Source organism: Emydura macquarii, unplaced genomic scaffold (assembly GCF_026122565.2).
Source record: "Emydura macquarii macquarii isolate MOO-44397 ecotype Brisbane River unplaced genomic scaffold, CSIRO-AGI_Emac_v2 contig_3671, whole genome shotgun sequence".
In the NCBI taxonomy this organism is placed as follows: Eukaryota; Metazoa; Chordata; order Testudines; family Chelidae; genus Emydura; species Emydura macquarii.
In genome coordinates this window covers 1,696,153-1,840,331 of record NW_027133808.1, presented here as the reverse complement: position 1 = coordinate 1,840,331, position 144,179 = coordinate 1,696,153, and the positions used below count along the sequence as shown (strand labels likewise).

General features: G+C 40.1%; 2 protein-coding genes across 5 annotated transcripts; both read right to left on the bottom strand.

Moving 5' to 3' along the window:
• Positions 1 to 57,341: 57,341 nt before the first annotated feature.
• EFNB2 (ephrin B2) lies at positions 57,342 to 108,655 on the bottom strand. 2 transcript variants are annotated; one of them, XM_067536815.1, is made up of 6 exons: positions 107,125 to 108,655; positions 83,322 to 83,605; positions 63,325 to 63,417; positions 62,468 to 62,581; positions 60,634 to 60,932; positions 57,342 to 60,022 (listed from the first exon to the last, which is right to left on the bottom strand). In XM_067536815.1, exons 1-6 carry the CDS (start codon positions 107,250 to 107,252, stop codon positions 59,966 to 59,968), a joined length of 975 nt encoding a protein of 324 aa, XP_067392916.1. In that variant the 5' UTR covers positions 107,253 to 108,655; the 3' UTR covers positions 57,342 to 59,965. The 2 variants fall into 2 exon arrangements, with proteins under 2 accessions (XP_067392916.1, XP_067392915.1); XM_067536814.1 differs by having other exon boundaries at positions 57,342 to 60,932.
• A 6,858-nt stretch (positions 108,656 to 115,513) lies between these two features.
• ARGLU1 (arginine and glutamate rich 1) lies at positions 115,514 to 127,549 on the bottom strand. 3 transcript variants are annotated; one of them, XR_010917797.1, is made up of 5 exons: positions 126,705 to 127,546; positions 121,223 to 121,448; positions 119,345 to 119,402; positions 118,837 to 118,920; positions 117,364 to 117,502 (listed from the first exon to the last, which is right to left on the bottom strand). XR_010917797.1 is itself a non-coding variant. In XM_067536916.1 (4 exons), the coding sequence occupies exons 1-4, from the start codon at positions 127,052 to 127,054 to the stop codon at positions 117,338 to 117,340; spliced, it is 825 nt and encodes a 274-aa protein (XP_067393017.1). In that variant the 5' UTR covers positions 127,055 to 127,505; the 3' UTR covers positions 115,514 to 117,337. The 3 variants fall into 3 exon arrangements, 1 of the variants encoding a protein (XP_067393017.1); XM_067536916.1 differs by lacking the exon at positions 119,345 to 119,402 and having other exon boundaries at positions 115,514 to 117,502; positions 126,705 to 127,505; XR_010917796.1 differs by having other exon boundaries at positions 117,438 to 117,502; positions 118,837 to 119,402; positions 126,705 to 127,549.
• Positions 127,550 to 144,179: the final 16,630 nt, after the last annotated feature.

Below are 144,179 nucleotides of genomic sequence, written 5' to 3'. Positions count from 1 at the left end.
TTTCCTAAAATTCACTGGGTGAATTTCATACCTGTGCAGAGGATGAAAGTACGTGCTTTGTGCTGGCCCTCCGCCCAGGCTGAATTTCATCCACCGTGATTAACCTGGGATTTTTAGTAAACTATCACCATGGTTATTAAAAAGGCCTAATGATTGGTTAACATTTCAATGGGTGTCTTCACAGCAAACAGATCAGAGACTTTTTTTTTTTAATTTTAAAGATGGAAGCATATGTCAGGCAGAGCAGAGCTTGTTACATGAATTCATTAATTACACCTCTCACCAAGCTATAGGGAAGCTCCTTACCTATTGTAAATTGTCATCATTCTATTGAAGTCAATGGTGCTATGATAATTTACAGTAGCTGGAGACCTGCCCCATAATACACTGAAAGATACCCTCTCCCATATCTAGAGATGAGCCAAGGAAGTGGTGTTTGAAATTCAGCTTTAGATTAGGTGCAGGCTAGTACAGAATGCTAGAATAGAGCATAGGCCGAGCCTTTGCTAAGGATAAACTGTGGATGCTAAGTTACTTGAAAATCTGCCTCTGAGTTTCGTGAAACCCTGAATGTGTATGTGTAACTGCAGTTTGCCAGCCGTACTTGGGTTACATCTGGCTCTCACTAGCCATGGTTATACTGCAAGATGACCCCAACACACCCCCAGTCTTAGATTTTCTATCAGAAATATATGTCTATACTGCCCAGCCATCTTCTGGACTATACAAGTTATATTAGATCCATTAGTTCTTTAAAAGAATAATAAGCATACAACTTGTCACCCCAGATGGAGTTTCCTGGAAACTTCCATTTAAACACATCGGATTAGATAAAACAATAAAATAAGTTTATTAACTGCAAAGAGCTAGCTTTTAAGTGAGTACAAGTAAGGAGGCATAGAAGTCAGAAATGATTACAAGAAAAATAAAGTTAAGATATTTACTAACACCTACCTCATCAAACTATATCAGAGTCAAGCAAATTTCTCACCATATGTTTTCAGCGGTCTTACTGACCAAAACCTGAAGGTCAAGACCCCTTCTCCAGAGTCCAACACTTGCTTCCTTTGTCACTTCAGGTGCAGGGAATATGATGGGCAGGGAGAAAGAAGGGTGCCTTGGGTTTTTTGTCCCTCCCTATTTAGAGTTTCAGTCCCCCTCTTAAAAAACATTTCCAGCTGGCACCAGAAGACAAAAAGTCTATGTGGAAGGATGTTCCCTGCTGCTTTTTCCTCACCTGTTTGAGCTTCTTTTCTTTCCTTTCCTGCTTGATGACTTTGTTTACTGCTTAAATGTAAATGAAGCAGAGTCATATTTCTTTGATTAGGATAGACCTGTTTGCCAACTTCTGTTTGGACAAGGCCATGGGATTTGGAATATGTGTTAACAACACTATAGAGTGTACTTTATAACTTCACATACAATGTTGCCATACATATTTTACCAGGATAGCAATGACCAGCAAATTATCAATTTTCAAATGATACCTCACAAGGCATACTTTGTACAAAAATTATTACAATAGTTTATAGGATGTAAATATCGGCATACCTTCTGACACAATGGATTTTATACGTGAGATTTCAAATTAAAATCCAACCCTCATCCCAACACTTTGTCTGAAATTTGAGTATGTGGGGCAGATCAAAGTTTCCTGTTAGTACCATCTATATTAATCATTAAAAACTTTTGCATGCAAATATAATTAAAAACAAATCCTGTACACTGTTCTATCCAAGGATTAATGAATAAAATGAAGGCTTTACATCAACATTTCTGAGTTGTGTATGCAAAATAAATGTTTAACAATTTTCAAAACCATCACTTTGCAAAGTCTTAGAACTCCAAAATGGCCTTCAAATTAACCTCACACTATCTAAAAATCCTGTTCCTTGTGCAGAGACTACACACAGGGAATCTGATGCAGAAAGAAAGGTGGTTGTTTTTCAAAAATCTGCGAGAAGATAAAAGTGTCTTACAGCTTTAACAAGGGAGCCACTACTTTGACTTTATAGTTAACAACTTGCTAAATAGATTCAGAAGGAAAGAAAAAAAGGGGGAGGCATTTTATGTTGTTCACTCATTGCGAACCCATAATATCTGTTATACAACATAAAAGAAAATGCCCTGAAGAAAACTCCTAAAAAGTGGTTAATTAACATATAAACCATAGATGTTGGTGTACCATAAATATTCATCTAGTGAAGGATAGTCGGATAAAACCTGAGTGCATACCACAAGTTTTTTATCTCCACAGCTATCTTGAGTTAAATATTTACAGTAAATTATAGCTGCACATACTTTACTCCATAGCCGTATGATTTTTATTCAACAGATGTAAGCAATAAAACAGCTTTATCTATTTTGTGGTTCAGTGTAGTACTAATAAAATAAACTACAAATATCTGACTTATAGCTCTGCTGGTATCTTTGCACTCCAGTGAGGTTCAATATTGATGCTAGATATAATGAAAGTGATCTAAAACATGAAGTGCATTCTTCCTTTTTCTTATGATTTCATAAGGAGCTTTAAGATTTGAATGAAAAGTGCTGGGCAATAATTTGTTTTTCTATTGATTTTTAGGCTGGACTGTAGCCTTCATTGATAGTTCATTTTTACTTCCTCCAGACTGGAAAGAAAATAGCATTGAGTCTGCTCTGTGCCCTAGAGCCCACATTATTGATATTCCTTAATCATTATAGTGGAGCACGAAGTTACTGTTACTTTACAATTATTATACATCCTTGGTAGGATCTATTTAGCTAAATAAAAATGGATGATATATCAAGAAACAGGGCAGCCCTGTTGTTTTTTTTTTTTATGATATACTAAATCTAGGAAACAGAAAACAGAAAATACTGGTTGGTCTTGCAGGTGTTTTGGCCTGGGGCTGCTCTTAAGAGCTAGCAGGAGCTGTGAAGCTTATTATAAAAGCAAATGCAAATATTTGCCCTTGTTTTCAAATGTGGTGGAAGAAGAATTCAGTTTTCACCCCACAAATTTGGCCATAAACATTTTTAACATCAACAACATTTATATTTTTGGTGTGAATTTCACCATCAGCAAAACTAGAAATTGTACATCACAGGTGGAGGAGTTGAATATGGTGGAAAGCAATTTATGAAAAGTTCTTAAATCCAGATAGTGCTGTGATCATTTTCAGATTCACCCTCAAACTTGGATCAATATGCTTTTATGTGTTAATAAATATTTCCCTAACCAACCAATAATAATTTGACTCTTAAAATGCAAAACTTTTAGCAGCCTAATGTGGGACTGAAAGCTGAATATTGATCAAAAGGAACTTTCTTTCCATTCCATCCATTTCTTGCATACTTTCAGTTAAATCATCTATTTTAATGAGGGAGCCCCTCCTTTATTTTCCACTTAAATTAAACCCTAAAAGTAAGGATTAAATTTGACATTCCTTTCATCAAAATTAAAGGATTTTTTAATATAAAATCTGAAGTTTCTGGATTACCTCAAGCTTCCAGTCTTGTTTCTATTAACAGAGAAGATGAAAAACTTTGTCAACAGCACCATAAGGACTAAGGAAACCCAAATCTTTAACTCTTCCTCAGGATACTAATCATGTACCACTTAAAGGAACACATGCAGTTGAAGAGGCTCTGGTTGCCCTGGGTACATTCACAAAATCGGAGAGAAAACAGTGCGACTTAATTTTCCCTCCTCAAAATCCTTTAGATTTCACTTGTGATTGATTAAAACTAATTGAGCAGATATTACAGGTAGTAATGCCTCTGAATCCTTTGTGCTTAGATTTAAATCTGAAATAAGACTGATAAAGGCAATGTGAAGTATTTCATTCCATGGTCCCACAAGTATTTGTAAAATGTAAGCGCTGTTTAGATACTTTCCTATGCTTGCTATTTCATCATTTTTATGTTGCTGCTGAAAGGGTAATGTCTCAAATGCTAGTTCCTGTGATAAACACATTTTCCTTTGGCTCATGAGTCATAGACAATGTAAAAAGATGTTTTCCTCTCAAAATGCCAATGTTGTGAACATCTGGTTCATGCCCTTCTTAACAAAATTTGTTCCACTGCTCTATTACATGTAAACATCTGTCATTTATATCAAGCAGTTGACAAATGTTCTATCATGACTTCCAAGAACCAACCTGCTAGCTCATTAAATATCATTTTTATAGAAAATGAAGAACAGTTCCTGTGTTTTCTTGAAGATCGTTAGTCCTAATCACTAAAAGTGACTTTATTCTTTACCACTTGAGAAAATGTCTTTAATTTATACCAACAGTTTGCTATTTTCTTTCCCCCTGACTACCATATTTAATTACTGTAAATCACTCTCTACATAAAAGACAATGATGTGCTTCTGAGAGACAATACATGGATTCTGTTTAGTGAATGTGTTTATCTCTTTAAAAGATGGAAAGGTTCCAGAGGCTTCAAACTTGCAGGATCTTCTAGTTATGCATGGTATAACATGTTATTTGTTAAAAAGTACCTTTCTGTTGGTTTGCAGTAGCTGAGTCTTTTCATTTCTCTTTTTATTTACTGTGCTTCAACATAGTTTTGATGAGATTAGCACAGAGATACAGGTATATATAAGGTATAAGAAGATCCAATGACTGGAAGTTGAAGCCAGACAAATTCAGCATGGAAAAAAAGTGCACTTTTTTAACAAATGAGGGTAATTAACCATTGGAACAATTTACCCAGGGTTGAGGTGGAGTCTCCATCCTTGGCAATTTTTAAATCAAGATTTTTTTTTCCTACAAGATATATTCTAGTTTAAACAGGAATTTATTCAGGGAACTTCTATGGCCTGTGTCATGCAGGAGGTCTGACTAAATGTTTATAGTGGTCTCTTCTGGTCTTAAACTCTTTGAATCTAGGAAAAGAGTAGGTGTCAATGTAACCTTTGCTTCATTTTTAGTTGTGTAATACTTTCTGAACCCTTCTTTTTGTAACATGCAGACCTATGAAAATTTAAATCTGGGGTGGTTCTCAGTGATATCTACTCAGTGACCCAGATAGGGAAGTTAAGACACAAGGAGAACAAGTGACTTGCCCAACAGATGCATGACCACTTTGGGATTAGAATCCAGAAGCCCTATTTTCTCACCACAGGATATGATTAACTCCTACTGGCCTCAATGAGCATCACCCCAGGTTCTTCCAGTATTCATGTACTTGGGGGTCCTAAAACAGGGATGCATTTCTACATTTAATGACCCACTATGAAAATCTATTCTGGTACATATCAGTACAGAGGCCAAATGTCCACTATGAACAACACAAGTCAGCCCAAGCTGGTCTGGACTCATACACCATAGACGTACTGTTATGGATGCACACAGGCCAACCACAAGCTGGTCTTGTATTTATTCAGGACAGGAATAGCATGGAATATTTGTAAATACATGAACACAAAGAAACTTTGAAATTCACAAGACAAAGAACATACAGCTAGATGACAGACCCAGGGCAACTTTAAAGCTGCAAATTCAATTAGTGTTGGCCACAGAACCAGGTGGTTTTCTTTTTTTCTCTTGCAAAAATATCCTTCTCTGCATTCTTTGATTGGTGTCCAAAGAAGACAGCAGAAAACAGACTCAGTCTTAAGAGAGCTGGAAGATCCCACCGAGCAAAAAAGGGCAATCTAAGGAGAAGGGCTATTTATCCACATCTGTTCTACAAAAGGAGGGGAGGGTTGTCATCCTGGCTAGCACCCACTATTATAGTGAGCTAAATGTGGTGGTGTGGGGGACAGATTTATAAAATATATATGTGAACAATGTAAAGATATATATATATATATATATATGTATGTATATATATATATATATATATATATATATATAAACAATGCGAAAAGGCCAATCCTATTTTATAGCAAAATCTATTAAAATAGAAGAATAGTTTGTTTTTTAATAAAACAGAACATTATTAAAAACTCTTATTGAGTTAGAGCATTGCAAGGCCATGGAGGGTGCGGGGGGAAGGGCAGAAGTGGTAGTGCCTATACAGTACAGTCTTCGTTTTTAACGCTGTTCACCAGTCATACTTGATTCCCACAGTGGATTTTTTTCAATAGAAATTTGCTATTTCATAAGTTTTTGTTATGGGGCAGCTTAACTTGGGGTGGGTGGCATATGGTGAGTGGGGTGACAAGGAGTGATGAAGGATTACATTGGGGTAGGGAACAGGCTGTGTTCATTGCCATTCATTGCCAGACTTTCTAACATTTGGGTTTTTTAAAAGGTGCAGATTTTTTTAAAGAAAAGGGTAATTTTGGCAGGTGTTGTCTGGACTTCACTGAAATACACTTTCAATATTAACTCCTTACTAGCACAGGTTTCTGTTCATGAGTTTCCCTTTTTTTTTAAACGAGCACCACTTTAAAGTGGATTGGCTATAAGGTCTGCAGGAGGGGAGCCACATGCCAACAGATCTTATGAAGCTGACCAAAGCAGGGCTTCTTCTGCTGCAGATATTATCAAATGCATAGGAGAGTGTGCGATAGTGGGAGTTATACCTGTATGGAATATGGGAGTAGTGAATGGAGAAGGGAATGGAAGAGAAGGGAGAATTTTCCCCTTCCTTATCTCCTTCTATGTCACCGCAAGTCCCCTGCATGCACACCGTATATGTCTCCCCAATTCACTGCACTCAGTCTCCACACTCTCTCTCCCCATCCCATGTCCCCTCTTGCACTGTAATCCCTGGCACTCCCTGCACCACTACTGTCCTGGCCACTGCATACACCCTTTTTCCAATCTCCCTCAGTGCCCTACATCCTGTCTAATATTGGGAAGCACAGCTACTCCGTACTTCTCTGTGTGCCCCAGCCTCCTATGTACAGCCCATGTCCCTTTGGTCCCCTAGTCCCCTCTCCTTCTTCCTACTCTATACCCCTTCTCAGACATTTCTCAGCCTCCTTACATTTCCTTAACCACTTCCCCCCACACCTCTGACTCAGCTTATCAGCTGGTGTCAGAAGGTCAGTTTATATTTCAAAACCTTTATACCGCAAATGCTGTTCTTGATGCACCTAAAAACTACTCATTTGATTTTTTTATCTATCCCTGAGTAGTCTATCCTGAAAATACTAAAAGGCACGTCTCTTCATTAAAGCCAATACAACAAAACAAATGTGAAATATCTGGTCATTTTAGACGTAAAGAGCAAGAAAAAATAGGAACTTTTTTTCATCAAACTAAACCATAGCCAAATTTTCAGAATATCAGAGTGTTAATATGCTTAATCTGATTTTCACCAGACTTCCCAGTAAAAAATGTACTGTAGGATGAGATGTGACCTGCAAAATTTTAGGAAAATCAGTTTCTTTTGGGAGCAGTTTGGGGAGGGGCTAGCAATCAGGCTTATGAAAGCAAGCTAGCTTCAGATTTGACTATGCAGTTACTTCATAATTCTGCTTCTGGGTTGGGTTAGTTTTGCATTTCCAATTCATGCCTCCCACTTATTCCTTCAGCATTGTTCAGTGAGTTGCAGATACAAAATGTTGTTTCTTTAGGGATGTTTGTCACTGCTGGCAACATACTGGATGTATCGGATTAATAAACAAACAGGGATCAGGACTGAGTGCTGAAATTCTGTTTGGGAACCACTCCCACTCATTAACCAATCCAGCCAGTGTGAACTCAAGACTAAATCAAACAGACAGTCCATTAAATATAAGGGACCAGATCCTCAACCGGTGTAAATTGGCATAGTTCCACTGAAGTCACTAGAGTTATGTCGATTCACACCAGCTGAGGACTTGGCCCAAGATTCATACACGGAAATGTAGCAACATGTATTATTGGCAAAGACTATATTGAAAATGCTATGCCTGCCCTAGTCAGAATCCATTTGGCTCACAATGGGAAGTTATTTCTTTGCAATTTTGTATTAAATTAGACTCTGATCTTCTAAATGCTTCTCTGTGAATTACCTTCACCTCCCCTTGAGCCTTTTACCCCTTGAGATACATGGGACTAAGAAAATTCTCCGTGTTTCATTATGCAAGAAACAATAACCTTATGCAATTTACAGGTATAACTAAACACTTGAATTTCAAGCTTCAAGGGTTCAGTATTGGAACAGTAAAAGTTCCTTCCTGGATACATAACCTATTTCAGAAAACTGGAAGTAACTCCAATTAGTTAAGAAAATAAAATAACACATATTTTATTTGCTAGTGTGCTATTTATTCTGCTTTCTTTTTCTTTCTATTACAAATATCTTCATGTGTGCTGTTCTATTTAATAATACTAACAGATAAACTCATGGAGGATGGAAATCCTGCCTTGAGGATGGTGAAAAAAGCCTACAAAGGACTCAGAAGAAGCTGTAAATATAGAGACCAGACGTGAGAATTCTAATGCATCAGCCATGTAATTGCATTAATTCAATACAATGATTAAAGAGCTTTCAAGCAATGCTGCTACTGCCTCATCCAGACAGAGTCTGATTAAGCAACAGAGGTGTGAGAAAACTATTATGGATCAAAGATTGATACGATATAGGCTGGGAAAGAAAATAGGTTGGGAAGATTTAGAAAAGATATTAAGTGGCTCTGAGTAAAAAAAAGAAAACGTGTTAAATATAAAACACACAATGGACTGTGCTATGTTTTATTACAAATTTGCCATTAAATGAAACCTTGAAAGAGTACAGCGACCCAATAGTAATGGAACATTTTAAAGCTTTTATTTAAAATTAACTTTTAAGGGCAAATGAAAAGATTGTTCATTGAGTTCAAACATCAATCACTGGTATGTTAAATTTAAATATTGACTGACATCGTAACTCAGTTACTGGAATGACTAAAATATTCTGCTCTTGACATGTTGATAGAATGCTTTATTTAGGTGTTCACACACACAAACACATCCTATATGCCCCGCTGTATGTGTGTGTATATATATGTATGCATACACATATACATGCATACATACACATACACTGCACACATGTATACATATGTTCACTTGTATCTAAGTTCAACATTCTAACAAATAAACAGAAATAGATCAGCAAAAAATATTTTGGTCAAAATAAAAAGAGAGGGAACATATAATCCCAGATGGGACTGCTGGTGGAGGTGACCCTCTGCATGTAACTCCCTTCCTGACTTCACGGAAAGGGTATGTGCTGCTTCACAACAGGGTGCTCCCCACATAGCATACTTGACTCAAAACCACAAAAGCCAGGAAATGAGAAGTTTGAGCCGACTAACATTACATACTCTCTTCTCCTTCACCCACCTGCACACACCTTAGCATTACCACAGCTATTGACACCACAGGCCAGGCACAGCACTCTTAACTCGGCCCTCCCTCAACTTTCCCTTCTCCCTTAACACTATTATTTGTGTATGTTTGGTGCATCAGGGTTTTGTGAGGAGAGGGGATAATTTGGTTATGGGTTGTGAGGAGAAGGGAAGGTTGCGAGAAGCTGATTAAGATTGAGGAGCATGGTCTGTGGTGTACAGTAACTGTGCAATGGTAAGGTGAGGGGCGGAAAAGATGATCGATACTGATAGATGGATTAACTTTCCGTTTTCTTGCTTTTGCAGGTTTGATTCAGTCATGGCATGTGTGGAGCAACCCTAATTGCTTCACAACTAAGATTTTTATATTTAATTTCCGCAAGCATTTTTTTATTGCTTAAGTAGGGGGTTGGTGCTGCATGATAGTTTGAGGGATAGCAGGGGTGTGGGCTAATCTGTGGGATGGGTATAAATCCAGCTGCTGACATAAAAGACTTTATGCACCAGCAGCTGTTGTACATGAACTCTTCTGTTCAAAAAAAATGTAGTAAAAGTCTATTGTCCGATTATCAGAAGCTGCACATAGTAAAGTTCATGTGCAAAAAGTATTTCTATATGCAACTTTTTGTGCCTTCATTTTTTTTTGTTCTGAATTACTACCAAAAATTATCTGAAATCCATTTATTTTTTAAATTACCAGTTACACCAAATCTATACAGTATACACCTTGCTACCAAGTTTTGTGTAGATGCATAATATTTTTTGAGAGATGTTAGTCAACAATGGATGGTCTGCCAAGGAATTCCCAGACAGAATTAAATTTCATACCTTTATGAAAAGAATCAAAGTTTGGAATTTCACACTGAAAATCCACCTACTTTTAGAATAAAACAGGGATTTATGCCCTCATTTAAGCCATTTTAGAACCCAATTATGGAGTCACTATTTGGGCACCTTCATAATATGGGATGAATACTTCAAGTTAGCCAAGCTGTATAGGCACAGGACTAGAATGGGGATAACAAAAGTATCTTTATGCCACTTTTGCTATTCTCCGATCCTGGAGGTAAGGGGTGGTTTGGACCCTGGCATAATTTAAAGCAACCTCAGAGCCACTCTTGCATTCAGGTGCCTATAGCCAGAAATTGCCATGAAACAGCAGATCCTACCTACCTCATAGATTTTAAGGCCAGAAGGGACCATCATGATCATCTAGTCTGACCTTCTGCATATTGCTGGCCACAGAACCTCAACCACCCACTCCTGAAATAGACCCCCTAACCTCTGGCTGAGTTACTGAAGTCTTCATATCATGGATTAAAGACGTCAAGTTACAGAGTTCACCATTTACAGTTCACAGTTCACCATTTACACTAGTTTAAACCTGCACATGACCTGTGCCCCAGACTGCAGAGGAAGGCGAAGAAACCCCACTGTCTCTGCCAGGTCTCTGACCTAGGGGAAAATTCCTTCCTGACCCCAAATATAGTGAACAGTTAGACCCTAAGCACGTGGACAAGACCCAGCAGGCAGATACCTGGGAAAGAATTCTCTGTAGTAGCTACCTGAAGATTCCCTTCTATGTTGGGTGAATTCTCAGGAGGCTGGTTATGCCAGTTTTTTGGCTTCTTTGTGCCATCAGGACCTTGGTTCCACATCTTCTCCAGCTTGCCACCTTCTTCTCAAAACCACAGATCTTACAGCAACATATCTCTCCCTAGCATTGACCCAAAGAGCAGAATATCACCTGCTGAATAAACAGTGCTACTTTGCTGCACTATTTATCCTGAATATTCATTCCTTTATAGTCTCCCATCCATGTATTAACCCAGCCAGCCCCTCCTTAGTTTGTGAGAACTAAGAGGAGCATAATACCACATGACATGGCTGCAAGCCTTAGTCAGCGTATCGTTTGGGTTTGGCATTTTTGAACATTATGTTTCTCTTCTGAAATTGCTTATATTTGGAGCTTTCTTATGCTTCGTCCTATTAATCCCACTGCTTAAAAGGCTGTACAGAGGATACATGCTCTGCATATAAATTTTTAACTCTGCATGTTGTCCTATTAAAGTTGTTCTGTTAACTCTTTGGTATTTAAATAGCAGCTTTATTAATATTTGGATGAGTGTCACCATAAAAACATTATGATGCCACTTCTTAGTGTTGCATTAGTTGTTTCCCAGGTGAGCCAAAGGCTGATTTAAATGAACAGTGATCTTAGATTTTCCTCATTACAGTCTGTACATATTCTAGTGTTTTGAGATGCATTTTTTTCTGTCTTTTGGGGCCTGAGTAGAGGTGTTGGTATTGAATGCTCTGGCAGCACATGATGGAGGCCTTGATGTGGGTAGGATGAAAACTAGAGTTATGTAGTTTGCTGTATTGGCCTGTAAATTTCCATTAAATGGATGTCTTCGGCTTGCCATCTTTCACTGTAATTGCAGTGTCCGGGAAGCTGACTGTCCCTGGAGATTAATCTATTTTAAGTGGAATGGATCAGGGGAAGCTATTGAAAGACTTGTAAAACTCTTTATGCTTGACTTCTTAAGTCCAAGCAAAGACAACATTGTCTACAGTATATACCTCTAAGTAGTGCAAAAATATATTAGAATATTGATTTGAGATATTATCTTGGAATTGTCCCCTGCAAATATAGCCCTACTGCAGCATATATCCATCCCAAGAGAGAATATATTAATTGTTACAAATCACATCATTTTCAGACTGGACTGCCTGCATTTTGCCAGTAGATCTAGCAGAGAGATGTATGGTCAGATGTCTCTATATACAGATATGCAGGAACTGATCATAGCGATTGCATGTGTGCAGATTATAATCCAGTAAAATGTTGCACTGCCTAGAGGCATATACTGTAGATAAAGGAGCAGATTCTTAGGCCTGCTGAGGAACTACTGTGCTACCAACAAAATACAAAGAGTCCTTAAAAACAACTCAGAAAGTCAGATGGGGATTTCTGCTGCACTGGGGGAATACTCAGTCCATGAAAATCCATCAGAGCAAACTTCATTCTATTCCTTCTTAGCTCCTGTGATGATTTGGGAATACGGCTGTACACTTTATGAATTCTGTATGAGATTCTGTGTCTGGCTGCAAGCTCCATTTTGAATGTGCATCCTTTTGCCTTCTGCCTGGTCTGTTTGCCTCAAAACTGGGTTGAAAATTCCAAAGGCCAGTGGCAAAAGAATAACAGTAAAGGGCAGTTGATTCTATTCGCTGTAGACAAATGATTGGTCTCTTCCCAGAATCTCTTCTCCCCTGCCCAGGGAAGAAGTCACCTTGGCAACAAAATCACCTGGCAGGGCTTTCTGCTCATGTGGGGAAGCTGGCAAGGGTGTTTTTAAAAGGGCATAAGCTGTTCTGTCAGGGGCAGGAGGAGGGCATTTTCTGTAGTCCATGAGGGAGGGACCACTTACCCTGTGTCAGCCTGCATGAGGCAGGGGACACCCTACCTGCCTGCCTTCCTGGACACTGATGATCCCTAAGGACTCCCAAGAGAAGGGTGAGCTGGTGAGGGACATAACTGCAATAGAGCTGTTTAGTGTTTTGTATGATTTGTACTCTCCTGTGCTTTGTGTGATTAAGTAAAAAGCAAAATGTGTGAGACTCTGTGCAAAGTGGTATGAGTGGGTGTTAACTGCTAAACAACAGCTGCATGTCCCTGAGAGGATTAAACTGTAAACCAGAAGCTATATGTACCTTCAGGGTGGAGTTCAGGGAAAAGGGGAAAGTTTAGGTAACTGAGATACCCCAGGGGTCAGCACTGGTCCTTAGGGGCCTAGACCAGGTGGCCTGAGGAGCCCAGTTTCAAAGAAGGCGTAGCACACTGAGAGTCAGTGCCCAGGAAATACACCAGAGAGGCCAAAGGTGGAACCAATGCTGCAGCCTGCCGAGGCTCCAGAAGCTTAACACATGCAGAGCACAGAGAAGCTTGGATTCCCCTCACAGCAGTCCTAGTGGGTGGCCAGGAGGCAGTGGATGCTAGGATCTCTGATCCTCCCCCCATCACACACACACTGCAGGAGGTGTGGCAGGGACTGGGAGAACCAGACTGGGGTCAAGCCAGAAGCACAAGGAGCCAATACCAGAGTGCACATTGCTGCGGCTGCTTTAAGGGCTTTTCTGCTCCCGGGCAGCCCCAGGATTCAGGTAGCAAAAAGATGGTTTATTGGTGACACATTATTCCTTTCCCCAAGGAGGAAGGGGAGCAAGCCAATGATGGTAAAGAGACTACCAACCATTGCCTCCCTTTTGTTCATCAACCACTAGAGCTCCCACCTTTGTGGCCTTCGCTAGCAGAAACCAAGAGGCCAGAGTACATATCTTTTATATATAAAACAAAACACTCTACAGTACACATCATTTTTCCCCCTGGGACCCAAATGAGAAAAAGAACGATCCACATGTGACATATATTTGTCATGTGATTTAATACACCATTGGAAGGTGTATTAATACACGGGTGATGAGGGTGCAATAAGAACCTGAAGAGAACAGAATACAAAGATGTGTCACTTCAGTAATAATGTTACAGACTTCTTGGTCACTTTAAACACCACAGTGGTTCTCTCCCCAGTTGTATCTGCCTTCAGTAATTTCTAAGAGCCAATTAGAAAGAATCCTAAACAATATTAAGAAGTCCTGGCAGTAAGCAGACAATTACTTTATTGCGTTACAAATGTCCGAACGATAAGCCCTGATATATATACAATCATTTCCCATGCATCCAGGCTCATGCTCACCTCCCAGGAATCAGTTCTAGGGGGATATGCTAGATTTCCAGGCTTTTTGATCATTTTTTATTTTATTTCATTGCAGTTCATGTTACACGCCACATTCGTTTTGGAAAGAAGGAAAACATTCACCAACAGCACTATATTCAAAGACTATCACTTTAGTAAAACAAAAGTTGTAATCTTCAATCCTGCTCCTCATTATCCAGTTACATGAGGCCAAGTTATGTCATCACTTAAACTGCAAGGTGTTTGGGGTAGATACTGTATTTGTACAGCACCTAGCACAATGAGGTGCTGGTCTATGTCTGGGACTCCTAGATGCTATCATAATACAAATACCTAGAAGTAAATAATAATAATAATAATAAATGTAATGGGTCTGAGTGGGGGATGGTGCAGAGGTGCACTGCCCCAATGGGAGCACTGGGAAGCACAGCATCTCCCAGAATTCTCTGGCATGCAGGGAGACCATGCCCGCTACACCAGCCTTTGGGAGGAGACAACATGTTTTCCCTTTTGCAGCTGGCCCGGGAAGAGGCAGGTCAGAACGATAGATGCACCTCCTTCTCTTCCTCCCAAGAGACACTATCTGAGATCAGTCCCTGAAATCAGGAATGCTCCAGGACTGCAATAGCACCTGAACCGTTCATGGGAGTGCAAAAGAGAGGAAGGCTCCTTTATGCACTTCTCCCATTTGTGTGCCCATGTAAGGGCCACAACACATTTGCTCCCGATTAAGCAAGTTCTATCTCTATGATCTCATTTACAGTACCTAACTCAGTGGTTCTTAACCTTTCCAAACTACTGTACCCCTGAAGCCTGAGTCCCACCCCCACGGGGCTGTGGCATGTAACTTAGTTTCATGGCGCCCCTGTGGCTCCAGGCAATTGCCTTTCTTGCCACCCCCAATACCAGCTCTGCACTTGCGACCCCTCTAAAACCCCAGGTTGAGAAACACTGACCTAACTTGAATGTATAGTGCTTGTATCAGTTTGAGTTTTGTTCCATTTCCAATTTTGCTAGCATTTTTAAACATCTTTGGAGTTTTTGGTTTGGTTTTTGTTTAAGATCACCACAAACAGAACACTCAACAGGTCCCTCCATTTCCAGCTGTATGAATGAGGTCCTTTGAAGACTTTTGCTGATTCAAAGAATGGAAGTGATTGACTGGAACAGCAGTACAGTAATAGGGTGAATCGCCGGGGGTATGCTAGAGCAGACAGCTGTTAAATCACTTTGGATAGGCAGTTTTCCTTATAAATATTTACTGTATTGAAAAACAGATAGCTATTGTAGTAGTGATCTGGAAAACTGTATAAAAAATGATTGGGATTTTCTCCCATGAGGCCTTAGTCAGAAGCTGCAGCTGAATCTGTTTATGGTTGTCTATCTCTGCACAAAACTGGGGCACAGTGCCGCAATCTTTACACAGGCAAAACTCCCACTGAAGGATTGTAGGTTTAGACATATATAAAACATCAATGGGAGTATTGTCTGCATAAGAATTGCAGGATTGTCACCTAAATGTGTAGTAATAATAATAATAATAATAACAAAAACATATATGCAGCAAACAATGTGTCAGAACCTTACTGGCGTAAATCAACATAGCTCAGTTGAAGGCAATGAAGCGACGTTGACTTATACCAGCTAAGGATCTGACCTAATAGTTCTTCTTGGTAGAGATAAATACATTTAATTTAGTTTGGTATCTGAGTGCATCAGAAATATTCTCCTAGCATGCTGCTGCTGCTTTTACCTATTCATTAATGAACACTTTAATTTAAAGTCCACCATTTAAAGTCTAACATCTTAAGCACACACATTTTAAACAAAATCACTTCTATGACTTAAAATAACTTAAATATTTGAAAGTTCCATAATTTAGTATTTTTGACATGGCTCCTTCCTAATGTAAAATGCTATTCCTTTGAGATAATCGACTTTTCCCTATGAGTAAATCTGCAATTTCAAAATTGTTATTGTTACTTAAATAACTGCTTGTGAAATAATTCAATGAAAAGGCTATCTGAAAGTGAATGGATGGCTCTTTCTCAAAATCTGAATAACGGCAAGGTTTCATAGTCCGGCAGTCGCAGCACCAGCAAGCTCTTCTTTGAAAACACTTCCATTTTTCAAGCTGTTGGAGGGACTGCCACAGATCCTGGGGGCATACTCCTGAAAGCAAGATCATAATTCAGCAGTAGGAGTTCTGCTTATCTCACTCAGCAGTTAGCTGGCAGAGGACAAGGACCCAGGCTTTGTAAAGGGAATAAACAGTGCACCTGCTTTGTGGCCTAACTGGCTTTAAACCTTTTAACCTTGGTTAAAAAGGTGGTGGAAAGAGTGTGTCTGTGCAATTAGTGAAGATATTCATGTGTTCAGAAAAAATCTATCTTGTCCTAATGATATCCCTTGATCTCTTTGTTAAACTGTACTTTTAGGGTTCTATTGACATGTCATTCAAGGAATATCACTCCACTACCCTAGACATGGAAGTAGAGAGAGTGATATTAAGTAATCCGGATAGCCAAAGGAAAGACATGGATTGATCTTTTAAAAATTAAACATCAATAATTACAAAAGAGGAGAAAAAGAGGGAAAATTAGATTCACATTAGTGCTTTCCCACACACGGTTCATAATAAGGGCCATATTCTGATCTTCTTATTTGTCCTGAGTAGCCCCTTCCTCCATGAGTAGCCCTATTCATTTCAATGGAATGATTTGCAAAGTACAGTACTGCTCAGCACAAGTAAGAGTCTCAGAAAGGCTAACTTGTCTGTAACAGCAATCTATTTTATATGATATAAATTAGTAAGCACCTTCTTCTGACAAAATTTATTTAAAATTTCACAACTCCCGTTTATTGTATGTGGTTGTTAGAGGTCACCCTTGCCAACTGGAGAAATAAATATTTACTTCAACTGGTACCTGTAAAACAAAGTTACAAAGCAAAAGGAGCGGTGAAGAATTGAGAGGAAAAATAATATGGTGCTTAATTTTAGAAAAGGGGGAAGATAATACTTGTGCACTGAAGACCTTTAGACATCTGATTTCTTATGCTATACCTTTCTAAATAGGAGTTGTTATTGGATGTGAGTGGTATACACACTTAGAACACATTTGTTATATTTATATGCATAGTTTTTAAAAATGATCTCCAACAATTAAAAACTAAAGATAAAGAATATTATTTATATTCAGGTCTCCACCAGCCAAGCCATAATCCCACTTGAATGTGTTTTTAAAGGTTTTTAAGAATTTTATGAAGTAAATATTCTTATTTCCTCTAAGATCACACAATCTTTCACTCCCATAAAGCCAAAACAAACTGAAAGCCGTTTAAACTGTTCTGAGTAATGGGCTACATTGTTTTAGTTTTCCATAAAGGATAATGAGGTGTACTCGATCAGAAGGTTCATTAAAATGGTCACGTGAAAAAAGGCAAGTCATTCCATACACTGTTCTTAATTGGAAAAGCTGAGCTGAAGTACTAATGAAGTTTGAATCCAAGTTCAGTGGTAAAGAAAATTTGTAACAATTTGTTTTTCCATATGCATTAGCCCATGTGATGTTGTAACATTAACAAGTCCTTGAGCTACATCAACTTCCATTTTTCCGAGTGTTGTTAAAATAATTGAAGTTTTTCAAAATTACATATGAATTTCTGAGTATGGCATATCCAAGAAAGTAATTGATTGTTTAGGAATCAATGTTTCTAATAAGTGAACAAGTGTTGAATCATTATATTTTCCAGCATCAGTTATATTATTCATATGATTTCTGAATTAAGTATGTCATATCACTAGCATCTTATCACTTTTAAATTGAGTTAGGATAAAAATGGTAGCTAGGAAAGTAATTATTTTTCATGTTGTCATCTATATAGCTAATATCATCAACAAAAGCAATGTTTCCTTGAACCTAGTGTAGGCTGAATCTTGCTAGCCTTACTCATATGAGTAATGCCATTAAAGTCAGTGGGGATTCATGTGAGTTAGATTTACAGGATGTGACCACCTTATACTTTTAAGGTGTACACTCTTTTTAGTAAAGCAAGTGTTGTCCATTTCAGAAATAAATATAAAATTAACATAATGTGTATTATTTTTAAATTTCGGATAGCTAAAGCAGTAAGTCAAAGTGAGTTTTGCTACTGACTTTCAATGGAAGCAGGAGCAGGCTTGATGGGTCTGCTTCAAAACCCATTGAAATCAATGGAAAGACTCCCACTGACTTCAGTCTATGAGCTTTGTGGTTGAGGCCTAAAACCAGACTGGATAACACGCACAAGGAGTATGTGCAGATTAAGTGGTGGACAGAGCCTGGTATGGCCACGGTGAATTTTATCATTAGTGAAGTCCTTTTGTTGATTCTAAGAGGAAGTATGGTCTATTAGTGGAATGCCAAGACTGGACGTTGAGGTTTTAGGTTCTATTCTGGTTTTGCCACAGACTCTGGAAAATTCACTTAACCTCTCTAGACTTGTCTTGATGAGGATAAAAAGGTGTTCTAAAACTCTCGAGGCTTCAACTTGAACAGCTAGCCCAGAGGTCTTCAATCTGTGGGGCGTGCTGCCTGAGGGATGCATGGAGGAATGTTGGGGGGGGCATGGCAGGGCCCAGGCCAGCCCCCGAAAGGGTTTGGGGAGGGAGCACCTCCCCATTCTGCCCCAACCTCTGCTCCAGCCCCATCCCTCAACTATGGCTCCGGCCTCGGCTCCTGGCCCCACCCTCGGGCCTGGCTGCTGGCCACAGTTCCCCAGCTTGGCCCCCATCCCGGGTCTGAGCCTCAGCCATGATGGCCATGACCTCAGTGCCTGGCAACCAGCCCCTGGCCGCCGTGGCCTCAGCCCCTGGCTCCCAGCCGCTGTTCCCAACTCAGTTCCCAGCCTCTGTGGCCCCGCTCCCAGCTGCAGCACCCAGCTGGGGCGCTGTTCCCAACTCAGCCCCGACCATGGCTCTCCTCCCCACCCTCAGCTGGGGGCTGACGGGGTGCGGACAGAGGTAAGTGGGGGGCGTGACCTAAAAAGTTTGGGGACCACTGAGCTAGCCTGTTCTAAAATACAGTTTTCTTTGTCTATATTATATAGTCAGAATGTGCTAGGCAATAATGGTTTTGAAAAACACCATTTTATCCTAGTCAAGACAAACCCAGAGTGCCTCAGTTCCCCTTCTATAATATGGAAGTACCTAACACTTGCCTTCCTCACAGGATTGTTGTGAGGCTTTATGCATCAATATTTGCACAGCAGTTTGAATACATTGGATAGAGGGCTAGTTGTTCTGAGTAACTACTATTGTTTAAATAGGAAGAAATGTATTGGTAATCAGGAACCCTAATGAAGGAGCTACAATAACAGCTAATTTACAGAAAACAGTATTTGTTTTACATTTTCAATTTTGGGCAATTTTTTTTGTAAGATTGCAGAATAAGAAATTATTAGTGATTATTTGTTCAGGTAATTTATACTTACAGTAAATGAATTACACTAGCTTTAAACATATTGGACCTGATTCTTCATTGTTTCCACCTGGTGTCTGGGTATGTTTTCTTACATCCAGTTTGCACAACTAAAAAATGACTGACTACACACGGTACAAGGCAATGAAGAATTAGGCCATTACATCCTAATGGGCTTGATCTTAAAACCTTCACTCAATCCTTCCACAGTCAAAACTCCTATTTTTCAGACTGGGATCTAGGATTTTTAAGGAGTTATTAGACAAAAGAAAGATTTTAAGATAAAAATTGTATTGCTATAACTGCTTAGAGAAGGTAGAAAGAAATCTAATACAATTTATCAGTTGGTTTTATTTGCATCGGCAAATTACAAAATGTACATTCTTAAACTGCAGCTGTTTTACACTTTGCCCAGTCACAAGGAGGAAAACATTAAACATCCTGTGATCTAGTACTGAGAAAAGTTGCTTCTTATCAGGGAAATATCCTGCACTTGCCTGCAAATATGTTCTGCAGAAAGCCATCAAGACAGAGCACCATTGTAGGCTGCGAATCCTTTGAAAAGACATGGTGCACTGAATATTAACATCATTTCACACATTCCCAAGATGTATGCAATTACCTCAGGGAGAGGAGCTGGGAATGTGAGGTCTCAAGGGCTTAGATAATGACACAAAATAAATTGTAACGATTACCCGTGTACTTTTCCAGGAGATGTATTATTTAAAACCTAACTAGGCCTTCAAGAATGAAAGACAGAAGAATGTCCACTTTATGAAATTGCCATTAATGTGTGACCTAGAGTTGAAGACAAGGTTAATTATGGGTTTTTAACAGAAGTATCATTCTGGCTTAATATCAGTGCCCAGGTCTTAAATATTGAAGTAAGTCACATTTTTCAGGGACAATTGCCTTTGAATGAAGAATGACAGGGCTCTGATCTTTGCTGACCCTTACAACTCCCACTGTGTAATTCATAGCAACTATGTTGCTAAGGCAACCAGGGAACACGTAGTAAAAATAGGATAAGACCATGAAATCTGATGTCATACTTTCATAAGATACAAAATTGCAAGTAATCATCTAAAGCAGATTTATTAAATATTTGATGAATTGTAAAGAAAGTATTTGAGATGGATGTGCACTGAACATGGACAGCCATAGTCTGATAACAGCAAAATGACTTTGTGTGATTAGATAAACCAACTTAACTAGTAACATAAATGTCTGGTCAGATGTTCTGTACTTTAAGAAATTATGCTCAAATCACTTTCTTTGATGTTCTCATTTTCTTGGGCATTTTGCTCTGTTTCTGACTATAACAGGACTCGCATATACTACATCCAATCCCAAATTCATAAATTAAAAAAAAAAAAAAAAAAAAGGGAGTTGAGCTCATGCTCCTAAACAGAGCTTGGTGAACAGTGGCAAAAAATATTTGCAAGCTAATCAGAACATTAAATACTGAGTTCCATTTTTGGCATGTTCACAAACCTGTTATCCCTTGTGTTTGTGAACATTCTGCCAAAAGGAATTTTGTTCATGTGAATGCTCACAAACGTAAACAATAATACAATCATACTGAATTGTGTTTTGTGACAAAAGGAAATTTGTTATATGACAAAATAGAATAGGTCTCAGGAGAGAAACATAAACAACATCATATGGCCGATTTTTAATTATACAATAGCAATTAGAAACAACAAGACAAAAAAATAAAATAAACAAAAGAGGTTCACAAAACAACCAATAGACTGAATTTTGTAATTGTTTTCAGAAAAAATGCCAAATTTTGTCCAAAAAAATCCCTAAAACAAAAATTCTAATCCCTACAAATAGTTCACACTGCTGTACTTTTAGAAAGTTTATTAATTAGCATAGCCATCTAGCGATCTTCACCATGTCTCACTGAACAGATGATTGAGCTAACCATATTATAATATGTTTAGTACTCTGGTTAATATCATGCAAGAAATCTATTTTAGGAGTATAGGAAGCTCCATACTGGAGCACACCAGTCATCCACTTAGTCCAGCATATCCTGTGTCTCACAATGTCAATGCTGGATATTTCAGAGGAAGCTGTAAAATCCCCATAATGTACCTAATTGTACAATTCTATACCACAGGGAGAAATTTCTTCCAAAACCCAGCTGGTGATCAACTTATGTCCTAACCTAAAGCATGAAGATTGATAGCCCTTGTAATTTGATCCTGCCTAGTTAGCACAGCTAGTGGATGAGGAGTGTGTTTATCTAAAAGTTTTGTCTGTACATAGAAATAGCCAGCTGCATTATGCTCCAGTGCACATATTATGTGTAGTTTCTATCTTTAGTGGGAAAGTATGAAAGAGTATAGGTCCAAAATATGAACCTCACTATATCTACATTTTTTAATGTGTCTGTTTGATACAGAGAACACAAGTGGCCTCCAAAACAAGTAATAGACTTAAATGTTCAGCAGATGAGCTGGGAGAAAAACAACACAACAGTTTGGACGCTGGCGGTTCTGTTCTTGTGGGCCAGCAGAGAGAGCGTAGGGATGGGTCAATGTTTATTATTTGCATGCTTACATCTGGGATCCCAAGACTTTGGGTACTCTTTCTTTTGCTCATTCAGCACTTCAGCTGGGATTTTCAGACAATTTTATGTACTTGGTTTGGAGGCCATGAGTTAGTGGTGATGTTTTTTTAATCAGAGGGACCATCAAAAAAAAGTAAGTCTTTAAAAGGGTAGAAATCTAAGTCAGCTTTGATTTCTTGTACTCTTTGACTGTTTTTCTTTTCTTTTCTTTTTTTTTTTTTTGCATCTGTCCAAAATGAAGCAACAAGCTTCTGTCACACTGTGCAGGTGGTTAAGATAAGCAATGAAATATACATACATGTTAAACCCGATCAAAACATTTCTGATAAAAAGTGCCTTTCTCACAGAAAGGCAATTGTTGTGAGAAAATTTTCATTTTCATCAAAATGTTTCATGTTTTCATTTAAAAAACAAACAAACAAATTTTTTGGAGGCTTTTGACAACTCAAAACCAAATCTTTGGGGGAGAAAGAAGGGGAATGAAGAGGTGTCTGGTTGTCAAAAACTGGAAAAAAATATGGCATTTTTATGAAAACTGAAAAATTCCATGAAAAATTTCAACAAAAAAAAACATTTGTTGACTTCAGAAGTTTTCATAGGCTATACAATACATGTAGCTTACTGGATATTTATGTGGAGCTCCTTCAAAATGTGAGGGACAGCACCATTAAACTCTTCACTTTTGTAATCATTAACTCACAAGTTTATTTTACATAAAATTATTACTGATGGCAGGAAGGGGGAATCCTGTGAACATTAAAAAGTTTTAGGTGGGGTTGGCTTATATACCATTTGACTGCCAAATTCTTGTCTTTACAACTTTCTGCATTTTCACAGATGTTCTCATTAAGGGTGTGACTGGGCCTGTTGCTAGTCATTTTCAATATGAAAAGAGAATAAAGTGAAATACTATACTCTTTTTCCTTATGGTTCCTTTATCACTGACATAAATAGGAGTTTTGCCACTGAGTTCAGTGGGTGCAGAGCTTGTAATTTATCAAGCATATTTCTTCTTGTTTCGAATGGTGTCCATTTTCCTTTTTATTAATGTCTCCCAATGTACCAAAGACTGGAGCTTTCTCAGCTAATTATGGTGGCCTCTGGCTACTGGGAACTTAACCTCAAAGCAAAGTTTAATGGAGAAGCTCTAACTTATTTGGGGCAATACAAAACTGATTTTGCTGGGGCTCTAATTCCATTGCAGTCACTCACTAGCCTTTGTTTTGCGGCAATAAAATAACAGTTGATTCAGTTTGCCAGTGAAACAACTGCTCCACGATATTGTGTGGATGTTAAAATGATAAATTGTTTTTTCTGAAGTTATGAACTTATAATTCTTCACATATGTGTAAGGGGGTTTACTTATATTCTTTTATTTTTATTTTTATCCACTTTCCAGGCTTAATTATTTTATCAGCTGACAAGCTGGAAAATATTCTTGTGACTAAATATTTTCTTGTTTATATTTTGATTTATTTTTTTAGCGAACCCCTATGATACCATTCTGTTTTGATAATGTTCCATGAAACATATTGATAGTAGGAGGTGGAAAATTTCACATTACATTGCCTAGTAATCCTTTTGAGTCAAAGATGTCAAGTATATAACACACAAGTAACTCATCTATAAAGCGACTGGCATAATAAAGAACATTTTATGCTGTAGGGATATTGCATGTGTGTATATATATTGAGATGCCCACCCTAATAAGCTGTTTTGCCTGTACTGAATCTTCAGAGTTTTATATGCATGCTAGTTCTAGTTCAAAGCATTGATTCTACTATAAACTTGAAATAAATCAAATCCATACTAAAACTGTAAGATCTTCAGGGCAGAGACTTACTTCTTGTTCTCATTTTACCTGCTGGAGTGTGTGTACATCTATGGTGCTATATTAATGATGAATAATAACTCGTTTTCCCTGTTATATAGTCAATTGGTCACAAATTGGTTTAACTGATTTAAGTAGGGACTGATCCTGAAGGCTCACTAGTTAGTTTTTGTAAGGAGATTTTTGTGGCAGTTATATTTTGATGGTCTGTCAGATGTGCACAGTCAGGAACATAATTGGCTCTAATTTAAAAAAAAATAATAATTTTGCTGTTCAAGTAGCCAAAGAAAACAAGGAAAGGGGTGAAAGGTTAAAATTTGAGCCAACTGCCTTTCCTCAGGAAAAGTCTGTAGTTGAGACAAAGGGGAAAACATATATGAGAATCATTTGCTCATGCTGTATATAAATAAAGAAACTTTACTATAAAAATATTAGCCAGGAGGTGTTTTTGATGTGAGGTCCTTACATCTTGACTCCATCATAGTGCAATAGAGCCCTTTTCACTATACCTCATTTTAATAAGCACATTTTTAGTGGGGGAGGGTAAATGCTGTATTCAGACTTTTTATTAATTTTTTTAGAAAACAGAATATCTATATAACTAACATCAAAATCATTACTGAGTTGAACACTGCAAGGCAAGCTGCAAGCATAATAATGACTATGTGTACACATGTCTTAAATTAAATTGTTAGGGGCCCCATACTACCCTCCACTGGGATTGACGGAGGGGAGAAAAAGTGTGAAGAGAGGTAGAGAGAGTTACATAACTGTTATGACTTTGTTTTCTCTGTCTTGCACTTTTACATTTCTAAGGAGTCTGTCTGTCTGCAAGAGACCACTGCTATTTTTATGAGGCAAAGCCAGTGCAGCCTGTCAAAGAGGAGCCACACACTGCTCTTCCAAGGACGCTTGATGTTTGTTCTTTCTTGTTTCACTGTTTTCCGTGATCTAAATCAAAATTCATTTGTGTTGAAAGTACAAATTTGCTGTTTGTGCATGGCACTGTGGAATAAGGGAAGAGGAACCAACACTGCATGCTTCCCTTCACCTCTCAGCCTGGAGAACCCTCCATACTAGCTCCATGTGGTCAAAGCTTCACAGGTTTCATGTGAGTATGTTGATGGTGACACCAAGCAGCAAGCATGGTAATGGATATCTTCTAGGTGACTAGACAGGAGCAAATGTTGCTTTAGCATTAGCATCCCCTCCATGCCTACGATATCTTGCAGGAAGAGGGTTGGGAATAAACATTAGCTGAGTAGCTACTGACAACAGAGCTCCTGAAGATTTCTGATATTTTCAAGTGGAGTCTGACCTACATTGCAAAGAATCCTCCACATCACACTGGAGAGAACCCAGTTTGCCTAATGGATACTCAATCTCCAGGAGTAGAAGACTATGTCCCCAACCTTCTCATCTCTCTCTTTGTCCCTTGAGGGGAGAATACAATTAAAACTCTGCAAGTACATATGCTCAAGGATTTTCTGACTATATATCCTTTCCTCCCCTCCCCACCACCCTGCAGCTTTTTCTACAAGGGGGAGAATACATCCCTCAATATTGAGTATAAGGAGAAAAGAATGCTATCAGATTTTTTTTTTATTAGAACAGTATTCTAGAATGTCTTAGCTTCAGAAATGCCACATGGTAAGGACTCATTCTGTAACGACAACCTGAAATTAATTATTGTTAGCCAAAATGTAAAAATAACAAACCTGCTCCAGAGCCAGGCCCATGTTCTGTTTTGTGAAAATCCTATCTCATTTTGCAGAAACGCATTGTTTAACATCTGTGGAATGGCGCTTAGAGAAACATTATTGTTTAGTATGATACAGGCTGTTACAACAATCTCTTTTTCCTCTGGGCGTTCACTGCTTCAATACTTCAGATTTTTAATAGGATTTTTTTTTTTTGGTATAGGTGCTGAAGATTGAAATTTATAGTTCTAGGATTACTTAGCTACCCCCTGAGGCTTTGTAAGAGAGAGAGGAAGCAAAAAAGGCACTTTTCCTCCCCTTTCTTGGAGGCAAGAACAAGAAAAGGAGCTGCTGACCAGAAGCTGAAAGGACCTGATTATTCATCTCAAGCTGCCCAAAGGGCTTTGCAGGACACCAAAACAGAAAGGACTGTTTTTGCTATCTTCATAAAGACGGGAGTCAGAAAAGCTGTTGCCGACCAGAAAGCAAGTATAATTCAAAACCAACTTTTAGAATATTTTCTCCAACATTGTTTTCAAAAGTGACTAGTGATTTTGAGTGCCTCTGTTTTTGGGTACCCAAATTAAGATACTGTAAAAGGGCCTGATTTTTGAAGGGTGGGTGCATCCAAAATCACTTATTTAGAACTATGTGAAGTTCTAAAAGGTACTGAAGACGCCTTAAAAAAATTAAGAATTGTCATCAATTATCTCAGATTGTTTCCTGAGATACTCTGTTATTTTTCTATCCTTAGGGTTTGAACACACTACCACTTATGTCGGTATAACTTACATTGTCAGGGGTGTGAATCAGCCACCCACTGAGCGGCGTAAATTATGCTGACCTAATCACCGGAATGGATAGTTTCTCCCATCGACATAGCTACTGCCTCTCATGTAGGTAGTTTTATTATGCTGATGGGAAACCTCTCTCCCATCGGCATAGAATGTCTTCACCAGACATGCTGCAGTAGTGCGGGGGCATCGGTGCACCTGTACCATTGTAGTGCTTCTAGTGTAGACTAGACCTTAATATAGCTTAGAAACAGCTGTAGATTCCTCAGCTACCATCGTGTCCTATCTCTAGGCAAATGTTGTCTTTTAATAATGGCCACGCTAATTCATCCTTATTCATTAGCTTTAGCTTATTATGCTTTTTCAGAAGTAGCAATAGATTTTCAGGCAGGTACAATGCAATTTGAGTGTAAAATGTTTTTGCCTCTTAAGGGCTGAGGTGGTTAAAGAACACTGAGCACGGACAAACGTTGTCGTTTATGGTACTGAAAGATTCGGTAGCAGAACTAAAGAGACAGGCTGATGTACCCAGGAAAAAAAATCAATGAATAAGAGGTATTTCTTTGATGACACATGGCTGGTTTTAGACTCCAAAGAGGTGACAGAAGAGAAGAGCCAGCTGCACAGTTTGAAAAGATGAGTGCAGTGGAGATAAAGCGCAGAAGAAACAGGATAACATGAAAGGTAATGAATGGGTAATTGTGAGGACAGGTATTAAAAGAGGAAGGAAGTGTGGCAAAAGGATGGATGAAGTAGCAGGGTCGAACATGTGTCAAATATTAGATATCCCTGATGGTGATTCAGAGGATTGGATTATACAACAAAGGGAAATGAATGAGAGGGTGATGGAGTAAATTAAAGTGGAGCTGAGCAAAAATATTTTTCACTAGAGGCAAAATGGTAGGATAGAGGGGAAGCAGAAGCATTTTTGTTCTCTCATCAATTTTTTCACAAGACAGAAAGAAACATAAGTCAATATATTTTACTGAGGTCACTGTTCAATTCTTAAGTGGCTTTAATGCACCATGATTGTTGTTTCTTTTGTTTTTAATTATCGTTGTCCTCCTCATATATATTTCTGAAATGGTCTCCAGGTCTCTACAAATTCCTCCATTTTATCCTCAGCCTGTATAATGTACATTTTTGTTAGGAAGCTGTGCTCAATTAACAGTTGCCATTGTTTAGCACATGCACCATTGCCAGGAAGTTTTCAGATAAGGCCACCCTTGTTTAGTTGCTACCATCAGGGCCAAATTGTGCCTATGAGGCACTGTCCTGTCCTATCCTGTGAACCTGCACTGCCAATGGGGAGTCTGGACTAGGATTATACCTCAAAGAAGCACAATCCCTTCCTGGTGCACCTAAACTACTCTTTCCTACCCTACATCCTGTCCCCTTGGAGTGAGAGGCACTTCCTCAGGCGCCCAGAGGAAAAAATCACTACAGTGGTGGCGGGTCTTGCAAGGGCCTAAAAAAGGGGACATGAAGAAGGCTTATCCCTATCTCCTGCACAAAGATGTGCACATTCAGCCTTTCATTTGGTAGCCACAACTTTATCAGCATGCAAGCAGCAGGGCTGCAGGGGGCAAGTAATTAAATGTAATAGAAAGTATGGCAACTATATAAAGCTAGTCAGAACACTGTAAATATTTTCTATGAAAAAAATGAAATTTTGGTGTGGAAATTTGGAATTGGTATTTTCCAGTTTTATCATTAAAAATGTCTGGTTTTCAAAAACTGAATTTGGTTTTGTAATCCAAAAATTGTTTGTTTCGTTTGTTTGTTTGTTGAAAACAAAAAAAATTCAAAAGAAATAAAACCTTTCCTTTTCCCAAAATGCAATTTTTCATCAATTCTTTGTAAACTGGTTCTAATATACAGTGCTACCATTACATAAGTAAATAGTTACGACCAAAATTGTAACCCATTTCTTTTCAAATAGCCCTTTCATTTTGTACTGCCATGCATTCACTTTCCTGATAGCCCCTTCCCACACTTAACTAGTTCTCAGATATTACCAGCACTGCCGATTTCAGCTGACTTTTTAAAATTTGCAAACCTCTAGGTTTAAGGCACATACTGAAGCAATTAGATAAACTGGTCTTTCAGACTTTTCTGAAATTCTGTAACAAACCACTGTTACTCTTCTGTACAAGCCAATCTTAAGCATCATATTACCATGGGGCTCATTCATTGTGAGCTGCATTTATAGTGAAGGGGATTGGAAGTCTGAATTGCCTGAATGGATAGCAATGTGTGAGCTTTCCAGCTACAAGGAATTTCCTCTTAATAGATGAAATCCACCCCTTTGCAGAGGGCCTGGACAGGCACCTAAATTGAATTTAAGCCCTCAAAATATTGCTCAAGTAATGCATGAGCCTTGAGTTGGCTCTAGGCACAGGAAAGAATTTCACCAATGGTGAGATTGTTGTGTGAAGGGAAAGAAAAAAAAATTAACAACAAGATTCAACAGAACTAAGCAGACTAAGTTAAACAAGAGACCTGATAATGAGCCTGCTATGACTGGGCACGCTGGAATATACAATATATGAGAAAAGTAATCTGAGATTTTTTAAAAGCCATTCTAAATTCTTACCTGGAAAACAAAGAGAGAGAGACTGCATTTTCTTTTGGTTGGTCAAGTGGGATCTTGAAGTGAAGATATGCTCATTCAATTCATGCCAGTTGAAAGAATTTGAATTTTCAGACAAACTAGAACTAAAATGATGGAAAAATCTGAGATTGAGGGAAATATAACATAATACTAATAAGGGAGGAGACAACGTTTTAGGAAGATTCCACGGATCCTCTGTCTCCACTGCTTAAAACTGTAGGAGAGAAAAAAACAGAATGGGATTAGAAAAAAATATGGTTTAATATGGTAATGTTTATCTACGTGATAAAGACCAGAAATGAAAACCAGGGGTCATAAACTAAGCCTTAGGAAACTAGGAATTTCAGTTTGTACTGATAGGGAAATAGGCTACATAATCTAATAGGTATTTTCCACCTCTATCTTCTATAATTAGAGCAAATCTGTAATTTATTGTGTAAGGTTACACAAAAGAAAATAAATATATAAGGCCAAATTTTGAAAGATGCATTGACCTAGCTTGCAATTTGGAAGTCTACAGTTTCACACTCCCCTCTCCTGCTAATGTTTCTGGATGTGGGTGTGCACACTGAGGCCAGATCTACACTATGAACTTACGTCGATATAACTACATAGCTCAGGGGTGTGAAAAATCCACAGCCCTGAACATCACAGTTATACCGAACTAACCCCTGGTTTAGACAGCGCAATGCTGACAGAAGAGCTTCTCCCATCAACGTAGCTACCATCTCTCTCAGAGGTGGATTAACTATGCCGACAGGAGAAGCTCTTCACTGAAGTGGTACAGCTGCTCCACTGTAACTTTTTAAGTGTAGACCTGCTCTTAGGCTATGCCTACACTTAAAACTCTACAGCAGCAGGGGTTCTTCCTTCGCTGTAGTTAATCCACCTTCTCAAGAGGTGGTAGCTACGTCAACAGAAGAATTATTCCATCAACCCAGCAATGTCTACACCGGAGGTTAGGTCAGTATAGCTATGTCTCTCAGGGGTATGGATTTTTCACTTCCCTGAGAGATGTAGATCTGCCGAGGTAAGTTTTCCGTGTAGACCAGCCTATGTTTATATATGCATTTCTAGTTCCTATGCACCTGACTAACCAAACTGCAGACACAAATGCAGACTGCACATCTACATTCAAGCTTTTACATAAGAAAGGGCATAAACTAGAGAATGGATTTGAAACTACACGGTGCTCTAACTAAAGGGCAAACTACTTAACATATTTATCTGATCATAAGCGCTGTTTCAGTGCCTGCTTGATACATGCTAGTACTGCATTCATTTGAATGGACATTCCTAGGAATAAAGCTGAGAGTTTTGAATATGAAAATAGTGAAATATTCTGCTGAATACTAATTCACTAAGTCAGGTAATAAAGGTGTTTGCTATCATCTTAAAACTTAAGCTAGAAGTGGTGCAGTTTGCAAAGCCCTTTGTGGCATTGTGGAACTTTGAAGATTTTCTTTAAAACTTGGTCTTGCAATGGCAAAGGTAATTTAGTTTAATAAGCTAATGTGTATGCTTTTGAATGACCTTCCTTTTGTTTTACAGTGACATCTGGTATTCTGACATAAAACTAGAGCCAAGTGCAATAGAAAGCAGAAGAAAAAATGCTGCAGATTTTGGAATATAGCTTCACATTTGCAGGTACTCAAATATGGAGTTCATTTTAGAAAATATGGCATATAACTACCATATAACTGTACGTAATGTTACTCCTCTATAGCAACCCTATTTCATTGCTCCATTATGTGTAATTTCTGAGACTGATTTCAAAATTGTGTAATAGAAACGGCAAATTCCTCAATAACTTTTACTCCAGCTCTCTGTTTGTTAGGTATTAGCAAATATAACAAGGTCTTATACGAGTGGATGTAAAATTGATGTTATTACCGTATTTTCACTGATAAATTTATCCTAAATTTGTGGCTAGCCAAAGCAAAACCGACATCTGACACTAGAAAATCTGAACTGATTAATTATCTAAGTTTGCTAAAGGTACTTATTATCTATGATGATAACAAAATACATTTTATGTAACATGGTTCAATTATTCAGACTACCTCAGCCTTGAGAGCTAACGTACATCAATGCTCATTACACAGAAACAGGACCGTCCTGTATCCAGCTATATCCAGGAGAGAGCACTGTAAGAAAAACTCTCCAAACTGAAACAAGTGCTACAATCTACCATAGATTAAGGATATAGTCTTCTTCAGAATGTGTATATATAACATGGAACACTGTGTGTGCTTGGTTCTCTCTTTCCTGGCTATTTATCCTTCATAGCTGATTCTTAAATATTCTGTACACCCTTTATGGACCTTAGCTTTGATTAATAGCAACAATAGATACACATACACTCAGAAATTCATTTTAATTTTATTCTTAGAAGTGTCAAAATGATTTTTATGCAAAATAATAATTTAAAAATTACACACATGTATGCACATAGACACACATACTCACAAAGAAAACCCCACTTTTATGAAGTAAGGCTCAACAACATAAATGAATTAATGAGAAAGATCAGCATTTCTACTGAATCTAGAAATAAGCTGTTACAGGCTAGAGTAAAAATCAAGTGAAGAGGGGTTGAGATAAAAATAAGGACATACTTATTGGACCAAACTTCCTTTCCTCTCCAGTAAGTCTTAATGTTCTATAGCAATGACAATATCAACTTGATTGTGCTCTTTAAACCATGCAGAATGAATGCTGAAGTTGCCCTTTCTGAATAATACATCATTTGATTACCCCATATGCCATAATAACGCACTGGATTTAATTACCACTTAGCACCTGAACACTGAAAATTTTTAAACCTACCAAGTAAAACTTTCCACAGTTCTTTTGGAGGGACATTATTATTATTATTATGATTATTATTGACAGGTCCATTGCATGAAACCAACTTATCATTTCGTTACTCTGGGACATTAAATTGCTCAGATCACTGAGCTTACTCCACACTCAGTGTGTTGAGTCATGCTGCTTCTATGCAGGGTTTTCGAAATTCCATTATCTGTCACCTCTGTGACCTCCCCTTGTGACTGACTGTCACCTCCGCTGTGTGAGGTTACGCTACCTTTGGGCTTTCACTTTGAGGAGCTTTTGTAAACTGTTCTTTTAGAAGTCAAACAAGGCCGCATAATTATGAAGTAATCCCGGAACCTTTTCTCTCTTTTTAAATTCTTGCACAAATCTCCAGTGTAGATGAATCCCTGTATCTGAAAGAGCTCTACTACAAAAAAAGATGAAGATTACAATTGTAGTGTTTAAGATGACCTGTGATTATTTGAATTGAATCTGACATGGATATACTAGATTCTAAAAGTTGAAATGGCCATTGGCAGACTATTACACCCTGACAACTCAACAAACAGTATGGTTTGAAAATTACATCACAAGGATGCCTCAGTTCAAATGTTCATATTTTCATAGTTTCTGGGTTGGAAACTTTAGCTGATAATGTTGTCAGTAAAATCAGCCTTTCTATCAAGTCAACTGATAGCCTTGGGCAGTGATGACTTTTTTCAATTAGCACTTTGCTTTTCAAAGTTGGCCTATGTGTGAATTGGCATGAGCACTCAATGAGCTAAATCAAATGAGGCTGAACAGCCAAATATCTGAAAAGAGACAGCTTTATCTGGGCAACTTGCAAAAACAAATCAGAGCAACAGAATTTTTTAAGCAAAATACAGTTCAGTACAACAATCTATCTAATAATTTTGCTTCAGGGGACAGGTCGATGTGGAAAGGTATGGACTTGATAAGTTTTGACTTGATTATTTTTTTATATATGTTCAAATACAACCTACTCTTTTAAAGAAATATATATACATATTGATTTAGCTTTCGCTAGTGCATGAAAAATGCAAATTTAAGGTATAGATTTGCAAGTAGTTAGTTATTTTTAAATTATTTCTTGAGCTTTATATTTTCTTTTAATTGTACAATATTTCACAGTTTAAGGACATGAAAACAAAATGGAGAGAGAAAGGAAAATTAGTTATCACATTTGATCTAGACAGCAGAAAAATAAATTAATAAAAAAAATTGGTCACAATCCATCTACAAAAACATGGCAATGTAGGTACACATTTAGCAAAGCACTTAAGAATGTGACAAGTCCCCTTCAAAGTTAAGCATGTGCTTAAGTGCTCTGCTCAATGGAGGCCATAGAGAAGTATACAGTTAAGATACTTTCAAGCCCCAAAAGGTTAAGATTTTCAGGAAATAGAAAGTTATATCCCTGTGTTATGCTAATACAAAATAAGAATTATCAATTTTTTTTTCTTTTCAGGAAGAGATACCAAAATGACAAAATCAAACTGAAGTATAGTTGGTAGCAAATGAGTGATTCTCAAATCTCAGGCTATGTCTGCACTGACGGCGGCAAATTCGCCGACGTCAGATTGACTTCTCTGGATCAACTGAGCGATCAGTGAAGACCCGCTCAGTCAATCCAGAAATCAACATATTAAGACCACCTTCTCAAATGGTGTAGCACTGCATCGCGGGCGCGCAGAACAAAAGCAGAGAAGTCGACGGGAGTTACGTAAGTAACTCCGGTCGACTGCTGCCGAATCTCGGAGGTAAGTGAAGACAAGCCCTCAGTGATTTGAGTTTATAAGAAATTACTTCTAATTAGTCAGAGCCAGTTCCCTACAATGTGTGAAGTACTAGCATATTCGCACATACCCCCATTGGTTTCAGTAGGATTATTCAAAGAACAAGGAAGTAAAGGACCACAGACTAGCTCTTCCTATCTACAAATGTTCACCTCTCCACTTGTCCATCTTAACCTTGATATCGTTGCTGTCATTTACCATTTCCACAAACTGTGTGCCATTCTTCCCAGCCACTGCTTCTAAACTCTCCCCTCAAGAGCAGAGCCTCTCCTTGACACTTACCTGTTCAAATTTCTAATCAGTTAATGAAATTGTTCCCTGTAAGGGCATCATGCTGTTGATAACCAATGAGATAGTGTGTCATGCCTGAGAGTTTTTCAAGGCTCTATACCCTTGTCAAAGCTGGGACCATGATGGGTTTGGTGGGTGGGAGCAGAAAGATCAAAGTAGTTACCATGGGGGATGAAAGGAGAGAGTTTAGTGCCTCTGATTTCTTTTATTTCTGATAGGGAAGCTTGAGGGAGGACTAAGATTAATCAAAAGATCTAATTTAAACCATTTTTCACTGCAAATTGTTTTTCCTGTGGATAATAAGGAAGGAATCCAGATCATGGCCATCTTCACGAGCTGCTCAATAGCACCCAGTGGTTATTGTTTCACTAAATACATTTTCCTCTTACACGCCACTTTGTTGTGCTATACTTTATCCAGTCACGATCAGCATGGCGCTTTACTTCTGTTTGACTAGCCCTGCGGCCTGGAGCTGGAGAGAGAAAGAAAGCTCAGTGCTGTCACCTGTAGATGCCATGGGAGAAGAGCAACCCAGAGCTGCTTAAGAACTGCAGATGGCTCCACTGGAGAGAGAGTTGTCTGCCAGCATCTACTGGAGAGTAAAAGGGAGTTGACTGAATGGGCCAGGCCTCATTTGCATTTTAGTTATGACAGTTTGGGGAATTTGGTTAAAATTCAGGTAAGTTTTGAGTTTGGGGGCAATAAAAAGCAACTGACTTTGTTGGAAAACGCATTGACTTTGAGTGTGCCTGCGATCACCTGACCATGACTGCTGTCAGGTGCAGTTGGGTAAGGGACCCTGCGCAGAGTTAAAAAGACTCCTGTTTGGTGATGGGACCTTTCTGGTGGTGAGGATTCTGTCAAAGGTCCTAGATGCCACTTTTGCTGTGGTGAGGCCACTGAACAGTGGATGGTGCAGAGCTGCAGCAGCTTCCAGGCACTGGTAGCAGCTTGGTGGTGGACAGCACAGAGCGGTGGTGGCAGCAGCTTGTCTGAGGTGACAGACATCTCAGAGCAGCAGTGGCGGCACCTGTGAGGGGATGGATGGCACAGAGTGGTGGCAGATATAAGCAGCTTGGTCTGAAACTGTAGACAGAGCAGCAGCCTACCCAATGGACTCTGGTGTAGGCCTTCCTTCCTAGAAACTGAAGCTGAAATAATTCCAGATGGGTCATTCTGGTAGAGCCCCTAGAGCATCCCAGGTAACAGTGACCTGCTCAATCCTCAAACTTCTCCCATCCAGGACAGCTAACTGTGAGTGGGGAGCTGGGGAACCAGAAGTGGCCAAAACACAACAGCCACTCACAACAGCCAAAGGACTGAGGCTGGGACTATGATTAAGATATCCTGGGATGTGGGAGTCTTACATCGTAGCATATGTTAATTTATTAATAGTGCGTTTTCCCAGATTCATTCTGTTATCATCTTCCCCCTCTCCCTCCTAATAAAGTTCTCTTTGTTGTAATTGCTGGACTCAGTACTTGCAACTGAGGAAGAATTACCGAGCAAGGATGGTGTATATAGTATATAGTGTATATAGTATATAGTATATGGTGTATATAGTTTCCCAGGTTTCTAAATGGGAGCTTGAGCTGGTGTTAGATAAATCTTTAAGGAAACCCCTAGAAAATTGAACCGGGCCCTTTTTGCTGCCATCAACACCTGACAAAATGGTTACATCTGTTATTTCTTAGTATTTCCTCAAAGGCAGCAAACTATCCAAGTTCTCATTTATTTCTTAATACAAAAAGGGAATACAGAAAGTGCTTACTCTGCTTTTATTAATGCACAGTTTACAATGCTGATAATCCACATGATCCAAAGAAGAAAAATAGCCACTTTATGCAGGTGTATGGGCAGAGCTGAGCTTACAGGTACTGCCAGAAATCTAATACAGGCCTGAGGATTTATCCTTGTTGGATAAATATGTAATCCTTCAAGTGGTTTTGCACCCAACACCTCACTCAGTAACATTACAAGAAGCTATCTGGCATGTGGCATAAGGTACAGTTTTCATAAAGCCAAGCGCAAAAGTGATTTATCTTGTTTAACAGGGGGGAGAAATGACTAATACCCAATCTTTAATATTTTTTGGAGCCTGGAAAAAAAATAGCAAGAGAGAATCTTCTTGCCCAAGGACAAGAAAAATCTTCATGGATTTTTCACACTAAATCACGAGTCTATCCAAAACCTGCAGCTTTTCTGTCAGTTTGGGGCTTTTTTGTGTGGGGGGGTCCTATTCTGCTTGGCTTTACTCTGTTACCTGTCAGCTATGTGTTCTTGGGGAACCAGGGCGCGAAACCCCTACTTTCTGACTCACCTGAAATGCCCCCAGCCCAGCCTCTGCTTGAACCAGAACCGATCAGAGACGGATTTACCAAAAGCAATAAAAAGGCAGTGGGGGACACACCTAAACCCCTCCAAACAAGGATGACAGGATTAAGGCAACTCCCCTAGCCTCATCTACATCGAAGATGTAAGAAGGAGGCATCTTGATTAGCACACCGAATAGAAAACAGAAAGCCTTATCTACATTGAAGATGGAACAAGGAAACAGCTCTATTAGCAAACCGAATGGAGAGTCAAGCTTCAAGGCAGAGACCGCACTGAACTGATCAGAAAAGCAGGGAAGCACAGCATGATGGGAGATCTCTGCTCCAGATGTTAATGAACCCACACCTGCCCACACCCAGCTTCAGCAGTTATCTGTCCAATTCTAGTCATAGATCCTTTATTGATGTCCAAAACACTGAATCAGAAGTTAATGAGAACAATTTTTCTCCCTCCTTCTTGTGACAACCTTTTATGTACTTGAAAATTGTTATTATGTCCCCACTCAATCTTCTTTTCTCTAGACTAAACAAACCCAATTTTTTCAATCTTCCCTTATTAGGTCATGTTTTCTAGACCTCTAATCATTGTTGTTGCTCTTCTCTGGACTTTCTCTAATTTGTCCACATCTTACCTGAAATGTGACACCCAGAACTGGACACTTTACTCCAGTTGAGGTCTAATCAGCACAGAATAGAGCAGAAAAATTACTTCCTATGTCTTTCTTGCTTACGACACTCCTGCTAATACATTCCATAATGTTGTTTGCTTTTAAGGCAACAGTGTTACACTGTTGACTCATATTTAGCTTGTGACCCACTATGACTCCCAGATCCTTTTCTGTAGTACTCCTTCCTAGGCAGTAATTTTGTATGTTTGCAGCTGATTGTTCCTTCCTAAGTGGAGTACTTTGCATTTGTCCGTATTGTATTTCATCCTATTTACTTCAGACCATTTCTCCAGTTTCATCCAGATCATTTTGAATTTTAATCCTATCCTCCAAAGTACTTGCAACCCCTCCTAAATTGATATAGTCTGCAAACTTTATAAGTGTACTCTCTATGCCATTATCTAAATCACCGATGAAGATACTGAACAGAACTGGATGCAGAAGTGATCCCTGTGGGACCCCACTCAGTATGCCCTTCCAGCTTGACTGTGAACCATTGACATTAACTAGTCCCCCGGAATGGTTTTATTAGGCTTTATTGCTGCTAGACCAAGTTTTAAAGTCAATCAAAAAGTTCCATAGTACCTCAAAGGCTCCTGTCAGCTACTCCAGAAGTTTACACACTTTATTATTGTGTATTACATGGAGTCCATCAGAGGCTCGAACTGACTTTGAGGCCCCCATTGTGCTAGCCCCTGCACATGAGAGACAATCCCTGCCATGTAGAGTTTGCAGTCTAAGTAAATAAGCCAGACAAAGGTTGGGAGAAGAAACAGAAGTGAAGTGATGTGTCTAAGTTTGCATAGCAAGCCAGTGTGAGAGCTGTAAACCAAACCTAGGTCTTCTAATTTCCAAATCAGTGTCCTATTCTTTGGCCAATGCTACCTCTCAACTTTAGCTGCAAGTATTATACAGACAATTTACCCTAACAGTATAAATCATCTTCATTTTGTGCCTAATTCTACCATTCTTACTTATGCTTCCTCTTTGAAAAGCTCCATTGATTTCTCTGGGATATCATAGTAAGGTGGTAAAGCTAATCAAACTACTTACAGGACAATGTAACACTCAGAGTGAGTAAGGGTGGCAGGACTGGGCCCCTTATTAATATCTGAATAAGTGAGAGACTATTAAATAGAATATTTTACTGTTGGTGTATTCACAGTTTACACAGCCTTATTTCTATAAATGCACATTCAAATGAGTGTTTTGTGATGATGTAATAGGTATTATAACTCATGCAGTTAGATAATTATAATTATTATTAACAATTGTCTTTTCTGTTACAAAATTAATGTATGTTCAGTTAAGACAAAAGTAGTTTTTTCCTCAGAAAAAGTTATGAGAAACATTTCTTTAAGAAAAAAATCATACTTGTATCTATGGATTTGTAACCAATTTGCAATACAGTAAATGTCCCAGTCAATGCCTTTCCGATTTTATTTCCATGTCAGAAGATTCAGGATTTTGGTTCAGGGAGCAGATGGCATATGCTCTGTGTGTGCATGTCTGATCATGATGTTTGCATGATGGTATGTCTTGGGTGAGTGGCTAGTATGAGAACACAGCGTGTCTGGATGGTTAGGGAGTATATAGAGGAATTGGGAAAGTAGTATGGAGTGGGTGGGAAGTGCAATACTTTGCCTTGCAAGGGGAGTTTAATAGAAGGAACGTAGGGGAAAAGGTTTTAGAATAAGATGTGTACATCACAACTAAATAACAAGGCAGAATTTTTGTAACGCTCATCCACCAATTTTCCTACTTCCTCGCCTGTTGTTTATAACTCTCACTTGTTCCATCATGCCTATCACTGGACTGTAATCTCTTTAAAACAGGGATTGTGTCTAGCTGTATGTTCTGTAAGCCACCTACTACACTGTGGGTGTTATAAATATATACTTTTCTTCTCTGCTTCTCACCGGCCATTTTCTCTGTTTTGTTAAAACTCTTGCTGCTCTTAAAAAATCCCACTACTACATATTTACTTGTAGCTTGGCTCTTTCTCCCTGGTGTTATATGCTGCCTTGCCTTCAGTTCAAGCAGCTAGACTAAATGAATGGCTACAAGCTTCTCTCTCTAGGCTTTGCCTTGCTGCTGCAAGGCAAAAAAAAAAAAAAAAAAAGAACAGTCCTATCCAATCTGGTCTCTGAGAGACGCAGCTGTAGGCTAATTATTTCTCCTGTCTGTCAGCAAAAAAAAATTAAAGTGCTATACACCTTTTTTTATAAACCATAGTCCAAACCTTACTCTGACTAATTCTCCATTCCTCGCCCACTAACTTCAAAGGGTATAAATAATAGCTGCATTTAGCTTCATATCTTTTTAAAGCATTTCTAGACTGTAGGTATAACCTTACAAGGAGACCCTACTACGCTAGCCAAGCACATGAGTTTCTTGTTTCCTGTACGATTAATAATTAATGCTTATCTTCAATGCACTTTACAGTATAGTGCAATCCTCAGACATTATCACAGATAAGTATCCTCCCGTGATGGGATAGCTCTGTAGTATTATTTCCATTTTACATAAAGGGATTCTTAGGCACATAGATTATGTGACTTGTCTAATGTCACAGAGGGAGTACGTATCAGAGGTGGGATTAGAATTTAATTTACTGACCCTCATTCCTGTGCTCAGACCGCTGGGTCATTCTGCCCTCATGCAAGAAAAGTAGCGAAATAATTATGGAGGGGTCATGTGCACCTGAGTCTATTGTTTCAGCCTCTCTGGTCCAAAGAGATAATGGTGCACTGCTTTTGCATTGCCAAGTTCATCCACACAACCAAAAAGGCTACTTCATTCTTAATTTGAAATGAACATTTAAATATTGGAAAATAAACCAGTTTTTGGTAAGACCCTAAATTGCATCTATTTCTCAGTTTTTCTAGGCCTGCAATTCCAATCGTCTAAAATCCTGATTTCACTGTCATTGTCTAAGATTGCTAATAGCAGTCTAAATATAGAAGGGAGATACAGATATATAACCGTATTCTTATATGTTGCTGTTTCTTTGAATTTCCTCCCCTTCCCTAATCTTCTTACCGGCATGTGTTTTTAGACTCAGCCACCTCAGATCTTTGCTGCTTTACCTGGTCTCAAGGGTTCCACTGTCAGGTAGAAGCTCTCACCAGGCCAGCATCTAGAGAAAGGAATCAGCTCCAGCCTCCACATCTTTACAGGAATATAGAAACCTCGATCAGTTGAATAGTTGCCTAGGTTTTCCCCTGCCCTGGGCTGAGGTGCCAGTAAATGAATCAAGAACAATTAAAGACACACATCCTTTCTTTCCTCTCTCCCACTGGCATATATTTATATGTTTGAGTTTGTGGCTGTGGCTAAGGAGAAAATCTAGCCTCACTTTCACAGGCAGGGAGCTCTTCCTAGCAGAAGGGGTCTGGTTCTGCAGTAAAAATGGGGATGGTGGACTTGAGAGAAACATGCTGGAAGTGTATGTCCCTCTCCACAGCACTGCCTAAGAACAGGAGGAGGCATGGCACAGACAGTTCTGGAGGAGACTATTTCTCTTAATCAACTACATAGAAATAAAAGGGCAGCGTGACCCCAGGCCACTTCCAATACACGAGACTTGCTCAGACAAGTGCATGGGGCAGTGATGAATACAGTGTTGACCTTGTGGTGATTTTGTTCCCGTTGTCATGGAAAATACACTGCAAGTTAATTAGTTTACTTGTCTTTAAATTTTTTGCATTAGCTTGTGCACAGGCATTTCTAGGTGAAATCAATCATTTGTCAAGAATCTGATGGGTGGGCCATGTCCTTGTCTGGGAAAATGGTCAACATTGCATTAAACAAGTGAAAATTGTCATCTTCACTAATGGAGGAGTGAAGGAAAACTGTCCTAATCTTCATGGAATTAATTCTAAAACTATAAGAGAAACTGGAGGTGTTTGGGGACTTTACTTTTCCATAACATAGCAGGGGAATTAGAAGTTGTTTGGAAACACACAAGCAACTAACACCCGTGAGGATTACAGGAAAGACTTGGGACAGTACTATTCACTGCATATGATTATTTGAAGATGAAATACTGAAAGACAACAAAAAATGTCAGCTTGAATTAGAAAGCAAACAAGTATACAGCTTTGACTGAAGAGAGACTGGTGTTTAGACATGTCCAAGATAAGAATTAAGGGGACAAAAGCTGGCTGAAGATAATAAGGGTCAAATTTTCACTTTGGCCTTTAACCTTGGACATCCAGCTTCCTGATGATCACCCATTTGCATGTGAAAATTGAGTAAATGCACAAAGTATAATTTAAAAAAACTAATTGTATACATGAAGCCAAACTTGTCAAATGTGGGTGACTGAAGTCAGGCCCCTATGTGTCTATTTAGGCATCTTAATACATTTAGGAGGTGCCAAGAACCCATAGCTCTCACTGAAGTCAATGGAATCAGTTTCTCTGAAAATCAGACTGCTTTTATTTAGGTGTCTAAATAGGAACGAGGGGCCTAACTTTAGGTATCCACATTGGAAAAATTTGGCCATATATTTCTGGACTGACCTAGTATTAACTCAGCATCTCTGACAGAGAAGAGACTGGTGTCTTTGATTAGGGCATTATGTATGTTTTTGAGTCTGGATCGCTCCATTGAATTCCCTGTCATACTACAAAAAACAAAAATCCTTTGCAGACTGATCCCGCCACCCTTATTCATAGTGAGTGGCACTTAGGTGCCAAACTACCATTGATTTTCTTCTCTAGCAGCACAGGACTTACTCCTAGGTGGGCTGGTTCAGTGCTAAATCAGCACAAAGAGTGTCACCACTACTGGATCACCAGCAACATTTCCTGTAGCACATAGATGTTCTTTGGAGCTTCGCTTATGTTTTTTTACTGGTCTATTTTCTTTTTTGGGGGGGGCTTCCAATACACATAAGCCTTTAGAACAACAAGTTCCTAGCTCTCCCTGATCTCTTTGTTGGCGTTGTTCAGATGGTAACTTGAGCACATGTTCCAATAACATGTAGATGTCTCTCCGTTTGAAAAATTCTAGATTATTTTTAAATAGCCACAAAGCCCCTGAAATAGCACGAAAGGATACTTCCTTCATGTATTGTACACTTTTCAAAACTGTCACAATTGCCAGACAGTTCATTATATACTATAAACCAGACAAACCAGTTCTTACTGGTAGAAAATGCATGAGTGAAATAAGAGGTTAAAATGTTAAGATACATTCAGGTCTACCTTTCTTTGATGGAGTTGTATGGCTTTTCTGTTGTTGAAAAAGGAAAGCTTCCTTCCTTCCCAGCCACTGTCCTATTTTTAACCCATTCAGAGTGGGATGAACATCAGGAGATTTGGGATCATGCTGGTGAAGAGGTTAAAAAGGTTTATAAGCAAAAGAATATATGGGACTAAACTTGCTGAAGCTTTTTTAAATGTCATCTAAGATCAGCATATTCATGTAGGAACCATCATGGGACAACCAGGGAGCATAAAAAGCTGTATTTTAAAAAGAGCGCTTTATAGTTCAAGTACTTTAAAAGTGCATTTTAAAACATCTAGGGCTGTGAAAACAGTACAGCTCAGACCTACACAATAAAGAAGGCAGGGAATGGCAAGCAGCAATTGAAATAAAAAATGCAGTACCTGGTTCCTGACCTAAAATAAAGATCTCATCATTGGTTGCCACAGCTCCCTGCAACATGATCCCTTTCTGATATATTTTTCTAATGCTCCTTTTAGATCTTCTGTAGGCTGTAGCTGCAGCAAACAATTCCTGTGAGCTCTTTCTCTCTGTGTGGAAATTGGCAAAGAGAAGGAAAACAAAGTATAAAAGATAACACATGGCTCCAAGTTTTTTTTTCTATATTGTTATCACTTCCAGCTAGCAATTGTATCTGCTTGCTACAATAGGCAAACTCAAGATTTAAAAAAAATCAAGCAAGGGTCCTTGAAGCCATCTTGAAACCCCAAGGTTACCCCAATTTTACTCCCTTTCTGCCATCAAAACTCTGCATTATAACAGCCACATTTCCAGCCAAGGACTTAATGCATCAATATGGCTCAGGGTGGCCAGCTGGGGTGCTTCTGAGCACTGTCAGGCATGCGCTCTTCACTCCAAGGAACAAATTCAGCTTTGACCTAGGCAGGTCCAGCGTTTTCACTGAAGTTAATGGAAGCTGCGCCTACTTATCCTACGGATGGATTTGGCCCTAGGTCCGCTGTCTCATCCAGCATTCTAAACCCTGGCAACCACTAGAGTTCATTGAAAGCTAGTGTGAATTTCCACTGGCTTTCAGATGGCTGTAGTGATGTCAGGTGCTGCCCCTTTGGCCAAGCGGTGCCTTGCAGTTCAGTCCCCATTTGGAACAGAAGGTGACCCATGACCAGATTTTTTATTTTCATTAGGGGCGCACATTTTCCACAGTAGGGGTGAAATCCTGGCCCCAGTGAAGTCAATGGGAGTTTTGCCATTGACTTCAATGGGGCCATAATTTCATCCTTGGTGCTAGCCAGTCATTTTAGCTAATCCAGGGTACGTGTTCATGAATTACAGTAGACAGTTGCATTCATAAAATCACTTAAATTAACCCAGTTTTAAAATGGGTGTATATGTTACTGCAGCTGCAAGATCCTGGGGACTTAGTTCCACATATTGCATATATCTTTTCTACTCTGGCTGTCATGAAATCAGCACCTCAGCATTGCCATTAAACATGCCAGATGTTTTAATTTACAGTCAATGCCTAATATGTCCTTTCTTTCTGGTGGCTCTGCTTTGGACTGTGGAGTTAAAATGAGGCTTGTTATCATCATGACAAATACCATCTTGAGGCTCACTCTTGGTTTCTTTGCTCCCATGAAGATGTGCTCAGTGCTGCTGGAGGAGCTGTGCTGGAGGGAACCATGTCCAGCTCTTCCCAACAAGATGATCAACCCGATGCAGGTTTGAGAGTGGGAGGAGAAAAGGTGAAAAACAATGAGGATCTTCTGTGTGTGGATGATTCACCTGGGCAGAGGGGAAGAAAATGGATGAGGGCTACTTTGGAAAAGGATATTTATGTCCCAGATTGGTAGCTAGTTCATATGACGTTTGGAAACTGATGCAGGAGTATTTCAGGGATGCGTTTTTATGCATTATTGCCTATTGGCCTATTGTTATGTTGTGAGGGAAATGTCCTGAGTTCACTGAAAAGAAACAAAGTTAGAATCCTGTTGAGAATCCTTGTGACTGCAGCCAATCAAATATAATGCCTCTCTCTGGGTAGGATCTCTAGGAGGTGCTGAGCACTTTAAATTCCTTTTGATGATAATGGGAGTTAAAGCTGCTTAGTACATCCCACGAGGTTCTCAGCACCTCGGAGGATCAGGTTCTATGACTGCAAACAGAAATAACAGATATTAAAGTGGACTGGCAAGAATCAAAGAATTAAGATAAATGGAAACACCTACTGCCTGTATTAATTGAACAGCTGAGCTGTTGGAGGAAAGATTAATGAAGGTGGATGAATTTGTTATACATAATGTGACAGGGCCAGACCGCAGGGCTATGAAAGAGTGCTGGAGGGCATGTATATTAGCCTCAGGCTCCATAAAGCCCTCTTCCCTGGGTAACCCAGCTGGGGCTAATTTAAGACAGTTGGGCCAATTAGGCCACCTGGGGCCTATCAAAGAAGCTGCCCCAGCAGATAAAAGCCTCCACTTCAGGCAGGCCAGAAAGGCTGAAGAGAGTTAACAGCCAGAGGAGAGGAGGCACAGAGTGAAGTGAAGTGAAGTGAAGTGAAGTGAAGTGAAGTGAAGTGAAGTGAAGTGAAGTGAAGCAGAGCACAGAAGAGCTGCCCTGCCCTGCCCTGCTGCAGTGACAGCTGTAGGGCTTGGGGCTATTATCCGCTACGGCTACCACACTGAGGCGGAGAAGGCTCCAGTCGGGGAAGGCGGAACAACCCCACACGCTGGTACCAGGAAGCAGGCTACAGGCCGGGGGGGCCACAGACAGGCGACCCAGGGAAGGTAGTCGGTCTCAGGGACTGAGCAGGGTGAGACCACTCCTCACAGGATCCCTGGGTCGGGGGCCCGGGGCAGAGGGCGGGACCGGGTCCCCCCCGCACTCCCATCCCAGCCGCACCACTGGCGTAGCCGGTGAAGCGCAGGATCCACAGAGCGGAGCAGGTGTACCCCGCCACAATAAATAACAAATCATTTTTAACAGGATGTATACTTAGTGTAACGCATCATCTAATTGTCTCAATGTTCCTTACTAGGTCCAGTTTCATTTAATATATTTATTAATGATCTGAAAAGGGGGATGAGTACTAAAATAGCAAAATTTGCACGAAGTTATTTAGGTTAGTCAGGTCCTGAGGGGAGTGGGAGGAATATCAGAGACCTAACTGCACAAAGTGAGTGGGCAATATGTTGGCAAATGAAGTTTATTGTTGATAAATACAAAGTATATACACTAGGGGGGAACTTTAAAACTTAGAAGGTTCTAAATTAACTGTATAAACTTATGAAAGGGACTTGGGTGTCAGTGTAGACAGCTCCATGAAGACCTCTGCTTCATGTGCAGCTGTGGTAAAAAAAAACTAACAAGATGTATAAGGAAAGGGATGGAGAATAATATGTCAAATATTATAATACAATTCATAAATCACTGATGCAGTCATATGTGGAAGACTGAGTATCCCATCTCAAAAAAAGGATATTGCAGAATGAGAGAGGGTTCGGAGAAAGGTGACAAAAATTATTAGGAACACGGAAAATCTATTGTCTAAATAAAGATTGAAAAGATTGGTATTGTCTACCTGAAGAAGGAGACGAACGAGAGGGGACATGATAAAAGTATGCAAAATAATGAATGGTCTAGAGAAGCTAGTTCAAGAGCATCTGTTCTTCCTGTTTCTCAACATAAGAATAAGGAAATTAAAAGGTGTGAAATTCAAAGCTGAGAAAAGGAAATACTTTTTCACACGATGTGTAATTCATCTGTGGAACTCAGTACCACAGTCATTGAGGCTAAGAACTTATAAAGATGCAAATGGGACTAAACATTTAAATAGATGTCAATAATATTCAGAGTTATAATTAACTATAACAAAAATATTGGAAAGGATGTTGAACCCCATGCTTCAAGGCTTACGCCAATCTCTAATTATTCTAGGACATGATGAGGCCTAATGTTTACCCCTCTTCTGCCAACTGTGGGGTTCTTGCATCTTTCTCTGAAGTATCTGATACTGGCCACTGTCAGAGATAGAACACTAGACTCGCTAGACCTTGGGTCTTATCCTGTCTGGCAATTCCTGTTTTCCTAACTCTTCTGCACTTCTTTCTCTTGTATAGCTGACCATCTCTTTTCCTGGTTATGTAAGAAAAGTAATTGGTACAGTCAACTATTTTGTTTATCTTAAAATAAAATAATTGGAAAGAATGTTAATGATTTTGCTTAATTACCATCTTATTTATAGCTCTCACTTGGCTAGTAATCATGGACCAAATTCCCTAGTGGGGTAAATTGGTGCCATTCCACTGACATCATTAGTCAATTTCAATCAGTAAAGAATTCCCATCCACACTTCAAATAACATTTCTAGATTTCAGACACGGGCCAGGAATTATGTACCTCTAGATCATTCTGCAGGCTGTAAGGCTAGATGCTGCTAGGCTAGTTGTTGCACCTGCTTCTTCCTGTCTTGTTGACGATCATCACCACACACATGGGGTCCCGCTTATTTAATTGTTAAGCAAAAACTTCCACATTGTTCACTTACAACATACTGTAGGCAAAGCACTCAACCATAATGCTGCAAGAGAGCACAGATGCATTTTAAGGGTCAATTTCTACTCACATTTGCAGTCCTCCACCCATCAGTTACTCCATGCAACCCCACTGTCTTCTACAGTGTTGCATAGGTGTGCCCGAGGGCAGAATATGTACATTTCATACTGCTAAATATGGTAACGTGAAATTTTCCCTCTGTATTTAGCATAGAGTATTCGTGGCTGGCAACTTACGCTACCTGGGACTGACTGTGAAGGTCATGTGGAAATTCTAATTTGTCTAATACACAGCAGCCCATCCACTGATCAAGGAAGAACACCAAAAGCATACCACACTGCATGTTCCATTGGCTTCGCTATCATTTCCAGATTCAGTTCAAATTCCTAATTCTAACCTTAAAGCATCCCGTGGGGCTGGGCTGGCTATTTAAGAGACCATCCATGATGTACTGTGACAGTTGTGCATAATGGGGTCACTGAAGTTGTATCTGTCTAATTTCATATAAGGTCTGCATTGCCATGATCTCTGATTCCCCCCAAAATAATAAAATGAAGACAAAAAGATATTTATATCTTGCCTGTCTAGTTAGCAGGCTCCAAAATTTGTTTATTTATTTGTGTCTGGTGCTACTTTGGGAAGGCTGGGTTTAAGACGTACAATTTGCTCTAACGATCATAGACACCTGGATATCTTCGGCAAGTGAGTTTCATGTTAGTGAGCCTGGTTAGGAATTTTTCAACCAAAGGTTGTTTTTTTGCTGAAAAAAGCTGATTCGTCAAAACTGACCCTTTGCTAAACGGGGTTGGCTCTGACAACTCTCCTGCCTCAAAAAATTGTTGGGGACAAAAAGAGTTTCAAAACTGTTGAAACATCTGTGACGAAATGGGCATTTTCTGTAATCTGCCTGTGTGTGCTTCAGTTTCCCCTCTATATGCATGGCTATCCAGTGGAGGAATAAGGACTAAGGCCTGGTCTACAGTACATAGACTCATAGAATATTAGGATTGGAAGGGATCCCAGGAGGTCATCTAGTCCAACCCCTGCTCAGAGCAGGACCATGATTAGGTCGATGCAAGACAGCTTATATCAGCTAAATTGTGCATGTGTCTATACTCAAGTTGGTAAGCATCCAATTATGCCGACATAGTAATACTATCTCCTTGAACAGTGTAGAGCCCCGGTCGATGCACTTAGGTCAACACAGCACAAGACACTGCATTAGTTAGGTCGACCTTAATTGTCCTCCAACAGCTGTCCCACAGTGCCCCATACTGACCGTTCTGGTCACCATTGTGAGGCCCAGAGGTCACGGAGACTGGAAGTCCTGCCTCCCTTTTAAATGTATTTTCCTGATTGCCCAGCTTGATGAGCATACCTAGCAGCTCTCCCTTGTCGTGCATAACTTCCCAGCTGACCGTGCTGGCTCCATGCTCCAGACACACTCCTGCCTGGAGTAGACAGAAGATATTGGATCTCCCGGACCTACGGGGAGAAGAGGCTGTGCTGGCACAGCTCCAATCCACCCATGAAAATGTCAACATCTATGAGCAGATTGCTCAAGGGATGCAAGAGTAGGGCTACAACAGGGACCAGCAGCACTGCTACGTGAAAGCCTAGAAGCTGTAGCAGCATACCAGAAGGCAACAAGCAATCCCTCCTCAACAGAGACCCACCATCCCCTACAGCACCATGGATACTTCCAAGGAGCCGGAGTCACAAGCCCCTGCTGTGAACAGCAAGGAGGAGGTGGTGGACAGGGTAGAGGAGGAGGTGGGGGACTGGTGACCAGGGGATCCAGTTGAGCAGCAAACCAGGACCTGTTTTTGACTCCACTGCAGTCCAGCTAGTCCTGCCAGTCAAGCAGAGCAAGCCTGATGCAGGAGACGGAACCTCAGGTAAATGTGTAGATGAATTTTCCGTTACAGGAATTCCCTTTCTCCCCTCAAAAAATAGCTGAACAAAATCTTTTTACTTTCGATTAATTTACTCGTGTTAGAAGCAGCAATGGTACAACCGAGAGAGGCAGAGTTGCTATCTGCTTTCCATTCCCCTCTAGAGTTAGGAGGGAAGGGGCATGCAGAGCAGTCTGTTTATGTACATAGGGATGTCCTTTGAATCCTTCTGGGAGATCTCTATGAAACTTTCATGGATGTATCTCTGCAATCCTCTGCTGAAGGATTCTAGGAAGGGCTGCCTTATTTCTTCCTCTGCGGTAGGATATTTTCCCACGTCACTCAGCGATAGGTTCAGCAGGCACCACTGCAATACACAAGCTAGCAGCATACAGGCTCAGGTGGCTTTGGGACTTCAGCAGCAGCTGTGCGCCCTGTCTTTGTTGCCCTAGCAGTGAGATATCAGCTAAAATCACCACGGCCTGTGGAAAACAGTGCCAGTATTCAGTGACGTTGCAATTTACTACAGTCATGCAACCAAGCAATTCCCTCCTCATTTCTCCAAACCCTGGCAGGCCATATTCACCATGGCTGTTGCAGTGATTGGTGCCATGCACAGGCAATACCAAGCATAAGTGAGAATGTAGAGCTTAAATCTTTTTGAAAACAAAGGGAGTGAGTTCAGCATCTTATATAGTTAATGCCCTGACAATGGTACCTCTGTGTGTTTTATCTTCAGCTGCTGGCATTGCAGCCTTCAGGGTCTCCCCCCCACCCCCCCGCCACACACACCTGTGGAATGTCTGAGCCAGATAAGGAGGATAAAGAAGAACACTTGGGATGACATATTCCAGGAAATCCTGCAAGCCAGTGCTGCATTGGAATTGTGAGTGCAGGGTCTGGAGGATGAACATTGCAGACAGCCTGGAGAAGGAAAGAGTGAAGTGGAGAAAGGCCCAGGAGTCCACTAGGAAAAGGAGAGGGAAATGCACCAGGATATAATGGGGCTTCTCAGGCAGCAAACACAGATGATGAAGATTCTGGTGGACCAGCAGGTTCAACAATCCTGAGTTCACCTCCCTTTGCACCCATTGAGAACTCTATATCAGGATCTTCCTATACTTCTTCCCCCTCCCATAAAATTTCACATGGCATTAGGATTCACTGCAGTATCACTGCCACTGCGACAGGGGGGACATTAAAGACAGTCACAGCTTCACATACACAGACCTGTATTGGTTGGTGTATGTGTAGCTGAAATGGACATTAATGTTCTTTCCCCTTCATAAGTTCTGTTCTCGTAACTTATTAAGGTTTTTTAATGTATTTGTTTTTAAATTGCATGGGGGCTTTTTGCACTGATTTTATTGCAAAATAAAATTCTATTATTTGGAACATAATTCATCTTTATTATTTCAAAACATATGTTGTCGAGTGCTCTGCAGTTCTGAAAGCAACTAATTACCTGTCACTGCACAATGTCACACAACTCATAGGATCATTCACAATCAAATTAATAGGTGCAGTGACAATGCTATCTATAGTCCTACACGTGCAGCAATTGCCACATGATTCACACAAAAAAGCAGGGCCAGGTTGAGCACACAACAACAACACACACTAGTCTGCTCACTGTTAAAATGATCTTTCAAAGCCTCCCTGAGCCACATAGCTCCTCAGTCAGCTCTTCTAATAGGTCTTGTGTCTGGCTGTTCAAAGTCAGCAGACAGTCATTCCACCTCCACCCTGGCAGAAAATTTCCCGCATTGCTTCACATACATTATGCAGGACACAGCAGGTAGCTATAACCATTGGTAGCTATAACCATTTTCTCACTGAGATCCAATCTTGTGAGTAACCACTGCCAGCGACCCTTCAAACGACCAAAAGCACATTCAATTGTCATTCTGCACCTGCTGAGCCAGAAGTTGAACCATTCCTTGGTGCTGTTGAAATGGTCAGTGTACAGCTTGGCCCTGCACACTTGCATCACAATGGCCCCCAGAGTGGATTCCCTGACTCCAAATTGATTCCCGACTGACCAGTAGCAATCTGGTGTTGCAAGTTTCTACAGTGTGATCACCTCTCCCTCCTCCACAGTCAGTGCAGCTCTCATTCTGGGGCAAGTTTGGCACACAGATCCAGAAATGTGGACTTGCACATCCAAAAGTTCTGCAGCCACTGCTCATCATCCCAAAACTGCATGACAATGCAATTCCACCAGTCTGTGCTTGTTTCTAAGGCTCAGAAGTGGCGCTCCCCACTCATTCGGTTCTTCCTGTGGCTCTGCAAATACCGCAGGCTCGTACACCCTATGCTTGCAACACACATGGCAACAGTGCAGAGCTGTGCACGCTCCATGTTCTGTTAGAGATGACGGACAGTGAGCAGGGCCATGCAAGTTTGTGGGTTTTTGAAAAAAAGGCATGAAAATTATGGGATATAGATAATATTATGGGATGGAGACAGTTGTAAACTGTGAAGTTGACCCCATGCTTCCAGTAACCCCAGCGGAACTCATTTTGGCTCCATCATGCATTGCCAAAACTTCCCAAAACACAGTGCATTGGACAGGGCCATGTTGAACAATGGGATGCTTACCCATGGTGCACCAGACTGTGCATCAGTACACTTACTCCTGGTAAGTACATATGCCACCGGCAAATGGAGCCAAGCACACGTGCACAAGCGATGTACTAACAGCGGCGGCTATATATGTACATGTATGTATATGTATATATGTACTTAACTTGACATAAGTTTGTACTGCAGATGTGGTCTAAGTTTGTGGCAGACATAGTGACACAGTAAGAGACATAGTGTGTGTGTGTGTGTGTGTGTGTGTGTGTGTCAGTCTGTTTGTCTCCTCGCTGCCTGAATCAGAATGAGTCATTAAAAGGACTGGCTGAAGCCAACCCCATATCAATGGAAAATCCGAGAAGACAATGAAAACCCAGTCACCAGGATATGGACACCTAGCAACCACCAACCCAAGGGGAGATGGATTTCTCCCTGCCCCCTACCCAGCAGGGAAATTGAGCAAAGGACTGGAAGGTGTGAGGTGGGGGGGATAAAGGGTTGGCTTGTGGAAGGAGTCTGAGATCTCTCACCTGGGAACTGACTGAGGAGCTCAGACTGAGAATGACAGAGAGAGACAGAGCCTGAATATAGGGTTCACTACACTAGCAGGGGCTCTGGGCTAACCAGAATGGACTATGCTTTAACCTTCATTTCTCTGACCCTGAGGCACATCATTCACCATGGAGAACCCTCAACTGAGATCAGAACCAGCACAAGCCTGACTGTTTCAGCACATTATCCAAACAGACCCTTTTGCATAAGCCTGTGCTCAATGAGAGCTCATGAAGAACTCAGCATTATTTTTCATCATCAGATAATGACTGAAGAAAGGAGAGGAAGAAAAAAAAATCCAAGTACTAATAATTTGCTCAAAGTGGAGAGAAGAGCCTGTTATAGACACATGTATATTTGACATTCAGATCACATGATAATGGGGCAAAGCGAAATGCAACAAAGGGATATTTCTCAAAGCTACTGTATGAAAGCTACACATAAATATAAGCTGCCCTGAGCCTCCCCCACATGTACCTAGGCATTAGTATATTACTGGTGTCTTCAGTGAGGGAACGCTGTGCAAACATCATAAGCAGCCAGCTGCATGGAGAAACAAAAAATGCTTGTGTAAGTGCATTTCTGTCAAATGTAGTTCTTATTATTTTATCTTTAAAATATTTTAACTTGGAGGTACGAAGAAAGGGAGGAGGAAAAAACCCTGTTGCCTTAAAATAGACTGTTAGCATGAGAAGGGGAATTTATGTTTTTGTTGGAAGACTTGTGTGTCTAAATTGCTTGTATTGTATGTAATCACATAGGTTACGCTGGCTGGTATCCCAAACCCTCAGACTTCAGTTTTATCACTGCTTGGCATAAGAGACTGAATGGACACTGCTACATAAATAAATCCAATGCTGGCTGACACCATACAAATGCACAGAACAGTAAAAGTAGTGAAGATTTCTACTTCTCAGTGCTGACTATGAAAAAAAATATTATTTCCAAAAGTCAGTCTATCTTTCAAATACTTGCACTCATCTGTGGCCTGCAAACCAGTCACGATCGCTTGATTCTGCCCAAAGCATATCTTCCAAAGTAAACTACTTAGACTTTCTTGGGAGCAGATTTACTAAGTTTTTTTAAAAAACACTCCACAGCTTAACGTTTTTGTGTAGCACAATCTACTGAGGAGAAGAAAAGTAAAACCAAATGAAATTAAATGAGCTCATCTGAGTTTGTACTTAGGAATTTCACTGCATACATTTTTCTTTACTCAGACACCCAATTTAATAAATACAAAATGTATGGTCAAATAACATGGAGGTCCAGGCTAACGGGGATTGGAAAATAGGGATGTGGCGGAAAATCATGAAAAATTTCAACAAAATTTGTTTTTCTTTTTCATCAAAAATTTCAGATCAGCTGTCATCCAGACTCAGTTATCCAAAGGGAAGAAATTCTATGTTAAAATTCCAAGAGAATCATTCTCTTTGCATCCTTAAGCACCTTTTGTACTGAAGCTTATTTTGGGTTAGAGCTCTCACTGGGGAAGTGAATTTAAAGAATCTCTTTCTCCCTGTGGAAGCAGCAAGACAGGATGTCACCTCAGGAGAACAACAAAGGGCAATGGCCAGTGCAGCACAACCAAAAGAAAGCCTGGTCTGCAAAAGTGCTTGTCCTGCTGTGATCAGCAAACGGGCTCTAACTGGAGATGCATAATGCTGCTTTTCAAAGCAGCAGCAAAATGTACCCAACTACTTTATCTATAGGTTTGACCCACAGAAAGTCGCCTTGGTTGCCTGAGTTCCTGGAGCAGAAGATACATAGGCCAATTTTCCTGCTCCCCAACCGTGCCAGTCCAGGCAGGATTTGTCCCATAACATGTATCAATCCTATCTCAGAGGTTTTTGGGCTGCAAAGGATCTTGGGGTTGGCAATCGTGGAATAATGGGCAGGTGCCTGGGACATGACACAAAGGTTTGTGATAACTGGGCTGAAGGAAGATAACCATGTGTATATATGACGACCGCCATTTTGGCAGACACCAGAAATTTAACTTGGGACCTCCAGAGATAAAAGAATAATTATTTATAGCTTGAGCTAAAGAGCCAGGTGCTGTCACTAGGACCTGTAACAACTCACATCCTGTATGGACTGGACACAAAAAGAATGCATTGCACACATTGATCGGGGTGAATATAGAATTGCAAGGAGCAGAGGAGGGACGGACCATTAGGGTGAGTGGAGAGGGTGCAGGGAGCAGAAGAGATAAACCATTTGGTGAGTGGATAGTGTGGCTGGTGCAGAGTGGGGCACAATAATTGAGTTTAAATAGTGTATTAAGAGAGGATGAAAAGAGACATTTGAATTGAAACATATTTTATTATACATTTGCTAGTAATTCAGCCCACAGTAGCTACTTTTAATAAATGTAAATAGGAAATTACTGTCTATGTCCATTGAAATACAAATTACAATTATTATGGAAATTAAATATCACTTATAAACACATTGTTATTAATATGGTTTTCAGTCCGCTATGTGTAGTGCTAAGTGTACTGCCACTCTTTTATAAAGCTCTCTCTCTCCCCAGTGAGGTGAGTGGGGTGCCATAATACAATCAAATCTATACCAGCGGAGCAGGTGAGTGTAGCCTTTGGGACTGTGAGAACATTGAACCAGATGCTAAACTGAGTCATGCTAATTTACCCCAGCTGAGGATCTGGCCCAGAGAATACAACACAATCACTTGCCCCACTTTGATGATAAAAGACTGGAGAGATGAGGCAGACCCACCCTACTTATTGTTTAATTGGCTGTGTTCCAGCAGCACCCACACTGGCACTGTCCATACATGCATGAAAACGTAGACCTTGCCCCACACAGAGCTCAGAATCTAAGTGACAAGGGGTTTGTGCTTTAGAATCCCTAATAACTCCAGTTGAGTCCAGTTCCTGGCTAGCCTATTTCTTCCACTGGCTTCCACACTGTTCCTATCTGAGGCATATTTAAATGCTGGTTCCCACTCTCCTCAGTTGCATGTTCCTTCTCTTCTCAGTGTCCATCAGAAGAACTGCCTAGAACCTGGCTTCCCCCCTTTTCATAGTACAGGCCATCACCTGGAAGCCCTGATTTCCCTTCCCACCATCACTTTTCTCCAAGTCGTATTCACCTTTGCAGTGTCTTTTCCAAAATCTGCACCAAGCCATTATCATCAGCAATGGCACCTCTTGTCTCCAGCTACCACTAGAACTACAGCTGACATCTAGGTCCAGTTTGGCTCCCCACTGCTCTCACAATTACTGATTCTTCTCTGCATCCCTCCTTACTATCCCCAGCACTTCTCAGATTCTTCCCCTTTGGGCTCCACCCCATCCTTTTTCAGGTCCTGCTATCCTTTGCTCCATCTGCATCATGTGTGGATAGAACCTTGCCCATGTTGTCAGGCTCTGTTCACCATTTTAGAATAGGCAGAAGTTCCATGCACAAATAGGAAAATGCCATGTGAGCACACCTCCTGTAATTCTTTCCATATCACCATCTTCACAGATTTGCCTGTCTGACAACTCCTAAGAGGAACATGAAACCTTAATTAATTAAGCCTCAGAGCATGCCTGTGGGTTAAATTGTAGGTAAATATAATCTCATTTTACAGACATTTACAGAGTCAAGCTGAAGCTAAGGCCACGCAGTCTATCAGTGGCAATAGAACCAAGGAGTTCTAACTCTCCCAGCTTCCTTCCTATTCCAAAAAGTCATCATCCTATTTCTAGTCTGATGCTTCTGATATTGAAGTAGCAGTTCTGTCACCAATGTATTTTGTATTTTACCACCCCAGGGTTTTTTTTGTTTGTTTTGATTTTCCCCTGTTATTTTTCCTTTGGCGGCTACAAAGAACAAGTTCATCCTTGAAAAGCAGTTTTCCATATTTTATTGACTTTTCTCATTTCTGTTGCTAACAGTTACACAAGTTTTTGAATGAGTAAATTTTCTGCAGAAAGGGAATTGGCATTGTTTAGAGACCCAAAGTGTGCCACTCACTCACTGAGTGACCATTTGATTGATGCCACGTTGTGATGGCCAAAAAAGAGATCACATTTCAGGTAGTAACATTTTGCTATGCTTACTCTGTGAGACAATATTTTATGTAATAGATTCTTACTCCACTTTAGCTGGATAACAACGGTACATTATAATTTTATTTACCACTTAGCTGAGCCTATTGATTCAGACAGACTCTTACTGGGAAATCAGGCTTCATAATGAGGACAGTAAATTCTGATTTTGTGCTTGTTTGATAATTAATAGTGCAGTGTCAGCAGCAGTGCAAAAATACAATTTTTTCTCTGCATGTTACAAAAGACGGGCTGTAAGTCAACAGCTTTATGTTGGGTGTATTTCTATAAGGCACATACCATTCACCAAAATAAATTTAACAGACTGAATGGAGTTTCTTATCTGTTTATTTATATGCCCCCCGGCCCTTGAGCTTAGCATCTGAACACCTCTCCAGTTAATGTATATTCTGATAATACTCTAGTAAGATAGTGAAATATTATTAACCCCATTATACAAATAGTGAGTGTAGACAGGAAGCCTAAAGCCCAGGCCCAGCAAAGTGTGCCAGTAGGAGTCCCAAGTAAAGTTATCTACATGCGTAAGTTTTTGCAGGATCAGGTGCAAGTGACTTGCCTGAGAAGTCAATGGGACTACACACATGCTTAGAGTTATATACATGCTTAAGTGCTTTGCTGGAGCAGGTGACTGACCCAAGGTCATACAGGGAGTCTATGACACAGCAAATTAAAGTCACTGACATTCTCCAGGCTACCTCAAGTTCAGCATCAAAAGATGTGTCACTGCAACACATGCTTTACCTATAAGTTTACTTTTTACCTGTCAACCATTCTTTCCTTGATTATTCAGCAAAGACAAATAATTTGACAAATGGGAATTACGTGACCAAAGCTATGAATAACTAGCTGCCTTTCTTGAATGGAAACTCTAAGACAACTTGGCATCAATTGTTAAAGTGACAAACGCATCTTTCCCCTCTTCAGACCACCCGATATATTACTCTATGGATGATTGTTCAAATTATGTGCTTTCATGGTGATTGGGCTTTGTGAAAAAAATTACAGTATTTGTAAAATGTGGATGTCAGTTGTTTTAGTGAAAATTATAGCGTAGCATACCTACATATTCTCCATCATGGCTTGTGTTAGCGTCATGTCATAGGACCCAATCCTGCAAAATCGTATGCACTTCTTTAATTTTACGGACAGGAAAGGCCCATTGATTTCACCAGGACTACTCACCGGTAGTAAAGTTAAACGTGTACATAAGTATTTGGAGGACTGAAGCCATCAACAGTCCCGCTGACTTCAAGTTAAGTGTTTTCAGGTCAGACACTAGGCTCCCGTCCCGCAAGTGGATCCATTTTAGCAGGCCTCTAAGCCTTAATAGCAGCCACTGACTTCAGTGGGGCTACATGTGGGCATAATGATGAGCCACTACAAATCAGGTTGCAGGATCAGGGCCCAGATTTGAAACAAAAGGTAGACTTAAGTTCGCCCTATAAATCACTAGGTAACTGTGGAGAGAGTTTAAAAAAAAAAAAAGAAAGAAAACTAAGAAAAAGGAAAAAAGAAATAATCAAAACCCAAAGAAAATACTTAGAAGGCAAGATTTCCATAGGAAAAAAATATTTTATTTTTTTTAAGAACAAATTCAGTTTGAAACAGACGTGGAATGTGATTTTCATAGTTTTCATTTTCTGGGGGCTAATTGCAATGTGGAACTAAAGCAGATTTCAAACCTATGACAGGCTAGTTAAAAAAAAAAGAAAGAAAGAAAAAATTATTTATAACTCAAGCGTAATACTGTGTTACTTACAAACTGGACAAAGAAATTCTTAAATAAATATTCATGATACACAATTACAGCACAAATATGCAGCAATTTGGCAACCTTTTATACCATTTTTTCCTCAATACAGTGCAAAGGGGAATGACACTGCCTTTAAACAAGCTGTAGCTAAATACATTGCAAAATTCAAATTTTATACAAAACATCTTGCTTAGACTTTATAAAAAACCAACATTGCTCTATATACACAATCTGGTTAAGAAAAGCCATTTCTATTTTGTTTTCATGTGTAGTTTTTTATTTAAAAAGGTGAATAAGGCTACTGTAACACCCCAAATCCATATACAGTAAATCTGAACCTATTTACAGCATCTTCACTTAGATATGATGGTGCAAATTCCAAGTCGGGTGACTAGGGATGATAATACAAGCAAGGCATTTACTACAGTAACTTTTCAAAGCTGAACCAACGTCAAATAAAGGAACAGTTGGTAGATTGTCATAATGCTGCACCAAACACAAACAGAAGCACAGTACATTTTTTCAATTGGTTGCAGGTTGCTCTTCATCAATTCATCTGATTTTTTTTCACAGTTTAGTACATAACCAGAATGTAGCCAACTGATGAAACTTACACTTGATTTAATTAAAATCAGACTCACTATACCAATCTTTCCCTTTCCTCCCCCTCCTTCAAAATAAAATTTTAATGACTTACAAGAAAATCTTGTATGGATGGATTCACAGAAAGGAAGGGTTGTTGGAAAGAATTACATATGTACTGTAGTTAGTCACCATGGTAACCTTCCACAGAACCATGCTTTTTCTTTTCTTTTTTTTTTCCCCCTCCTTTTTGACCAACATCATTTTCAGGTTCAGAAAATAGAGAGAGTAATCATTTCTATGACAGTTCATTTTTTTGCAGGTGCTCACTCAAGGTTTGAGAACCTTAAAATGCTGTTGCTACATTTTCTTTCCAATTCGGAAAGCAAAGTGTTACCATAGTAACATGACTATGTTAAAGATGTCTATTTTGCATAGCACAGAAAAAGTAAGATTCTTTTTTCTTTTTTTTTTTTTCAGCATGGGGGATGCAGGGAAAAAGCATGCTAAAACAGAAAAAACTTTAACCTGAAACTCCCCTCCTGTGTGACCTGCTGAAATCTACAGAACACTCCAGCCCATAAGGCAAGGGAAAACACAACACAGAAAATAAATGCCGGAACATCTTGTCATTGTTAAATATGTGATGCAGTAACACTGATTTCCTGGATTTCGGGGCTTGTATTTCCTAGTTTACTGTTACATGAGACGCCTTTACAGGGTTTTGTTATTTTTGTATTTGCTCTCATTATTGATATTTTTGGAATTAAGTTGGTTTTTTTCCCACACGCAATCGTCCAATTTTTATTTTTATTTTTGAATGCTGACAAATTAAGACCATTTTAATTGCCACAAATTAATTTCACATCTTCTGGTGTAGATTCTGTGCAACCCCAAAATATATATTAGAAAAAAAAACTTTCACTTTAAATCCCTTGTGTTCTATACACCTATTATAAATAAGTCATATCGTCCTTCTCTTGTCTCAGTGTCATAATTTATTTTATCCTTACGGTAAGAGGTTTTCCATATGTGCTTTAAATTTGAAACAGAGCACCAATGAACTGCTGTGTCAGTCACAATACCTACACTGCACTGTGCAGAGACAGCCCTACTATAAACCAAAGAGTCAAAAGGCTCAATCAGAAACAAAATTCTGATCTATTTTGAGAGATGTGAATGTATTTAACAACTTTGTTGGTGAGGGAATTACAGTTCTTTTGATCCTTTGTCTTATAATCATCTAGGTCAGATTTGGCTCTCTGCTATTTTTTTTAAATGCTTTCCCTGTGTTTAGTAAAATGTGATAAGTATAGCAGCTGAGTCTGCTTAAAAAGTCATCCAAAGCAGACAGCGATTTTGCGACAGCTTCCAAGCTGTATATCTTATTGCCAGTACCACAACAGTTCTGCCCTAATATATCATCAGCGGCCTACTATTGTCTTGTCCTCCAAGCTTGTTCATTTACTAACAATACCCCTTTGTTCTACTGTATTGAAGGCCCTATTTTTTTCTGCACGTTGCTGTTTGATAACCATGAACTCCTTCAAGTGCAGCCCTAATCCACTGCGCATGTTGGATCTCCTACTTGCCTCTTAAAACTCAGCATACCAAAGTGCTGTGCTACCTAATTTATGTATCTTTCCAGCTTCTCTTTCAGAGGCAGCAGCATTGAACTGCAATTGCAGTCAGCCATTCCCTCTCCCCACCCAATCCTGGTCTTCACTTCACGGACAGCCTAACTTTTGGCTGGAAGGCTTCTTATTAGCAAACACAGTTTCTATAAATGTATTACCCATTCAAGAGAGGCTGCTGTAGCTGATGGATGGAGCACGGAACTCCAAATGTTAACGTTCTGTTAGCGACGGAGTGAAAGCAAATCTTATGGGAAGGATGGCAGAATCCTGGATAACAGAAATGAATGTAAGAGTGACGGACTAAATAAAAGCAAGAGAACTTTAAAAGTCTTACTTAGATGCCGAGGTCTGTGTGACAAATCCAGAATGCACTGAGAGAGAGACACACACAAAAAATCAGAAAATGGCATTTCAAGCCTGATATCCTAGAGCACCTTCCCAGGTTGCCTAGAACTATTAGCATCCACAAATCACTCCATCTTCCCTTGGTTTTTGTACATGCCTGGATGCCTGCAGCACATGGCTTAGAGGATGATGAATGTAACAAGAATACAGCAATCAGAATGGGTATCTTCTACGTAAAGTCTTCCAGCTTTTAGTGAATGTTTATTCACTGAGATAGGAATTCTACAGACTAGATAAGCTGTCCAGCTCAAGAAGGCTCTCTGAGGAAGAGGTGTTGCCTTTTCCCCCTGTGCTTGAGTCAATACTAGCGCACAAGGTGTCATCACAAACCCCAACAGAAAGCATCTGACCAGTAAGTTTCCTCTGTAACTCAAATGTACCACAGTTTGTCAGACTTTGTAATAAATGTTTGCTGGACTCTGAGGAGGCATCTCTTGAACTATATACACTGGATGTCCATAGTCTCCACTGACCTTTTCATAGTGAGGGCAAAAAACACTGTCTGCAGTCCTTAGAGGAATGATAATGTCACTGGGCTCAGAACCATTGTTGTTGCCACTACGTTTTGGGGTGGCTAACGTACTAAGTGACAGCGTTGTAGTGTGCTGGGGTGAATGCTTCCTGTGTCTTCTCCGGTACTTCAATAAAAGAACAACCAAAGTGATGATGATGACGATGAAGATGATGCACCCTGATGCAATCCCTGCAAATAAGGCCACCTCTGAACCAAGTATACTGGAATGTCCAGCCTTACTGCCATCTGTGCTGGATCCTAGAAAGAGGGGAAAACACAAAGAAAAGTTATCGCTGTCCTGTGACCATTTTACGTTGCTTAAAAATGTGAAGACTCAGCAGGACTGGAAGAAATAACTGGCAGCTAAACTTTTGACAAACCAATTACCCTGTTAGGTAGCTAAATGCAAACAGCCAAAGTCAGCAATCAATATTAAATAAGACTTTGTGTCTGTTGGTCTTACTTTTATGCTGTTCCCAAACCACATTGTTTTCTTTTCATATATCATCATCCATCAGCAGCAAGGACTGGCACTGACAAGGCAGCCTTTGATACATTCTGCATCTTTTAACAGATGCCGGCCATCTCACGGCAGCAAACAGGGAAAAGGCAATCCTCGGGACAGTTTACACTTGGGTATCATAGTCTTGCTACTTTCTCTTTCAGATACTAGTTTAAATTAAACCACCGACTGTGTCTATGTGTCTTACTTACTAATGAAAAATGGAAGCTTGAGGCAGCATGGGAGATAGGTCAAATGTTTATGATGCAACTCATTTTTATTACTGAACTTACATTTATTTAAAAAAAATACATATGGAAGGTGAAAAAAACTCTCACTCTGAATAGTCTGCCCAGGGCATGGCATTACCCCTTTGTCACAAGAATTCAGTGAATGTTCACTTGACACATGCTTACTTAGAAAATTTGAAATAGCTTCCCTCCCTTGATGCTCAGTTCCAGATGGAATAATGCTGCGGATGCTAAATTCACATAACTATCAACTCTGCCTACAGTAACCTTAGCAAAAAATTGCTGATGCCTGCTCAACAATTGCCAAATCAAAGATTCATTAGCACGGTAGCAAATAATGTAGCTAGCGAGGACAGATTTTAAGCCATTGTTGAGAACTCAAAGTCAACTGACAACCAGTTTGGCTTTGTAATATGCTAAATTTGCTGTATTTTCCAGTGACCTTGTTTATTTTTTTGTTCACTTAAATCATGAAATGCAGTTTGAAGATATTGGTCTGAAAACCATGAGCTCCTCAGATTAAAAAGATACATATTTTAAAAACCTTTAAATTTAGTGAAGAATCAATCAGTCATTTGCAGACTTTATATGATCAGGTAAGAGATTAGAGCATTAATTATATATGAGTTAAAATTAACCTTACAAATGGCTGTCGAGAACCACCTGATAATGTATCAGACGGGAAGAGAAAGACAGAAATATTGTCTCATCTGCCAGGGCACTAAACATAAGGCAGCACTTACCACTATAAAGTTATTCAGAGAAACTACCATCCAGAAAAACTTTCCTGGAAATAAATGAATGATTTTCTTATAAGACATAATTAATTTCAACTGCAAAATGGGATGGGGCAATACTTGCACTAGTCAAAATGTACAGCGCTAGCTACCATCCACTGGTGCATCAGAACACATTTTTGTTTGATCTCACTATGCAAATATTTGCTTTTTAACCAATTTCAGTGCTAAAATAATAATGTGAGGGAAGGGAAGAATCCCTTAAGATGACACCGCCCGAGACCAAAAAATCCTGATGTGTACCTGAATGATCCTTTACAAATGGACTTGTTGTGGAACTTTTTCCGTTGGTACCAGCTTCTTGTTCTGGACGTTTAGTCGGATCAGTATTACGGGGTGATCCAGCAGAATTGGGATCTGTAAGAAAGAAAATTTAGACAACTGATAATATTAAACTTTAAAAGGCTGCTATATATCATGAGTTATGACAAGCTTTGAATAGAAGATTCTTTATGCAAAGGGCTATGAGATAGAAGAATGTAATTTTCATTTTAAAGTAAAATGGTTCTATTACTTATTTCAGAGGTTTAGATTGTGAGGCCATCTGCAGAAACTATAGGGATTCCTGTAATTGGCAAGAAAAGCTTTGCAGATGACATTTCAGTTTAACTGAGCAAGTTGAGTGACTACTAAATCAACTTTTAATTAGAAGAATAATTCTTTCTTTCTGCACAATAGGTTATCTATATACAAAAAGAGACAATGAACAAAACCTCTTCTGTAGTTAGAATCCATAACAAGAAAACTATAGAAACATTAGCTGTCCTCTTTTCATTTATTCCAAATAATTTTGAACTGTGAAGTTGTGGCTTGGTTTTTAAAATAAAAATAAAAATGACTGAAACCCATTATTCCCGGCTGACCTTCCCTTCCAGGGAGCTCTACAATAAAGAGATCTTATTACACTAATGCTCCTCTTGTAGAAATCTGTCAGTAGCTTAGGTACAGAAAATAGGCTTTGCTCTCAAAATCTAAGAGAAGAATGACCAAACTAGACTCAGCTGGCACTCTGTTCTATGCTATTAAAAGAAGCCTGTACACTAAGTGGGGTACTGAGAGACTGATCAAAGTGATTTCATGAAACAGCAGATGGTCTTTACCTTGTCCAACTTTCATGAGGATCTTCATGGCTTTTGTCTGGCACACCCCTCCCTCCTGGTTATCCAGGCCCTCTAAAGACCCATTTGATGTCGCTGATTAAAAGAAAAACAAAAAAAGATTTCAGGAAATCAGTTGGCAAAGTGATGTGAATATGAGTGCCTGAAAACAGGGATTCCTTTAATCTACTGGAATCTGTTCGTGTTGCTCAAGTTGACCTAGGAAAAGCTGTGAAATGTTGAAAGCCAAAAGAATGAATACATCGGTAAGTCATACATTATATACAAACGCTGGGATGAGTTATCGGGTTTCAAATTAGTTCAGTCACTTTTTCTTCTATGCACAATTGACTGACTTACTATTATGCCCCTGGATGAAATGGCATCACCTTCCAAAAAAGGTAATGGAGTCATCTGAAAAAGAAACCCTGGCAGACTCAAAGGAGCAAAGTACTTAATACACTCTTTTTTTTAAAGCGACATCATAATAATCGCCACAGTACACCTGCTTCCTCTGTTACAGATCTCCTGTTTAAGGAAATGCGCGCATACAAAAGACAAGGTGAAATCTGAGATTCCATGCTGATCGGAAAACAATATTTTTTTTAAAAAATACAATCTTATTTTTCTTATATTTTTTTAAATGTCCTTTTTTAACAGAAACCTTTTAGTTTCTACAAACAAATGGGTGTCTCCCCCATGTTTAAATTGTTCTTTCCTATCTGTGTGCTTGCTTGAACTCCATACACCCACTCGCAGCTTCACTGCTAGCTGGTATTATAATCTTATTTGTGCATGAAGCACAACTCCCTTAGGGAACCCATATAAATCAAGTCAGAGTCTACATCATTTTACTCTATTGCCAATATTTGAGAAGGGGGGGAGGGGCATCAGTTTCCTTCCATGCTACACTAATACTATACTGTCTTGTATTCTTAGGACCACAACACATTGCATACACTGCAAAAAGTAACCATTACTAGTCTTATACTATAATAGATACCAGTGGTATTACTTGTTGGGATTCCCATGGACTGTTTAAATTAAACAGCATTTTTCTTCCCCTAGACTCAGTCTTTTCGTCTGAGGAACTAATTCAGCAAGGGCCTCATGCTGTCCAGTTGTTTGTTTTCAAGTTCCCCTTTCCTCTCCTTTCAGCTTCCTTTGGCATTTGCTTTTAATGTAGCTTATGTATGTTTCCTACTTCCTTCAGAGTCTTCCCAGCTCTATGTTAATATTTTTCCTGCTTTAAGCTTTTCCATAGCTGTACAAATTATAAACCCTTTACACTGAACCTACCTTCCTAGCCTGTGATCCACTTCTTGTTTTTGTTCCACTTCTGCCTCTTTTGTGTGTTACCAGATTTGCCCCCATCATATAAAATTTCCAACTTGTTACTCCTTCTTCTATACTTCCCTTTCCTTATATTTGTTCCCTCCCAGTTTTTTTCTCCCCTCTACAACTAATCTTCTTTTCCTCTCACTCACTGTACAAGCATCACGAAGAAAGTTACCGAAGCTTCAGTTTGTTTTTTATTTATAATCTTTTCTTTAAAAAGTTTTCAAAATGAAAAAAATAAAACCAACATCGCACACTACAATAAGTAATTTAAGATAAATGCAGATCTGAAATGTGCCATTGCATTGCCTGACTCAGAAAATAATGGAGACATATAGTTGGGGGGGTTTGTTTTGTTTTCCAGAGGGGAAAAAAAAATCAATACTGAGAACCAGTTCTGGACATAAATCAAATGTGTCTTTGCTGAAAGTCTTTTTTTATGACCTATTTGCCAATGTACAGGCACAAGGACAGAGGAAAAAAAGTAGTAAATAGAAATATCAAAACTGAGCATCAGCTGAGGGTACAACTAATAAATACTGACTTTATTTCATTTTTTTGTTTGTGGGTTTTTGTTTTTGTTTTATATATCTAGGCTACAGGGGTTCACATCACTTTAAACTCCACTTTCTCGGATATTAATTGAATAGTGTAACCCCTTTTCAATATCAGTACCCTTTAAAATTTGTCTGATTTAACCTACAGCGGAGGAGACCACAATAAAATTAGAAGACTCACAGTTTAACCTCAATCTAACACAAGGAAAGTAAGATAGCCATAGGAATGCAAAACTACTACAATGCCTCGTCTCCATTAAGAAGGCCCAACATTACAATGAAGCCGGTGCATGCTTTTAAAAGTTCAAACTGCCTTGCTTGCTTACTAAAAGAAGGCTTTCATAGCTTTGATGCTGGATGAATGAATTTGCAGGAGTATTCACTTTTTCCACAGTCCTTCAAGGGGTTTTCTGAAAGCTGATGTTACAGTTTAAGGTAGAGAACACCACATCCTGTGGAATGAGGAGTGTTCAATGAAGTGTATTCCAGTGGCAAAGCAACCTCTCCCCTTAATTAAACTAACAATTAGGCAAGGCTGCTGGAAGAAATTATTTGAAAAATTTCATTAAGGCTGTCAAGATATCACCTCATATATCCCAATGTGTGTGGAGGAAAGGGCAGTTTTAAAGCCAGTTTTAAGATTAAAAAAGATGAGAGAGAGGGAGAGAGAGAGAGAGAGAAATAATATGAGCCATCAGAGAAAACACTTTCCTGTTGAAAGCTTAGTATGCAGAAGTCAAATAAGGGAACAGGTGCAAAATATTTCTAGAACACTTGCAGCTGTCTTTATATTTGATCTCTGAGTAAAAGTTACACCTAACGTGATCTAAACCACCTCCATTACATACACAATTCAGGTGTGTAACTCTGTCCCTGGATTTCTGATTACATTAATGTTGCATCCTGATTCTGAAGAAATTTTTTGAAAATCATTAATAAAGGTTTTTATTTGTAATATTATTACAGGTAGTGATCATGAAATCACAAAATTAATTAACTGTATTTTAAGTGGACTTGCTAATCTCGGGTTTATGTGTTTTTAAAATTGGACAAAAATCTTAAATTCTTCACTCGGTTTATTTAAAAAAAAAAGAATGTGCATTTTTTACTGCCTAGGTCTGATATGCTTTAGGAGCATGTGTTCCAGTTATTTTATCTGACAGCCTATTGTCATGTTAAAAAGGAAGTGCAATGAATGTTTAATTTATTAAGCTCTAGTTAAATGTTGACACCACCAGAAAGACTATATAATTGTGCAAACATTTACATACTTAAACAAAGCTACTCACAGGTGTGTTTTCAGGATTGGGCCCTAGGTTTGTTATATCGCCAGCATCCACTAAACTGAAAATAAACACAACTGTGCTAACTGGATAAAATAGCATTCATTACTTTTTCCCCCCGCCCTTGGATGACACAAGTGCATCATGCTCCATTGAAGTCAATGGCAAATCTTCTGTTGACTACAGTCAGAAGCAGAAGGGCAGTTGGTCAGCAAGAGCCTATACTCCAGCTTTCAAACAACAAATACGTGCCTTACATCTCTATGAATTCCAACTATTCCTATCCAAAGTTTAACACTCACATGTTTTCAACAATAAACTGAAATTGATATTTTACCACTATACCAGTAGCCTGATCCAAAATTCCTTGAAGTTAACAGGAGTGGACAGAGTGCACAAAATGCAGTGTTGGGCCAAAGTGAAAGTTGTTTTGTGGATTTGTGTCACTAGGTTTTTAAAAAGTGGCAGTTAAAGATACCTGACTAATTCTTGCTTTTGGGAAGTGAATGTGTCCATTCAGTAATTGTAAAATACATTCTCAATATATCCCCTGATTTGCCATGAGAGGTGATGAAATTATTCAGACCAAAGCATCCAGTTTAGTTCTGCGTTCTGTGGTTTAAAGCCACTGGAAGTCATAAATCAGTGTTTGATCTTTCATATTTATTTGCTTTTAAAACTTCACAATCCCTGTTTATTGTGTGAAATGCATTAGCCATAAATGCAGAGGCAGGGAATCAGTGAGTGAAACAGAATCAGCAGACAAGAATAGTTCCTGGCTATGATTTTTATACAGTCCCCATGGAGAGGAAGTAATATTACATTTTAATATGTCTTCATTTGATTGTTATTACTCTGCCTCCCAGGAGACTAAGCCACTGCATAGATCTTGGCTGTTTTCAACCTATCAGGTTGGTAACTTTGTTCTAATCAGATGGAGAATTAAGCTTCTGGATTTATGGCTGTATATAGCTTTTCATTCACAAAGAGATTAGAAATGAAGGCAAAGTCACAAAAATCAAGGCTCATTCACTGTTAAAGATATACAGTACAAAATTAAAAATTCAATCACCATTACTTAAAGGAAAGTGTTACTAAATCAAAATCTTAGGCCTATCTCTCACAGTTACAACTACAAATACTGCTATGCTTTTTCAGCTACAAAATAGGCCACATTAGTGACATGCTCTTTGGACAAACAAAAGTTTATAACCATTTTAATTCAGGGCTTGATTGTGACATGAACTACACACCCACAGAGGGAACTAAAATCACAACCATTCCCAACATGCCCTGGCTGCCTTCTCAGACCTTGTGTCTGGGCATGCAGAGATGAGCAAGCTCCCATGGCTGAGTGCCTGCTTCCTCCCCTGGAGAAGTTGGGTGAGCGAGTGGGTGGAGCCTGGGCTGGGCTCTGCAGTCACCTAGTGTGCTGAGCAGCACAACTGAGCCATTGCAGATGGTGAGGTTATTGTAATTTGCTGGTGGTGTAGGCGAAAGTAAGGGCAAAGCAGTAAAGGAATTGTGACTCTGAAGTGTATCTTTGAGGCACAAAGCCCGCCAGGGATACTCCTTGGGTAGTGAGTTCTTACTCAGGACTGTACCTAAAGTCAGTGACTAGGCCTTTGAAATAAGGTTCTTACAATTAAATAAAATCAAAACCTTATAAATCTCATATCCAGCTTTCACTCAATGCTATTCTTTAAGACAGAAAAAGGAGCAGAAAAACTCAAGAGTAGCAATAAAAAAAAAAAACCCACACAAACGGTAGATCCAACAGTAATAAGAAGTTATTCCTAATTATTGCAAAGGTATACTTGATCTAATGTGCGCTCACAGGATCACTAAGTACATGGCTTTTTTTTTAATAAAAGAAAATCCCTTTGCCACAGCATCCTGTATGTGTGCTCTAGCTGCTTTCATTTACTTTTGGTCCTTTTAATGACTTCCTCAGTGAAGCACCAAATAAATAATTCTTTCCCGTAAATTATCTACATTTACGAGACAGGATTAAGAACACCAAGAACCATATACCAAAAAGAGCACAAATCAAGAAGGTTATTTCTAGAACAGTCAGGGTGATGAACAAGGCAAGTGAGGAGATATAAAGAGTATTTTAATTAAATAGAATTATATTTTCCTTTTACACCCAGTAGCAATGCTAGATCTTCACGAGTCTGGACCAACTAAAGAAACTCATTCAGATCTGTTAACCAAAGAACATGTAAGTCAGCAGGCACTCTGCTTGATAAGCTGCAAGAAATTTTACAGTGGAAATAAAATTTGTTTATTTTAACTACAGATTGCTGATAGTTGCCTTTTGCTTGTAGGTACAAATATCATCAGATTGTGCTTGCTGTGTACAGCTAAGCTCTGACTTTTCCATTGAATTTACTGGAACAGGGAAGGATCATGACAAGATTAAACAAAAGAGGAAAAACCCCTTGAATTTGTTCAATTAATAAATTATAATGGATAAGACTGAAACAATTACAATGTATGTATAAGAAAAACCAGTTTATTAATCATTTTGTGTTTTATAAACACTCTGGCTGTCTTAGTGTGACTGTCACTCAGAAAGGTCGTCATTTAGTCAAGCTTTACCCAGCCATTTCTTCCCATCAGTGTAGAACTTGCTTTATTTTAAAACAAAAGCTTGCGGAGTGCTTATGAATATTCCTGAGTTCTGCCATTCACCTCCAGCTGCAAATGAGACAAAACTTCCAAGTTTAGGAAAAAACAAACAGCAGTCCCCCCACACTTCTCTTTCCCCACTTTTCATGCATGTCTTAAATACTTTTTTTTTAATTTTAAAGAAAATGCTCATTTTAACTGTAAATTTGTTTTATATGTCTCAGTATTTATGCTATCTAAGCTGGATCAAAAGATGTATTTTGGAGGCCTGCTAGAAAGCAACAATGTCCTCTCCAGTCAGGGGGAAGCATCGTGCCTGAGCAATCACTTTTTCTGGGGTGGAAGAAGTCAATGCCTCTACAGTAAAATTGTACAAGGCACTCATTCTAAACACTGCTCTCATCTTCATCCTCTCTAATCACTACTGATTAGACTTGTGTTAATTAGATAGGTTTGTTCGTATATGGTTCTCTGCTTAAAATGCTTCACTTATTTTCTAAAGTCAAGAAAGGGCCAGTTATGGTTATTTAATATTTGTACTATGTTACAACCCAGAGGCCACAATCAGGCCTGGATTGATAATATGGATCCCTGCATTGGTGGGTATTCGGTGCCATATTTTAATTTCAGATACACCACTGTAAATCCAGAGAATCTGTTTTCCAACTGAGAATGACCTTCTCGAGCATGATACATAGATTAAAATGGGGAATAAATTACAGGCCAATTTTGCTATTCTTATTCACATTCCATAGTACCTTAGTCAGTGAAGAATGCCACTGGTTCCAATGGGATACAGTATTACACAACTTGAGTAAGGGAGGCTGACTTGGGCCCTTTATTATTAATCATTAATTATTATTATTATTATTATTATTATTAAACTTAAGTCTTTCCTTTTAAGGGAAGTGACATTCAGCAAGGCTGACCCTGATGCTGTTTGTAAGTTCTAAATGTGTTTGCTTCTGCTTGTCAGTCATGAAGAGAAAGGCAGCATCACTTTCATCTCAGGTTTAGTGCATACCATCAGTGAAGTGCAGTAAATAGCAAACTCTGCCATAATTATCCCACATGAAAAGCCAAAAGATCCAGAATCACACAGAACAAATTAAAACTGTGTATCTTGATTTAATGAGCAGGCAGTTCAGGGGCCACACTGGTCTTTTAAAACACAGGCCCTGACTCTCACTGTCTACAGCAGTACATCAGAGAATGACAACAAATACCTATCCATGCTCAGCCCAAAATATCTGTTCTTTCTTATGAAGTTCAAATAGTGATATCAATAATGCATGATCTTGGTCACAATTAAGTTCATGGCAAAACTCCCATTGACTACAGTTGAAGCAGGATTGGGTCTAAAATTGCCTTCTTTCCTATTCATGCAGATTGGACACATTTATGAGGTGATACGGAGTAATTTGCTTGTGTTCTCCATAATCCTGGACAGTTAACTTCTCCAAACAGTTTGCCCTCCTTACAAGTCTGCTGCTGGCAAAAACCCCACATGGATGGAAAGAAATACCTCCCTACTGCCACAATGAGCTTTGCTTAACAGTTCAGCTGAAAAGAACTAATATAATTAGTTAGCATTCAGGTTACACTGATTGTCCCTAATGACAAACAGGCTGGCCAGAAACAAGATCATGAGCTTTAATATAATACAGGGAAATATTTTCTATAGTACACAAACCCAACAGCTTCCTTTATAAATCTGCATCTGTCTTTAAAATCTGGTTTATAACTGAAGCCCTTGGATGAGAAAAGGTTATAATAAAATGTTTATATTATAAAAAAAAAAAAAAGAAAGAAAGAAAAGCCCAGACTTGCTCATTCTACTGTCACTAATTGCATGCAATGATATTAATGACCCAGTAATTGCTATACGAGTGGCACTGAAGTGGAAAACATCATTTTGAGGCAGAGTTCATCTCTAGGTGGTAGAACTTCACTAGTGACTGAGTTAATGCCAAGTGACAGTTTAGAATATAACACTACAGATGAGAAAATGTGCCACTCTCATGGTTATAATAGTTTAGATGGACATGACGTTATTGCTTTGACCGCGTAGAGTCCAGCAGTAACCCCAATAAAGTGCCACAGTCAGAGTTTGCCCTACAGATGAACCTCATTCCTTTCAGGGGAGATGCTCTCTACTATAACAATCTAGAGCAATTTTCCACATGTTTGCTTCAATAAAAGAATACCTTCATCTCCTGCTTTTACATCAAGCACAACAAAAGCGTGCTTTATTGCAAAACACAAAAAGCTATTTACATCATCTAACTATCCTTCAGCAACACACAGTTTGGCACCTTAGTGCTTAGATCAATTATGATACTATTGGATAGCTTTGAACTTGGCAAAGCTAATCAGAAATTAAGTACTGTTGTGATGGTTATATGTGCGAGTCTGTGTCTAGAACTATAAATGATCACTGTTCAGATCAGGGCCCAAATTTTCAAACTTGGGTGCAGCACTTAAAGCGAAGTGGCTTAACCTTCAAAGGTGCTGAGTGCCTGTTATTCCCATTAACTTCAGCAGGTGGGTTTCCAGCACCTCTGGAGATCAGACCTCTTTTACTTAGGAGCCTAACTATCAATTTACATACCAACTGTCTAATTCGGAACACCCAAGTTTGAAAATGCTGACACATACATGTGACTGGATAGGAGGACAGATATTTTAAATAAAAACAATGTTAATCAAATGTTAAAGCAACAGTTATTCTTAAAAACAATTAAAATAATGTTAAATCCATTTGAACGTCATTTTGTCTAAGGTCACAAATCAGTTACAGTATATGGCCCTGATCCTGCAATCAAATCTACTAGGACAGATGCCAGCACCCATGTAGAGCACCACTCAAGTCAGTGGGGTTTCAGTGAGCTCACCGCATCAATAGGTCTGATAGTTGGATCGTGGCCTACAAATGCATTTGCATGATAAACAAAATATTTGAAAATTGATTCCTTTTCAACTTATCTGCCAGGCCCTGAGTTCAGAGCTCTTTGTTTTCTCTGCAGCAATTACAACGTCATAAGCATATAAAGGTGAATATTTTCCTGCACTTTAGTTGCTTACGGTGTCATCAATTAGTGCATCAAAAACAGATAATCCTATTAGCAAGTAAAGCTCTGACCAACTTTTTAAAACAGTTTTTGCTAGAAGGATTCTATTATAATTTTCCTGAATACTGCGAACAAGGAATCACTGAACCACTTCAAAGAAGCACTATTATAGACTATCTCAGGCCAAATCCTACTCATTTTATTCACATTAGTATTTGTATTGACTTCTTTTGGACTGAAAACAACTAAGGTGTGGTCCTAGTTTATAACAGAGCTTGTCAGAAATTGAAATTTTAATAGTTTTTTCATCGAAATTTCCAATATTGACTAAAACCAGAGATGGAATTCAGCAAACAATTTCACTGAAATTTCACCCTGTTTTTCAGCCAGTTCCACTCTATAATATAGTTTGTCTAGTGCAGTTCTCAGACAAAAAATTATACATGAGCCAAGGAAAGTATATTCTGGGAAAATGCATTTCTGATCTCAGGTTGGTCTCTAAGTAAGTAGGGAAATGATTTCTGAATGTTATATTGTGTTTTATTTATTTATCTTTTAGATTTATAAAAACTTCTGTAGATGCCTATGTAATTCTCTGGGCTCCTGTTCCATTAATTAAAAATAAATACTATGCAATAAAAATAATGTAATATGAACAACAGCCCAACATAAACAATTGCTTATCCTACTTGGATAGATGAGTATACACTAACGGAAATACAGAAAAAAATGAATGTAAGTTGGTTTCTGATATGTGTGTTTCCTGTTTTTAGTTTATAAATATACTGAATCTTAATTAAGGGACCTACTCTTCCACCTTGCCATACAAGTAAGTCCCACTGATTTTAATGAGATTGGGGCCTGTTATTTTTTTAAAAGCATTTCAATTCTCTTAATGCTGATTTGCACAATGAATAAATGAAGGCTCCTTAACAAGGAATTTGTTTTTCTTTGTACATATACTATATCTCCAGTATTGTTAAATCATTTATAAAGCTAAGCAAACTAAAAAAAATTGCTATAAATAGTGGCTGAAAATACTAGTATGCTATGAAATATTAAAAGCAGTTTCATTTTGAGCAATTCTTAAATAATTCTTTCTTCCATTCTAAGCAATCATTCTTAATTTCCTGTCTGCTCACATATCCACTTTGTATATAATTTTTTTTCTCACCGGCTCCCATCCTATTAACAATCAGAGCAATCTTGTTCTTTCATTTGCTGCCCTTGGGAACAGAGAAGTGGTACTTACAGATTTCCTGCTGTAGTACCTCTGTCTAGCTTTAAATGAGATAAACTGTCAGTATTGCCTAGGTAATGGCACTGAATATGAACAAAGTCCATCAATCTAAAATAGCCTTATTCTCTTACAAGCCCTGTGTGGTCTGGGACAAAAATCCCACTGGACCTTGACTCCATTAGTCCTGCAGGTCTTAGACTCTGTTAGAAATTTGAAGTTGTGCAGATGCTGATTTTTTTTCTCCAATAATATTATTTGTATGAGTTATATTTATATGTAATTTGATAAGAGTTCAATGGTATTGCTGATGTATCCCTTAAAAAACGCTTAACAAACTCAAAGATTGACCTTTGGATATCATTTTACACCAAAAAGAGTTGGAAGTCATTCATTTAATTGTCTGAGGAAGAGGAGAAAGAGAAGGAGGAAGGAAGAGAGAATGTATTTCATGTATAACCAGAGTCAAAAGGTAGCTTTTAACACATGGGCTTTGCCTGCTGGAAAAAATGCAAATTACATTAGATTGCTACAAACGTATGATCTTCAATAAAAATGACTTTGTATAATGGGAAAAGAAGTGAAAGTCTGGTATAGGTTTTGTGCAGCTTTGTGCCATTTAAACCAAAAACATTTAATAAGGCCACCAATGGGTATTTTAAAGTGTTCTTATGTGCTGTTTGACAGATTCCAAGTACAGCAGACTGAGAACGCTGTGTAAGAAGTGTTAGAATCTTCAGCCACACTGACTAGTTGAAAATTAAAAATTCTTTTGTCAGAATACAAAAATAAAATTAGATGCTCACGTAAATCTGCTTGGTCACACAAAAAGATTTTACTTCTTTCAAGTGAGCCATATTTCAGGGCACAATCTGTATAGTCTTTTAATGTGTTCTTTCATTGACAGTTATTGCCTTTTAATTGTAACAGAAAACAAACTGATAGCATAAAAGCCTTATATAAGGTTTTATTAAAAATCCACTTAATGCTCAATATTCAGAATGAATGTTTAGATCTTAAAAGCCACCCTGCTATCAAAAGACTTCTCTGAGAGCTAGCCCTGCTAGCCAGTCCAACCTTTTAGATCAGTGAGGGATTAAAGATTTTTTTTTAATTTAAGCCAGAAGCCAATTACATAAATAGGTCACTTGAATAAGTTGACAAAAAACATTTAAGGGAAGCCGCATATTCCATTTTGCTAGTGTCAAAGCAAATGATCATCTAACAGTAAGTTGAGCTAATGAGGTTGGAGGAAGACTAGGGGCTTCAGTGGAATCTTTTTATAGGGACATTCTGAAGCCACTCCTTGGGTCTGAAGCATTCTCCATTGAGGAATAAAATTGATGTTCCAAATTTCTAAAGTGCAGTGATTACATTGAATATGGCTGTATGTGCTCCATATTCAGTTACTAAAAGGCTTTGAACCTTATTTCTCTTTGCTTTACACTACAGAAGGGAGGAGATGAACAGAAAACATGCTCCCTTCACCACAATTCTATTACGGTGGTGATTTGAGTAAAAATGACATTGTCTCTTCCTTCAACTCCATGGAGGCCCCTTCATGCAAGATCAGTGCATCTGGGGCTCTGCCGTTTGTGGGGCTAAAGACATGCCTGGCTGGGAAGGGGACAGAGCCAAAGAAAAGTCACTATGTAAAATCTTAGTCCTCATGAAGTCAATGGGAGTTTTGCCATAACAACTCATAACAACTTTCCCAATTAAGATGATTTTGCATTATTTTATGCACTTTTGCTCCACCTTAAAAAATTTCCTCTTCCACCTCGGGAAGGTTGGCTCTGCTAGAGGTTACTGGGCCTCTTCATTGAAGACCCAGCCTTTTGTGGATGTCCTAATATCACAGAGATTTCCTGTGCGTTTTGGGACATACAAGGGGTAGAGGGCCACACCTCCTACCCATTACACAGAATGGCAAACACAAGATGAGATGATTTAATAGAAACTCCACATCCTCAAATCAGCAGTTTTCGGCCTATCTTTGTCCTTCCCATGGACATTTACATTGAAGGGCATGATTTAGCTGGATGTATTTAATTACAGATTTCCTTAGAGAATTATGGTATGCTAGTTAAATAGCTGTATATTTTAGGATAATCTAATGTGAACGCATCTCACATCTCAACTACATTTGACCTCACCCTGCTCTGTTGGAAAGAAATCAGACAATATGGCAAAAGCAGAAATAGATCTATTAATTTCCACAGAACCAAAAATTGATTATAGCAAAGTAAGGAAAAGCAAGGACATTATTCTATGTCATAGAGTGATGCTGTATAGAAGGAATGATAAATGGAGCCCTGCGCAGTGCGCAGATACAAAAATGTGGATCCACATACTGCGAGCATCAACGTCTATCCAACACACAACCCACACTCCTTGCTTTATAGCTACCCACATCTCCACCGCACTTTCAGTCCCAGGCCGCCAATCAGCTGTTTGGTGACACACCTCACCACCACCGCCACCTATCGGTCCCTGCTAGCCAGAGTCCTGTAGTCAGCTAAGGCCCCGCAGAACAGCCAATTGGGCTGCCTGGGGAAGCGGAGGGGAAGGGGGTCCTGACTGCTTGTGAGGGTGCGGGGAGCAGAAGGGGACCGGGCTGGCCGGAAATTGAGGAGGAAAGTGAAGGAGGGGGATGAGGGGAGCAGGAGATGAGCTCTCCACTGGGGATCCTCTGGGGCTGGGCTTAGGGGGGGCTTTCTTCTCAGGGTCCTGTGGTCCCGGGGCCGGGTTCTTGCTTGTTGCTGCCCCTGCTAATGGGGGAGCCGGTTCTGGGCCCCAGCACTCGCTCTCCGCTCCCCCGGGACTCCCCCATTGTGAACTCATCTCCTGCTGGAGGAGGGATGGTTCGGCCTGGGGGATCCCGGCTCCTCTTGCAGGGATGTAGCAAGTCCAGGCTCCTGGGGGATCAGGGCCTGCTCCAGGGGACTGTCTTCCCCCAAGGCTGCTGGCTGGGGTAGGCACCCTGTGGTCACCAGCCCAGGGCTCCCTCCCCGCTGAACCGCTGACTGGAGGCCAGTTCCCGGGGCCCCCCTCCAAACAACTGATTAGAGGGCACCTCCCGGGGCCCCCCTCCTAACAGCTGATCAGTGGCCAGCCCCAATCCCCAGATCTTTAAGGCAGGGAAGCAGTGTCAAAGGCTATGAGCTGTAGACAGTTTCCCCACCTTTGAGAGTCACATCCAATCCATCATCCGCAAAAAACAGTCCATGGATATGAAGTGGATATCTGCGAATTTGCAGGTCTCTAATGATAGAATGCATCATCACCACTGTATCACTACTGTTACAATCACTAATGTATCACCACTGTTGTACAATTGCACTAAATCTGATACAAAGTATTTCACGTACAGTACCAATGGAAAAATTGTAATCTGCTAAATAGTATAATCCTGTTTATATGCATGTATCATCTTTGTATCTAAAGCTATGAATATTTGCTATGTATTTGTATCTCAAACATGTGTTGTGTTCCTGGGTGACGCCTCAGACAAATTTATATTCAGACTAGCCATCCATGGGATGACGGGCCATTAATGAAAATCAGATTTTCAGTGAGCTCTTTTTGGGGAGGCCTCAGACAGCGTGGAGCTCTGCAATTCAGCAAAACAAGTAAGGACATGTGACATGGACATGTGAACTAAGACTCCATCTTTGCCAGTAACTTTCCATGCACACATCACGGACTGAGCTATAAAAATGCAAGCTGTGACATCACTGCTTTGTCTTCATTTCTGCTTCTCATCTCTGGACTGTCATTTTCTAAGGCAACTCTGAACAAGGAACTGAATGACCGCCAAGCTGTTTGGGTAAAACCAGAGACCTTTAACAAGCTAGCAGATTTAACATTACTACTAAAATCCTGACCCGCAATCTCTGAAAATCAATTGTAATGTATAAGATTCTTTAACCATTTAATAACTCTATTCTTTTCTTTTATATTATTAAGCCTTTAATTTCAGTTACTAAAGGATTGGTGGCTACAAGGGTGATTTTGGGGTAAGATCTGAATTATATATTGATCTGAAGAAATGGCTAATCCTTTGGGATTGGAAGAACTTTAATATATGATGAATATGGTTTTCAGTAACCTCTCATCATAAAGTTCAGGTGTCTGAGTGGTGAGAAGGGCTGGATTGCCTGAGGAGGACAGTGTTTAGCTTCTTGTTAACCAGTCCAGTGGGTACCAAAGCTCGTTTGTTACTGGTTTAGTGAATCTACATATAGAATAAACCACCCGTTTTTTGGGTGTGTAGGCCCTGTTTCTTGCAGTCTGCGCTGATTGTGGCATTCTTAGCAACGACCCAGTTAAAGGGACTGTGACACATAGTTTGTTCATTTTCATAATGATGTGCAATATCATCCTTCCAAATTTGGCCATTAGCAACATTAACTCTTCAGACCAGTTACTTACACTGAGTAGAACCTCCCTGCGCAAGTAGTCCCAAAGACATGAATTGGATTAATGGCAGATTAATGTACAACTCGATAAGGTATTGGAAAATAGCCATTCTTTCCTAATGTATTTTAAAGAACCCTTTGGTTTGTGAGGACACTTTTTTTTTTTTTTTTTTTTTTACATATAAGTATTTAATGGAAAAAAACTGCATCCCCACCTTTATACAGGGCTTTTCTACATGGTACTTTAGTCCACACCAGAGGTGTATATCCTAATGCATGCTAGCATGTTGCAAACTAACTGACTTGTGTGGACCCCGGTGGCACACATTAGACATTCCTTAGTGTGTATTAATGTAGCCCAGTTTCCAACGGTGCTACATTAACGCATACTAGGGGACAGGGCCAGCCTGAGATGTGGGCAAGCTAGGCCACTGCCCAAAGTGCCAAGCTCAGGGGGGCGCCGTGTGCAGTGCAGAAGTGTGTTACTTGGATCTCCCACTGACCTGACCTGCTGAGAACCAGCTGGGCTTAAGGAGGTAGCCAGGCAGGTGAGTGGGAGTGTCTGGAGAGGGAGAGTGTCTGGATCTGAGATGCAGGGGGGCACCTGGAACTCCTTCAGAGGAGGGGTGCCGCTCCTCCCCCACTGCCATCTGCAGCCTTAGCTACTCCTGCCTCTGCCCCCATCCCCCCTGCTTTATAGCCACCCCTGGCCAAGCTACTGTAGACTAGGAGCATCCTGTCTGCTGCACAGAGCAGGCAGTAGGGAAGGGCTGATGTCTGACTTTTCCCCCTTCCCACACTCTTGTACCCAGTTTCCGCTGTGCTGGGTGGGGAAACAGGAAGCCTGTCTGTGCAGCTGCGTCTGGATCAGGAGTGGGAGCTGCCGGTGGCTGCTACTGTACTGAACTGAGCTACTTCAGGCTCCTGAGTGCTCTGCTTAAAGAGACAGCACGCTGACACACACACTCCCCCCAATACACACACTGTCTCTCATACTCCCTCTAACACAGACTCCTCCAACACACACACACACACACAGTCCCCCCAAAACTCTCTCTTTTTCTCTCACACATACTTTCATTACAAATTAAGCACTGGGGGGAAGGCAGTAGGGCCTGGAGGTGATGGAGGGGAGCCTGGGGTGCCCACAGGGGCCAGGATAATGTGGGGGGCGCCCACAAGGAGCAGGGGTGCCAAATACAAGTTCATCAGGGTGCCATTTTCCCTAAGGCCATTCCTGCTAGAGGACTGTCACCAGTTCTTGATGTGGTCTTTCAAAGAGTCTCTACTGCCCCTTATTGGCTTTATTTGGTTAGCCCTTGGTCAAGACAGTTCTTGGCCCCAACCTAACTAGGCCTAGTAGTCTGCTTCAGCCTTTTTGGGCTGTGTTTCTGGAGACAGCCTGGTGCAGGCGTGTCAGGTAGTTGTTGTCCCAGGCGTTTCTGCCTCCTTTCCACCACTGCGCTCTCTCCTTTTATAGCAGGCCTTGTCTCCCTTATTGGTTGTAGCTGTGGATGCCTGCCTTCACGATTGTCAGTAGTGACAGCTGTGTAGAGGTGTGGACAGGCTGCTTGCCTTCTGGCTCTGCTCAGTATGGGGTTTGAAAAATTCCAAAGGAAATTTTAGTGCATACTAGCAGGATCCACACAGGCCCTGACATGCTTGTGTGAACTAGAATTTACACTCCTCTAGTGCTGACTAAAGCATCATATGGACAAGCCCTGTCAGACTTTTGGGGGGAATTGTGGATATGAATATCTTTTTGTCTTATATTTCCATCATCAAAATATCTAGGTGCCATGGGAAAGTATGGATTGAAAAATGAACTTAACCTCACCTTTTGCCTATGGCACATCATATAATGGTGTTTCTCTACCAGGTGTTATTTCCTTTCCCACTTCATTATTAGCAGTGTCATCATGGCCAGTATCCTACTCTAAGGATCAAGCCACAGTGAATTCTCACGTGAGGCTGTGTTCCATAAACCTCCCTCCCAAGATCATGACTCATGATTCATCTGGTCACCCTTTCTCTAGAGAATGCAGGATCTTACAAACCAGTGCCTCCAAACCAGAATCTGCCAGATGGGAACATACTGTCAAAAATACAATGTAAAAACCATACAGAAGGAGAAATGTTACAACAAAATATTTGTGTATCTCATGCAATACATAGCTCAATGCATTCTTCCAGGGAAGCTGAGCATATGTTAAATTGAAGGTCCAGGAATCTGGATTTTATGCAAATGATTTTGAATCCTAATTTGCATTGATAATAAATATGCATCATGTTATTTACATAATTGACAGCAAATATCCTGATTACCCAGAACTTAACTTCTGACAGGGCTTTATCTGGGAACAAGCTTTATAGACTTGGGAATTGCTGAGCTCCTAGCTGGCTCTGGCATATCTCTGGGCTGGTGTTTAGGTAACTCTGGCTTCTCTCTGAGGCTCTGTGCCTGGCTGCTCCTTGTCCTGGGCTGGGAAGGAACTGGGGCTGAACCGCTTGCTCTGAGCTAGAAGGGGATCTGGCTGCTTACTACCATCAGCTGGTATTTCCCTGCCTTGCCCGTTATCTCTAGCCAGTGCTGAGCTCTGGATACACCTCATCTTTTGCACACTAACTGGGATGGGGAGTGGGCTCTACCTGCTACTTCCAGTTTTTGACACACACACACACACACACACACACACACACACACACACACACCCCTGTGGCCCAATATTGCTTTAGCCATAGATATAGGTCTGTGGCCATGGGTGCGTTGTGGCACTGTGTTCTACCCTGTGGTCAGAGTCGTCCAAACTGGCTCTTCATTGTTAGAGGCCGGGAATACTCTAATCATACAGATTCCACCTGGAGCAGCCCTAAACATAACTGCCTAGAGCAGGGGTGCCCAGCCTACAGCCTGTGGCCCATTTCATAAGGCCCGCGGCCTGCCTGAACACAGTACACTAACAGCCAATTCATTTGCGGTTTGTTGTCATGTTTACATCATTTTAGTTCAGTTGTGTTCTTTTCTGTTTTTTTTCTTGTTGTCTATGTTTTATGCACTGATTTCTTTTATTTGTTTTTAGATAGACAATACTGTGCATAGAAACAACCTCTCTAAATATATATGAAACAGAATCTGTTTAGCCCTCACAAGGTTGTGCTTAGGTTTATGTGGCCCTCCTGTGTAATAAGCTTGGGCATCACTGACCTAGAGCATCTCCTCAGCTCTCAAGTTTCTGGCTCGGGGCAGCCTCTTGGACAGAGTGGGCCTGAGTTGGCCAGGCTAAGGGAGAGGTTAGCCAAGGGGCAAAAAGGCCAAGTCCTTGCTCCTTCCCAGCTGACCATGCCCTTTTCAATCTCTGTCTTTGCCCTCAGTGAGGCAAGCTTGGTGCAGCACTGATACCGCTCACCATATGTGGTATTTTGCTTAAAGCCTCAGCTCCTACAGGCATGAGAGAATATGTGAGAGTTCCAGCTTTCATAAAAAAAAGAAGCCCTCATGCTGTGGGAAAAAACTTGAAAATGTAGCTCCTAAATCCTCAAAAAAACAGAAGTCAAAGAAAAAAATGTATTATTTTTTAAAACAATCTCATGATTTAAGTCATTTTGGGATCCAACATGATTGCTGAACATTTGGATTGGCAATACTGTTGGTGGCAACATTGTCGCTGATTCCCCCATTTTTAGCCATGTATCACCTGTCCTCTGAGCAGTGCAGAAGCTGTGGAGCAGAAGTAAACGGGGCTCCAAGGAGAGTTAATGAAAGCAGCATTTTACATCCAGATTGCAAAGGATGTTTCTAGCTCTGCTCCCCTCAGTTCACTCATCTGATGAGTATTAGACCTGATTCTGGTTTTGCTTATGCTGGTGTAAATCAGGAGAAGCTCTAATGAACTCAGTGGAGTTATCCTGATCTAAAACTGGCATAAGGAAGATCTGACTCAGGCCCATTATCTTTCTCTGAACCACTGAAAACAAGTGAGTTTCAGCTCCACTATACCTGATTTCCAGAGCTACTGAGTATGCACCAGCCCATTGCTTCAGCGAGGGGTAGTGGGTGCTCATCACTTTTGAAAATCAGATCCAAGGACCCAGATCCTCAAAGATATTCAGTTGCCTAATTAGTTAGGTGCCTAAATATCTTTGAGAATCTGGGCCATGGTGCTTAAGGGGACTGCCAGCATAATACCAAGTAGGCCTTTTGTTGATACCACAATAAGCAGTAAGTGGCAGGCCATGTTGTTAGGCAATAAAGTATTATTGCAAGTCTAGTATGGTTTCTAAGCCACAAGACTGCAGACTGAACAACTTCTGACACCCAAAGAATGCAATAATCCTCCAGGAAAGGCAATGTCTATTATGTCTTATTGTTATAATGAAATAATTACAGAAAAATAAAGAAAATGAGTCATACTCATGGATTTATCCAAACAATTGTTGACACAGACACAGACATGATGACAGGCATGACAGTCAATCAGAAAGTTCATTCGTGCCCATAATTCTCAAGTCATAATTATAATGGTGCCATTTACTCCACTGTATCTGGTCTACCATAGATTTTTCCCTAAACTAGCATTAAATAACTGAAATATTTCCTCCTTAAAGCCAGTTATTTGTGTACAAACAGATATTTTTACGTTCCACATTTTCCTCAGTATTACATGCAACTATCACAGAGTCTGATCCTGCAGTTCTTGCACAGGTGAAGTTCAATGGTTTTTAATGGGAGCTTCGCCTACACGATCAGGCTTTTCCGCACCTACTTTTAATAGACAGGTGTTAACCACACAAAGAAAAAGATGAAAAGAACCAAGGTCCACCAAATGCCCAATCTCCCCGTAATTGCAGGAAATGGACTTTATGGAGAATGCCCAACTCTTACTAGCAGATGATCTCTGCTCAGTTCGCCAGAGAAAGATGGAATGCCCACAAGGCTTTGAATGAGATCCTTTGACCCTAATGTTAGATGGCTAAATCCTTGGCTGATGTAAATTGGCATAGCTCCTCTGAAGTTGAGGGAACTATGTCGTTTTACACTTGCCGAGAATCTAGGTCATAATCTTTAATAAGATTTGGCTGAGTCCAGGTTTTGATACCCTTACTCACAATTAGTAGACTATTACCTTGCAAGAAGCCCTGTTGATTTCAGTGGGACTCATGTTGCAAGGTTTTATGTGAGCAAGGGTGTAGCCATCTGGCCGTTAAGTACCCAAAGCTATTCTGAGAAGCCCTTATAGGCATAACTGTACAATCTATAGTGATTGTACACAAACCAAAAAAAAAAAAAAAAGAGACAAGAGGCCCTACAGATGCAAGCAGGGAATGTCAGGCATGTTGTTGAAAACAAGAAAATATTTTAAAAGAAAAAAAAATACAAACCCAGTCAACTTCTTCTTACTTGTATACAATGTACATATATAAAAAAGAAAAAGAATAAACAAACACCAATTTGCACTTACATATGATGTAATAATCTTTGTTCCTCTGAAATTCCAGGCCCCAGAGGTTAGGGCTGAACTCTTGAAACTTGATGGTAAATTTAACATCTTGATCTGGCTTGGCACAGTTGAGTAGAGGTGTGTTGTCCTTTTTAATAGTGCAGCTATCTGCTTGGTCTTTATCAACCATGTAGACCTTATAATACTCATACTGGCCAACTGTTTTAGAGTCCACCTTTGGGCATATAATATCCAGTTTGTCTCCTATTTGTGGGTATAGTACCAGTCCTTGTCCAGGAAGGAATCTAAAAGAACCAGGAGAAAAGGGAAAAATGTGAGACCTTTGATAAAGACTGATTCAGACAAATGGCATTTGAAATGGGCAAACAGGAATACAATTCCAAACCATACATGACACAGTTGAGCAAAGTAGCTGTTCATAGTTTGGGCCTTACAATTTTAAATCAACAAAGTATGTATTTAGTTCTTGGTAATTAGAGCCAAAGTATGTCTTATAACTAAGCACTGTCCACTTTGGGGGACTTCAAAAGTCTTTGTGTCCCAGGCAGGCACAGTGATTACCAAAGCTTCCTTGCACAGCTAACCAACTCCACCAGTCAGTGCAGGAAGGACAGGGTCATGACACCCTTCCTCCTCCCTGTTTTGGGTAGCTAGTGTCTCTAGCCTCATACTGCCTTGCACTTATTTTGCTCGATTCCTGCATGGGAGACCAAGAGGTGAGAGATTTCTTGAACCTCATGTGCCAAGGCAGGGCACAATCTAGCCCTTAGGATTTATTAACATATCAGTTATTGTTTGTATTGCGTATTGTCTAGGGAGCCCCAGTCATAGACTAGGACTCCATTGTGCTGTACAAACACAAAACAAAAAGGCACTTACGTTCTACCGCCAACATACAGTAATGTGCTCAACCTCACTATATAATCTCCTCTTCTCCCTTTCACTGTCCGATCCCATCGACAACACGGTCGTAATCTTTGCAACATGGTCTTTTCCAAACCTCCACTCTTTCTCTACCAGCCCCTTTGGAAATTCTCTGACACAGATTTCATAATTCTTAGTGAATCACATGGGTTGCTAGCATTTTGTTTTTCTCCTGCTATTATGTATTTGCTGTTGACGTTAATTAACAGGCAAGCTTCATCAAGAACATGTCAAGTTACTTATCATAATTAGTCACTCATCGATCAAACAATAGGGCTTATTTTAAATTGTGCCTTAAAAGAAATGTTTTACAGACCCATAAAGGAAAACTAAAAATAATTAATTGCAGTATTGATTCAGCCACAAAATGAAGAATCCTATTCTTGCAAGGACAAAAGCCATTGCACTTTTCTGCTAATCTTTTTTTGTTAAGATGTATTTGTTCCAATTAATGCCTCGAAGAAAGTCTTTAGAGCTGGAACTACTGATACAATATCCCCTAATGCCTACAGCTAAAAGTCTCTCTTTCTTCCCTTTCTTCTGCCTGCCAGCCATACTGCTTGCAAAGATCTTCCTTAATGCAGAATTGCTCTGAAAAACTGAAACAATGGCTTCCTAATGAACATCCATCTTCAAGTGCTAATACTAAACAACATACTTAGAAAACCCAGCTTATTTTCAGGCAGTCATCCTGCAGGCTCATTAAAACATTAGAGATGGAGAACAAAGCTGTAAGTCTAGAGCACCCCCATCCTTTAGGTAGCTAAAGGAGCCCACCAGTTTATAGCATTAGTATTCGGCCAGAAGTTGCTAACTCAGGTCTGAAAATAGTGATTGCGTGGTCCTGCACAATGTGAGTTTATGATTTGTACTAATGAATGAGATTATTTCACTCACAAAGCCTGTGGAAGAATTATATTTGTTGTGAAGCAGCATGTCGCAGAGAAAGGGAATTGTAAAGACAAATGCATTAAAAAAACCAAGATAGTATTATGGCAAGAAAAGTGCATGTTGCTATAATTCACTGGATCCCTCTCTCTTGTGCTGTTTAATTAAATCAGTGTTACCAATATTGGGTTCAGTCATGTCTACTAGGCACAGGCCTACATGGGGGCCAATGTGAAGCTGCACTCCCTCCCAGAGCTCATAGGCATGCAGGAGGAATGCATCCAGTGCTGCATCTCTGCTTTCTCCATGGCAGAGATGGCCAGAATGGAGAAGCCCCACCCTTGCCTTCTTCTCCCTGTCGCCTTTGGAGAGCCACTAGCAAGGAGTGGACAACTCTGCACATGGAACCTAAGAAGTGTTGGGGCAGGGAGAGAATTTATTGCACTTCTCTCACATATACCAGCACAGAGGCTGACCACACTCTTGGGGCAGGGAGTGAAGACTACTTATGCTCCTCCCCCTTGTGTGCCAGGACAAAGGCCAGCTGCTGTTTGGTCCTAGTCAAGTGAGTATTTCCATTGCAGATGATGGAAATACTTAATGCAATTCACAGACGCACTTACAGGACTGGGCCCCTTGTTTTTAAGAAACCAGTTTACATTTGCATGTAACATGGACATAAATATCATATTTATTGGGTTTGAATATGTACCTGCTTACCATAAATCTTGACAACATCATTTTTGAAAAATAACACAAAGGAGCTTTTGAAGTTAATGCTAAATTTTCGGAACAATGGGTCAATAGGGATGAGTGAATTGAATGGGAGTTTGGAATGAAAAAGGAATACAGGCCAGAGCCCAAAATCAGTATGGTAGGACAGTTTTCAATTAGAAACAGCCACATAGTGGTAAATGTGCTCTGTTGTTATTCTTGTTTGGCTTTGTTTTTTAAGGAAATAAATAAATGCAAAAGAAAAGACAAATGGAAGGGGAAATAAAAGATTAAAGAGCTATAAAAGCCACTTAAAAGCCAGGAATCAGAATGTAAAGGATAGAACAGCCCCATTATACTGTTTAAATGTGTTTTACAGGAGCTTTAACTGATGCACTGGTTAGACATTACAGCAGATGGAATATTCTGGCTATGTGTCTGCACTCTGCATATTCTGAAAATTGAACCTGACAAATCTACTTCCACTCCAATTTTCAGACCTCTAGCGTTTAACACTGTTGAGGTAAAGGGAGGGAAAAAGTGCGCCTGAAAATGAAATGTTTGTGCTGGGAGCCTGATTGTGTTGAAACCTTCTCCACAGTTTGTGGTTTTTTCAGTGACCTTTTCAGGAGCAGAGTTGTTGCAATTTACTTTCCCTTGAGATAGTAACTTATAAATATGGGTGGAGACTGTAAAGATCAAGAAGAGCTTCACCTCCTTCATTTAAGTGCCATCACAGAAATGTACAGTGATCCATAACTGGAAACAGTTATTTCACAACAGCATAAGAGTAAGGCTGAGATTTTCAAAAGCTGGAGACTAAAGTTAGGCTCCTAAGGTATATCTACACTGCAAAAATCCCCTGCAGCTGTGAATCTCAGGCCCAGGTTAACTGAATCGAGTACGCAGAGCTCACACATTACGGGGCTAAAAATATGAGTGTAAATGTTCCCACTTGGGCTGAAGCCTGGATTCTGAGATCCTCTCACCTCGTCAGGTTTCAGAGGCCAGTCTCCAGCCAAAGTGAGAACATCTATGCTGCTATTTTTAGCCCCAAAACATGAGCCCCCTGAGCCTGAGTCAGTTGAACCAGGGTCTGCAACTCACTGCTGTGCAAGGGGGAGGGGGTGGAGAATTACAATGTAACCTTATGTTTTTCATTTAGGTTCCTAAATAAATAACCTGATTTTCAACAGTGCGGAGTAAGGCCACTTACCTAGGTGCCTAAATATGGAATTAGGAGCATAATTCTAGGATCCCATTTTTGAAAAATCTTGACCTAAATCTTTACATCTGAAAATGGAGGACTACATTCAGCCTTGGTGTAAATTAACAAAACTTCAACAGGGCTGAAATTAGCTTGTAATATTTATATCATTGCATCTACTGTTCAAAAATTTTAATCATAGCGGGCCAAACTCCTCCCTGGGGAAATGTTTGAAGGGTTGCATCTATGAAAATAAAGCCAGTAAGTTGCTCTCATGTACAGTGCTAACAAAAAATTCAGTGCTTTGAAGGCAACTAAGGTAGCAGCGGGTTGACTGCAGTGTGAAGACATTCACACATCCAAAATCCATCCAAGTACCCTGCAAGTGTTTTGAAAAGTGTGCATGAGAAGGTGCTTTCAACTAATTAAAAGCTTATGTCAAATAGAAGTGTAACTAATACAGAGGATCAAAAAGTCTTCTGAATCCCACGAACGATGCCAAAGCAGTGGTGCCAGTGGCATGAGTTACGCTAAAGGTTACCCTCTGGACTGAGCCTCACAGCAAAGATACATTAATTACGCCTGAAACTTCTAGAGCAAAGTTCCACAATATGAGGCTTAGAGGCTAAATGCAGACCCCATGGTCTAAAACGCTACCCTTCAGCAGCCTACTTTCAATGCAGATTTCCATTGCTGGTGAATTCAAACTGGCTCTTTCTGTTAATCTATCCAGGAAATACAAAAGTACAAACAAATACTAATGGGTCAATAGACACATTACACACATGCAAACTGGGGGACAGAGCCTTCTTCCATTGAAAGCAATGGGAGCACAGCATATTTTCCAAGAATGGAAGTTTTAGAGCCAGGAGTGCAAGACCAGAGGAGACTGAGGGACAAAGGTGACTTTAATCTACTTTCATCCCTCTCCAATCCCAGGAATGGGATGGCAGCCCCAGAGATGATCTAATTTGCACTTGATAGCTGTCTGAGGTCCCAAGGGATCGTTTGCCTGACCACACGGACACTCCTTTTTGCCCAGGAATGTCTCTTATGCTGGCAGCCCTACACCAACAAAGAAGTCTCCCATTTCAGCATAATCCTCAGGGGAAGGATCTACTGGTTATGGCTCCTTTACGCAGGGAAGCTAAAGGAGGCTGCTGTGTGGTCAAGAATCTGGCCTACATAAATTTGTCATCACAATGATTACTTTGGGAAAGTGTGCAGAAAATATATTAGGTATAGCGAAAGCGGTGCATTGAAATTAATGTACTTTCTTTGTAGGCATGTTCATACAGTGCATTTTCACTGAGGGTCCAATATTGGTTGACACTGTTCAAAATCCCAAGGACACAAGTCCCATTTATTGTTTAAATTATTCACATATCTTGGCCTAATAAATGGTAACATGCTGAGTATGACATTCCATTTTCCCAAGAAAATATTCTCAAAAGAAGATTTTTTTTTAAAATTGTAGATCAAATATTCATGTGCGCCAAAAACAAAAAAAAGGAAATTGGGGGACTGGGCAGGGAAAAGAACTGGGAATCATAAGGTCTGACCCTCTACTCCCATTAATATTACCTTAATTTTCTACACTACATTTTGTGCTTCTATGTTAAGGCTCAATCGTTTTCCGAAAAATATGGCATTAATATAGTATCCTGGCCAAAGTACTGTAGAATTTAAATGTGATTTAAGAATTCTATAGCAAGGATCTTATTCTCTATTAAATTCTGTATAGTTTTAAAACCAATTTCTTAAGAATGTAATTAAAATTTATAGAAACCTATTGCATTCTCCCTTATTAAATTATATAGGACTTTTCCATAAGAACATAAGAATGTGATCCATCCCGTCACCCTTTCCCAGCTTCTGGCAAACAGCATGCCCATAAGGGTAACCTGTCAAACCTTCCCTACTTCCTAATATTAGACTGTACCAAAATTAGGAGTACATCTGTAAGTGGAACTTTTCATTGAGAATATGTGCCATCCTTACTACATAGCTACTTCTGAAACTGTAAAATAGTCAAGGGAGACAAATTTTTAGAGAGACTACATTAATTAATCCTGACACCAAAAATACAAACTGCCTGCTTTTCTCAACCAGGGAAACTGTACATACTCTCAGCCTTAGAAATTTCCCAATATTGTTTAAATGAATGCAATGATAGAAAGCATGCTAGTACCTATTACCTCGAGGTAACTGGGGAAAGAGTGGCAAGTTTCCATGCTCTTATATCTTACCTGAAATAATTGGCATCAACATTTAGTCTTAAATTAACATGACAAAAATAACCCTAAAAAGGTGAACAATCAAGTTGCTTCTTAAAACTGAAATATGAAACCTTCCGTTAAAGAAATCCCAGCTACTTAACTTTATGAATTTTAACTACCAGTCTAACTATGAAGTTACTCAGTGAAAAGTTTCATTAAGAAAATGTCATGAATACTAATAGCCTAATATGTTATATGTGGCCATTGTTACTTGTAAAAGTACAAACTGCAGCAGACTAAAGAATGTTGTGTCATGTATATCTCCCTATTTAAAAAACAAAACAAAATAACGGCCATTAAATAATATGTATATTCATGATCTTGCTTTTAAAACAATGACAAAATTAGTATTTTGTATATCATTTTGCCAATGGCAGATGTGTTTAAACTAAACAAAAGTTCTAAAGGGTTGATCCAAAGCCCACTGAGGTCAGTCCATTGATTTCATTGGGTTTGGGTCAGGTACCAATGGCCTGATTCAGAGCCTGTTAAATTGAACAAGAGTCTTTCCGTTGACCTTATGGGCTTTGAATCAAACCTCAGATGACTGGAAACAAGTTCGAAGTGAATGAATTGTCTGTTTGAGTCAGAAATACAACTTTTTATATCAATCACTTTTTTATTCCATTTCAGGTTATGACTATAATTTGGAGGCACTGCACTCCTCATTAGAAATGGTGTCTATGCATTTTCAGAAGCATTAACTTTCTGGTCCTGATCCCACTGTAGATTAAATCAATGGGAATTTTGCCACTGAGCTCAATGGGAGCAGGGTCAGACCCAGCATATACTTAAGCCACCCAGCAACTGCTATGATAGAAAGAGCAAAATGAGTTGCATCAAAAAAGATGAAGGTGAAGCTCATCTTCCAAAACTCATATGGAGTTCAGTTTTTTTTTAAAAACTGCCACTACTATTACACAAGTCCTCTGAGAGAAAAATTACCTCTGACTGTGAGATTGACACCAAAAATATATGATGATTGAATTAGCAGAGTAAACTTTTAAAATTTAAAGAAATGTATCATTTCAATTGACTTAAACATGGCTTGGAAGCAAGCTACTTTCCTTGCCAATGTTATATGATTAGGCTATCAGAAGCACGTAACAAGGTGTGACTCCAAATTTTAAATGAGGTACTAGTTAAAAAAACAAAAAAGTCAACCCCACATCAAGGGTTTAATTCACCAAACCCTCACTCATACCAGAAGTCTTGGATCACACAAGAAATCTCATTTACTTTAATGGGACTATTCATGTGAGGAAAATTATCTGCATTAATAAAGGACTGCAGGATCAGGCCCAAAAGGAGATTTAACACAAAAAAAAAAAAAAACAAACAAAAAACAAACCACAGTTATAACTATAGATCACAGGAGAGTCAAATTAACAAACTACAAAATATCACAATGCAAGTTTCTAAAACTGGGGCTCTTTTACATTTCCTTTCGTGAAGGAAGAAATTAAAAAAAACCCTCAACAAATGTACTTTTTGGGCTTGGAAACATTCTACTTATTTCCTGTGGCAAGCCATTTGAATACAAAAGCTTCAAAATACTGTCCATTGAAATAGTAACTATTCTCCATACTCTATTATTAGCTTGTGCAGTGCCTGCTCATTCCTTCCTCATCTCCAAGGCACTCCACCCTGCTTCTGTCTAGATAGGAGGAAGGGCAGGCAGTGTGTTGGCAAAGGGATGTGTCAGGGGTTCAGCCCCACTTAGAGCTTGTCTACAAGCTGGGGTGTAAATCTACTCCACTTTGAAACAGGAGTAGATTAAAGTGCTCTGAGGAACTGCTAGTGCATGCCCACACAGACACTTATCATGCAGCAGGTTAGTGCTGGGCAGATTTACACCCCAGCTGGCAGCAAAATAATGTTCATGTAGAAAAGTCCTTTAGTCTGGACACAGAATAGCAGAACTGCCACCAGTTAGTGTGACAGAAGTTGCCACAGGCCCAGACATACAGATACGGATCCTATTCCCACTGAAGTCTGTCATAGAACTTCCATTGGCCTCAGTGGTGCAAGATCAGGATCATCTGAAGAGAGGGGTGTATAAATATACCTATTGCTAAAGGTTTGGCAACCTGCCCCCAATGGCTCTGTGGCATTAGATTTAGTCTAAACTGTACAAGACAAGGAGGACAAGAAGGGCCGGTTTCAGCTATTCGATTAGCAGGTTTTGGTAATCATCCTTTACCAAATGCTAGAATAAAAAGAAAAAACAAAACAGGAAGGAAAAAAAAAAAAAAGGGAGTGAATTACTTTTATGCATGTGCCCCAAAGGAGACAGATTTTTGAACAAAATAATGTTTGCTTTGCACAGAGCTACACATTAGTTGTCAGATACTGCCATTATGGTACAGTCCTGAGGAGGAAACATTGTGAAGTCAGACAGCACTTGCTACTCAGCCCTGAGCAACATTGGGAGGCACAATGTTGCCTGTTATTCCCGGGGAGCAAAGTCACTGAGCCACCCTTTAGGAGGGGGCAGCGTGATCTTGCTTCTGTGGTCAGTCAGCTCAAGAGGCCATTGCAGGAGGGGAGGGGATAAGCATGTTCATATCTCCTCTAAACACCTTACAGAAGCATCTTTAGGGGGTCACAACTCTGATAAAGTCTTGCATTTGAAGGAGCACAAAACCTCCAACTGTGACCGGCCGCCAGGTGAGGAAAGTGCCCCCTTTTCCTTTGTGTACATGCAAGGGACCAGCCATAACCTGGCACTGAATCCACTATCCTGGAGATACCATTAAGTTAGATACCTTAACCTCTAATGAGAAGATCTGGTTTTCAAAAGCTATGACTTCATCTTAAAATTTAGCTCTTGTTTAATGGAAACAGTGCATGGTGCCAAATGTAGTGCAGTCCGGCTTTCTACAGCTGCCACCTCAACCCCTGGGCTAAAACACTGGCCATTGATCCATTGCATCTCCAATCCACAGGGCTCAGCAACTGGAGCCATGTAACTGAGTATTCAGTGGCTTCTTCTCCAGCATTTCTCTCTGCACAGCCTCCCCAGGAGCATTTCTCTCAAAATCAGCCTCCCCAGGATATGGAGTGCAGAAGTCCTGATGAATGGCTGCTCAGACTTCAATCCCTTCATGCAGGGCTACTACAAGAATTTTGGAATACATCACATCTTGCATGGATCCCCAACCATCGGGGTAAATTTCAACCACACTTCATAAAAGCCAAGATTTTACTTTGCTGGGAAACCTCCTTTTCCCTCACTGTCTGACTTTCAATTAGGAAAAAAACAAAAACACACCCACCAACCTTCTTAAAATTTAGACCAGGCCGACTTATGCTTTCCTTACCCCTCACTACCAGACATAAATCTGGGGTGTGTGATTCGTGCAAAATATACCACATAGATGGGAAAAAGTGCACTTCCTCCTACCTGAAATGTAAAACACTCCCACAGCAAATGTCTATCTGGCTTTTTTTACACCAGATTGCAAAGCCTCGCTTAAGAGTATTTACTACCCAGGTAGTAAGGCCTGAGATTGTGAAAATGTGTAGGATCTAACCCTTTTAACAGGGCTGATATTAGACTTCTGTTCAAAATTACAGATTTTATATTCAGCTTCCTTACGTGACCTCCACATAAAGTACTATTAATAGGAATTAACTTTTTTGTATTATTGTGCAGAAAGCAATTACTGCAATACCATAAGTACATAAAGCACTAGAGAATTCTGATCCATTTACTAATCAATTCCGGTTACCACAAAAGAAAAGCTAGTGTGTTATAGGTTTGGTCTCGAAACTGAAAAATGTTATATAAATATGACCAATATTCTATTTTAAAAATGTATTTGATTATATTACCAATATTTATTTTAAAGTGGTATTAGATTATCAGTTTGGTAAAACTGCTAGAAATATGAATCCCAACAACTGCATTAGATTGGTTCAGCCTTCAGCAATCTTGGGCTATTTCCCCAGAAATCACTGTTTGAGAGACAGAGATGGAGAGATAACAGACACACACACACAAGGGTTGTTTTTTTTTTAAAAATCGCAAGTGGCTACAGTGGAGAGTGGAAGCCAGTCTGTATAAATGGGTTATTCTGTGGAATTTCTGAAGAGAAAACACTCAGTAGGTGCATTGTAATTAGTTGCTCTTTCTAGTTACCTCTTGATAAATGATGCATGCGGCTCTGGATGAGAGCCCAACTCTTGACCCATGACACTGCTACACACTTTAGTACTTCAACCAGGAATCCCAAGCCCCAGAGTTCTTTTTGCTTTGTTTTTACACAGATGCACTGCTGGTAATACATAAAGTGAGCACTAGATGTTATTAGCAACGTTAGACGTCTTTCAGACATGCTTTATGCAGTTTATGTTCTAAACGCGATTGAGGAAGGATTTCTGAGTCAATCATTCCAAATGGGCAGCATGTTTCATGCAGGGGCTAAAGGACAGAGCATAGAAACACACGCATCTAACATTTACTGCCACAATGCTTAATGTTAAATGTGATTCAATTTTTTTGAAGTCTTTACATGCAGAAAATATTTATAAATAATTATTTTAAATACAGAAGATCACAAGACTAGAGAGAAATGCAATCTCTATCATGAAAAAATACCCTGAAAAAAATCAACATTTTTTGGATAGCACTTTACTGCCCCCTTTTGCACTTTAACATTAGAACAGGTTTCAGCATGAACTTGCTTATGTGAAACTGTGATAACGGAGTGCAGCAATAGGGCACTAGGTTTACACAGGATTAAATTATCAGACATCGCTTTTGGAGCATCTTGCAATTACCTAAAATGTAAATAAGTAAGGTGTTGATCCTTCACTGCCTTCAGTCTGCCAGGAACAGATCAGTAATTGGAGGCTTCAACTGACATTTTCTACTTTAATCTGCATGCATGTGCGTGCTTAGGGTGATTGTTTGTTATCGCAGGTGGCCCTTCTTTCACACTTTTCTAAAGCAAAGATCATCTGCAACTTGAACCTGGTTTATTCATGGAAAAGAAAAGAGTGACAAAGGGTCATCCAATTTGGGAGCCATTAAGGTGTTAGCAATCCCTGTGCGAAAAGTATGGGTATGTGTTTCAAACCAGAACTTCACAAAACAGGCAGGCAAAATATTTCATGAAAGGTGAAGACAAGAAGCCTAGACATTTAAATATCCTGTAAGCCCAAGGGCCACAAACCCGTTCTACAACTCTGCACTGCAACTCCAGTAGTTACAGCATTCTTGTGTGTGTCTCTGTCTCCATATATAGCACGATAGGTAATAAATCTATAGTCTAGTGGCTAGTTATTTACCAAAAACTAATTCATGATGACATCCAGAGGAGGCTCTCCCTGCCCCAACAACCTAGGCTTTCATTTGACAAAGTCCATGTGCTGTTGTGTACACTTATATTTAAACTTAATCCATTTCCCTCTGTCATCCTACAATTGCTATACAAGTCACAATTGAACCTCTACTGTAGTGAAAACCGATTCCCTTTGATATTACTGCTGGTGTTTTTTTCTCCATTTGCTAGTCACAAAATACAGGAAGAGCCTGATGTTGACTTAATTAAAGAGTTTTTTTTTTTAAATATGATGCTGGAAACATTAAACTAGTCTTTGCTCTTCCAGCAAAGAGAATCAAATTATTTATTTATTTGTTTAAAATCAGTGCCATGGATTCAGTGTAACACAAACCTGCTGCTCCATTCAAAGTGCTCAGGGATACTGTGAGCTGAAAATGAGAAACACAGCATTTCCTTGAAAAGATGCAGAGCTGCAGTGTGTATGGAAAAGAAAGTCAAACCAAACCATGTGTATTTCTTACAGAAATCACTAAAGTCTCTGCTCTTAGTAAACTAACAGAGACCAGCTGGCATCTGCCAAAGAACTGGGTTTTAAAGGACACAGTAAATCACAAACTAAGGCTGGTAAAGAGACAATAAAAACAGATTTTCTATGGCTGTGCTATTCTGTGCTCTACTCTGTTTCTATTACAGAACCAACTCTTGTATCAGCCACAATTCAAGGAGGTGAAATAAAGTTTTCAGTCTCCTTTCTCTTAAGTATAATTTGTTTGCACCTGTACAGTCTTGTCCAAGTAATGTTCCCAGCAGCAGTCTATAAAAAAGGGTGAGGACTGCCTTGTTATTTGGTGAGACATCAATAATCACTGACTATCTCTTATTAAATGTATTTGGATAATATTTTCAGCTGGTTCACAGTTGTTCTAAAATAAATTATTCCATGCCATTTCTCTGTATAAGGAAACTGTAGAATTGGAACAAATTCCTATCTCATGCCATTTCTTTCTGGGATATGCCATACTAGTAGTTTGTCACATTATAGGATGGAATAAACAAACACCTTTTTGATAATTCACATATAAATTCTAGATTGTAGTATGTTTTCCTAAAACCCATCCACAAATTTCATTTCACTTTCTTGTTTCATCTTGCATGCTCTTCCTTTCCTTCCATGGGGGTGGAAAAAAAAGCTTCAAGCACAGGAGTAATATAAAGAAGTTTCGCTGTTTCATTTAAAGTAGAAATGGGCTTGAAGCAAAACTCAAGCTCCAAACTCGAGATCTAAATCAGAACTACATCTCTTTGTAAACCCCAGATTCAATCCTTCCTAAACTTGGGGATTTGAAATCCAGATTTAAATCAAAACTTTCCCAAAATTCAGATTCACCTTTCTGATTCAGCCAATTTTAGAGCTAGGACTGAGCTGTGAGCAAAAATCCCAACCTGGATTGTGTCTCAGATCTAAGATTTCGACTGTGCTCTGGAATAGCTATGATTCAGCACTCGGAGCCAGCAATCGGTGTAAAGGCACTGGCCTTCCTCCTAGGAGCAGGCAATAACACACAAAGGTTTTCATCAACTGAGCTATTCAAGTAGGGTTACAGATTGATTAGCAAAACTGATGTAATCCCCTCCACTTGTCCTTACCTCTATTAGGAGTCTGCACTGGTGCAGCTATATCAATGACTTGCCACTAATAGGTGAATCAGAGTAATTCCAGAGTGTAGAGAAGGCCTACAGTTTTGATTCAGGCCCATCTCTAGTGTAAAGGATTTCATGAAGCTAAAATCTTAGAAGAGATTTATATTTTTCATTATTAAAAACCTTCTCACTTCAGCTTCAATTCAGGGAAGCATGTACCCAGCTAAATCCATCCCTCTTTAGCAAATCAGTTAAGCATGTGCTTAAGAACTCTGTTGAAGAGTGTTGCTTTCCTGAATCAGGGTCTCTATAAGAGCATACTTAGGGACAAATCCAGTTTGCCTTTGCTCACAGACCCACTGAATTCAATGAATTATGCATGTGAGTAAGTTGTGCAGGATTTGACCTTTATCTTTCTTCAAAAATCTCCGGAATCAGACTGTGAATTTACAGAAAACAGAGACAGATTCCCAACAAAATGCATGTCTTTTAAGACATGCCTAGCAATCTTGCCTGCCAACATGATTTTCCCTGCTCAACTAACCTAGATAGTCTGGAGTTACATTGAAACCCCCTCAAAGGTTAAGCATTGCCCAATAATTAAACCAGGCTGCCCCTGAACTAAACTGAAATTAATTAAACATAAAGAAAGTAACTGAAGTGTGGACAGTGAATGCAATGGGAATGTCAAGCCCCAGAAGGAGTCAAGATGTTCCTAACTCCAAATTTGCACTTTTATCCAGTCAGGTATAGAAACGGACTGCTGTTTAGGCAGTAAGAAAACAGATGGCAAGCACCAGAGAAAATGGAAATACAAAACGACGCAACACTGGAGAGTCAAAACTGCAGTTATGTATGGATTCACCAGTATTCACTGCATAGGTTCCTTAAGCACCCTGCTTCAAACTTGCAGAACATCAAAAACCAGATGGATCTTACTGAATGAACTATAGGCAAGGAGCCAGGATTCCAGTTTGCTGTAGAAATAAGCCTGGATTTGAGTCCTCTCAGCTCTGACAGGCTAGAATCTGGCAGAGTTCCCAAATCCAAAATAATATGGCATTCAATTGTGACTTGACTTGTTTTTTTTTTTAAAGTCATACTTTCTCATTAGCTTTAACACATACTTTCCCTTAATCTAGACACTACCCATTGCCAATCTTATGCCCATTGCTCTTTGCAAAGGGTAACTAATCAAATACTATAATATATTAAAGAGAAATCTTTTAACAAAGAGACAATAAAACAGTAAGAAATAATTTAAAAAGTCATAGCTTTTAAGACAAAAGGGGTCATTGTGAACCTTGCCTTCTGCAGAGCACAGCCCATCCCTTTATTTTGCAATATGTATATTTTTTTTATGTGAAAACTGTTGAACAAACTCTTGGAAACGTTAATTTAGTCTTCAGACATGCACCATTTCGAAATTTCTATAGATTAAAAATTATATATAGATATATATGTCATGCACCAGGAATGATTTACTTAGCAACCCAATATCCTATCAGTCTCTGTCGATCATTCTTGGCTGGGGAGCTGTGTTTAAAACCAGAAGAAAACCTAGACTATTACATCAAAGTTTAAATCAGCTGCATTATAATTATCATGCTGATACTGCAATGAAACACAGGGTGTTGACTGGGCAGAATTGCCAAAAAAAAAAAAAAAAAAAAAAGACAGATCCTGCGCTTCTCACTTGTATTTAAAATATATATAATCACATCAGCGCAGTCTTATGAATATTTCAACTGATAGGAAAAAAGTGCATGTTGTCTTATGCCAAATAAAATTACATACTTTCAACGCTGCTAGAAAATAAAAACTTGGACAATGATTCAGATAAACTGAAAGGAAACAACCTTGAAATATAAAATATAAAATGAGGTGCTATATAGCAGAAGGTTGTTCCCTTAGGGTTCAATCTAATTCCCACTAAAGTAATTGGGAATCTTTCCATTTAACTTTAATGGGAGCCAGATTGGGGTCTCAAACACGTTTGTCTTCTTGAGAATGATGTAATAAAATGGACAAGGACAAGATTTTCATAAATTAGTGCCTACATTTAAAAATCAGATCACTTACTTAGGGACCTAAATTTAGATATAGGATCCTAACTTTAATTGACCATTTTTCAGAATTTTGGCCCAAGATGAGAGATCATCAAGTCTTGTAGTCATAGATTTAGGTAAAGACGTTGAATACAGTGGAGTACTTTGTGGCTTGATCCTGCATGACTGAAATCAATGGGTATTTTGCCATTGACTTCAGTGGGAGGTGGAGCAGGCCCTTCAAGAGGCAGAATTAATACGCTGGGGCTGTGATACTGGAATACAGTTCCATATATTTTAAATGGTGTTGGGAACCCACTATCCATTCACAGAATTTGTACATGTAGCTTACACTTTCATGTCCTGGAGAAGGGAGACAGCAAACCAGATAATGCTCCTATACTGCCAATTTGTTTTCATACTTTGGGCAGTTGGGTTGTTTTCTTTCTTAGGAGCTTCTCCTACTGTTTATTTTCTTTTGGAATCAGAGAACACAGTCACCAACTGCAAAATCCCCTTTGCAGGACTGTTTGCAGATATTTGCAAGAATATCTTTGAATTAATGTATACACATGAAGAGTATTTTAAGGGAGTAGGGCCTGCTGATGATTCTCAACAGGAACAACATAAATAGCCATACCTGATATTTGCTGCATGGGAAACGTTACATAAATGATCACCTACTCTTTTCTATGCCTCGCCAAATGTACACAGCCTTATCTAGTATGTTTCTGAAATGTGACATGACAGGTAGGTTCGAAAGCTAAATGTTGGATAATGGTTAGCAAACAAAGGACATCGGTTTTTGCATTATTTCTTTAATCACTTTAACCCTTGTTCTAACAGAAAGCATAAGGCCAGAGTAATTCAGCTTCCTCTTTTGTCATTTGCCTGCCATAAATATGCACCAGTCTGCATTTGAAAAGCTGAAGGAGGCCGCAAGCTTGCTGGACATTTATCATGCTCTGTTCCCTGTTAACAAGCAAATACTTTAGTTGAATGGCCCATTAGCAATCATTGTCAAATGCAGAATGCAAGGTGCTTGGATGTGACCAGCCTGTAAATTAGAGGAGGGTGCCACCGTGCTATGCAGAACTTCAGCAAATGAAATGGATCTTTTGATATAGATTTCTGAAGGTTAAACTGGAATAGAGGAAAACATTTTGAGTGCTCCAGATTCCATATATTACACAAATCTGCTCAATCACCCTCTGTGTGATTGTGTGTATATATATATATATATATATATATATGTATATATTTGTTAAACCATATCAGCTTCAGCAACCTGTCAATTTTGGTTTTGGAATCCAGTTTTCTATCAAAAATTTGTTAAACCTATCAGTCAGGACAAAAACTGCAAATTTGAAAACGAAATTAACATCTTTCTCAGAATTCCCTACAACACAGAGAGTGCAGAAACCTAGAAAGTGACCAAGCCACTGTCAGCAAACTGCACTGAGTTCCATTTTTTCAAACTCACCCCAGGCGCACTTCATCAAAAGAGACAATAGTTATTGTAGGTGTCAGAGGTTTTTTCCCTGTGTCTAGACTCCCTCTTTTTCCCCTTGCACACAAATGAAGAGGCAATAAAGCAAATATTCCTTTCTGGACTGCACCTGTAGTTTGCAGCACAACAAGCAACCTAACAGGTTGGTCTATGGCCTTTTCCTGTTTTTCAGATGTTTATAATTGTAAACACGATTAAAAAAAAAAAAAAAAATCAAAGCTATTTACAAGGCTGTTTGGGACAAGAGGCAATGAAGGACCAATGTAGCAGCAACAAGCAAAATCTTTTCTTACTTTTACAGCTACAGAGCACTTAAAATAAATGACTAAACAAAGAGCCAAATTCTTTGTTGGCCTAACTCCATTGCAGTCAATAGAGGTAGGCCAACAGAGAATTTAGCCCAATGATTTTAAGTTGCAGGGGGCCTATCTCATTCAACTGTGGATTTCAGATTGCCTTTCAGGAGTAAATACCACCTGGACTAAGCCGTATCAACTTGGCTATCAGCGGCTTTATTAGCTGATTTGAATTAAAGCTGGATTTTTTTTTCTTTTATATGTTTGCAGGGTGGGAAACACAAAAATTATACACGAATCATCTCGCTAGGGGAAAAGGACAATAAGGAATGTTTATCTTTGCTTCTCCCATGGAGTGTGAGATTGAGACCACAGTCTGAAAGATGGCTGAAATCAAAAGGTCTCTGTTTTCTTTTCAGATAACCCCAGTACTACCTATCCCCTCTGCTCTCTGTTCCTTGCCAGCATGTCGCTGCCTGAAGCCCAAATAGATTAAGGAAACAAACTCAAAGTGCAGCTAATCCTACAGAAAGGCTGCTGCTGCTAGGCCAGGAGTTAAAAAGAAAAATCTTCCACATCCTAACAATTGCAGTGATCTGAAGTTTTAATCAGTCCAAATCTTAATAAAAAAGCAGTAAATGAAATCTACCTTTACCATATTATACACCACCAATGAGCAAGAACTGAGCAGCTTTTCTTTACTGCTTTAACCATCCCAAGCCACAAGTAGGCCTTTCATACTTTCTAATCCTGGCCTCCAAGTTTTGTGCAGTTCTCACATAATACCTTACAGCCCAGAGCAAGGCCCTTAGTTTCTAACACCCCTTTCAGAGACGTGTCATTTCTAACATCAAGCTAATCTATATGTTGCCATGGCATCACCCTTTATCTGCCTTTACATCTTATGAACTGCATGGATTTACCACATTATTTTTATCTGAAAGACAGAAAATGGTGGTTTTATTGCCATACAATCAGATTACTGCTGCTAGTTTCTCTATGCCTTTTTACCATACTTCAATCAAAAGGGATCAGTTTCTTTATACTCTGCCCTTGATTTACATTACATCTGTAAAGACCTAGTCTGAGTTGTAATCCCCTTATTAACTATGACCAGGGTTGATTTGCCTAAAAATAAAAGCAAATTGTGTCAGACCTTTTCACTTTGTTTTTGATTCGGAACTACAAAATGGATTACTAAAGAAATCTTCAGAGTTCACACGGCTGGTATAGTACTGAATTTAAAATGAGAATTAAACAAGTTAAACATGGGAGCCGCATCAACGGTTTACATTTTCCATCATGGGAGAAGGGCTGAATTGCGTATGTCTTTGTATTCTCTGGCTTTAAAGAGACAATGAAGCCACAGGAGTTTTTCCAAGCTGTTCTAACACTGTCCATTTACCATCCTCCCTTCCTTTGCTTTTCATATACCTAAATAAATAAATAAATAAAATTAAATAAAAATCAGCCAAAGACCTAAGTCTTGGCTAGAAGTTTATAGTTCTAAGTTTATAGTTCTGCATATTTTAATCAAAACATTTTAAACAGTTGAACTCTCCTATTTAAGTCTCTACAACATCACACAAAGGGAGATCTCATAAGCAAATCTATGTAGATGTATGATAAATGACCTGAAAAACAGGTTTCTTTATGTCAGGAGCCACGGAAGGCAGAGATTAGACACACATGAATAACATTTTAATCACTATTTTTCTCAGAACACTTGCTTCTCATTTGCAATAAGCAATTTTGAGTAGTGCAGGTTGCATGATACATTAAGACTACATCCCTAAAAAAAGTTGATTATGGCTGCTATGCAGGTAGCTGAATGGCTTGTGATCATGAGATATACCCTACGTGTCATACTAAAGCAATGTGAGCTCATTACAATAAAACGGGAGAAAAAAGTGGTGAAAAAAAGAAAGGAAAATGTAGTAATTTCAGCTTGACTTTTAGTCACTGCCTATCTAAAGACAATTACTGCACTAAACAAAGTGCTTTTCCTTAGTAAGGTTTACAGATAAGAGGCTTTAAGATAATTACTATAAATAATATAGCAATTATTCTCCAACTGATCCTGTGTACAGAGGGCTGTAGAAAATCACTGACTCAAAAATTCAGCCTTTGGCTAGTTCAAGGTTTATGTTGCTAATTCACCTGGGCTAGGAGTGGGCCATAGGTGTCAGAAATATCTAATGGAACAGAGGACACTATTCAGAGTCCTCTGCACTAGCGTGCCGAGTGTCAACAACTATGTTTTGGGTAAGATTTAAAAGCATGTGTTTAAATCATTTTAACCTTCAGCTCCTATTTCTTCAGCTTGAAGCTGTAATTGTTAAGGTTAAAGAGCACAGTCCCATGGCACTGGATTCCCAAATAAATTCTTCTCTAGAAAGAGGTGACCAACATGTTGTGAGATATCGTTTTAGCAAGCTCTTTGTGCTTCGGTTGGCTCAGTTGTCCTGTGAAACAACAACTGTCCATTACCTACAGTTTATCATCCTGACAAAATGTGAGGAATGTGGATGTGAAAGCACTAACAATTCCACCCCTGGTGCTTTGTCCTTTTTTCTCTCTATATTAAAACCGACAAGATTAACCCAAATGCAAACTGCAGAGCATAGTTCAAGGGGCTATTCAATCAGTAGTGAATGTGCATTTGTTTACCTACAAAAATAAGAATTTCAGATACAATGAGAGGCAGACTGGTTTATATGCTCTGAATAGACTGTTTAAACAGGACCATCAATTGTAGTTTATTTTATCAATCTCTGACACATTGGTATTTATTCAAAGGCCAATTGTGGCAGATTCCACATATATTAGGTTATCACAGATATTATTTAGTTGTTATTTGTTTTTCCTAAAATAACCAGTATCAAAAATACAGCTTTTTAAGAAGAGGCTTCATTGTGTTATGAAAGAAAAATGCTTTGTTAACAGGCCCATTGCATACAGCGAACACTAGTCTCAGACACCAGAAACACTGTTCTTGATAAGGGGATCTCTAATGTTTGACTAAAATCCATAAAACTACATTCTGCCATGTAGTCCAAAGGCAGTGTTGTGCACTGCCAGATAAAACTGAAGTAATGCACACAATATATGTATCTCATTTATCTGAGTGGAATCAATGTACATGGGGAAAATATTCCCTGTGAAATGTATCAAATAACAGGGACTTATGTTTTCATAATCATTTGTCCTTATATTCTAAAGATCATGGCTTAATGTCTGAGATTCTGCAAATGAGAACTCTATCATGAAATCAGTCCTTACAATGATGTCTAACTGAACCATTCCCCCCCCCCCCAAAAAAAATGTAATGATTGTCACGTATATAACATTATTCCTTCTTTTTACTATGAGCTTTTTTAAATTACAGTTGAAGATTTAGTCCAGGCAATGAAAGTGGATCTCTAAAGAGAGAATGTGGGAGGGGACCTTGATCTTATGTTCAAATGACTACCATGGATGGGATCTCTGTCCCAACCACCTGCTAAAAATTATGACCTCTAAAATTAAAACACAGAACAAATTTAGTTCATGTTCCCCTCAGCTTACATTTATTATTTCATACTTTATACTAACTAATAAATTCTCAGGGTATTTAATTGCCTCCTTGTACAGAAGATTTATGTACTGAAACTTAACAGAAATATACATGCAACTTCCACAAATAAATTAGCTGTAACACCAAAGATGGTAATTATTTATTACAGACCTAGAAAGCATTTACAATATTGCACTGTCCTCAGATCCTCCTGGCAGCATCAAGAGGAAATTTTCTAATTTCGCAACCTAGTGTTGAGCTTGGATCCTGTGAGAGAACGACCTTTTCTAAGGAGATATTATTCAGTATCCTTCAGGCAAACCATTGTGACAAGAATTAGAAAGAAATGCTGCTCTTGAAAAGTGGAGCAATCACACCCATAGCAATATCACTAATGCATTTGTAAGCTTCCTCAAACTACAGGCCTCCAAGTGGTCTATAAATCACTAGGCCCAGCAACTGAAAAAGACTAATTTTAATAGTGTACTTCTTCACTGTGGTGATTAAACCTCAATGAATCACGCAAGAAAACTCAATTACATCAACAGACAGAACCTATTTCTTTAAAGTGTACATTTAAGTTGAAAAAGTAATTAGATAGTATCATTAGATCTGCCATTAATAATGTTCAAACCTTTTTGAAGTCAAATATCTTAGAATTAGCAAAATGGAAACTTTATTTTTATTTGCCATGATAGGCACATAACCTTGTACTATAACAGGGATTAAATTTGGTTATTCAGGCATCAGTGAAATTAAAATATCTAATACAAGCTGTCAGTGTAAGCAAAAAAGTGAAGGCAGGCCAGGGCTGGAAGAATAGCATGAGGGAAGGTCCGGTGCACAGAAAGTGTTCTGTATTGGAAGAGTGACCTCTGTAGGAACAAATTGATCACTGGATGCAGGGTGGGTGCTGGTTCCTCTGCTATTGTACTACATCTCTCTCCACAGTCGCCTCAAGCCTGCTAATAAGATGCAACTGTGATTACCATCAATCTGTGATTTCAGGCATTCTGATAGCATCTTAAATGTGTTTTTAAAATGTCGTTTGTTTTATTCACAGATTTAGTGTTTAATCTTTTCTAGGTCAAAGAAAGGATTTAACTAGATAGTATCATATAAATGCAGGTCCACAAGATCTAACAAACTGTGGTTCTGTTAATTGTCTTTTCATCTCATATAGTGTGTGTGATCATTTGTCATGTAAAACTAGAAAAAACAGCACTTGAAATGTTTCTGTTAATGATACTCAATATCCATATTTTAATGAAAAAACACATTGTCTTTTTTAATTTTTCTGTGAAAACTTTACAAGGGACCTTCATGCTCATAAATCTTTCCATTATTGAAAAAAGTCAGGCGATATCTATAATGAATTGTGTTCTAAAAGTAGTGGAAGACAAATGCTGAAGTTAGGATGTGATTTCTTAATATTTTTTTTCAGCTGTTAGAGCTAATCCAAACTTGCATAATTTCAGTCAGACTCTGGGTTTTGCTACCAAGTTAGTTAGTTAGTTCCCTGATTCAGGAAATACTCCACTCTTCATCTCTGGACACTTCCCCAATAAGTCTTGTTCTAGTAAGGGCACTTTTACAGATATTCACTAAATGAATTAAATGGGAAATCCTGAATTCAGTTAATACACAAAGTGAGTATGCTGCAATTTACATTTGTGATCTTGTAGGTGTCTGGTTTGGTTTTAAATACATTTAATTAAAATTATACATTAACTCATGTTTTTTGAATAAAACTCTCTAAACTCATTATCAAACTATCCTTCCTAATAATACTGTGAGAGGGCAGTTCAAACTGTACTGAAGAAAATCTTACCATATCACAAAAGTTTTGATGGGTTTCAAAGTCTATCAAAGCCAACTTCGGTTATATGCATCAGTGGCAGAAATAAAACAGGTTGGAATGATGCACGTTTTCAAGCAAGAAAGGCATGATCTTTCTGCATCATTGCCTAGCTTTCTCGTCACCAGGATTTCTTGTGCAAATAATATCCCTATTTCTGAAAGTAACAATTTCAATACACCTAAGCAAGAGAGACTGTCAAAGAACAGGGCTCTATTTTAAGAATGTGACTTAAAATAATTAAGTCTTGTAAACACATTCATACACTTTTTGTTGGGTTTGTTAATGACCAGAGACATGAAAATGCTCTGCGATAGACAATACTTAGTACATTACTCACAAGCATGTGCCTCGTTACCATCAAATCCACTGGCCAAATTTAGCCCTGCGGTCAGGGGACGCAACTTCACTGAAGTCAATGGGTTCAATATGGCCCTGCATCTCCACATGGAGCAGCAGTTCTCATAGTGCATAAAGCAGTGCTGCTCTAGGGAAGTGGTGCTCTCTGCGGTGAGGATTGCCCTGCTTTGCTGGAGGTGAGGAGCTACAAGGGTTGACAATGAGCCCAGCTGGATCTGGCCCTCTGGCTACCTCTGTGAGAAGGCTCCTCTGCCCAGAGGCTCTGTACTCAGTCGTGCCCCCTCCCCTCTGGTGCTAGGCGAATCGAGTCCAGCAGGACACCACTCATTCTTACATTTACTGTAGCCCCCAGGGGCCCCAGTCAGATTTGGCGTTAGGCGCTGTGCAAACTCATCTGAAGCCATGGCCCTCTGTCCCCATCGAGTATGCAGGGTAAAAGGGAAATCCTCGCCCCATTAAAGTCAAGGGCCAAACTCCCAAGGATCGCATGGACTTCGCTCTAGGAATCCTCCCTTACTCTTCTGTCCCCAATACCTCCCCTGCCCCAGAGCACCGAAGGGGGGGGAGGGTGCTTTGGTGCAGGGGGGAAATCTTTGCACTCCTTGCTCAGGCAAAACGCCCACTGCCTTTCAAGTCCTATAGCATCGCCTTTCCCTGGGAGCGGCTGCTGGGTCTGCAGGCGCTGGCCCCACGGCTGTATCTACATTTGTCCTGCAGAGTCCACGGCGATACCCTCCCCTGGACAGGCAAGGCATGCGGCACAGACTCGGTGCCCAAGGGCCGATTCCTGTCTTCGGGGGATGGAGGGGGGGGAGCGCGGCACACTCCTGAAGGGCACGGGGTCGTCGGAGAGTGGCGAGAGCGCATCGAGCAGAGCAGGGAAGGAGGACGAGGGATCGCCACGGAGGTCGGGGCGTAAGGAGCCGCCGAGGGGTGGGAAAAGAGAGGACCGGATCCCGCTGCCCGTGCCCAGGCTGCGCTCCGTGGGAACCGCAGGGCTGCGCTCTGCATGCGGGGCCCCCTTTCCGCAGGGGGACTGAGAGCGGGAGCAGCCGGCAGCTCAGCCCCCCCGGGAGCGCAGCAACCCCCCCCCTCCCCACCACCACCTCGCTCTCCCGGTCCACGGACCCACGTCGACCACGCCGGGCCGTGCCCAGAAATCAGACGAGGCCCAGCTGGAGGGGGAGAAGGGGGGGAGGGAGATGGATGAAGCAGAAGGAGGCGAACTTACTTGGGGTTGGAGGAATTCCAATATATCGGGTCTAAAACTATCGACCGGGCCATGGCAGTTCTGCATAAAACCATCCAAACTCCCCAGCAGTACTTCCAAAGGGAGGAGTCTCCCCTCCGCACGGCCATGGTGGAAAGCGGCTCCAAGTCCCTTGCCAAAAGCTCGCCAACTCCTCCCGGGCGACTCCCCCGTACCTGGCCGGCAACGGCGGGTGGGCGCCCGGTATCCCCCGGGAAGAGAGACGGCCCCAAGCAACCAACCCAACACAGCGCCCGGGCGACGATCGAGCCAAGCCACTCAAGGGTGAGAAAGCGCCAGCAGATTCACTGAGTCATGTGCGCCGCGGGCATGTCGGCAAGGCTCCGGCGAGGTAAGGATCCAGCCGCCCCCGACGTGACACCGGCACCTCCAGTGCAAACGCCTCAGTCCTCCTTGCTCTCGGGGGGCTCCCGGCGGGCTCGCGAGGCGCCACTCGAACTGCCCACTCCGCTTTGCATCCAGCGGGCCATCCACGGCCCCGGCGTCTGGGGATCGCCTGGCAAACGAGCAGACCTGGCGATGGGAGCGAGGGGGGGAGAGATAAAGGGCAGCAGGAGGGACACGGCCTCTGCCAGGAGGATCCCCCTGGGTCTCGGGGATGGCGCTCCCTGCCCGCCCCCCTCCCGCCGCGCACAATCCGGCCCGGAGCCTGTGCTGGGCTGGCGAAGGGAAGCTTCGCTCTATAAATCCACTTGGAGGAGCAGCTGCCGGAGCCCCGGGAAGGCGCATCCGCGGGGTTCCATTTCCAGCCCCGGCGCGGCGGTGCGGTCCCTGCTGTGCGTGGAGAGATATGGGGAAGGAGGGGGGAGAGGGGGCTCCTAGCGTCAAAATCTCCCTCTCTTCTTGCTTCTTCCAGGCGAGACCTGCAGTGCGTGCCCAGCGCTGGGTGGCAAAGCGGGCTGGAGACCCGCAGCGAGAGACAGGCAGGAGCCCCTGGGCTCGGAGCGCCCCTGCTGCTGCTGAGTAGGTGGCGTGTGTGGGGGAGAGAAAGAGGCAGAGAGAAAGCGGCGGGCGAGCTTGCAGCCTTCCCCCTCCCCTGCTCCTTCAGGCTCCAAGTCGCTGCTGCTGCTGCTGCCGCTGCCGCTGCCGCCGCCGCTTGGAGTCTTTTCTTCGCTGAACGAAAAGTAACCGCTCCTAGCGTGCTGTCATAGCAATATAAACTCAGCCCATCCGCCCCTTCAGCCCGCGCTCATAGGGCCGCTGGCGCACCGGAGGCTCTGGTTGGGTGTCGCTCGTGTCACTTACGCACCTCGGCCCTAGACATTCTGCCTTCGGGTGGGGCCTTGTGTGTGACAGGTGATCCCCCCTAAAACACTATAATGATCAGACTGTTAGTAACATGAGCAATGCACGCCCCCTCACACCACTGCTGTTAATGAGAGACTAACCCCGGTTCAACACCTTTCCAGCTGATGACTGCACTGAAAAGAACAATTCCAAAAAAAATTGTTTGTACACATCTTGTCATAAAGGCTCAGACAATGTTTATGGCGCAGAGGTCCAGGCACTGTTATGTATGGGATAAAAAGGATCGGAGTGGAGTTTATCCCTCTCTGCATCCGACTTGTACTTTCGGAGTAATTATATTTCCCTATTTGCAGGTCGTGCTTCCGGACTTTAATGATGTTTCCCGGGGAGAATCGCTATTATGTAACTTGATGTCAAGTTTAGCAGATGAAGCCACATATAGTGTACAATTTAAACAGAGACAGTGAGTGAAAGCTCTCCCTCCATCCCGCCCCCACAGTTTTTGTATTTTCAGTCAGCATTTTTCTCTCCTTCCTGTCACGTTGACCCTGTCAGCATTTCCCACGGGGTCTCTTAATTACAGTTTGCAAAGTTTATTTTGTTACAAAACAATTAGCCACGGACAGTCCTAAATAAACAGGTCGTGGAAATGCAAAGTCACTTCAAAGAGATGTGGAGCCTACATTTGCAACAGATAATTAGAGACTCTCAGCTCGGGTGTGAATTTCCTCGCCCTTCCCTGTCTGCCACTCAATGCCACTTGCTTCATTTCTGCACCTTTGTTATGATGAGGGCTGTTCGGTCAATATTCCTCTCCAGATCCTGCGAATCTCAACAACAGCGGGCAACTTTTCGCAACACGGCAAGAAGTGGCAAACTAGAGTCAACATTGGGGTCAGACTCTCCCACACCAAAGGTTCCTTTACACAAGGTTCAAAAAGAACAAATCAGATTGAAAAGAAAGTGAAAAGCGGCATAAAAAGCAAAAAGGGGGTAGGTGGCCGGGGAAGCCTTCAAGTGCGAGCGTTTGCACTCTCTGATCCTTCCTCGCAGCCCTGGGAAAGAATTGGAACATGCAGGTCTGGGTGTCAGGCACCTTTTGTACGTTTCCACAGAGCCACAGCTCCCACTAGCGGCCATTTGGTCAACCGGCTTCCGATATAAAGCAAAACGAGTCTACCAGGGGCTAATCCCCTTTCTCTGACTCCTTTCCTTTTCTCCCTAAAACCTACATCTATTTCCCCCCCGAATGTAACAACAAAAACCTTAATCCAGCGCATGTGTTTGGAATTATTTTGGAGTGGAGGTTTGGCGGAGGAGTAGCAGTTCAGAATGATCTATGCTGTTGATCCCAAGACTAAATAATAATTATGAGTAAGTCATAAACAGGGTTGTTGTTTTTTTAAATGATGTAGGTTGCCAATTTTCTTTAAATAGGAGTTAAATCGACAAAGTTAATACAAGTCAGCTCCCTGTGAACTATGCTACTCTTTTCCTCACTGGAAACATAATCCTTTCCCCCCCACCCTTAGTTAAATGACATACAGAAAATATGTGAAAAAGCCGGTTCTGAGTCATTTTATTCCACAAGAAAATATATATTTTTTAAAATCAATATAGTTCATTCTGTTTGTACTAAAATAGGAAAAAGGTATTATAAGGGAAACCAGCTGCCATTTTAATTTGATTCCTTGATTCATGTTGGAGAAAGTGCCTACTATTCTACTTTTTACCAAATTAGTGATTCAGACTTCACAGACGTGTCTGGCACAGATCACTCAAACCGTTAACAACTCAAGGAAAAGGAAAAGGAGGTTTAAGGCGCTCTTGGTGCCTCGTGGGTTGTGTGAATTGCATATGTTAGTTCTCTAATGAAATCTACAACTCAAGGAAGAGGGAAAATCAGTTTGTCTTTCACGCGAAACATCGAATGTGTCTTAAGCAAACTATGAATGAGATTGAATTTGTATTGTAGTCTGAATTGCAGACTCGACGCCGCGATTAGGTCGAAAGGGAATCTGAGTACCCAGGATGGGATCCTAACACGCAAGTGGGAGACAGAGTTTGTATATTTCAGATCGAGGGGCATCAACCAAAGAGCAACCTAGTCAGTTAGGAGAGGAAGGGGGGAAGTGTTTAATTAATGAACTTTTAAAAGAAATGGTGTGACTGGCATTCCTTAGTGAGCTAATATAAACACTGAGTCTGATCAATGCTTCTAGCAACAGAGGAGCGTAAAGTAGATTAAAATCTCGGTTTTGTTATGTTTCTACTTTTGTTTGTTTTGAAGCAAAAGGTTATGGAGTGGTGTTTTGTAAAAGCTGTGAGTAAATGGTGACCTCTAACTCTCTGTATCCTTGTTTTAAGTAAGCCAGAGGAAATGAAGAGCTGTGCATTGTCTGAAAATATCCTTCAGCAGCTAAAAATACAACTGTAACACATCATATTTTTGGTGCCCAGAGATTAATCATGTTTCTACGCAAATACAAATTTTATCTAGTCATCAAAACAACAGCAAAACACAGCTTAAAAAAACCCTATTTGAATTAGGAAACATCGCATGATGTTCACAGTATTTTTATGCGACAACATATACAGCAACAATTTCAAATACAAAAAAAGTCATGCGCCTGATAATGATGTATTTATTCATTAGCCATTTTTAAAAGTATCACTGTTAACTTTTTTCCCCCCTCCCCTACTGGCTATTTAAAGTGATGTGACAATATAATTATTTTTCAAGAGCGAGGCGTAATTTTCCAGGTCTGAGAGGATACCTTGCCCAGAACCGAAATTCAGTGCGAGGGGGTGAACGCCGAGTGGGAGACCGAAATCACCGTGGCAGTGTATTTTATAAGAGGGCAGTAAACTTTCCCTGCTATCGTATAGCTCGTTCCCCTATGAGTCCCCAAATCTTGCCTGGTTGCGTAACATCCTTCGACTTTTTTGCAGCGCAACTTCGCGGGATCGGGCCCTAACTTTTCTGGTTTACCTCCGTACAAACCAGAAATCGCAGAGGAAACGTGAGATTTTGAGAAGGCTACAAAACTTTAGCTGTCAATCGCTTCTTTAGCCACAGGAATCGCTTCTTTAACGAAGCTTTTTTAACAAATCAAAAGATGAGGAAGTTTGTGACCGCGATATACCTAGGGCTTCGCGTTTCATCGAAAACATGGTTTCCCCACTTGATCAGGGGATCAAGGCTCGATCTCCCGGGGAAAGGCGTGATACTGGTCTGGGGCACGATCCTGAATGCCTTGCTCCCATTTGCAGTGGGGGCTCTGCGTGAGCAAAGGAGGAGAGGATCGGCCCCATCATCTGGTGAAGAAAAAGAAACAGTGAAGAGAAACTGCTACGTGCGTTTAGCTTGTGTAAAAAGCAAACAAAAATAGAACGACACAATTTGCACTCTAGAAAATTTAATTTCCTTCATTCATGTCAACCGCAGAGCAGAAACCAGATATTCCTCTCTGAGTAATTCGTTTTGTTTTTTCAGATCGTCGTTATTACATAAATATTGGCTCGGAGTCTATCCCATCAGCAGAACTCTCATTGAGATGAATAGAAGCGGATTGGCCCCGCAGTTCACTAAAAAATTGCCCTTTTGAACATCAGGTGAAGGGGGAAAGAATCGGAATATTTTTGTTAAATGCAGTCCCCCGCCCTCATTTGTCATTATCTGAAAAATCGCTGGAGAAGATATAACTCAATAGCCACAACGTTTCTAAATGTAATAGAGAAAGACAAATGATGGACAATTGATGCTTACTGCTCTTAAACAGATTGTTTATTGTTTGTATAAGGCCAAGCGTGCTGGGCACTTCAAGGAGATCCTAAAACTCTGATGAGTCCATCACTCAAAATTTAACAAGATATATTTTCCATGTCTCTGACAGTGAATATAGAACTGTACTCTTAAATTTATCTGCCCTTTCCTTTCTGCTGTTTTGTAACTGAGAGCAATTATGTCTCCCCCCCTTCCCCCGCACCAGAAAATGCTCTTGGCTCCTACTAAATACCACCACTGACAGAATACATGCTGTAAAACATGCTAGTGTGCATCCTGGCCCATGCTTTTGGACTCTATGTGTGAATTATTTTTAGACCGACTCTTCTTAGCTCAGGTACTGATCCCAAATGAAATAAAAAAAATAAACAAACCAAAAACCAAACCCAAACATAAATCATTCTTCTCTGCAGTCTCTTGTTGGGGGCAGGGGAAAGAACCAGGGAGCAAAGTTAATCTATTTCTGTGGCCTTTGAAAAAGGTGTATGTCTACTCACACAGAACTGATCACTGAGCCAGTATAACCTTTGGTCATTCCAGGCAGAAAGGAATCGTTTGGCTATCCACTAAGGAGATATTAAAAGAGGCTCTGCACTCTTCTCTCTGCTGCCCGGAAAATTAATCCTTCAACTACCATCACACAAACATATAAAGAAAAAAACTGAAATGCATGAGAAAGTCCGTGTCTTGGCTGGGTGATACAAACATGAAAATATACACACATAGGCCTGGAAAGCTGTGAGAAGAGCAACTCCAGTTTCTGCAGCTGCAGAGCTACCGCAGGACTAGGCACTTTCCCCTCCTTCTGGCCTTCAGTGTCACGGATAAATGCAGCCTCCACTGCTCCTTCGAAAGGAATTGCCAGAGCATACAAATGGAGTGTATGTTTCCAATTTGGTTTGAGTTTCTCCACTGCAGTAGGGCCCCATCCTGTTCCCATTAAAGGCACTAGAAAAACTCCCAGGGAGTCCAGTGGTGCAAGATCAGTACCTCACTGGAGAGAAGCAATTTTTTTCTTGCTCCAGTTACAAAGGAGGGAATATGGTATGGTGTTGGTGCAATAGTACGCACCTGCCTCAGTGCTTTGAAATGGTTTGTGTAAGTGGGGAATAAGAGCAGCAGCCCCCATGTGGTAAGGTTAAAGAGTGGTTTATTGTAACTGCAAAATAAACCTCTCTGATTTTGAAAAAGTTGTTTGAATCTATGGATATGGTAGCAGTTCTACTTTATTCCACCTTCTATTTATTCCAGATAACTGGGTGTTTGTTTGTTTTTTAACAAAGATCTAACAGACACCTCCTGAAAAGCAGGAGTACACAGGGCAGGCAAAGAGAGCCAAGGAGCAGATATTTTTTGATTGTTTGGAGATCACACAGTCTCTCTTAATGAGAAATGACTGCTTCCACATTCTTGATTAGGATACTACAGCATATGAAATAGCACAGGGAATAAAGCAGGTGGTGGTATTTGGGGCAAAGAGAAGGGCAAAAAAAGGAGACATGGGCAGCGGTGTTTGTTTTTTTTTTTTCTTTCCTAGAAAGCAAGCTGGGAGTTGATTCCCGTATTAAATGCTTTGAGATGTAATAACACTCCACTTGTTCTGTGGGTGGACAGGGCTTTGGTCGGTTGCTTAAGATAGCTCACAGGCCAAATTGACTCTGCAGACTTCCAGGACAGCAGCTCTTCAGTCCACTTCATAGGAGCAGTCAGTTTTTATCATGAGAATGATGAATGTGGTATGGTTAAAGGCTTACTGTAATTGCAAAAGAAACCTCTCCTCTGAATTTGAAAAAGTTGTATGAATCTATAGCTAGGGTAGCAGTTCTAGTTTTTTCAACCTTCTTTATTTATTCTGGGTGGTTTTGGTTTTTTTTAAACTATCCACCAGCAATCTCCTGCAAAGCAGAACTGAAGACAAAGGCCATCTTTATTATCAGATGAAAAATGTATGGTGCACACTGCCTTTGTGCTCCATGCATGTGGACACAAGGATCAAATCTTCAGTAAGCTAATGTGTCCAAAGCAAAGGTTGAAATGTCTTAAAAACAAGGGAGAAATCAACACCCTTTCTCCCCTAGATGAGAAATAATACCCCAAACACAAAGTAATGAAGACAATGGGAGCTGAAGCTTAGGAAGTGATTTCAGCAAGTTTCAGTGAAACCTACTGCAGCAGTTCCCAAACCTTTTACTAAGGACTCCCACCAACTACATTGTCTTTTTTTGAGAAGCATCCAGGGTTCAAATTCATGGGAGCCCCCACAAAAATCATAGCCAACTATTCTTCACCAGCACTGCTGTCTCCTCCTGGCCCAGCCAAGAGGGTCCTGATCACCTACAGCAGCACCCTCAACCCCATCCCCCTAATCCCAGCCCAATAGAAAAGGGAGACCTGGGAGGGTGGAAAGCAAGCCTGCCCCCTCTCACCCTGCACTAATGGCTCCTGTTCCAGAGGTCTGGGCCCATCTCCCTGTTCAGCGCAACCTCACGTATGGGGGGGTTACAGCGCCATTCAGGTTTGGCCTAGCCACCCCTCCCTCATGCCAGAGGGCCCACCCTTTGGGAAACACTGTCTTGAACTAAATCTATCTGATCAGTTTAAGTGTTGCCTGAAGTGTTAAGGAATATATATTTGTAACAAGTATTTTGTTAGACAGGTATAAATATGGGAAGAGGGGGAACAGGCTTCAGTTATTTCTTGTGATAGGATGTCAAACATCATATAGCAGTGGAAAAACTGTGAATCCTCATTAATGCCCTGGGGGCAGGAGTGCCATTCTTTTAGCAGCAAGAGAAAATATACATTAATAACAAGGTGACTATACGCTTCTCTGCCCTGCACAAACAACTAGTAAACCAAAGTTGATTTTTTTGGGAGGCAGGGGAGGGATTAGGCACACATGAATCTCTCCCCATACAGAACTTATAAAATGCTAGCTGGTAAGAAAAAATATTTGAAGTCAGTGGAGCTCTGACAATTCCACACTAGCTGAGGACCTCTTCCTAGATAGAATACAAATACAGAAGCATAAGACATATAGTAGGATGTGAACTTTTTTTTTTTTGATTAGACTACATTGTATCTGAGCAGGGATGACTTAAAATTGCAATCTAAAGCTATTTATACTGCAAACCTAAGCCAACCAAAATTTTATATTGTATTGGTGCCATCATTTAACAAAAGAAAATAATGAAGAGTGAAATAACAAACAGTTGCTATCATTTTCTAGCCAAAAATATATTACAATTGCAAATCTGCATTAGGGCGGATTTAGTTTCTTGCATTCAGAACAGGAGAGGAAACAAAATACATAGGCCTGTTTAAGTATTGATTTTTAATAGCTTGTTTCTCATATAGGGAACAAGGGGAAGTTTTATATTTTAGAAATACAGGTATCAGTTGAGTTTTTAAATAAAGCCTGATGTTTGCTACAGATCATGTACATTGTTTAGCTTCAGTTTGTGTGTTTACTCATTAAGCAACACTATTTCTGTAACAATTTATAAAGACAAATTTAAGTACAGGTACTGTTGTAGGCATTTTAGATCTTCATGCTTATCGTGACACTCAGACACTTTTTGCTTTGCCCTATCTACCCCCAACTTCAAGTTCCAGACAAAGACTCCTGCAGACTGTTACAGAGACACATTCAACCTGCTACATTTTATTTGTCAAATCCACGGAAACAGATCTGGTGGAGTATCAGAAATTCTTTCCCTCTTAGTCTGGAAAACCTTCAAATGCTTAGTCAACAATTACCATCTTTCATTTTATTCACTATAGATGCTGCAATACCAATAGGAAAAATGGAATTTTAGAACTTGACACTACAGTAGCTGAAGTTTCAGTAGAAGAGTTACATACAAAAGGGGATTTTATATATAGTTTTCAATCTGTGTTCTCATTTGTCAGAATAAAACCCGTATATAAATGGATAACATTCAGGATGCTGCACATGAACAACAGTTGCTTTGTGCCTAAAACAATGTATTTAAACAGAACTTCACTTTTTGCTTTCCATTACCTTGCAAGTGTGCTTGCCCTTCAGTTTAAAAATAAATATATATGGGTTTTTTTTCCCTTCCTAAATCTAAATTATATATGATGATGACCCTAAATTATACAACATAGTATATAATGAGGCAAACTCAAGGGGATTAGATACTGAAGTATTTCTCTGGGTTCAGTAAGTTAAATAGCCGTTTAAACACGATACTACAAGCCGAAATAAGTCTGTCAGAATAAAACCAACATTTCATGAAAATAATAACAGCCATTAAAAAAAATTTCAAAACTGGATTTTTTTTTTAACTATGTGTAATCCTTGCATTAGAGATAGGAAAAGCAACAATTTTTTTTGAAGTGAACTTAAAAATACCATTTTATTCTTTAATTTAGGAAAGTGAACTGTCACCTTTACTGTAGTTATACAAGTGTACTAAAAAAATTTACTTAAACATATGAATTTAAGACTTTACTTTATTCAGCAAATTGGTTTATTTACACAATGGGGAATGCTGGTTGAATTTTGTCAATGTAATAAAAACAATCTAAGAGACAATACTGAACTCTCGATCTCTCTATATACTCACAGCAGAATTGACCAACTGTTTCCTTACCTGTATCGGGAACATCAAGTGCAACAGTGGGACAGTATCCTAGGACACTGATTTAACAATAAACCACAAAGGTCCAGTAATACTTTGGGAATTTACTGATGCATTTACTAACTTTTTTTGTTACTAAAAGTCAGCAAAACCAGCATTAAGTTCGATCTAATATCAGAGTACAACTCTGAGACCAGTGGGTCAGTAAAACCCTTATCAGATCATTCACAATTTATAAAGTGACCTGATCTGCTTCAGATTACAGAATTACTGATTACAGAATTACAGAAACAAAATGGATGAGAACAGATTACTCTCTAAAAGGCAACAGTGATCTGATAAGGATTTAAACTTAATGGAAGTCAAGTTAAAAAAAATATTAAGAATTGCAGAGCACAGCCCCTATTAGAACAAGCTAACTTTCCAGACTTTCAAAAAAAGACAAAAAAAATGAGAAAGAAACCACTTCAACATGAAGCTACCATACAAAGTTTTTCTGTTTCATTTTTCTTTAAGAGTTCAGAGTTCCAATTTAATCCTGGCTCTTTAGTGAGAAGGACAGTTTTGGCCTAGATTTTCCCTTGCCCAGGATCATTTTTTGCTCTTCCTTTTGCTGACGTTGTCTCTCTTGTTCTAGTTTCATCCTCTCCTCATGAATCTTTCTTTGTTCTTCAACAATTTTCAATTGTTCTTCAGCCTGAATATAAAACCAACAGAATTTAGAATACATAATATTTTGCAGTCTCTATAGTGATTTCTGAATCTCTATTTTACATGTATTCAGCAAACAGTGCCAACTCTGCAAACTTACACACATGCAACTTTACTCATGTTACAAATCCCATTGATTTCACAGAAGTAAAGTCCTGCATATGCATAAAAGTTTTCAGGATCAGACTCATAAGTGCATATCAAAATCTTATACACCGATATAGTTCTTTCCATTTTCAACACACTTTACAAAGAGTCTCTTTATATATTTATAAGTATTACAATTTTAAACATAACATTTTTACCTTTTTCATTATTGGGGAAATCAATTTATAAAAAGGAATACTCCCAACTACTCCTTTTTTGTGTTTGATAAATTAAAGGGGCACTATCAATATAAGCAAAACCCTGGCAAGTTTTCATCCAATTTCTTTCTCAACCTGTAAGAAATACCTTTTAGGCTCCAATCCTGCAAACACTCATGCAGCAAGTTTAATGGAATGACTCAGGCATAAAGTTATTTGTGTCTATTTGCACTACCAGGACATAATTATGAATGAAAGAAAGATTAGTGGAAGAGATTCTGTATTTTCAGGGTTTAATTTTATTCATGTAATAGTATTTAGCATATAGTTAGTTCAAGTAATTTCTTCTGTTTGTGTAGTTGTTTCTCCATAAAGTGATAGGAATACAAATGTGGTTGTAAAACCACAAAAACTGAGACTGAGATTCTAATGCAGGTGCAGATTCAGAAGCTAATTTTAACAAAGGCCTTATCTACACAAGAAAGCTGCCCTGGTTTAAACAAATGTGATTTCATAACAATTTAGTTAAACTGGTGAAAACCCTTTTCAGGCTTATTTTGGATTATTTTAAATTGGATTAAAAATCAGTTTAAGATAAACCAAAATAAACCATTCAAACCAAAATAACATCACCCATACAGGATGCATGCACTGTTTTTGCATAATTTAGCTAAACTGGTTTAAAACCAAATAGATTTAATTTAAACTAGTGAAACTTTCATATGCAGAAGTCTGAAAGATACGGAATGACAAAGTCCTCCCCACCCACTGCATACTGGAATTTTACCTGTGTCAAACATATGTATACCTGTTATACCAGGAAAGTTATTAATCAGTCAAAACTTGAAACGATACACTGGTAGCTGGAAAACTTGTCATCCAAGTCAATGGGAGCATTGACACTCACTTCAATCGGAGTACGATCAGATATTCAAAAAACAAACAAACAAACAAAAATAACCTTATCTAGCACATCAGTCATGTCTACATTAATGTAAACTTCATTTGTACCTACCAGTTTAGCTTGTGCTTCTGCAATTTTTCGATTATTCTCTTCTAATATTCGCTCTAGTTCCTCACGTTTTGCACGCTCTTCCTCCTAAAGGGGAGGACAGGGTAAGATGTTAGAAAAGTAAAATACTAATTTATGCATCTTCACTAATCTTCCTCAGACTTCTTTTGTGAACTGACTTACGAGGCAGCTTTACAGCCACCTATTTTGTCTCAACAGTAAATTGTGCAGCCACTAAAATTGGTCTCTAGTACTAAATTTAAATCATCCCTCCCAGTCCAAACAGCAACCAACTAAACCCTCCCTAATCATAGATTCCTGACCATTTATTACTAGTATTTTAATACCACACAAATGAACAAGGACAACTACAAAAACTGGATAGTATTTACCAAATTAAAAAGTAATATATAAAATATAAATAAAGTGAATAGTTTGTCTCACCAATTAAGTATACCTACGTATTCTTTACCTATACTCCTTTAATCAGCATTAAAAGTTGAATATTTACTGTCTTGTCCAGTGTCCTGCAGAGTGTGCTCCTCGGCTGCCATACGCGCCAGCTTCCTCTTTAAAATGATTTGTACTGTTAGCTTGGCAATACCTGCATCAGCAGCTCAACCATTTATAAAGAAACAACATACAAGGAAGGCTGAGCTGAGGAATGCAGATGTTTATGATAAGAAGGAACAAAAATATGTAAATCATTCCTAAGGCAAACAATTAATAAGAAAAATACATTTACTGTTAGTGAAAAATACAAATGGTAATCCATACTTCATGGAATTAAGGGCTTCTTTCGTGGGGAAAATGGACTTAACATTCAATATTTTGACAATTTTAAGACAGCTTAAACTGTCATCTACAGTTTGAACTGGAATTCAGGAGTCCAGGGCAGGCATGATCAGGAAATAGCGCCTTATAAATTGCTGTTTTCTTGGTGAATTTAATAAAACTTTGTTATGCAAAACATAAATATGAAGAGTGCGTGAAGGTTTTTGAGGTGCTTCAGTTCACACAATAAATATCCAAATTATTTTAATATTTGGAAGTTTTAAATCAGCCAGAGGTTTTGTGTCTGTGTAAAAAAAAAAGGTTAATATGAAACAAAACAAGCATATGAAGAAAAAACTTCTTACGATGACTAGTAATCAGCTACTAGCTAGCACACTATGCTCCAGAAGTTGAAGTTTATTTTACATATTAAAGCACTGATGAAATTACTCCGCAACAAACTTAAGTGATGGTTTTTAAAAACCTTTTTGTTAATGGTACATCCATTTAGTCAACTGAAATCCACTATATACAAATTTCAGAAACTTTTATGTATCTGAAGTCAAAATGCATTCCTCAAAGTTGAACTTTGATTTGCACACGTGAAATTTTGAATATCTTATGTCTCAGCAAAAAGCTTTTATTTCAAAGATATTATATTGGCAGACAAACAAACAGGTGATGTTTAGCCTGAAGGGGAAAGCATCATTACTAGCGGCTTTCCTGTTGTAAACTAATCAAGTTATTCATTTAAACCAACTGGTAAAAAGTACGGAGCGAGAGTTATTGGACACTCAGTGCTATTTAGCAAAGTTTTCTTTAAGGGTTTAAAAGTTTGACTTTAAATTTTTGGATCCTGGAGTGATTAGTGCTGACAAGCATCAAAGCCTTCAGTAGCAAATTACTGCCTCACAGAAAGACGTTTTTCAGCTTCTCCTCCAGCTGCTGATAAAACAAGTCACAAGTTTAGCTTGACTTCAGACAAGGACAACCTGCTCCTTAATAAATTCTAGAGGAAAAAAAGGAGTTAGTAGTTATTGAAAAATGGATATAATGATTTGGACACAAGTCCTTGGTGAAGACAGTGGCTGGGTTTATGCTCAGAGTACAGGAATTAGTCCAATGTATGCTCAAGGAGAATGTTTGTTTTAAAGGGAGAGCAGCAAGAAAACCTAGTTAAAGAGAGGTACTGCAGCTCATTGCTGGACCCTGCTCTTTTCCTGACTGAAGGCAAAAAGCCTCTTACAGTCTAGGTAAATAAAATGAAACAAATGAAGGATACATAATTATAAATTTTTAACCCCTTCCCCCAAATAAGAAAGGATTGTTGATAAATCCTGCAGCCATGGCAAAAGTTTCAAACAATTCTCAAATATGTAGGTCAGTTCCATTAAAATTCAAGTATCCTTGTACAGGTTTTAGGAGAGTAACTGTTTAAGTATCAGTGAGCTCCTCTGAATAGGCTAGAAATTAAGTTTCGCAGCAATGCAAGTTTATACGAGAAGGGAATTAGATTTGCTGTATTCCATCTCTTTCTGAACCGAACAGGAGGCACAACCAGACACTGAAAGTTTTGCCATGGACTGTCTCTACTTTCCAAACGACCGAGCGTTACCTCTCTGGCTTTTTGTGCTGCAAGTTCAGCTTGTCGCTGTCGCTCGAGTTCTTCGAGCAACTGTTTTTCCATGATGCGCTTAGCTTCCTCCACCCTGCGGAGAACCTCTCGCTCAATCTCATCCTTCCGTTTCTCCAGCTCTTCCTCTACACGCTTAGCCACAAGTTCTTCCACTCTTCGAGCTGTCTCTTCCTCTATGAGTTTCTCTTCAATTTCTTGTTGGCGTCTAGAAAAAAAACCCATGAAAACAACAATTGATTATTTCAATAATGAGATTTAAATAAAACTTTGAATTCACAGATTGATGTACAAGATTATGGTCGGTATTATATATTTAAATGTTTTCCTTTATTCTTTGTTCATGTACCACCCATACAAAAACTTGCTTTACATTTAAGAGAAAGCGACTAAGATGACGACTGTTTATGGGGAACGAAAGCGATAATACCATACCATATTTAACACATCCTAAAATGTTACATTTAACAACAAAATAGCATATTGAGGAGGTTGAGATACAGCAAATGGATTATCCTGACTCTGAATGTTTGTTAAAACAGAATAATGTTGAAACAAAGCTACAGTAGAACCAGACTAACAAACTGACAGTAAACCAGACACCTCATTTGGAACCAGAAGTACACAATCAGGCAGCAGCAGAGACCAAAAAAAAAAAAAAAAAAAAAAAAAAAAGAGGCAAATACAGTGTTGTACTGTGTTAAATATAAATGACTAAAAGAATAAAAGGAAAGTTTAAAAGAAGATTTGACAACGTAAGAAAACTGTTTCTGTGCTTGTTTAATTTAAATCAAGATAGTTAAAAGCAGCATTTTTCTAGTGCATAGTAAAGTTTCAAAGCTGTATTAAATCAATGATCTATTGTGAACTTTTGAAAGAACAACCATAATGTTTTATTCAGAGTAACGAACATTTCAGAGTTACTAACAACCTCCATTCCCAAGGTGTTTGTAACTCTGAGGTTCTACTGAATCAGCTAAGTACCCATCCCCTTTCAAAATTCAGAACATTTTTAGGTTCTGTGTTATATGTAGCATTAAAACGCTGCCCTAAGATTTACATCCACCTCAAAAAGGTACCAAACTGGGTCTCTAACAACTAAAATAGAAAGCGGAGACAATAAAATTTGTAATCTGAATATTCTTAGCAAAAACTCCAGGTGTTGTTGTAATCTGGATTTCCAATAATTTACCTTGTCACATATCAAATACTGCAGATTTGCTTAATTTCTTTATGGTGGTATTCAATGTCAAGCACAATTACCCAAAAGCAAAGATTATCAATTCTAAGTTAAAAATAAAGCATTGCTTTTGTGGTCTGTGTTTTAGTACAGGGTTTTTCCCCCCTAAAAAGAGTGGGTTTTTTTAGTAAGATTTTTTTTAAAAGGCTATCACCAAATATGATAACATGCAAAATGTTATATTCACCTAACTTTAACCCACTCCACAGTTTTCCCTGAACAGTAAAATATTGGGTTAGATCCCATAAATGCTCAATACCTTCTGTAGTGCTTACTACTATGAAGATGAAGAAGCTTTTCATGATAGCAAGCACTATGTACAGTACTGAACATGTGCAGGATCGAACCCGTTCGTGAATTATAGATTCAAATACCAACAGAATGTTCATTTTATATAAAATAAGAATATTCTACAGCTATTCCTTAAATGGTATTCGCTTTTCACGATTACTGTACTGTATTATTAATTTATATTCACACTGGACTTTTGTTTGAATTGACACTTAAGCACCCCACTGAAATACTAAATACAATATGTCTGAAAGAGATGCATCTTAATTTGCCACTTAGGACCAATAATCTAAGGTTTACAATACCAGACCTAAACTAATATTGTTTCCTATCACTTTCTTGTTAATGTAAAAATGTCAGATGTTATTCACTCAATTATAAGTATATTTTTAATATGGAGACATTTTAAATTACTCATATAGTCTCAGAAAAATAATTTTATAATTTGACAGATTTTGGATTTCCTAATCAGCATCTTACAAAATAATAAGACAACATGTATCCAAAAGGGAATGGACTGACTATCTAAATAACATACTTGAAACATCTAGGCTCCTTGAGGTCTAACCCCCAGTAGAGTCAATTTAGTCTCTCATTCTTCTGATGTAGATGTGGGCTCTTTCTGATGAAACCTTAAACCAAAGGTCTCTGCTTTAAATGGACATCATATATTCCATGGCCCATTTCCTCACTGCACAGTGCAGTGTATTTGTTACCCACTGCACTTTCATCCCAGAAATAACAAGGTTCTTGTAGGCATATACTGTAAAGTGTTCTCAAAACTTTCAGAATAATCTTAAACAATATTAAATTACTCAATAGGTTGTAACTGTGTGGTGAAATCTGCTTGAAGATAAGCCTTGGTATATCAGGTGTCAATCTATAGAAATCCATTTTACATAAATTGTATTAATTGTTGCCTTCTTAATCAAATATTTGAACGAGAAGTTAAATCCACATGAACATTTTTATTTTTGCATTAAAGCAAATATTTCAGGCAATTGAACATATGTGAACTGCTCACTTTTAAAAAAAAAAATAGTATCAGCAAATTATATTGTTCTCAAATTAGGCATTGCATTGTGCATGTCTTACCTCCTCCTACTCCCATGCAAAAAAAATTAAAAGATTCATAAAATTAGAAGCAACACATGTATATCTTTCCGTACTTAACAGACAATTATTACATTACACACACAGAGAACAAAAGTTAGTGTTCCAGGAAACGTGATAAAAAGCTATACTAAAAAGAGATGTGTTAGAAAAAAAAAACATGAATATGTGGGAATTTCTTCTCAAAGATTTAAATTCCACCATAATATCTACATATGAAGATTTAACCCTACAAATCAATGGAAGTTGTAGGTTCTCAAGAAATGCAGGATCAGGCCTACATATGGTGTTGTAGTTCCTATCTACAACAAGATATTTTCTGCAGCATGTGTGTACAAGACTTCATACACAGATATAAAATTAGCATCCTCCATGCAGCATTTTCAGAAACACCAGAAAGTCAAAGCATGTTTGTGTCAGAATAAGTTATGAGATGCAGATAGAATATATTAGCCATTTTACGGGAGCCATAAGAGGGGAAATGCTTATGATTCAGTGGCTTTGCTGCATAAAAGTTTTCATATTCATTTATTTGTGGACCTTGAAATTAAGTTTCACTGCAAAGAACAGAAAACAGGCTAAAGCACAGAGATCTCCTCTTACATCTCATGACACACATTCTGTATAGATTCAGAAGAAAATCATTTTCAATGTATGCAGTGTCTATCACTAGCCACTTTGATAAGTGATATGTAAGCCAAATGAAATAAGAAGAAGTGCTTGATTCAATTAGTGGAGCACAAAATTTAAATTTAATATTGTTTGCTACATTAGCAAAGCCCAAATGGAATACTACAAAAAACAAACAAAAAAACCCATCCACACCATACCAAAAACATACGAGTTCTTATGTGTGTGTGTTTTTTTTTTCTTTTTAAATTTCTCCATGCATTCACACTTAAATAACCTGGATAACTGAAGACCCTGGTGCACCTCTTAAATAGTATTTTGGCGAAGAGCAGAATTTTGTCTGCCTAATCAAATCCTGTGAAAGACTGTACTGGTGCTATCTAGATCAAACCCCACCTTGCCCACTTAGACCATAAGAATGCCACCATTTTTCATAATATGTTAATTTGTGCAGTGTAACAAAGTTGTTCCAGAAATACACAAATGCATGTAAGAATGCCAACAGATTTTTTCTTAATGAGTTGTGGCAAACAGAACTAGATGTGTTGGAAATCAAAGTTTTAATACCCAGTGAAAACATAATGGTCAACTGTTTAAGTATTTAATATAAAGACTTAAACATTTCATTTCCCTTCAGTACTTGAACAGTTTGTTCCCTCTCCTAAAGAGCCATTTTAGGTTTGGTAAGAGATTAGGCCTTTGTTATAAAAATGTTCAATGACTTTAAAATTGCAAATATTTCACAAGTCACATATATGTTCTCTCTCAAATATTTAGAAGAGTTTGCCCTTACAGCTCATTTAAAGGGCTTCCTGTGAAGGAAAAAGAATCTAGAACAAAGACATTAAGATTCCAAATTGAGAAGAGACAATGTTTAAATATAAACAGGGTCTGAATCTCTTTTCACTCTGACTATAGGCTAGAGTAACTTCACTGACTTCAATAGAACTAATCCTGATTTACACAGGTCTAGCAAGAGAATCGGGCTGAGTGTCTCTAACAAGAAATTTTTCAAATGTGTGTTCTGTAACTCTACGACATTTGATAATATCGCTATCAACCTGCAATGAGCATAGGTCAAGAAGAATCTCAAGAGCAGAATACATTACAATAGAAATGAAAGAAGCAATATGGAAAGATCAGAATTTCCAACATATGCACAATTTGTAATTATTTCATTCATTATAATATAGTTAGAGCAGAGCCAAAAGAAAATGACTTAGTATAGAAGTAACTGGACTGGTTGTCATTATTTGGGTCTGCCTACACTTTCACTTACAAAGGTGGGATCACATAGTGTTTGCTTCCTTAAGTCAGTATTTCTGCATCACAAGTTCATATATTAAGGTGCCAGATTTACTGAATACTCAAAATTAGGTATGGATTTACTATAACAACTTGTTACAAGGAGTTTTGTCATCATCGGAGATGGAGTAAGACATCATGAGAGAGAATAAAAATATTTCTAATAATAATAAATAATGCTTCAAGGTGAATTATTTGGGAGCCTAATCCCAAATCGATAGCAAAATGTGGCAATGCCTGTTATGAAATATGGAACACATAAAAACTGAACATGCTAGTTTTGTTCAACTGGGAAAGTGTTTCATGATATGAATCCCCTGAAGGCGCGCGCTGATTCAGCACTAGTGCACAGACAGAAATCCTGAGTTAGTACACTTCTGCAGCGCATTCTTTACAAGGCACCACACAGCCCTCGGGCAACTAGGAATACCTCAGTCTAAAGAATAAGCTGCATGCAGAAAAAAGGGGGAGGGACGAAACTCTGGTGGCAGGCAGCGCAGTGCTGCACACAGCAGCAGCAGCAGCCCCAGCCCACAGGCGGCGAGGCCTCAGAGGACAGAGGAGGAGACCCGAGTCCGTTGTCTTAGATGCACGTTAGAGAAGGAAGCGGGATGGGTTGGCGGGTGGAGGGGAGGGAGAGAGAAAGAGGGAAGCCGCGGCTCTCTGGGTGGGTGGGTGTTTTCCAGTGGAGATGAAGAGGAGAAAGGGGGGCGGGTTGAGGGGCTCGGCGAGACAAGATCTGGGAGCCGGGCTCGGCTGGATCCCGCCGTCCGGGCGGAGAAGCGAGGCCCCAGGCAGGATTCCCCGAGACGGGCAAGGAAGGAAGCGCAAGGAAGGACCAGCCTCTCCTCTCCTCTCCTCTCCTCCCCCCTGCGGGCCACTCACATTTTCCGCTGCCGCTCGAACTCCGCTTTCTTCTCCTCCTCCTCCCGCTTCTGCTTCTCGTCCAGGCTGCTGCGCTTGCTCACCGTGCGCCCGAAGATGTCGATGCGGTCCGGGGGGGACGAGGCGCGCTCCCGCTCGCGCTCCCGGCGGGACGACGGGGCCGTGTTGGAGCGGGACCGGGAGCGGGACTCGCGGCGCCGGTTCCGCTTGGTCTCCCGGGACTTGGAGCGCTTGCGCGCCCGCTCCTTCTCTCGGGAGCGGGACCGCGAGCGGCTCCGGTTTTTCTTGGTGTGCTTGGAGCTCTTGGTGTGCTTGGAGCGGGACGAGCTCCGGCTGCGGGACCGACCCATCGCGGAGCCCCCGGCCGCGGCCGCCCCGCCCGAGCCTGGACACTAGCGGCACCCGAAAGAGGCGCGAGGGGACGCGCGCATCAGCCTGGCCGGGCCTCTGCCTTGCCCGGCTCGCTGTCTGAGGAGAAGAAGGAGCAGGCCCCGGAGGCGGCAGCGAGAGTCCGGATGGAGACAAGATGGCGGCCCCAGCCCAGCGGTGACTCGGCTGCCTGGCCTGCCGCCCCACAATGCACCGCGCACGCACAGCCGGCTCGGGCTCCCTCCTCTTTCGGACTGCCGGAGATACCCGAAGGCGCTCGGCGCGGGTCGGGGTGAGCTCGGGAAGGGGGAAAGTAGAGCGCCCTCGCGCATGCGCACAGCAGCAGGCTGCTGCTGCGCGTGCGCGGGTGGAGGAGGCCGGCCCTCTGTGTATTGCTTCGCGCCGGATTTTCAACAGAGGCCGCGGCTTCCTTCCGGGGCCCAGTTTGCGCCCCCGGGGCCGGGTTGCCAGAGGCGCCGAGCGCCCTGGGCTGATAAAGCGGAGACCGAAGGTGTCGCCCGCTGCGCGAAGTGCGTCTGGGCGGCGGGGACGGGACACGGCGCGCGCAGGCGCAGCCTCCCCGGGTGTCCCCGCCGGGCGGGCAGGAGTCAGTCAGCCCGGCCAGGGCCAGAGCCGGCGGGGGGTGTGGTGGTGAATTGCCTCCGTCAAGGAGTCGGCCGGCGGAAGCTTGTTGACAATTTAAAACTTGTTTTGTTTTTTTTTTAAAGGAGAAAGTTGAGAAAATCTGCATGCCCCTCCCCCTCCGCAGGCTGAAAAGCTGGTCAACCCCGTGTGAATTTTGAGAGGAAAAAAAGGTCTCTCCTTTCCCCTCAGCTGGCTCTCAGTTATCATCTCTCACTCTTGAGTCTTCCTGGCCCTGTCGCTGTGTCTCACTCCTTAGGAGGGGAAGTTTCCTAGAACAGTGTGAGTACATGGTGGGGATGCCCTGTGCCCGGCTCCTCCCTATTCCCTCCCGCAGCCACTGACATGGTGCTGAATGTGGGCCTTGCCATGAGCCTGACCCCCCCCCTTCCCCCCAGCCGTCCTGACGTCAGTGAAGCCCAGGTGGGTCCATCTTGTATCTGATTACAGGATTAGGGCCATAATTTGCCATTGCCTGCATTTGCAGCTAAACCAGGTTCAACTGCACATGTTGACAACTCAGGTAAATTTACGAGTGTAGACGAGGCCTGGGGATGCACAAAGAAATCCTTCCTAAAACTGACTGATCACTGTAAACCTAGGACAGGGAGGGTGTGTAATCTAGTGATTAGGATGAGCAGGGGTGTATAATGAAGGTGCTTGGTTCTATTCTCAGCGCTGCCACAGACTTATTTGTATTCACTGGGGAACTTTACCACAACTGCCACTGATCTTATAATTGGTTTGGATAAAATGGTGGAAGTACTAGGCAAGGCAGTTTTCTCATGGCTGAATCCATTTTTAACAGTGTTTCAGTTAGACTTTCAGAAGTTTTAGTTAAGGCCCCAGGTCTACAGTACAGAGTTTAGCTGGCCTAGCTATGTCAGTTAGAAGTTTGAAAAGAAATACCACCAATTTACATAGCTGTATGGGCAACTCATATAGCTATACTGTAAAATCTCCAATGTAGACATTTTATAGTGGCAAAAGAGTACTTTTTTTTGCTTCTTTACGAATGATACATAAAGGCCTGAAAAATTATATAAAGTTTTATTTCTGTTTGTTTTACCAAACCTGGAAGGTGAAGTCTCATTTTTCTTGGTTTTACTGGAGGACCTCTTTGGGTTCTCAGAGAATGTGCATGTGAGTTCTCACATTTTAATTGAAGGGGTGGGGGCATTGAGTTTTTAACAAAGACGTTTTTTCCCCAAAATGTTAATTAGTCACTGCAGTTAAATATATGTAGACAAAAACAGAATTTTAAAATCTTGGCAAAGTCTTTTCCATCTTACTTGCTCAGCTTTTAATCTACTGACTCTTGTGAGGTCATAATTAGAGCTGTGTGAAGAAGTAATTCCATTTCCTGGAGGATTCTGGTATTTTGAAATTTGGTTTCATTCCAATTTGGAACAAAATCCAAACATTTTGAAATTCTCTGAACAAGTGAATGGAATCATGGACTTTGGAAGCCCTGAGGTCCCCAATACTGATGCAATTCACTGTGGTTCCCGGTTCAGAGGCAGTCCAAGAGTTGGGATCCCAGGTCCTGAGGCAGTCCTCGTGGGCTGCCCCAGAGCTGTGGACTCTGGAAGCCCAGACTGGTCAGCAGTTGGGTAGGTTAGCTGGTAAAAAATACACAGGTTTTCCAGGGCATCTTTGTCAAAATTGAACTATCGGTACTAGCAGCAAGTTTCAATTTCAACAAATCGGCAAATTATAAAAAATGTTTCATTGGAATTTTTCTGACCAGTTTTACCCATAATTTAACTAATACATAGGACCTGAACTGTAATGTAAAAAACAAGCAGAAAACTATCAAACCTTTCAGGCCTCCTTTATAAATCATAAACAAACAAAAAAGGACAAGCCTATTTTTTCCCCTTTGCAGAATCTATATTAGGCCTCTCCAATCCTTTGTTACAGAACTCTTCGTCATTCTAATTAGTACTGTTAATACATCAGAAACTGGAGGCTTCATGAATACAGTATTTTACTGAAACAATGTATGATCATAGTTCTTTATGTGATTTAATAAATGAATGATTGGATCATATTTGGTGGTGCAATAAAATGATTACAAAGGTACATTATTCATAAGAGGACTCCTTTTACTAGAAATTCAGGATTGTTTAATTAATAGTTATTTGTTTATTCACAGCAACATGATAGGAACATAGGGTTTCTAATACAGGAACAGACCATCAGTCCATCTACTTTGACATTCAGGTCTTGGTTATGTTCAGAACCTGAGGTTTCAGAAAAAAGATCCTTTCATCCTCAATAATGCACCTATCAAACTATGCAATGTTACGGAATGGTTTTCTGACTCTTTCAGTCTTTCAAGCACCCTGAAGTTTGAGATTTGTTTTTCTAATCAATCTTTGTTTCCTTAGCACAATAATAATAATTGATAACAAATTAATATCCAGTCTTTTTTACAAATACAGCTACAGTATATTTTTCAGGACCTACAACAGTGAATTACATAGGTTGCTTATACACTATGAAAATAAATGTTTCCTTTTATTAGTTTTAAATTTATCATTCTTAATTTCATTTAGTGTCTACAAGTTCTTGTATTTGGTAAATGAGTAAAAGGAAGGACTGGTTATTTCACTAATCAGTTTCCTTTTGTAATTTTTAATACTTTAATGAAGTATCATCTGACTTTTCTTTTTTCTCAGTTAAATAATCTCAGTCTTCCCAATCATAATTTCATGTTTTTCTCTTTAGGATTACTTCAGTACTGTGCATTCTTATAGATAGATAGATAGATAGATATTTTTTGCATTATTTTTCTCCACGTTTGTAACACATCCACATGTCATATTTCCCTGGTCTGTCTAAAGCAACATCTACCCCCTTACTCCCTTGCCCTGGCTACCTGCATCATGGATAGCAGCATGGGAAAGGATGCTATATTCCCCAGATCTCACAACCTAGGCATACTGAGGTATCCCTGGCCAGGCACTGTGCTCTGGCAATCTCTCGTTCCATAGCCTGTTTAACTAGATTATGCCAAGGTCTGGTTTGAAGAAGAGCTGAAAGGATCAGGGGAGCCACCTTTTCTACACCATTGAAGGTCCTGTGTAGAATTTAGCTAAGTTGGTCCTGAGGATCCAGCCCCAGGATTTTGAAGTGGAAAGATTCTGCTGTGCAAGCAGGATAAGAGCAGCAGAGTATAAGCCACTTGATAATTATTTTATAGTGATCTGAAATAACCTTGTCCACAATAATAAGAGGCAAAAGGTCAGAAGAGCAAGAACCTTTAACAGCAAAGAGGTTCAAGTATCTATTATTTCAAACTAGCTATTTTCAGCTTTATTGGGTTATCAATTGTTTATTGTTACATTGTACACAGTAAAACAAAAAACGTGAATTGACTATATGATTTTGTGTCACATTTTGAATTGCTAAGGTTAGGCAGGTGCATTAGTTGTATTGCCTAATAATTTCTTTCACAAATACCGCCAAAGCTGCTGGTTTTGGTTGTGCATTTTCTGTCAGCTGCTTTGCTTCTCTGTTAGCAGCTCCACAAATTTCTTAGCAGCTCTACTACAGATATAGGAGAGGCCAAGCATCTGAGAGATCAGCAGAACAGCTGGGTGGAAGCATGGCAGAAGCACAGAACAGGTGGCAAGGAGGAAAGCAATGTTTTTCTCTTTTAAAACTTGTGAGAACAGACTGAGTCCTTAGAATTGCTGAAGAGGGACTACTTTGGAAAGAGAATATTGTTTAATTGGAAGATGAAGGGCAAATCATGTAAAATGACACATCACACCAATACAAAGAGGTTTTCACACTGTACTTATACCAAAGGAGCTGGATAAGCTGTATACATAATTACAACCACTAGTTTAACTCTAAAGAGAAGTAAAAGACAGTTGATAATTATATGTAGAAAACAGGGATGTTTTTGAAAATAGACAACACATAATGCAGTTGACAATACATTTCATAATTCAGATACAGAAAAGGCAAAACTTGAGTCATCAGAATTATGTGTATAAGAAAATATGGTTAATTTAAGATTGGATTTAATTTTATTCCCAAACAGATTTAGTTCAATAAAAATTAGCAAATTTACTGAGATCATGACAAATAAGGTAATTAAAAATGTTTTTAGCTACAATAACAAAATGCAAATTTCAAAGGAAGGATGTATTAGTAATTACATTTTATATTTTAATTTTGTAAATATTGAGGCTGCTCAGGGCTGGAGTACACCAAACCCATAGGGTGCCAGTAGTGTGCCAAGTGTATGGCATCTCAGAGGCAAGTGCTACAGGTGCTTCAGCTGCTAGGCCTGTAGATACTAGCCCTGGAGGTCCCGACAAACATGGCTAAATAAAAGGGTGTTTCACTAGTGGTGAAAGGGAAAGGCTGGAAATAACTTAGGTACAGAAGCTTACAGACCAAAATGAACAATAGTGGTTATGGTTTGTGTCTCTGTCCATCAGGTCTTCAGGCCCTGCTGTGCCTTCTCTAGTCCAGTCTCTAGATCAAGCCAATAGGAATGTGTGGGTTTCCAAGCCAGGCTTAGTTAGTGTCCCTCACTGGGGACCCTTGGCACTGGCTCCCTGCCCAGCTGTTGCTGTTCCTACCTGTGACAACCAGTGGTCATAGCTTGTTCCACACATGGCTCTGCATACAGTTTCTGGGAATCATTTCTTCATCCAGCTTCTGTGCAGCTCGTGATTCACCATGTTACAGTGTAAATGTGGCTAGGTCGACAAGATTTTTTCCCTGCACCAGTATTAGAGCCAGTACAGGTGTCAACCCTGGTCCATGCACATCAAGTATTCCCCCTCTAATCCATGGAGGTTAGGGGCCTATAATAGTTCTTTGCTTGAGATTCAAGCTGTAAGAGCCCATGCTTTCAGTTCTAGTGTATCATCTAATGGTGGCCATCATATACATTTGTGAGCCATCCCCAGGAGCTGTGCAAACAAATCAGATGTAGACTCCTTGTTTTACTGTATAAGTGAGATAGAAGTAGACAGAAATTTTTCCTTTACTGTTATGATAATGGTATAGTACTGTTTAGTGTGGCATAAGTGGACTCCATCTTGTTAGTTTCTTGAAGTAAGCTCTTTCCTGAAACTTGTACTATTGAACCTAAAAATATCTCGATAACTTTTCTTTGTGTGAGTGAGCAATGTATGTGCAGGACATAAAAAGACACCAGGCTAAGCTGCTCTAACAACAGAAAGGGGAGTAAAGACACCACCTGCCTCTTAACCCTGAACTTGGCCGAAGAATACCTATCAATGACCCTAAAGTGCAAATTAACAACCCTAAAGTAAAGAAGGATCCACCCTGGGATCAAACAAAGTACAAAAATAAGAAAATAGTCATGCTTTCAATTAGCTGATAATTAACTATACTGAACCTACAGGCAGCATGACACAGCAAGGCCCATAGACTTACATGAAAGCTAGCAAGTATAAAAGATGGGTAAAAACATGAAAACTTTGGGTCTCATTCTGCAATTGTCATCTTGAAGCATCAGATTCACGTCTGACAGAGGCCTGGCTCCCTCCTCGTGCCCAGCCTAGTTGGCCTCTAGGCTCGAGAAACACGTAAAAGGACTGGTAATTATATTACACCAGCTTGCAGAATTTTATGAATGTTTGTGAATGTGATTGCTTTTTGATATTCTTACATGTACAATAAATGTGGCATATTGCCTTGTCTCCCTGAATAAGATCCTGCTAGTCTTTTCTTTTACAAGTATAACACATGGAGACCTGTCTCGGATTCAAACTGCTGTGGGCCTCAGATACTTGGGATGAGTTCCTTTGTCTAGAGGAAGTATGTAACCAGCTGATCAGTGTCCCCCTAGGTGCCTGATTAACATAGAATGTGAGTCTGCTACTGTCTTAAAAACATAAGAACAGCCATTACCAATGGTCTATCTAGCCCACTATCCTGTCTTCTGACTGGCCAATTCCAGGGGCTTCAGAGGGAATAAACAGAACAGACAATCATTGAGTGATGCATTCACTGTCGTCCACTCCCAGCTTCTGGCAATCAGAGGCTAGGGACACCAAGAGCATGGAGTTGCATCTCTGACCATCTTGGCTAATAGCCATTGATGGGCCTATCCTCCATGAGTTTATCCAGTTTTTTTTAAATCCCGTTATAGTTTTGGCCTTCACAACATCCCCTAGCAATTAGTTCCACAGGTTGACTGTGTGTTGTGTGAAGAAATTCTTCCTTTTGTTTGTTTAAAATCTTCTGCCTATTAATTTCATTGGGTGACCCCTGGTTCTTGTCATGTGAAGGGGCTAAATATCACACCAGTCACAATTTTATAGACCGCTACCATATCCCCTCTTAGTCATTTCTTTTCCAAGATGAAAAGTCCCAATCTTTTTAATATCTCCTCATACTGAAGCTGTTCCATACCCTTAATCATTTTTGTTGCCTTTCTCTGTTTTTTTCCAGTTCAAATATATCTTTTTTGAAATGGAGTGACCAGAACTGCATGCAATATTCAGGTGTGAGTGTACCATGAATTTATATAATGGCATGATGGTATTATCCATCTTATCATCTCTCTCTTTCCTAATGGTTCCTAACATTCAGTTAGCATTTTTGACTACTGCTGCACATTGAGTGGATGTTTTCAGAGAACTATCCACAATGACTCGGAGATCTCTTTCTTGAGTGGTAACAGCTAATTTAGATCCCATCATTTTGTATATATAGTTGAGATTATATTTTCCAATGTGCATTACTTTGCATTTATCAACATTTAATTTCATTTGCCATTTTGTTGCCCAGTCACCCAGTTTTGTGAGATCCCTTTGTAACCTTTTGCTTTGAGCAGGGGTTGGACTAGATGAGCTTCTGAGGTCCCGTCCAACTCTAATCTTCTATGATTCTTCTATGATAACTCTTTCTGGTCTGCTTTGGACTGACCTCAGCTACAATGCCTAATTATTTATCTCAAGATGTGGAAATTCATGCTTTTAGTTCTGTAGGTTCCTGATTCAAGATGATTTACTGATCAAAATAGTGGCCTTCACACAACTACAGAAGGCAGGTGGTTTGTGCCTCCTTTAGGGACTACAATGTACCCTGAAGTGTATCCTTCTGATAATGGCCCATAGGGCCCCGACAGTGGTGCAGCATCACTGGAGATACTCTATGAACGCTCCCTTCTGTCCCTGAAATTCAACCACTCACCACAGAATTCCCCCTGCACTGAGGGTGGCAGGAGAATATGGGTACTAGGTAAATATCACTCACCTCTAGCCACCATGCTTCTTAACACTCCATATAAAACTTCAAAAATGGAAGTGAGAAGGCATGGTGGGTGGAGATAAATGGGGAAATAAGGTAAAAAAGAAACTTTTGTTTTAGTTGTATTGTCACATAAAATATGGAGATTAAAGGAAAAGGGGCATTGGTACAATTATATCCTTCTGCACCTATGAGGTCAGGTCTCTGGCATCTGGCACACAGTTTACAAATTACCATCCAGATTATCATAAAAGCTAGAATCCCCAAATTTGGTCCATTTCAACTTTAGTGGTGGCAAAAGAAGATTCAAGGTGGATCTACTTTGACTTCCTGCTAATAAATTCTGCTAATTGAGTTCTGTAAAAATGTTGAACGCTTCCACTGGAATTCCAACCATAATTTGCATAGAAACAAAGGGGCAAATAAAACAGACTTAATATTCATGAATCCTCTAGGAGGAGCTTTTCAAAGACACACATGGCAGAGCTGGGCACCTAACTGTAATTTCTGCCTTTGAAAATCTTCCCTCTAGGTATACTAGGACTTCAGGCTGTATCGGCTTTGGCCAGAATTTAGAACAGTTCACAAATAGAAGAAAGAAAAATACAAAAATAGCTTGAGATTTCCCCATGATATTTTGCTTTGGCACATCCCTAAGTGAATTATAATGGCCATATAATACACCTCTAGTGATATACAGTGCCAGATTAAAACATACTTTTGATGTTCTCTCTCACAAAGAGAATACACAGCTAGATTTGGGCCAAGAGTTTAAAAAATAGAAATGAAAAGTTAGGCTCCTAAATTAGCAATTAAAAACCAGCCTGATTTCCAAAAGTGCTGAACACCTAGAGCTCCCATGCAAGTAAATTGGAGATGATGGGTGCATAGAATACAAATAAAGACAGTGTCTGCCCTGCCGTGATAAGTTTGCAGTCTACCAGTGTGTCTTCACTGCTGTATTAACTCAGATGATCAGCACCCAGGTTTGCTTAGCCAGAGTGCGAGCAGCCACACTGCAAAGATGTACTGCACTCCCTACATTTGTTGCTAGGAATTCTGAGGGTTCATCCCAGGGTCCTTTGTGCTTCTTTAACATGCTCTGTGAGTCTGTGGGAAAACTTGTCCGTCCTGTGGGCAAATTGTGGGAAGGCATTGGGGACTTTCAGCTCTCAAGTGATTTAGCCTGTGTCCTTGCTGCACCACAGGTGGTTTACCAGCCTGAGTGAAAGCAGTGTGGTGATTCCAATCCCTCCATGTTTTATGAAAATACACCTAGAAAAAACCTGTACCCTGGTGTCAAGCTGGCTGGATTTGGGGGGGGGAGGCATTTAGTATATTGTTTGAGATCAGTATGTCAAAATCATAGTAATTCATGTAAAATATGCCATGTCAGATACTGTTAGAAAGGCTATAATGTGCTAAGTTAGATGATAATGTTTATGTTCATGTGTTATACGTGTAATGGAAGTTCTGGATATGTTTGAGATATCTGTATTTCAAATTGTGCTGTCTGGGACACACCCCAGACAGGATGGCTGCAGAACAATGGCCCATTAAGATATTCCCAAGTGCAAGGGGCCCAGGGGGAGAATCCAGGGATATACCTGATATACCTCCATTTTGGTTCCTGTAAAATTCCACAAGCAGCATGGCAAGGGCCAGAGGATATATAAGGCAGAAGCCTTGGAATCCATTTTGTCTTCAATCCTGTTCAGCTTCCAGTCACCTATCTACCTCTGGATCAAGTCATCTGCAACTGAAGCTGTGAAACAAAGGACTGAGGCCCATCCAGATACTCGATGTATACCAGAGGGACTATACAAGCCTGCTAACTCCACAATTATTCTAGAAACCTGGTGTATATGGACTTTCAAATCATTTGTATGTATCTGATTGCTTTAATCCGTTAACATTTCTCTTATGATTTCTTTCTTTCTTTTTATAATAAACTTTTAGTTTTAGTTACTAAAGGATTGGTTGGCAGCATGGTATTTTGGGTAAAATCCAAACTTATATTGAGCTGGTGCTGTGGCTGACCCTTTGGGTCAGGAAGAACCTTTTTAGTAAAGATCATAGAGTGTAAATCTCTTTACTGGATCTCTTTGAGAGTTTGATCTCTTTACTGGACCTAATGGCTGATCGGGAGCCGGAGACTGGAATGCAGTAAAGGGGACTGTGTGTATTTTTATTATGGGGTTCTTGATAACCAGTGTGGGGAATTAGAAGCACCTTTTGTAGCTGGTTGGGAAGCCTGACTTCAGTGTCACCCACCAGGGCTGGGAGAATCTGCTCTCCTTTTACAGCCTGCCCTGACCTTGGTATTTTCAGGTGGCCACCCTAGGCACGGGACGGGTTACACCTGGTAGCTGGGATTGAAAGCACTACCAAACTCGGGTGAGAGGGCTTTGAGTGGGGCGGGGGGCAATATCTGAGTAAGAGCTAACTCTGCAGTGAAGACATATCCCTAAGGGCTAGCTAGACTGTGCAGTTTAGGCACAGGCATCTGTTAGGGATGGTGCAGAACTGGATGGCCTCAATGAAGCTGAATTCCTCCTTATCAGTACAAAATCTACTGGTCTACTTTAAGAGCTGCAGGCAGCATACTCTGCCCTCCTGCATTTGCAGAGAGGCAAAGCCATTGGCTATGTCTACACCCCATTCGATGTGGATGGCAGCAATCTCTCTGGACTGCAATTATGCCTGTCTCTTATATGTGCTACACAAAGAAGGGGGAGGCTTATTACTTCCTGTCCCCACCTGCATAAGCGGTAGGCATAATCTAGCCCTCTAAATGAGTTTACCATTTCCTATGATTGTCTCTTGTCATTAGTTTAAATGTCTTAAAAAAGGGTAAGGAGAAAAACCTGCTCTGTATTCTGAAGCATCTCTGTCACAAAAACTGATGGTAAAACCAAAATAGTGATACAAATAAGAGTCTTCCTTTAAACCTTGATTGCAGTATTGGAATGAAAAATATAAACCATGCATGTAATTCCACTAAGATTAATCTTTCTTATTGTGCCCCATCTTTTCAAGTCATTTTCATATTAAATAATATATCTTTTCTTATTGAAAGATAACCAGACCCCTACTACAGTCCTGACTTTAAAACCTTTAGTGTATGGTTAATATCTTAAGACTGATAGTGGTCATTATAGTAGTTTCATTTTGTAGTGAAAACCCATATTATTTTATGAGTGTTTGTGTTTATGTGTTTCACCATTCCTAGGAATGAGGGTAGATGGCCTTATATCTGATGTAGCTCCAGAAACAAAGGTAGTGCCTTTGGAACAATTTACCAAGGGTCACTATGGATTTTCCATCACTGGCAATTTTTAAATCAAGACTGGATGTTTTTCTAAAAGATATGTTCTAGGGATTCTTTTGAGGAATTTCTATGGCTGTGTTGTAGAGTAGGTCAGACTAGATGAGCGCAGCAGTCCATTCTGGCCTTGAACTCAGTGAACGTATGAATATTTTGCAGTAAGGTCGAGGTGTATCTTTATTAGATATCTATATGCAGCCATTAAAAAAATGTCAGTTCAAACAGGAAAGGACAGCTGTAATTTAGTGGACTGACGACAGGGTATAGGAGTCAGAAGTTCTGGGTTATTCTTCTTCACCTTCCTCTGACTCACTCTGTGTTCATGGGAAGGCCATTTAAATTCCCTGTCTTCCCTTTTCTATGTTATCCCTCCATAAAATGGGGATAACAATGCTTGTTTGCAATTGAATACTCAAATCAGCATTGTATGCTGAAAGGACCACTGTTGGGACCAGTCGAAAACTCATGGAAGTCAATGGAAGGATTCCCACTGACATCATTAGGCATTGGATTGGGGTCTAAGTGCATACATTTTGAAACTAGTGCCATTTTGAATGTACAATTGTAACATTTTGATGCCCTGTTAAAAACTTAGTACAGCAAGGCACTTAAGCATGTGTTTAAGCAGGTGCTCAAGTCCATCCATATTCAGTACAACACTTGAGCAAATGGGGTTTAAGCACATGCTTTAATCCCATGCTGAACAGGAGTGGAGTTGAGCATGTGCTTAAAATTCTTACAGGAGTGCTTTATAAATGAGAGATGCCTCTAAAGTTGGTTAGTTAATAGATAAGGTGCCCAAGGAGGGCACTCATGAATACATTCCATAGTTCCTTGAGTTTGCAGAACCAATAATATTTGTTATTGTTTTTGCACAGCAAATGGCTTGTTGTATATAGCTTATTGCATGAATTTCTTAACCTGTGCTTAAATGATTTACTAAAATGAGGCCTAAAGCACCCACATTTGAAAATTGGCCCCAGCAGTGCAAGATACACATTTCTTCTAATGAAGGTTAAAAGCCTCACTTAGTTTTTTCAATCTTTGTTTTATTCATGCACTCTTTTTCTTTTAAACAGTGTAACAATATTAAATGAATTTGTCCATTTCAATACATAAAAAGCCCGCAATTAGAAGAATTAGAATTGCACAATTAGAGGAACTCTGCTTCCCATTCCAAACAAAGGCAATTTAGACAAAAAGTGTACAAGTAGGTCAACCTTTGGTGAACAACACTACATTTCCTGTTTTGTGGCACTTCACTAAGTTCACGCCTTTGCCTTTGATTGATAAATGAGCTAAATCTTTGTCTTTCCCTAATGGAAGTGGGACTCTTGAATGAGACTAAAGTTCCCTTTTATAAAAAAGCACACACATAAAAAAAGTTCTTCAGTGAGCACTAGACTAACACCTACCATTACTGGTTTATCAAAGCCTCCACCCATTCCGTGCGGATAAGGGAATTGGCTCTATCTTTAACATAATTATTAGTCTAGACTGGAGACATATCAATTTTGTATTTCCACATACAGAAGGTTTTTCCTTTCCAAAGCCAGATGGTGGCTTGAATGACTGTACTTGATTCTGGAAAGAGTTCCTAAAAGGAACATGATTTGGTCAGAGGGGCAGAGAGAAATTCTTTGGGAACCACTCCCAGAAAAGGAAACTGTGATTTAGAAGCTGGTTCCCTGTGGAATGGATCTAGTGAAGGAGGCGTAAGCATAGTGTGGACTGAAAACATATATTTGTAACCATGAATCTTCTTTCAGCTCTGGCTCTGGCCTGCTACCGTATATATGCTTATGTATTCAGGCATCTGATGAATTTTTGGTAATATAAAAGAATAGATTATGTCAACCCATAATGGAACCTATGTGTGATTATTAGATTGCTGTTTATTGTACTCTTATCAGATAGAGATTTTCTAGGTGTCATATTGTTGAGCACATGTAAAACAAATGGGTTATCTTACATTTGTGCTGAAAAGAAAAAAGCAAACTGGCAATGACATTTCAGCCATTTATTCAAAGTATTATCTCTAACCAAAAAAGTAAAGTGAACTGCTTGCGGTGTAATTCATGCCTCATTAACACATCTTATAATAAATCTTCACTCTCATCTTACAATTCCCTCTTCAAAGCTATTCTGAGAAGTCAATAAATTTGCAAGATAGTGATTTGTGTGCCTGTGCTGTAAGGGAGGTATCTGCACTGAACTGCAAAGCTGTGTCATGAATCACCGTATATCAAAGGTAGCCTCAGATACTTATAAACTGCATGTTTGTGTGTGTGTGTCTGGCTAGCACTATTATAGTTAACAGTCTGTCAACCTTTCCATTATGAACCCTCATTTTCAGTGGCTTGTACAGTAACAGCCTCTAAAATTTTTTTCAAAGAGGAAATTTGGGATGTAAATTCTCAGAGCAATTATTTTTGTATAATTTTTTAAACAAATCAGTTAGGCCATTTTAAAAGTTTTAAAGGATGTCATAAAAAGTTTCTGCTTTCAGATGTTTTAGTACATTCCTGTAATACAGTAATAGCTATATCTTTTTTTTTTAAATGAGAAAAGCAGCTTCTATGCATGTGCTGTTATTTCAAGGATTTCTTTTTATCATATAAAGTTTCTCCACTTGGACAGATCTGCTCATTAAATACTCTCTCCATGTTTATTCATACAATACACTTAATGAAGTGTACTGTCAAATATCTGTAAATTAAGGATTCTGCGAAAGTAATGTTCAAATTGTGAGAATAATACTCTTGAGTAACGTCTAGACCTGATCTACACTTAAAACTTAGGTTGACATAGCTATTGTGTTTAGGGGCATGAAAAATCCACACCCTGAGCACAATAGCTATGCTGACTTAATCCCAGGTGTAGATGCAACTAGGCTGACAAAATAATCCTTCCGTTGATGTAGCTACAGTTGGTCAGGGAGGTGAAGTTCCTACAGCGATGCAAAACCCCTTCTGTTGCTGCAGTCCATGCCTATGCTACAGGGTTAAAGCAGCATAGCTATGCCGCAATAATGCCTGTAGTGTAGACATTACCCTAGTCTAGGAAAAGGAGTGGAAGTTAGGTCAAGTGTAGATACAGAGTAAAACTTTTTGCCTTGATTTAGCTGGTTGAGGTCCACCCTCCACTCCTACTAAAATGAACTGTGACTACCTAAATTGAAGTTAAAAGTATTAACTTGCATTTGCAGTAGGAAGAAAGTTGAGGTTAGCTGAAATGTGTTGGATATACTCTGAACTAAACTTGACCATTTGTTCTATTTTAGATAAACCATTTGTTGCAAAAGGTCTGCAACTATTTAATGTCTTTCAGTTCTGAATATCTACTCACTATGCACTTACTGTTGCTCACCAGATCCTTAGTTAATGTAAATTGGCATAGCTCTATTGACTTCAATGCACCAATTGACACGAGCCAAGGATATGGCCCAAGATAGCTTAAGTCCCTAATCAGAAGGAAATAAGGCCTGGAAGATGGCAGACTACACAGGCAGCTATTTATTAGTGAGAACTCCTTGTATGATTACAAAATCCCCCAAAATCTCCATATCTTCAAGTGTAGAGTGGAGCCATCAATGAAGTGAGCAGCTCATAGAAATAAGCATCTTCTTCAAGTCCTTGCTCATGTCCATTCCATTGTAGGTGCGAGTGCACCCCATGCACGGTTACTGGACAATTTTTCCCCTTAGCAGATCCCGTAGGGCCGGCTTCGGCGCCCCCTGGAGTCCCGTGCGCACGGTGCAGTATATGAAGTGCTGCCAGCCTGGTGCCCCCTCAGTTCCTTCTTTCTGCCACTGACAGTTAATGGAACTGCTTTCTTGCTTGCTTTGGCAAGTGCCTTTTAGCTGTAGCCTCTGTTTTTATAAGTACTTGTTGAGTAGTTGTTAGATAGTTGTTAGTTACTGTTGTAGTAGTAGATAAGGTAGTCCCATTAGGGATCTCCACCCAGCGTTGGGGTATGCCCCGATCTCTAGGCTTTAAGCCTTGTAAATCCTGCGGGAAGGCCTTCCCGGTTAGCAACCCCCATGAAGACTGTTATGGTGCCTTAAGGAGTCACATCGAAAGAACAAGTGCCGCATCTGCAAGGCATTCAGACCAGGGACTCAAAAGGAATGAGATATCCATCTGAAGGCCTTGTTAATGGAGGTGGCCCTGAAACTGGCTTTGGAGCCATCCTGCTCCCTTTCAGCACTGGGTCGGTGCAGAGTGTTCTGCTGGCACCGACTCCATCGTGGCACTGGGCTTCCTCTTCACTGCAGAGGAAGAAGCCCAGAAAACAGTGTCTGGCAGACAACCGCTCCCTCACATGGAAGAAGGCGAAAGATGTGGGGTCGAGCTCTGGGGCAGCTCAGAGCCAGTGTGCTGAGCAACCCCCACAGGGGAAGGTCTGGCCCCGGACGGTGAGCCCCTCCGGAGAGTGCCCCCTGACTCTGGAGAGCGGAAGGGGACCACTACACCTTGTGGTGCGGTCAACACCAGAGGCACTTCAGGCAGCAGCCGACCTGTTGGCTCTTCCCGTTCCTCACACCCCGTCGGCCCAGATGGAAAGGGTGAAGGGCAGGGCACTCGCATCAAGGGGAAAACCTCTGATGGGTCACCCCCAGTGATTGCACTCCTCACCAGACCTGCGACACATTTCCCCATGTAATGGGTCACCGCGGTGGAGATCGATCCCACCGAGGGGCCAATCCCCTGGGGCGCATTTCTGGGGAAGGAGCACTGGTACAGGAGGAGTCCAGACAGCCCAAAGTGTCACTTACGATCGTCGGCACTGAGGTCAGTGGCATCAATGAATCGGCGCAGGTCCTGCTCGGTATCAAGCAGACGCTCCCCATCTGGAGCCCGGCACTGCTCTAGGCCACCGGCACTGATGAATTCGCCCACTCATGGGCGGTGCAGAACCTGGTCATTGGCATTGCAGCATTTGCCCAGGGAAGATCCCTGCTGACCGTGGGCTTCGGCACCGAGAGGCTCCCGGTCACCCAGATGCTGCTCCCGCTCCTCCTCTTACCATGGACGGTCCTCCTCTCTGAGTCAGTCCAGGCAGGGGCGCTGCCAGTTGCCGGATTTGTACTCCCTGTTCCCAATACATCGGTCAAGGAAATGCCGGGATAGGAGGCGCAGATATAGCTCCTCCTCCTCTTGGTATAGTGAGACAGGGAGACGGTCAAGCCCTGGGCAACGCTGGTCACCAGCAGGAGGGTCTGGCGACTCTAAGGAAGGAAAGGACCTTGCGGCTCCCCCAACCCAGCCTCCTTGATCTGAAGGACAAGGGCAGGGTCCCTGCCTGGCCTGTCCAGGGTGGCCTCAGAGCCATTGGCCACCCCAATGGCAGTATTGGAACCCCTGAGGGTTACAGGTGACCTCGGGACCCTACTCCTTTGTCTTGTCAGGCAAGCAATCGGGAGCCCCAGCACTGCTGGTGGAGGCCCATGACTCTGAGTCAGGGGAGGAATCGGACCCTATGGAGGGTACATCTGAGGGAGCTCTCGCGCACTCAGCAGAAGTGCCGGCCCCTCAGGGACCGGGTCAGTCATCCTCTTCCTCCCAAGATGAGGCACTGTTGGCAAGCCCATTGGCAAGTCCATTGCCCTGGAAGACTTCTGGGTGCACCAGTAGCTTTTAAAAAGGGTGGCCTCCAATCTTGGACTAGAAGCACAAGAGCTGCAGGAGTAGATGGACTTACCTGTCTCATCGCAACGAATCTCCTCCTGGATAACCGCCTGCATACACTTCTGTTATGAGCAGGTGAAGGTTCCATTACCGGGCAATGTCACAGCTCACTCCACCAGAGCGCAGGCATCTTCTGCAGCATTCTTGGCACGGGTGTCCATGAAGGACATATGCAAAGCTGCCTTGTGGTGATCG

Bases quoted from the DNA above. Each gene is read 5' to 3' on its own strand.
- EFNB2 (XM_067536814.1), bottom strand. From the start codon at position 107,252: ATGGCCGTGCGGAGGGGAGACTCCTCCCTTTGGAAGTACTGCTGGGGA. The intron at 83,606-107,124 runs GTAAGTTCGCCT...TGGTTCTTTTAG, and splicing joins TGGAATTCCTCCAACCCCAA to ATTCCTTCCTGGACAAGGAC. The intron at 60,933-62,467 runs GTACACATCAGG...CCCTCTTTCTAG, and splicing joins ATTTGTAAAGGATCATTCAG to GATCCAGCACAGATGGCAGT.
- ARGLU1 (XM_067536916.1), bottom strand. From the start codon at position 127,054: ATGGGTCGGTCCCGCAGCCGGAGCTCGTCCCGCTCCAAGCACACCAAG. The intron at 118,921-121,222 runs GTAACGCTCGGT...CCTCCCCTTTAG, and splicing joins CAGCACAAAAAGCCAGAGAG to GAGGAAGAGCGTGCAAAACG. The intron at 117,503-118,836 runs GTAGGTACAAAT...TTTTATATTCAG, and splicing joins CAGAAGCACAAGCTAAACTG to GCTGAAGAACAATTGAAAAT.